This window comes from Micromys minutus (assembly GCF_963924665.1).
Source record: "Micromys minutus genome assembly, chromosome: 1".
Taxonomy (NCBI): domain Eukaryota; kingdom Metazoa; phylum Chordata; class Mammalia; order Rodentia; family Muridae; genus Micromys; species Micromys minutus.
In genome coordinates this window covers 63045383-63189561 of record NC_137969.1, presented here as the reverse complement: position 1 = coordinate 63189561, position 144179 = coordinate 63045383, and the positions used below count along the sequence as shown (strand labels likewise).

The 144179-nt window shown below is 47.6% G+C and overlaps 1 protein-coding gene across 1 annotated transcript; it reads left to right on the top strand.

The window, feature by feature from the left end:
* The first annotated feature begins 42241 nt into the window (after nucleotides 1–42241).
* ITPKB (inositol-trisphosphate 3-kinase B) lies at nucleotides 42242–133193 on the top strand. The gene is made up of 8 exons (XM_080926742.1): nucleotides 42242–42495; nucleotides 43813–45934; nucleotides 122991–123090; nucleotides 124150–124363; nucleotides 127821–128025; nucleotides 129970–130071; nucleotides 131198–131269; nucleotides 131606–133193. The coding sequence occupies exons 2-8, from the start codon at nucleotides 44012–44014 to the stop codon at nucleotides 131819–131821; spliced, it is 2832 nt and encodes a 943-aa protein (XP_080782868.1). The 5' UTR covers nucleotides 42242–42495; nucleotides 43813–44011; the 3' UTR covers nucleotides 131822–133193.
* The last annotated feature ends 10986 nt before the right edge of the window (nucleotides 133194–144179 follow it).

Here is a 144179-nt window from a genome sequence, read left to right as displayed (position 1 = left end):
CTTACAGGGGTGCCCAAGGTCACTGCTGTCCCCTGGTCAGCGTCCTTCTCTGAATATGGGACTCAGCCTGAGGGGTTATAAAGTAGATTGTTCTCCAATGACAGACGCTTCTCAGGTGGACAGTTAAAGCAGGAGGCGAATAATGGGATGAACTAGTCCAACTCTCTCTCTCTCTCTCTCTCTCTCTCTCTCTCTCTCTCTCTCTCTCTCTCTCTCTCTTTTCCTTTTGGGGAAATAAATGTCATACATAAAACAGAAGGAAGCAAGATTTTGCCATAAAACGTATTTTCTCAGCAAGCGCAGCAGCTGTTCTGTGGGGTGGGCCTAGGCTGCTGAGCTAGAGAGAAATGAGGTAGATAGAGCTGACAATGGGGATATTCCTTACTCCACTGTGACCCTACAAGGATGTCCTGGGGTGGGGCGTGGGTTCCTCAGATGGGGGGTAGTGAGCAGTAGAAGCTTCTCTCAGCGGGAAGTTCCACCTGGAAGGGACAGTACCCATCATGTGATCTTGGGACACGGGACAGCCAGTTACATTTAAGCAGGACTCTGGCCACCTGGGGGCAAGGGCAAAAGCTTGTCTTTGGATCTCTGAGAAGACTGCTGAGCTCTGTCTGCGGTCCCAGGAAGGAACTGAGTCTGGCCAACTTCAGCATCCGATGTTGCCCGCGGGTGTCTGACCCGGCTCCCAGACCCCATATCAGCTTGACCTTCTAGATGGAGTCAACCAATGTTGACCTGGATAAGACACTGAAAAGCTAGATGAGGTTAGACACAAAGAGTGGCCAGTGTAGTATCTGAAATGTGCTAGACATTTGGTAAACTGGAGTTCATTCATCAGCTCAGCCAAGAGTCACACCCTCCTCTTAGAGCATGCTCAGTATCTGTCTCCTCTTAGAGCATGCTCAGTATCTGTCTCCTCTTAGAGCATGCTCAGTATCTGTCTCCTCTTAGAGCAAGCTCTGTAGCTGTCTCCTGATTTGCTTTGTTAGTAGGATATTTCCCTTTAGTCAATGAATGTTTCAATACATCTTCTAAAACATGAACAGTTACCACAGAAACAAAGAAACCTCTGAAAACCACGAACTTTGTAGTTTACATGCTTGGTGAGATCCTGGCAAGCTACTGATTAGAGGCATACAGAGGTGTTTCTCCACCTCCTCATTCCCCAGACTCTAGATTGTGGGGTGGTGGGCTATGAAAAGTATCCTGGTTCCTGGTTGAGATGTTTGAAACCCCGGCGACCCTAAGAAACAATTAGTGTTTCCCTAAAACTCCCAGAAAGCCAGGCCCCTGTCACATAGCTACAGTTCCCCCCACCCACACAGCCCCCTGTAGAAACGTCTCCTCATTTGGGCTGGAGAGATGACTCAGCGGTTTAGAGCACTGTCTGCTTTCCAGAAGTCCTGAGTTCAACTCCCAGCAATCACATAGTGGCTTAGAGCCTTTCTACAAGAGACTGTCCCTTAGGGTCACCAGGGTTTCAAACCTCATCTCAACCAGGAACCAGAATACCTTTCACAGCCCACGTCCCCACACTAGATCTTGGCTCTTGTGTTGGGCCCTTCCTGGGAATTTAACCCCAGAGACACCATGGTGCCTATTGTGGCTTCAATCTTTGCAGGGACCATTGCTCAGTGAAAATTTCCTGAGGCCCCTTACTCAACATGTGTTAAGAATTTCAAGATGGGGGCTGAAGAGATAGCTCAGCATTAAGAGCTGTTTGTGCAAGAAGACGGAGTTGGGTTCCCAGCACCCAGCCACCTGTGACTCCAACTTTAACATTTGATGCCTGAGGGATCTTCTGAATCTCAGAAGGCACCTACATTTGTGTGTATGTATGTGTGTGTGTGTGTGTGTGTGTGTGTGTGTATAGATGCGTGCATATATATATGTAATTAAAAATGTATATATATACACGTATACATGTCCATGTGTGTATATATCTACATATATGGATATGAAGAGAGCAGAGCATTGAGAAGAAAATAGAATACTAACTTTAACTGCCATTGGACAACTACAGGATAGGTATTTATGAGACAAACGTTAAAAAAAAAAAGATTAACAATTTTTAGGAGTCAGCTCTCCTTTTTCATCATGAGGTCCCAGGGCTCTGACTCAGGTCATCAGGGTGATGACGTGGCACCTTTACCCAATGCGCTGTGCCACTGGCCCTACAACAGAAACTTTCATGCTTCTCAGGACTTCCTTCTTCTTCCAGACTCCCTCCCTCCCTCCTTCTTTTTTGTTGAGGGCAGGAAAACTCAATTTTGTAAGATTCGTGTCTCAGTTACTTTTCCCCTGCTGTAATAACCAAGGCAGCTTAGAGAAGAAATGGTGAACTGGGCACTTACACTTCCAGAGGGTTTTAGTCTGAGACCACTATGGTAGGGAGCCATTGCAGATATGAGAGTTCATATCCTGTCCCAAAAGCACGAGACAGAGAGAACTCACTGGGAATGGGGTAGACTTTTGAAATCCCAAAGCTTACTCCTGGTGACACTCCTCTTCCAACAAGGTCATACCTCCTAACTCTTCCCAAATGGTTCTGACCAGTTACCCCCAAGACATACTCTGAAAGCCATTCTGAGCCATGGCTGGTAGCCTTCAAGGAGGTTGTGGGACCAGCAGCCACTGGGCTTGACTTTGAGACTTCAATGTGCCTTAGAGCTGTCAGAGCTGCGTGGGTAGTCAGGCTGCAGGTGGACTTACTGAACCCTTGCTGTATACCTACTAAGTGTATGAAGTCCTTGGCCCTGAGAGCTGATGGCTTATAATGTGTATCACAAGCTCAATTTAAACAGAAGCCCTCAAACATGCTCTCAATTACACACTCAGTCAAGACTCCTCTGTGTGCTGTGGAAACTTCCCTGGGGAGGTGAGGAAAGGTGACTGGTCACCCCAGATAAGGTTCCAGTGACAGAACAAAGCATGATTTCACCAAACTCCAGCTTACTGGCTTTATGTTCAGAGCATGGGGAAGGGGTTAAGTAAAGGAGTGTTGCTGACTCAGTCACGTTACAAGAAAGTTCTACCCCGGAGTGGATGACTGCTTCCGCATTGCTGCAAAGATGGAGCGCCCCTCCCGCTCCCACCCACCCACTCTCAGTTAACCTTCCTCATTCGATATACTCTTGACTTCTGAGACCACGAGAGCATTTGGAGTTAGCAGAATCACTTGCATTTGGGAGGGAGGCATAGGGGGCATGGTTGAACCTAAGGTGAGGCTCTATCCACCCTCCTTGCTCCCTCCGTCTATGAGGGAATACCAACAGGTCTGGCCTGGTCTTGATGTCTCTGGCAAGTAGGCACAACTACCCTGATGAAGATGGCAGTAATGGCTGCTGTGCTCAGAGGGAGAACAGTAGTCTACAGCAGTGTGAGTTCACGTGTGTGTACAGGTACATGTCCACAAGTGTGCAGGGGTATGTGTGTATGTGTGTGTGTGTGTGTGTGTGTGTGTGTGTGTGTGAACGCGCGTGTGCTTATGGAAGTCTCGGGATAATTTTGGGTGTCGTTTCTCAGGCACTGTCCACTTTTAAAAAGCAAAACAAACACAGGTTTTCTCTGTGGCCCATAACTGGTCAAGCTGGCCTGATGGTGAACCCCAGGAATCTTCTCGTCTCTACCTCCCCAAAGTTGGGGTTGTAAACATGTGTCGTCACCTGTGGATCTGTAAAAACTGGGTTCTGAGAGTCTAACTTACATCCTTGCAAACACTTACTGAGATGTCTTCATGGCTCCCACGTTTCTTTTTTAAAATTTTGGTTTTTGTTTGTTTTAAGCTGTTACCTGGGTACGGAGAGACGGTAGGAGTTAGAAGTTCTGACCACTCGTGCAGAGGGCCAGAATTGAGTTCCCAGTACCACATGGAGTGGTTCACAGCTGCTCGTAACTCTGGCTTTAGGGAATCTGATGTGATCTTGTGGCTTTCACCAGTACCCACACATGTGCACATCCATAGACACAGACACAAAAGGTTTCAGTGTTGGGACCATGACAAACAGTGAGTGTGTGATGGCAGTCCTGAATCCAGAAGGCAACACCCAAAGGATAGCGGGGTGGGGGGTTGCTGAGGAAAAGGTGGGCCCCTGTCTAGCTTTAGCCAGTGCAGAGACAATGGGAGTGGCCTGAAGGTACCTCTTTTCCCACCCTGCAGACAGCAGCGTGTCCTCACTACCTGACCTATGGAGGGCTGGTTGGTCACATGACAAATATCAGCCTCTCCCTCTGGGATGAAGGACAAGAACTGCACATAGGGACCTCTGCGTAAAGGATTATTGCGAGGAAGAAGGGAAGGGCAGCGAGAGGGCAGAGGAGGGACTGAGGCGAGCCTTTGGCAGTAGTGGGAATTGAACCCAGGGCTCTGCAGCTGAGTCAACTGATACTTACACTTTCCGTTTCCCGGGAAAGGAAGGGTTTGCTTTCTTTTGCTCTTCCTGTAATAAAAAGTAGAGTAACCCATAGACACAGATTGTAGGGCAGGGCTGTGGCTTTGCTGAAGAAACACTCCACATGCTATGCCCAGGCCTGAAAGGGAAAGATGAAAAGAAAATGAAAGAGTCAAAAGGAAAAAGAGCTCTTTCTCCCTGTTCTCTTTCTGATTTTCCTTCCTTCCCTTCCCTCCCTCCTCTCTTCCTCACCCCACTCCCTCTCACCCCACTCCTGTGTACCTTCCCACTAGCTCTCATTTTTCTTTTGCACAATAGATTTCTGTCACAAACTGTCAAAGTCGAACAGCATATACTAAAGGGAGGAATTAGAACCAAATGTGATGGTGCACACTCAGTACTCAGTAGGCAGAGGCAGGGGGATTGCTGCAAGTTCCTGAACAACATAGCAAAGCTTCATCTCAAAAACTTTTTTTTTTTTTAGTTAAAAGTCAATGAATGATAAAGTATGTACTGTTATAGGAATCCTATGGGGGAGGGGACGAAATGAGTGGAGAACTTTAGGAAGAGGTAGGCACGAACGAGTCCTGACAGGAATCTAGACCACGTCTGGGCAGAGAACAGCAAGAATACAGCACAGACTCAGGGAATTGGGAAGTAGAAGCAGGTCATGCTTCAGGGAGCCCCGGCAGGGTCAGCCTTCTCAGACTAAATGACAGAGTTTAGGGGGCCAGTACGATGGCTCAGGACGCAAAGTTGATTGCCACCAAATCTGATGACCTGCGACCTGAGCTGAATCCCTGGAGCCCACATGATGGAAGACAAGAACAGCACCCCCCCCTGCCCCCAGTTTTCCTCTGACCTCCACACGTGTGCATGCATAGAAATAAGTAAATGTAATGGAAAAGTTTAGCGTGTATGCAGGCAGAACTGATCACAGAATTAAAAGGAGGATCTAGAAAGTAGTGAAATGCATGTCAGAAATGTTTAGGAGATGGCACTAATTTTTAAGTTAAAAAAATGGAGAAAAGGAACAAGAATAGGGCTTTTTTTGGTGGTTCACATTTTGGTCAAATTTGCACACAGCATTTTCTTTTTCTTTTCTTTTTTTCAGAGTCTCCTGTACTCCAGGCTAGCCCAAAGCCCATGATGTAGCAGAGGATGACCTTGAGTTTCTATCGTATCTTCATCCCGGAGTGTCAGGATCACAGACCAGTCAAGTGACCTCTCAACAGGTCATGGCCTCCACTGTCTCCTTGTTTGCTCTCCTTGTTTTAAAAGAAACAAAATGGGACCGATAACATGGAGTCACTTTAGTGGCCACTCTCTTTCCTCGGGACAAGAACCACCAGATTGTTTAAAGTTTACCCTTCATGTTAAATGTCACCCACCAGCCTGGGTACACAGAGACATTTCTTGGCTTTTTTATTTTCTTCATTCCTTTACTTTCCAGAGCTCAAACCCATAACCTCTCCTTCTCAGTCACTTTCTTCCCAGCCCTTTCCCTGGTCTCCCCACATCCACAACGCTTCGACCTTCCTCACCAAATTATTTCAGAGTAATCTTACCTTCCTCTCCTCCCCACCCTTTCCTCTCTTCCTTTTTTTTCACTCTCCAATTCTGAAATCCTTCACATTTTGGCATATTAAACCTTGCCCTTGTGATGACTGCTAGTTAGCTTTGTGATGCTGTAACAGAATACCTGAGATCCTCAAATTAAAAATTAGGAAGGGTTTTATGACGTCATAGTTTCAGCTCGTGGTCAGTCGGTCCTGTTGGTTTGGTGCCTGTGGAAGCCAACCTCGTGTGTGCTGGGGCACATGCAGAGGGAACCATTTATCTTCTAGTGGTCAGAAAGCCTCCTACCCCTAGGGTGTTAGTGATAGAAAGACCAACTTTTTATATTAAAAAGAATAGGGTAGGTTTTTTACAAATATACATTCATATCCAAAAAAGAACTGTCTAATGTTGGTGGGCAGTACCCTAATAACTCCACGGTGGGTTCTTTTCCCAGCAGTCCAGTTTCCTCCCACTGAATCCCACCTCTTAAGACTCTGCCACCTTCTGGCAGTACCATATGAAGATCTAGCCTTAACATGTGGGGGCCACCATGTGCCATGGTGGCTGCTCACCTTTTATTAGCTGGCTAGCCTCTATTTTAAGTGGCGAGTGTATGAAGGCTCTGCTTTATCAGACAATCCAAGAACTGTCCGAGAAGCAGAATCATATCTCTTCCTGTGTCTGTCATAACCGACAGTGCAGGGGTATACTTAAACAAGGCAATCAGTAACTGCTCAGCAAGGAAATAAAACCATTCTGAAGTATTTGTGTGTGTGTGTGTTTGTGTGTGTGTGTGAGTGTGTCTTCATGTTATGTGTGTATTGATGTGCATAAAGAGGCCAAACACTAGGTGTCTTCCTCAAAAGCAGAGTCTTTTGCCCAATCTAGAGTCCATTGATTTAGCTAGAGATGTCCAAACTCTACATGGGTTCCCCTGCCCAGCTTTTTATGTGGCAGCTGGGAACCCAGCCTCAGGACTTTGTGCTGGTGTGGCATATACTTTACTGACTGAGGCATCTCCCTGGCCACTGAGAGGTTTTCCTATGTCAAGGCTGATGACAGTCTCCTGCTTCTAGACACTCCAGGGAATTCTTAGCTTTGTGTATATAATCCTCAAAGCCTTTGCCAGTACAAGCCAAACCATACTTTAGTATAATCTGGTGGCTTTGCGATCTCATACACTTTACCCATTTCATAACTTTACTGTGAGAAAAGGAAGCTGGGGAGCTTGGTGCCAAAATGGAGATAAGAGTTCCCATGGAGATGAGAGTTCCCAGGCCCCTTTGACACATGTAGGTGTATAGAAATGACTGACAGAGAAGCAGTTTCTCTCTGTGTTTGTCCTTTCTGCTTCCTGGACTTCAAGCATGATGGCTGGAGCTTCGGCAGCTCTTCTGGGCCTTAGAAATGAAAAGCACAGAAGACAGTGTAACAAGATAGTCTTGTGGTTTCTGGCCCTGGGTGCTGCACCAGCCCTGAGCCGATCACTTCCAGATTTCCTATGTGGAGGAGGAAATGCACTTGCTGCTTGCTTTGGCTTCTGTTTCTCTGTGTTTCTCCATTACTTGCTGTTAGGCTTAATATAGCAAGCCTTTCTGAAGACCAGTTAAAAAATGGTGTTAATGAGCCAGGCATGGTGGAGCATGTCTTTAATCCAGCACAGGAGGCAGAGGCAAGCAGATCCTGGTCTACGGAGTAAGTTCCAGGACAGCCAGGGCCACACAGAGAAACCCTGCATCTTAGTTAAGGTTTAACTGCTGTAAACAGACACCATTGTATGAACAACTTTAATTAGGGCTGGCTTACAGGTTCAGAAGTCTAGTTCATTATCTTCCAGGTGGGAACATGGCAGAGTACACACACATACACAACACACACAGTCTTCTACTGATGAGAAAAGCTACTCGGGAGACACTAAATACAGTTGGTTTTTTTTTTTTTTTTTTTTTTTTGAGACAAAGTTTCGTGGTATAGCCCTGGCTGTCCTGGAACTTGTTTTGTAGACCAGGCTGGCCTCGAACTCACAGAGATCTGCCTGCCTCTATCTCTCTAGTGCTGAGATTAAAGGCGTGCACCACCATTTAAAACCTTTAAAAACAGGTTTTCAAGAATCTTCAAGAATCAACCATAACTCTTGTTGGTGTCACTCTGGAGACACATACTGACATGTCCAGGACTTTGGATGCTGTTGTGAGTAATGGGAGATCAGCGTCTTTTGTCAATGTTTGCCTGGTATTTTGAAGCCACTCCACAATGAAGGTGATTTTTATCAGATTTTAATTTTGGTGGTGGAGCCCAGGACTCCATGCATGCAGAGCACACAATCTGTCACCAGGCTCTTTAGGTAGGGCTATTTATTTATTTTGTGGTTTTGAGACAAAATCTCATTCTGTAGCTGGATTAGCCAGAACTCACTATGTAAACCAGGCAGGCCCGAACTTTTGACAAATCTTGCTCCTCCTAAATGCTGGGTTTTAAAAACTGTAAGACCCAAGCTGGGCAGGGATGGTTGGTGCAAGCCTTTGATCCCAGCACTCAGGAGGCAGAGGAAGGCGGGTCTCTGAGTTCAAGGCCAGCTTAGTCTACAATGGGAGTTCCAGGACTCCCAGGGCTATTTAGAGAAACTGTTTGGAGAAACAAAACAAATAAAAACATTTTTTTTTGAAAAGTGAGAGCCTATACTTGGCTTTGCGTATGTAATTCTGTCTGTCATCTGTCTGTCTATGAATCTATGAGCAGGGTTGTGAGAAACCACACAAGGATCCTGAGTTTGTAAGAAGTGCACTGGAGACTGACAGTGTTAGAATCAAGAAGTTTTGCTTAAAGTCTTATTAAATTGGGCATCAGCCTAGAGAGAAGATAAAAAAAAACCCAAACTGGTAATTTAGTGTAAAACTGTTATTGTTATATTTCTAATTGCGTTTCTCTGCCCCTAAATTCCTCATCTGCCGAGTTGTTCAGGGTGACACAGTCTTCCTGCTATTGTCCCCTCTCCAGATTCCCTAGGTTAGTGGTTCAAGATGTAAAACCTTATCTAATGTCTATCCTGGAGCCTAGACTACCTTCTTTCCTGATACTGAGCTCAGTCTCAAAATAGACTGATTGCCTGTGACTTCTCAGTCCTATGATGAATATGAAACCAGGTCCAGCTACTTCCTAGGAAAGACAGGGGCCTTGAACCTCCTGCTACTGTGACTCTCTGATGAGCCCTAAGTGCACCTCAGACTGAAAATGGACCATAATAATTTATGCATTACAGGGTCTAGCTCAAGAAAACCACAAACTGGCTCTGTAGCCAGGGATAACCCTAACTTTGTAATCCCCCTGTCTCTGCTTTCCAAATGCTGGGACTACCGATATGTACCACCATACTCAGTGTTATGTGGTGTTGGGACTCAAACCTAGGGATCCCTTAGTTCTAGAAAAGCAGTCTGCCAACTGAGCTATGATCCGGTCCCCTTTATGTAATCTTAAAGAAATGCCAGGTGAAGGTGGCTTGCTGGGGATGTGATACAGACACTGATGAGAAATAATATCTGCCCAGGGATTTGAGCAGCCATCAACCATCCTTTCCAGGACTCTGGTAAGCATGAGGAACATAAAAGGAGAGTGGCCCTGCTCTCTTGGGAGGCAGTGACCTCTCCTGGGACGCATGTAGCATTAAAGGCTGTCACAAAGCTGTATGGACAACGAGGGCAGGGTGGCTCGATGCCGCCTGAAGGAGGCGGAGGATCTTACTGAGGAGGACATCACCCAAGCTCCCGTGGGGTCCAGTCAGTGTCTCCCAGATGCTCTGCTACAGCTCTTTCCCATGTCCTCCCCACCAAGGACCTGATGGTTGACTCTTACTGAATCTCGGGCCACCTGCTGAGGACATTGTTTGCAATGACTTTTTCATGCATAGGTCACCGCAGTGAGGAGCAGACTCTTGCCTAAGGACAATAGTTGCTGTAGCCACCAATGGCCATGGCATCTTTTATTTTTATTTATTTATTTATTTTATTTTTTTAAAATTCACTTTACATCCTAATCGCTGTTTCTCCCCTCCTGGTCTCCCTCTCCCATAGCCCCTTCCCCAATCACCCCCTCTCCTCTAAGAGAGTAAAGAGGCAGCGTGGTTAGGACTAAAAACTCATTGTGGGGTTTGCTGGCAGCCATGCCTGAGGGTGTACTTGACACATATTGTTCAGCTGACTCCCTTTATCTAATTACATTTTATTCTGTGTGTGTGTGTCTGTGTGTGTGTGTGTGAGAGAGAGCGTGTGCTTGAGCACACATCCATGCAAACACCTTTATGCAGTGAGCCACCTTTTCCATCCCAACTCTATTTTAAAGAAAAAAAAATCGATGAAATTTCTATAACAAAAAATTAAATTAATCATTTTATTTCATTTTTGTGAAGTTGAGGACCAAACCCAGGGCCTTGCACATAGGCAAGCAAACCCTCCCCCTTGATCTACGTATGCAGCCCAAAGTGACTGCTTTGGAGTAAATGACTCAGTGTTTAGTAGTCCATGATGTTGTAAAATGGTTGGCTACACCTAATTCCTGAGCTTATCCACCACTGCACAGCAACACTCAGTCCTGTGTCTGCTGCCTCTGGCACTCACCCTGAGTTATACCTCTCTGGGTTCATCTACTCTAAATGTTTCACATAAATGGACTTAAACAAGATGTAGCCTTGTGTGCTTCTTTTATATGGCCTGCTTTCAGGACCATTTCATGCACGTGATGTCATATATCAGATCTTCCATTTTGAAGACTAACATATAGCCCACCATGCCCAGCACACTCCTGGGTGTGTCTGTGAGGATGTATCCATGACACTGGATCTACAGAGCTAATCAATGATCTCATCCACTGACCGATTCAGAATTCGAATAGACAAGTGGTAGGCGCTGCAACTATGGAAGGTAGGAGTGTGGGTCACGGGGTCTTTGAAGAATATTAACTTGCATGGCTCCGTCCTCTTTGTTCATCTTGAGGTGAGAAGCTCCAGTTTAGAATACTTGTCTACCGTAACGCTCTGTCTTACACAGGCCTAGGAATAATAGCTGCCCATAGACTGACTTCTAAAGTTCAGAGCCTGTGGTGGTTTGAATGAGAATAGAATCCATAGGTCTGTTCCCTAGTTAGTGAAACTTTTTGCAAAGAATTAAGAGGTGTGGCCTTGCTGAGAGAGGTGTGGCCTTGCTGGGGGAGGTGTGGCCTTGCTGAGAGAGGTGTGGCCTTGCTGGGAGAGGTGTGGCCTTGCTGGGGGAGGTGTGGCCTTGCTGGGAGAGGTGTGGCTTTGCTGGGGGAGGTGTGGCCTTGTTGGGAGAGGTGTGGCCTTGCTGGGGGAGGTGTGGCCTTGCTGAGAGAGGTGTGGCCTTGCTGGGGGAGGTGTGTCACTGGGAGTGGGCTTTGAGGTTTCAAAGACCTTTGTCAGCAGCCCCCAGGGCCTCGCCTCTCCTGCCTGTGGATCAGGATGTAAAGCTCTTGGCTTCTGCTCCAGTCCCATGCTTGTCTGTTTCCTGCCGTGGTGATCAGGACTGACACTGAAACTGTAAACAGGCCCCTAATTAAATGCTTTCTTTCATAAGAGCTCCTTTGGCTGTGGTGTCTCTTCCCAGCAATAGGACGGTAACTAAAACAGAGCCCAAATAAACCTTCCCTCTCTTTACATTGTTTTCTCCAGTATTTAAATGAGGACAAAGATGACTCATGTACCAAATATGTGTAATGCAGTTTGTTTTTCCAGCTAAGCCTGATGAGAGTTTGGGTGTAGCCCTATACTTTTAGTAAGATTTCTGTAAAGGAACTATGTAAAGATCTGGACATTTATCGATAGAGGCGGAGGTTCATCTGAACTTATACTATTAGGCTACACTAGAGAATAAATATATAAATGTTATAACTAGGAAAGGCTAGTTATAATTATACCCTACAGCGTCAGGCATAGGACTTAACCAAAAATAATCCCAGCACTTAGGAGGCAGGAAGATCACTCACAAGTTCAAGGTCAGCCTGGTCTACACAGTGAGTTTCTATTCCTTACTACTTCTACATAGTAAGGCCCTATTCTGAAAACAGAATGATGACCCTCTGCTTTTGCTTTCCAGCCTTATATATTAGACAGTCATCTGGGCTGTCGCATGTATCTTCCTTGCATGCATTATGTCCTAGGTCCAACCACAGGCAGGAAAAACAAACTATCTAGACAATAGGACAGGAGTCATACCCGTGTCTCAGAATTGTCCCGAATGGCAGTGGTAAGGAGTCACATATTCGGTGCAGGAGGGGGAAAAGAGTCTGAAAGTGCACTCCACACAAAATCTACACATCTAGCCCTGCCTCTTTTAGACACAGTCATTGACAAAAGACAGACTGAGGCAAACGGCTGCAAGTCTGTGACCACAGGAACAAGCCTGGTCTTCAGGGACCAGGATGCCTTCACTGTCAGTGCTCGGAATCCACTGCCTACTCTACAAAACATTTAACTAAGCCATTCACATTCTTCTCTGTGGATCCTGTAGCCTGAAAGGTGGCTACCGGGGCCATGGTGGCCATGGGGTAGGCAGGGACTATTTGATGGGGGAAGCAGGCAGCAAGGCCTTGTGCTGGGTGGAGAAGCTTTAGCAAAGAGAATGTAACAGGAATGCTGTTCTAATCACACCCAAATCCACAAAGGCTCCCTGCTGTGCAGTCTATTTATGATGAAAAGAGCAGCAAATTGTCCTCCAAACTGTAGCCACCAAGACCTGAGTGTCTCTGCTGTCCCTGCTTACTTCTCACTTTCTTCACGCCCAGAAATGACACAGCCACATCTCTCTGCCATGCCTATGGTTTCAGTGACTCTAGAGACAGCCCTAGATATCAGGGCCCCTTCACCACGTCCCTTCAAGTCCCACAAAGGCAGCTCCTGACTTCACCAGACAGAGAGGATTTTGACTGCATACCCAGTGGCTTCCTGCTCATCTCATCCATAAGAAGGTGGTGGCTTATCACAACAGCGTCAAGATGGGAAACACATTTTTATGCAAGCCGAGACCAAAGCACAGGAGCTGGAGTGGGGGCGGGGCTAAGGAGAGGAGGGGGAATGGGAAGTTCAAGGCTGACATACTGCAGGCCAGAGAAGCAGCCTTTGCTCTTTTCCGGCCCTAAGAATAAAAACTCCCTGATAGGGCTGCGTTCTTCTTCCCTATTATGGACATGTGGTTTGGACCCAGAGAACAATTGTTCCCTATAAACAGAGGTGGGCAGCCCTGCTTTCCCTTCCTTTTCCTTTGAGAGTCATACAGGCTGATGTGGCCCTAGACACCCTCCAACTACAGATTACACTTTGTTTGAATTAATAAAACCTTGTTGGGTTTATTGCTGGATTTAGGGCTCAGTCCCTTATTTGGCTTTGGAAAAGGACATGTCTCTGCTGATTCATAGCTGCCCTATTGTACTGGACACATGCAGGAGATAAGGACACCCCAGAGGCTGGGAACAGGGGACAAAAGAATCAGGACAAAGTGAAGTGGTGGAGGTCATTGACGCCACCCTGAGCCTGTCCCTGTGTGCCCAAGCACAGATGCTCACTAATGACACTTCTGTTGATAAGAAGGGGCTTCTGGGGACTGTGAGTTTATCCAGATGCATGTCATTAAGGTAGAGAGAGGCCCAGGGGTGATCTTTGTAGTCACATAAAGATGGACCAAACACCAGCTCTTTGTGTGCCCCAGGCACCACTGTCCCCTGGAACTCAGCTTCCTCACTTGCAAAGCCAAATGAAGAACACAGAGGAAGGGGGTGGCCAGTGGAACACAGCAGTGCAGAGAAGGGTTCTTTGGGGAGGAGGCTGGCTGGCTAGCCAGTGAGTGATCCCTCAGGGTCACCAGTAACCGGCAGAGTCACCCCAGGTTGGGTTCAGTCATACCGGCTTTGGAATCTGACTTAAGACTCTATCAGAGCACCCAGCTTTCAATAGGTCAATTACTGTTAGTCTGACTCATGGATGAGAGAGTACGCTGTCACTGACGAGACATTTCAGCCTCTGGAGAACCCCACGCTCCGGGTACTCTTAGTTGATGCGTGATCAGGGAGGAAACTTAGTTGAGAATCAGGGGGACTAGAATGTGTTTATTAAATGAGATGATCTATCAGCTGCTTACCCCAGCTTTCTTCCCCTACACCACATCCACACCAAACAGCTTCACTTTCCTCTTGCTTACATTTGTTGAGTGTCCATTCACCCTTCCCTCCTACGCATACTTCTTCCCTTACAATGCTCACATCTCTCTTCTAGAATCTTGGGCACACTCACTGACCCACCAGCATCTACCAGACCAGTGCCACTTGCAAGTTCTGTTCTACTCTAACTACAGTTTCTTTAAAAAGATAATTACCCCAAACCCAGACAAAGCACCAGTGAAGGCAGGTGTTCGACGTCATCTGACCCAGTTAGATTGGAGAATCTTGCTGGAAGTGCAGAGGAGGCACACTCACTTTTGGCTGGGTCTCTGTAGTTTGTAGATTTGAACCTGAAATATAGTTAGCAGCCAACTTGCCTCTCGGAGGATGTAGCTGAGGAAGGCAGGACCCAGAAAACCATGGGCAATAGGCCTGGAGTTCTAATAAAGCTGTCTACAAAGCCCATTTCTTCTAGACAAATGCTTTCCAAAGGGGAAGGAGAGAGAGAATCTGCCATTCACCTGTCTTTAAGCCTGTGGACTTAGACCAGGTGTAGACCTCATAACCTGAATTTTTAAAAATATTTATTTACTTTTCATATGAGTACATTGTAGCTGTCTTCAGACACACCGGAAGAGGGCATTGGATCCCATTAGAGATGGTTGTGAGCCATCATGTGGTTGCTGGGATTTGAACCCAGGACCTCTGGAAGAGCAGTCAGTGCTTTTAACCACTGAGCCATCTCTCCAGCCCCCATAACCTGCTTTTTCAACCTCATAGAACTTACTTCTCTGCTCTTCCAGGTCTTCAGCTACTTCACTTCAGGTTCTAGGGTTTCCTAGCCTTCATGGTTATGGGGACCAACTCCTGCTAATACATGTACTCTATTTCCCTGAAGATCTGCCTGCTTCTCTACAGAGCCTATATGTACAGCTACCCCCTGGAGACCTCTGACCCACCCAGGATGGGCCAGGCAAGGAGAAACTTGCTAGGTGCTGGTGGGGCTCTGTCTACTACAGATGGGAGAGACAGCTACATCCCTTCATAGCTCCTGTGGGCTGTGTATGTGTTGGTCAGTGAGCCCTATGGGCTTCCAGACTAGAAGTCAAGGACCAGTAACCAAGGTGTCTGGGCTGTGCTTAGGAAGACAGAGTGGAGTTGTGATCAGTTTTCAACAAGAGCTGGCCTCAGAGTCTGGTAGGCAGAAGACGATGACCTCAAGAATGTCCATGTCCTTATCACCAGAGCCTGGCTGTGTTTGTCACCTTCCAATTGCTGTGACAAAATACCTGAGGTCAATTTAGAGGAAGAAGGCTTTATTTAGGTTCATGGTTTCAAGGGTTTTAGTCTATTTTCTGGTCTCCCTTTATGCCTATGGGGAGGCAGAATATCACAGCAAAAGCCTGGGATTAAAGTGCCAAGTATTCTGTCTACCTCATGATAGCCAAAGAGAAAGAAGCAAAGAGTATCATTTATACTAAAAACACAATTTCAGCTTTAAAAAAAGAAAAACAATCCAAAAACAACAACGAAAACACCAGGTAACTAAGGACAACTGCCTTTGGCTACAGGGTTCAGCTACCTCAAGGGACATGCCCTGCAGTGCCTGACTTTTCACTGGGTTAAAATTTCCACTACTTCCCCAGAATGCCACAGGCTAAACACAAAGCCCTCAACAAGAGATCTTTGAAGAGACAGACAAAATCCAACTACAACATCAGGAAGGGCTTTGTAGTCGTGTGTTAGGGCTTGAGACGCACCAGATGGTCCCAGATTATTTACTTGGACCAGATACAGTCAAGGTCTTATAAAGGGACCAGATTCTGGGTCAGAGAAGAAGGTAAAGTAATACGGGGGAAAGGGAGGCAGCACCGTGCTCTGAAGCGAACTGAAAAGGCCACAGGTCAAGGGTCCCCTATGGCTCCTAGAAGGTGACTGGGGTCAGAAAGTGTGTCTCCTTCCAGCCCCTGTAAGGAAGCCTCAGTAAACTGCCACTAAGCACAGAAACAGACCTTTGAGGGATGCATTTGCCTTGTTTAAGCTGATCAGTGTGTGACATTTGTTTGGGGCCACAGGCGACTAACACGCAAAGGTATGTGTGAAGGAACAGAAGGCAGCCAAAACACACGCCTTTCATTAACTAAGGCTAGACCCTAACTTCATCACACATACACACCTACTGCACTTTCCCCCTAAAGAAGCCATAGTTTCCAGAGGAGACAGGCTTCTGCCGGAAGTCCTTCCACTTCAGAAAGTGGTCCAGACGATGTCAGCGCCCCCGTGATTCCGGAGCCACCACCAACATCTCTCTGTTAGATTGTGCCTTTTGCCGCCATATTTAAAGAAATTCTTATCTGGATATCACTGTCCCGCCCTCTAAGGTGTCTTCTGTGACATCTGTGTTCATGGGGTATCTAGTGTACCAGTCGGCTGTCACAAAAACACTTAAGGTAGAGAAGGTTCCTTATGGCTCCTGGTTTCAGAGATCGGAGTCCAGCGTCACTTGGCCCTTTCACATGGGGACACCTTGGCACGAGTTCATGTTGAGAAGCTAGACTGCTCACCTTATGACAGCCTGGAAGTGAAAGAAAGAGGAAGGCAGGTGTCCCATACACACCTGCAAGGGCACACCCCCTAACTGCCACTGGGTTTCACTACCTCCACAAACATACAAGCTGGCCACATGTGGGACATGGAAGATCCAGACCACAGCACATCAAGATACATTTTTTTCCATTTTACCATCTGACCTCTAATGACCTAATTAGCTCCCTGCCCCATTGCTTTTTTAGGGGGCAAAATCTGTATCCATGTGGGTTATATTATACTCTATGTTTTAGGAAACAATCTGTTAGACAAAGAAACCTTAGGTCCACAGCTCTTAACCATTGAGCAGCCTTCTGGGTATGTATTATCTCCCTATGGGGCTACATCTTCCCTGAAGATCACTCTCGCCTCTTGGGTAGGCGTAATGCTCAGGAGCAGCCTGTCCAACCAGACCCACATCCTGCCTGTAATGGATATTGTAACTTCTGTGTTGTGACTTAAGTCTAAAACACCCTCTGTAGAGGGCCTCCAACTTGACAACCTTGGACCAGAATCAGTGTGCCGAGCAGGAGGAGCAGATCTATGTGTAGTGGCCACATCCTCTCCAGACTGGGAGGGACTCCCTTAGATTTCTCGACATGCACAGCAAGGGTGGCAGTTCTCACACCCCCTCTTTCTGCAGCTGATGTCCCAGGCTCTCTCCAGGTTTATTTCTGTTTTGTTTGGAGACAGGGTCTCTCTGTGTAGTTCAGGCTATCCTGAAGCTCAGTTAGACCAGGTTGGCCTTGAACTCACAGAGATCTGCCTGCTTCTACCTCTTGAGTGCGGGGATTAAAGGCCCAGCAGCTGTTTAGTGTTTTAAATGTCAGAACCTTGAATGAAATTTAAATACATTGAAGGTCCAAACCAAAACACATCAAAATACATTTTTCCCATTTTTACTGTCTCCATCTGATCTCTAATGACCTAATTAGCACCCCCTCATCGCTTTTATAGGGGTTGAAATCTATATGCATGTGTACTAAGTACTAAGTTGTAGGAAACATAAACTATTTGTTATAGGGAAAAAAAGAAAACCTCAGAGCCACAGCTTCTCCACCTTTAGAGAGAGACAGCCTACAAAAATAAATAAAGAAAGCTGCTTTAATTAATTAATTAATTAAGAGTTGCATCGGCGTTCTTTCTCCTCAAATCTATGGAATTAACAAGTCCTGGGGCCATACAATAAGGACACATGCTCCACCATGTTCATAGTAGCCTTATTTATAGTAGCCAGAAGCTGGAAAGAACCCAGATGTCCTTCAGTAGATGAATGGATACAGAAATTGTGGTACATTTACACAACGGAGTACTACTCAGCTATCAGAAACAATGACTTTATGAAATTCCTAGGCAAATGGATGTATCTAGAGAATATCATCCTGAGTGAGGTAACCCAGTCACAAAAAAACAGACATAATATGCAGTCACTAATAATTGGATACTAGTCCCAGAAAGATCTGAATACCCATACCCAAGAAACAACTCACAGACCATATGAAGCTCAAAAAGAAAAAAAAAAAAAGAAAAAAAAAAAAGAAAGGCCAAAAAGTGGAAGTCTCAGCCCTTCTTAGAAAAACAAAACAAAACAAAACAAAAACAATAAGTGTGTAGCACCCTCTCAGAGTGTAGTACACCTAGACCTTAAATCATTAATAATTCAAGAGCTAAGAACATAGCCTTGTGGCAATTTTTGGTATTTAAAAATCATTATGTTTAATCTATACACACCAAGAAAACTTTGACTATTTCCATGTTATGTTTTGTTTTACATGTACTTTATGCTTATTGTAACTAGCAAGATTTTAATGCATACTATCAAACTTTTAAAAAAAGTCAAGTACTGACAAACATATATTCATATAGTTTTATGCCAAAATGCTTTTAAAAATCTGTACATGTATCTCTGTTTTTCTAAATAAAGTTGTAAGAAAAAAAAACAAGCCCTGGGGCGAAGCGGGCCTGGGCTACATCATCCTGCTTTACAAGAGTTTGGGGGAATTCGAACTCAGAGCCTCAGACTTTCGCAGCAAGCACGTTACCCACGGAGATCATTTTCTTTCTCTGTCATCTTTTCTTGGAAACAATAGACAAACTTCTCATAAAAAGAGAACCACAAGAAAAGTCTCCCACAAATGCAGAGCATTGGAAAAGAAAAGAACCCAGTGTCTGACTTTCCCACTGCGGTTTCTGAGGCGCTGGAGTCAGGTTACGATGTGAGTGGTGAGGACTATGCTAATTATTCTTTTCTGTTTCTATGGCAAAATACCGGGATCAAAAACAACCTAAAAAAAGAGAGAAAGTTTTGGAGAGCTGAAAGTCTGGAGGGTTAGAGTCCAAAATGGCAGAAATAGGAAGCTCAGAGCTCATATTTCAACTGGACAAAGGAAGCAGAGAGAACAAATAGAAAACGGGGTGACGCTATAAACCCTCAAAGGCACCCCAGATACGAACTTTCTCCAGCAAGGCTGTAAAAGGTTTCATAACTGCCTCCAAAGCGGAAGAGTGTTCAAATACATGAGCCTCCAGAGGACATTTCTCATTCAAACCACAGCAGGCCTGGATACTTCTAAATATCCAAGCCTATGGTGAGCTACAGGCTGCCATGAATGACGGCCCAAACACAGTTTCTGCTCCTTAGTATCTGAAGGGGGGTGACTTTAGAACTCCTCTCCTCAGCAGGTGCACCAGTATCCACTGGTGCTTAAGCTCTTATACATAATTGCATAATATTTACACACCACCTATACATCCTCCTGTAAGCACTGTGGAGGCAGAAGCAAGAGGATCTCTATGAGTTCAAGGACAGCCTAGCCTACATAGTGAGTTCAAGGCCATTCAGGGTGACATAGCAAGATTGTGCCCCAAATGCAACATAAAGCAAAGCAAACCCAGCACGTATAGGTTGTATCATGTTGAAAGCAGTTCAAACACATTCACTTCCTCACTTTTCATGAGTCAATGAGACGGCCCAGCAGGTTAAGGCACCAAGCTAATGACCTGAATTTAATTCCCAATATCCACGTGATGAGAAAAGAGACTGAACTGCCTTGTTCTCTATCCATCACTGGTAAATAAGAAAGTAGGTAAATAAGTAAGTAAGTAAGTAAGTAAATAAATAAATAAATAAATAAATAAATTATATTTGAAGTAAACATCTCTTCTACACACCTCTACTGTTGCTGACTTAGACATTCCTGTATATCAAAAGAAGACCAATTGTGCCCCTAAGAATAAAATTCACCATTTTGATAATTTGTTGACTCAAAATCGTATAAAAGCCACCGTCTTACGCAAACTGAAGTTTTTGTAATCACAGAGAGATTTCTCAAGACGAAGAATAAAACACATGCTATTTAACAATGGCTTGGCTGATTCCTTTGTTGAGGGGTGGTAGGGTTGAGACATCGTCTCAACATAGTTCCAGCTGGTCTCAAGCTTATGATCATCAGCCTCAGCCTCCCATGTGCAGGTATTTCCGATGTGACTCATTGAATTTGACACGCCTTGTCGCTGCTTAATGAGTAGTGCTTCATCCATGCCCACGGTAGAGGCTGTATACGTCACCACAGGCTACTGCAACAAGGACGGAAGACATGATGCTAAGAATATGTATGTATCTCAGCTAATCAGATATCCTGACAGTCTACCCATGTCTAGCCCCATCTCACAGAAAAACAGGTAACAGCATCTGGTCAGTTAGAAACATCCCAATAATGGGACTAACTGCTGACTCAGGGATAGTAGGCCAATAGTTAAGCAAGGTCACAAGGCTGATAATGTCAAGTCATTTGTTCCTGAGAAGACTCACCCTCAGCATGCTTTACTACCCACTCTGGGGGAAGTACAAGGAGCTTCTGTACGGGGGATCCGTCCAGATCCAGGCGTCAGACCTTACTTTGACAATTTTGAGCATTGGAATGTTCTGGAAAACAGAGCATGTGTCCATTTTGAAACTCTTTCCTCTGACTCACCCCAACCAAGGCTTCTAGTGAAGAAGCTAAAGACAAACCTTAAGGCTGACTTGCTGGAGTCAGCACTCCCACCTTTAGCAGCCAGAGCCAGAAGTTATCCTGATGTGAGCTGAGATCCAGGTCTGCATCAGCTGACCTTGCTCCGATTCTCGAACCTCTAAGGCCTCTGTTTCCTCATTCTGGAAACAAAAGCCATCTCAGGTGATTATTTCAGGTCCCTCTTGCTCTGCTGCTCTGTGAACAGCCAGAGGGATTCCTGTGTGTCTTGGAAGACATCCAATTCAAGATTACTTATTCTGAAAGGCAGCCGTTCCTTTGTTTGCTGGCCTTGGGGAACCCAGACATTTTATGATGTTATGAGAGGGGGTGGCAGGGAGTGCCTAGCAAGGGGTGTCTTCTGCCTCCGGCTGCATCATTGGCACAAATTCAGCCTCTTTGGTGAAGGTCATCCCACCCTTGTTATGTGGTCAGACCTGCCACCTCCAGGGAAGTACAAGCAAGACAATAGCTCCTTTTGACAGAGAAAAGGCCTTTCGGTTGTGGTAGGCAGTCCCCAAGCTCTATGATAGTGTTCTGCTAGTGACTGCTTTAAACTGCGGCTTATTTTCATCAACTCAGCGCATACAGGTTTAAATGGAAACTTGTGCTAGCTGTCTGTTACTGTAACGAATAGTTGAAGTCCTCAATTTATGGAGAAGGCTTTCTCTGTTTATAGTTTCAGAGATCCTGCACACCCATGCCTTCTAGACTTCGGGGGAAGAGTCAGATATGGATGGCAGAGGGGTGTAGTGAAGCAAGAATAAACACTTCATGGTCAGGGAGAGAAAGAGAAAAGGTTCCCACAGTCTCCTGGGGGCAGGCTCCCTAAGGCCTCCCAATAGCCCCATCTCTTCATAGGCTCAACCACTCCCAATTGCACCATGGCCTGGGACCAAGACTTGAGGACACAGGGCTTTGTGCGGCATTCCAGATCCAAACTGTAGCAAGGACACTACTGACCTCACTGTGTGCCTGAGAAGAAGAATCAACTAGTTTAGCTAGCCATGATGCTGTGTGCCTATAACCCTAGGACCAGGGAGGAGGTAAAAACAGGAAGATGAAGGGTTCAAGACCAGCCTAGGTTGCACTGTGAGTTTGAGGCTAGACTAAGCTACAGGAGACCCTACTTTAAAAAACAAAGAAGGAAATTAGTTCATATAGACCATTAAAAGGTATCTAACACAAAATAATTTCTGATAAATGCTGACTTTCAAGTACTATATTGGTTGGGGTTTTTTGTTATAATCTATCTATCTATCTATCTATCTATCTATCTATCTATCTATCTATCTATCTATCTATGGTAGAAGAACTGAAAGCACAATCTATTTTAGCTCACAGTTTGGGGGTACAGCTAATCATGGGGAATTCATGGTAGCAGGAGCTGCAGGTGGTTTGTTACATTGTATCCACAACCAGCAAGCTGAGAGATGAAGGCTGGCTCTCCGCTCACTTTTTCTTTTACACAGTCTTGGTCCCCAGGCAGTGAGGTAGTGTGGCCTATATCCAAGGTCCTTTTTTCCCCCTTCCTTTCTAAAAACACTCTCAAAGACACACCCAGTTTCCATGGTGATTCTACTCCCCCCCAAATCAAGTTGACAGAGTAACTATCGCAAGCATTTGAAGTGAACACCAGCTGTTCCTATCTACCTGACATCTCTTTCTCCCTTCTCCAGACAGGCCCCATCTTTCCCCATCTTAAGGGTCACAGCCTTGGGATGCATAGTCAGTTCCTGGAAAATGATTTGTAACCTATTTTATTCCTTTTGAAGGTGCATTTAGTTGTCCATTGCTCAGACTTGGGCTGATGTAAAATCCCACCACCTGGTTTTCACCAGACAACTAATGTTACATTGGAGCAAATTCATGCGGTATATGATGTGATGACAATTCTACTTTTCCCTTCTAAAATAACAGTTCTCTATAAACATCAATGTAAAATCCTCTGAAAATTTTGACAGTGTGTTGTCGCCATCTTTGATTACCCCTATTGCTCCCTTTGATTTACTTTCCTGTAAGTAAGATTTTTATAAGGGGCAGGATATTTATTGGTCTGTGTGTTGTCTGAGGACTCACGGGCCTTATGTTCATTGAGTAATTTCTAGTTATAGACTTGTGTTTCTGCTAACAGGAACTGTCACTCAGTGGCAGAGAGTTTTCATGAACAAGACTGTAGATGCCATTGAGAGGGGGGGTGGGGCTTGTGTGGTTATCATTTTCTTTTTCTCTCTTTCTTTCTTTCTTTTTTTTTTTTTTCCTTCTTCCAGACAAGTGTCACTGTGTAGCTCTGGCTGTCCTGGAACTCACTCTGTAGACCAGACTGGTCTCCAACTCAGAGATCCACTAACCTCTGCCTCCTGAGTGCTAGGATCAAAGATGTACTCCACCACCACCTGGCTTGTTTATCACTTATAAGGTCACGTTTGTCTTGATTACAGATTATGCTCTGTTGTCTGCTTAATTATTTCCTGAGTGATAAAAATATTTTTAGAAATGCTTAGAACATGCTTGTAACGCCAGCAGTCAGGAGTGAGAGATGGGAGGACCAGGAGTTCAAAGCCAGCCTGGGTTACAGGGACAAAACAAACAAAACAAATGCTAAATAGACTACCAGCCGCCTCCCTCTTGAGAACTAGCACTGGCTAGCTAGCCAGCCAGTCTGCCCCCAAAGAGCCATCCTAACTTCCTTACACAGATTCTGCATGCTCTTTCCCTCGAGCAATATATTTAGGTTTTAGGGAGTGGGACATGTTTGTTTAGTTTCTTTTTGTGAGACGGGGTCTCAGTGCATAGCCCAGACTGGTCCCAAACATGGGATGGGATCTTCTTGCTTCAACCCACCAGGTACTGAGACTACAGGGGTGCACCCCCATGCCTCAGTCATACTCAGTTTGGTTTGTTGATCTAACACAAGAAACACATAACCTCGGCTCTGATCACACCGAGGAGCTGAGTGCTCACGAGCAATGTGATCAAGGATTCCACTGGATGAATTTCAGGAGCCAGGCTTCTGTGTGTGTGTGTGTGTGTGTGTGTGTTGTGTATGCACACATGCCTATTACTCAGCATTTCAAGTGATTCCTTTTAAGCAGAAGTGACACTGTCAAGCACATTCTTGTGTCTCCTGGTTACGTTGCAAAAGTGGAATTGGTGGAGTTGTAGGGTGTGTGCACAATCAGCTTGACGAGCTGATGCCAAGTATTTTCCTTTTGTTTTGTTTGAGTGGGATTAGAGATGGCTGTAAGCCACCTGAAATGCATGTGGGAAACTGAACTCCAGTCCTCTTAACCACTGAGCTATCTCTCCAGACGAATCTTATCATGATCATGAGGAGGTCAGAGGACAACTTACAGGAGTCTGTTCTACCCATGGTGTGGCTCCTGAGGACCAAACTCACTTTGTCGGCTGAGACACCTCTGTGCCCCTGATTATACTTCCTAAGTGCATCTTTTATTCCTTGTGCTGGGCCTTCTTATTGCAGGGCCATTGTCATCCTCGTGTCAATCATCGTTCCCTCCCCTCCTTATTCGTGCCTTTGTCGTCTACAGTCACTGATTGTCACTGTTGGCTTTTCCCAAATGCCGTAGCTCAGATTTCAGTGGTATTGTTTCTTCTTACTTCTAATTTATATCTTAATTTTTAACTCTCTATATTTAACCTATATTAAGTTCTATAAAAGTTTTTTTTAAATATTTGTTTACTTTACATATATGAGTACACTGTCTCTGTCTTCAGACACACCAGAAGAGAGCATCAGATCTCATTACAGATGTTTGTGAGTCATCATGTGGTTGCTGGGAATTGAACTCAGGACCTCTGGAAGAGCAGTCAGTGCTTTTAACCTCTGAGCCATCTCTCCAGCCCCTCTATATAAGTTTCTTTAATCCTAAATCACTTTCCCTTTTTGTTTCTGTTGTTTTGCCACCAGTGTGAGTTACTTTTTAAAATGACTATCACAGAAGACCCAACAGAAGCAACTTCGGAGAGGAAGGGCTCATTTCAGTTCACGGTTCAGGGGAAACAATTTATGGCAGTCAGAGAACAACAGCATGGCAGCTGAAGCAACTGGGTCTATGGAAGATGTGTTGGGAAGATGTGTTGGGATGTGTTGTTATAGCTCTGTAGACTAGAAAACAGAGAGTTTAAGCAGGAAAGGATACCCACTACAACCCCAGAGCCCATCTCTTAGGAACTCAGTCCTCCAACTAGGTTCCATGGCCTCCCAAAACACCAGTGCCAGTTGAGCACCAAGTATCTAAACCCCTGAGCAGATGGGGGACATCTTGCTTTCAAATTGTAACACCATCGCTGGGTTTCTGTCTACTTGATGGGTCCATGTTCTCACTGAGCTGTATGCTGAGAAGGATGGGAGAGGTGGCCTTCTGCCTGAGTTCCAATTCTCTCACATGGGCGAGCTGCGTAGACACACACACACACACACACACACACACACACACACACACACAGAGGCACCCTTTCTCCTCACAATGGGGCTTCAGGTTTGCTAAGTTTAATCTTTTCACTTTGCTCATGTTTGGGCAACTTCACCCACTCAATACTCGTTCAAAACTCTCTTCCTCTTATTCTTGCCTTTGTCCCTGGGTTTTCCGAGAAGGTAAGACAGGGAAGGCTGAAGGGCTAAGCAACAGGGCTCTGCCTGCAGTGACTCTGGAGCTGTGTCAGGAGCCAGTCCTTCAGTTTGGATAGCACACACAGTCCCTGTAGGGAGACAGAACCTTCACATTGTTGACCAAATTTAGCTTGGGGCCCTGGAGCCTTACTTTGGCCAAAATCAGCCAAGTTATTCACTTCCCCCATTTTACCCTTTTCCTCCACAATGGTTATTTCTGATTTCTTTCTAGTCTCATCAAGAAATGCTAAAAAAAAAAAAATCCACAAACAAATAAAACAAAACCCCTGCATTAAAGTTTGGGGAGATCAGAGACAAAGAATCTGACTCTGTTAAACTCCAAGCTGCAGAAAATGCTTCTAGAAATAAGAAAGGCAATGCAGATATGTACCGTATCTGTCACCAGCTTGACTTCTTCCAAATCCTAGCCTCTCTTTTCTGTCACCAAGTGTCACACACTCGCCTTTTAGAATGCCATGGCAGCTGCCTTTAGCCACAGGAATGGTTTGCTTCATTCCGTATCCACTCAAGTGTACACTATGAGTCATGTGAGGTTCAAAAACCCAGCAGGACCAAGGTACGTTCATGCCCAAACTAGTGGGGCAAAGTGGGGTAGGGCGTAGACACACTCCAGTGTGAGTGTCAGACAGGTCTGGGGGAAGCCTAGGAAGTTCTACCTTGGTTAATGACTCAGAGCCTCAGAGCCTGGAAACAATGACTTCAGCACAGACTGTGACCTGGAAATCAATCTGGTCAGTTGTCTGGGTTGGAAGAGAGATCCCAAGGGGGGGGGGGAGCTCCCATCCCACCCCTCCTCCAACACTCTTGGGTTGTTTGAGGGCTGGGGTGGTGACTTCATTCTGAACCGAGTTCAGTCTCAGGGACTGCTGTGGTGGCCACAATCTCTGGGTTGAATAATGGGGAAATCAAGCTGATGTGGTAGACTTGGGCCTCAAGGACTTTAGTGACTAAATTGACATGCTGGCCAACTCATTTAATTAGCAGAGATTTCAAAGTAAGGCCCATTTCCAATTGTCACAAACATACAGTTATAATCATCATTGGCACGAAGGACCGCCTATTGCTAAACACTGATTCACTTTAGCTAATCATCTTTTTAAATTATTTGCTTACAATGTGCCCAAGGCACAATCTCACTCACTGTCCCTGTCTCTTCCTAATGATCCCTGAGGTACGTATTATTGTTTTCATTTTATCACTGAGTAAATATGTATGTCCGCGGTGGCACATGTCACGTGAATTTGTGTAGTCTCCTTATGTCCTCTTCCCTCAGATCCCTTTGTATGATTGGTAACCTCATTTCCCAGTGGCTATGCGGTTGCTAATGCTTTATACCCACTCCTCTTCAGAAAAGTGCTCGACTCTGGAGGTAATTCTCTCTCTCCTCCCTGCAACCCGGAGCCTAGGGTTATTAACACTCAGAGAGTCCGTGAGGCTGAGTGGTTAGCAGGTTAAGTGCTTGCTGCACGAAAGCGTGGAGCTGTGTTGGAGTCCACATAGCCCAGGAGAAGTTGGGTGTGGCAGCGCACAGGTCTGTAATCCCAGAGTTTCCTCTGCAGAGTGAGAGGCGGAGACAGGGGAATCCCTGGAAGCTCATTGGCTAGCCAGCTTGGCATCTGCAACAAGAGATTCAAGCAAGAATCTGGCTCCTCCCCGCCTCCAGGTCGGACAGGTAGTGGAATTCGCTGACCACAAAGACAGACCTGGTTTCTGACTTGTCTCCGACTAAGACTCGTCTTCACGCCCTTCTGTTGTTTTGTCTGCTCCTTCTATCTTTGTTTCTCAGAAGTCCTTGTTTTTAAAGTGATGTGCTCGGGTTCTACTTCCTGTGAAGTCTACCCACAACAGCTGAGGAGTCAACACCGGCTTTTAATTCCAGGCCGACTGAGTTCAAACAGGTCTCCACAGCTGTGAGTCAGTTCATCTGACTGTTCTCATCAGTTTTAAAACAACGGAATAACACCACCCAATAATTTTCATCCCTTCTTCTCAATAAACCTGAGTACTCACCTCTGTTAGCACTTGAGACTACAAGTGTCTGTTTCCGGTACATGGCGTTTCTCAGACTGAGGCTAGAAGGTGGTAAGATCAACTTTAGACCAGTGGTTTTCAGCTTTCCTAATGCTGCGACCCTTTAATACCGTTCCTCATGCGGTGGTTACCCCCCCCCCCAATAAGATTCATTTTGTTGCTACTTCATAACTGTAATTTTGCTACCGATATGAATCGTAATGTAAATGTCCATGTAGTGGAGCAACCTTTGGGAAAGAGATGATTTAGAATGGAAGAGAAAGCAAGGCATTGTTGGAGTGCATCACACTTAATACTTGTGCTGCTGTGACGACATCTGGCAGAAACAACTCAAAAGAGGAAAGGCTTGTTTTGGCTCCTGGTTTCAGTTGCAGTAGAGAACCTATTCATATCAAGGCAAACCGGGATCAGAAATCGAGAGGAATCCGGACCAAGTATAACCTTCCGTGACCTACTTCCACCAATGAGACCCTAACCTCAAAAGCTTCCAAAACCTCCCTGAATAGTACCAACAGCAATCATTTCAGACTTCTCTACTCCCTGTCTCCCTCCTTCCCTTCCTATAGTACTATAGATGGAGCTCACACATGCTAGATTGGAGCTCTACCACTGAGCTACACCTCAGCCCCAAACTTCTATTTCTGTACAGTGAACTTGCTTCATGTCTGTCTCCACAGAGGCTTGATAGAAGAGCCACGGATATGCTGAGTAATGGCATAAAAAATGTCTCTTTGACTACCTGCCAATAAAAGGAGTGTAAAGGCTATTCGTCTGCGGGAATGAGAAGCAGCCAGGGGTCTTATTTTATCATTTATTTTGTTTCTTTTCTTGCAGAAGACTTCATTCTCATAATGCAGTTTATTTACAATTCTGTTTGTATTCATTTAAGTAACCTTATGTTAAAAATGAGTTTGCTAGCACTAGGGTGCCCTTGAGAATACTTTTCCTTTAAAGGTGGGATAAGGAGTTGGCGAACCTTGTGTTCTAGTTATGAAACCACTCAGAGATTCAAAATTAAATCTCAGAGAAGTTAAAAGGGCTTTGCTACTTTTTTTTTTTAATACAAATTATACAGAAGTTGCATCAGAGCTGACAGGATTTGGAACCTGGGATACCCAACTCCTAAGGCCAAGATCAAGGACATTGGTCTCTTGTAATGTCTTAACTTACCTTGAGAGTAATTCAACCACAATAGGAACTTAATTCCTTGTATGAATAAACAGATAAAAGGTGGGTGTTGGGTAGGTGAACAGATGGGGGGGTAGATGGGTGGGTGTTGGGTAGGTGAACAGATGGGGGTAGATAGGTGGGTGGGTGTTGGGTAGGTGCACAGATAGAGGGATGGTGTATAGATAGGTGGGTGTTGGGTAGGTGACAGATGGGGGGATAGATGGGTGGGTGTTGGGTAGGTGAACAGATGGGAGGTAGATAGATGGGTGTTGGGTAGGTGAACAGATGGGGGGGTAGATGGGTGGGTGTTGGGTAGGTGAACAGAAGGGGGCATAGATGGATGGGTGTTGGGTAGGTGAACAGATGGGGGGTAGATGGGTGGGTGTTGGGTAGGTGAACAGATGGGAGGTAGATAGATGGGTGTTGGGTAGGTGAACAGATGGGGGAGTAGATGGGTGGGTATTGGGTAGGTGAACAGAAGGGGGCATAGATGGATGGGTGTTGGGTAGGTAAACAGATGGGGGGGTAGATGGGTGGGTGTTGGGTAGGTGAACAGAAGGGGGCATAGATGGATGGGTGTTGGGTAGGTGAACAGATGGGGGTAGATGGGTGGGTGTTGGGTAGGTGACAAATGGGGGGTGGATAGATGGGTGGGTGTTGGGTAGGTGACAGATGGGGGTTGGATGGATGGGTGGGTGTTGGGTAGGTGACAGATGGGGGTTGGCTAGATGGGTGGGTGTTGGGTAGGTGACAGATGGGGGAGGTAGATGGGTGGGTGTTGGGTAGGTGACAGATGGTGGGATAGATGAGTGGGTGTTGGGTAGGTGACAGATGGGGGGATAGAAGGGTGGGTGTTGGGTAGGTGAACAGATGGGGAGGTAGATGGGTGGGTATTGGGTAGGTGATAGATGGGGGAGGTAGATGGGTGGGTGTTGGGTAGGTGACAGATGGGGGTGGATAGATGGGTGGGTGTTGGGTAGGTGAATAAATGGGTGGTAGATGGGTGGGTGTTGGGTAGGTGACAGATGGGGGGATAGATGGGTGGGTGTTGGGTAGGTGAACAGTTTGAAGGCTCTGTAGATGGGTAGGTGTTGGGTAGGTAGACAGATAGAAGGGTGGGTAGGTGAATGAGTAGGTGGTGGGCTCATTTAGGTATTACTAGCATCTGTTCATTGACTTACAGCATTCTGCTGACATTTTTATCCCTGTTAAAGGAATTTGGCTCTGTAAAGATGAAAGAGGGCACTTCATTTTTTTATAATTGTATATTCTCTGTATTTACATTTCAAATGTTATCCACTTTTCCCCACACTCCCATTCCCCCCTCCCCCTCCCCTTGAGGGCACTCCTTTTTTAAACAAAAGAATCAAACTTTTGCTAGCAGTAAAGGATCCACAGCTCATAGACATCTATGGCTAACGGCTCTGGCAACCATCTTTTTCTAATGCCCTTTTATGGGGAGTGTTCAGATGATTATTTAATGATTATTCCATTTTTAAAAATTGGCTGGACTTCATTTCACTTCTTACCTATTAATTTATTTATATGCATGTGTTTTGATGTGCTGAGGATGGAGCCCACACCCTTGGACACTCTAGGCAAGCTCTTTGTTTGCCACTGGCTTGCACCCTGGGGCCTGCAAATCACTGTAGTCTAGTTTATTCAACCTTTTCGTCCTTCAGTCTCATGGCCTATGAAATGGAGATGAAAATATTGTCTTGGATTAGTGTTATAATTAAATGCTTAATGACATAAAGTGTTGAGAATAGCATCTGGCACTTTATAGGCATTTAAGTAACTGTCAATGTGATTATTACTACTTAATGGCAAAGACTTGGAATTAATAATTGAGTTGCAAATCAATTCCTTAACAATGGACTTTTTTTTAATTTATTTTTTTCTTATATTACCTTTACTATGGAATGCTAGTTTAAATGGCACTCTGCTTGGAACTAGTTCTCTTTTTCTTCCTCCCTTACCTCTTTCCTTCTTTCTGAGGCCAGGTCTTTTGTAGCTTAGGTTGTCCTTGAGTTTGCAATGCAGACAGGCTTGATCTTTATTTTCCTGTCTCTATTCCCCAAATGAGAACTGCAGCTTACTGATTTTGCCTAAACAAGGGCTCTACTCTGGGCTCCTCTGTATCATTCACAGGATGGGGCCATGCAGTGGGGTCCCTGGAGAAATGACGTCCCAGCCTTCCTCCCCTCTTACCTTCTGTCATGCCTTACATGGTCCATTCATGGTCTTCTGCTTATTGGTCTGCTTCCTTTGGAAGAGATGTTTATTCTGACATCAGCATATGGGCATCCAGGCATCCTTTGGATGGGTTTCCATTCTCCACTTGCTGTGGGCTGGTTGTCACGTCACCCTGAGATGAGAGGATTTGGATGGGATGCTTCAAGCAGAGCCTCTGGCCCCAGGGTTCCTGGAGGGAATTCTGTTCTGAAGTTGAATATTCAGGATGCTTCCCCAGGCTCCTGAAATAGCTAATGAGGCTGGGCTCTGAACCAGGTGAGGGAGAACACCAGCATCAGGCTTCATCTTCTGAGTTCTTCCTTAACAGGAGCACAAGGCCTTTCAGCAGGGTGAAGACCATTCTGGGAGAAGCTTCTCCTTCCTCTCTTCCCTTCTCATACATATTTTAGCTTAGCACATCCTACTACACAAAACGGACCTAGTTAAGCTTCATTTACTTTGCTTTTTTTCCCCTTTGAGACAGCTCTGATATTATAAACTAGTCACCACTCACAGGCCTACCTCCTCCTCCCAAGTTCCAGGGGTCTAGACCTGTACCAGGCACAAAATAGATACCTTTAATAACAAGCCAAGATCTCCTCTGCTGGGAGGACTGGAGATCATAATAAAGGGACATTTGCATAGGTAATAAGAAGTAAAGCAATTAATCTCAGCACTAGAAAGGCAAAGGCAGATGGATTTCTGTTTTCTGGGCCAGCCAGGGGTACAAAGTGAGTGAGACTCTGTAGAAGGAGGAGAGAAAAGGAGAAAGAGGAGGATGAAGAGGGGGAAGAGGAAGAAGATGAGAAAGGAAGAGGAGGGAGAGAAAGGTGAGGAGGAGGGAGAAGAAGAAGATGAGAGGAGGGAGAAGAGGAGGAGGAGGGAAAAGAGAAGAAAGAGGAGGAGAAAGAAGAGAAGGAGGAGAAAACCAGTATAGAAGTCAGAACCAGTTGGCTTTGGTTGTGGTATTTACCATAGCAACAAAAGCAACCTAGAACACATAGCTATCAATAAACTTCCCAACATACTAAAAAAATGTCATTCTATGCTTTCTTCCCACATTCTGAACCCCTTTCATCCTCACCAAGTCCCTGCCTGTCTATGTAAATAAATGCCCTTGCACACAATGTGTTGTGTTCTTTCTATTGGACTTCTTCTGTTGCCTACCAAATGCCTATTCATCCTTTAAGGCCCAGGAGAACCCTGGCCTGATGTCTTTTCATTCCTTTGCTTAGCCAAAGGTCTGCTTACACTGGTGATTCCCTGGTACTTAGACAGCTATGAGATCACACACCAGGCTAAATGGCAATCCTTTTAAAGCTCAGCTCCCTTCTCAGTGTGTGAGTTCTCTGAAGATGAATACCACCCTTCTCCATTGCCTTCTCTCTTTTTTTTTCCTGCCTGGAAAACTCGGAATGGTTTGATGGATAAGTGATCATCGGTACTAATAATGCCCAGAGCCGAAACACAAGATGCTCATAAATTGGGCATAGGCTGTGTTGGTGGAAGCAGTGTGAGGACCTGAAGCATTGCCTGAGGACAGTTTGCAAGCCACAAAGATATAATCTCTGCCCTCGCCTCACTCACTGTGAAGGGAAGGAGAAATGGAGGCAGGAGGAACTTCCTCTTCCTGCCAGAGATAGCTTCTGTATTGTGTTAGAATGTTGCAAGGTGACACACTTCAAACCTCTGTCCTTAAAGACTCAGGATGGAAACAACCTTCCTCTCCCATTCTAAAAACCTTAAAGGACCTGAACATGCAGCACCCACTTCTACCTCCAACACTTGGGAGGTAGAAGCAGGAGAATGGGGAGTTGAGGATTTGCGTCCACTCTGGACCACATGAAAGCCCCGCCTCCAGAAACAACGACAACAAAAAACAGATAAGATAGATCCTGCTTTCTTTTCCTCTTCTTGGACTTCCAATTGAAGCCTCTTCAAAAATCAGGCCTGCTATGTCAAAACCCTGAGGGAAATGCTCCACAGAAACATCATGAAAATCACACATTTAATTTTGTCCTCCAAGGTTGCCAGATGTCACACAAGTACAGCTCTACAGAGAAGGGTGCTAAGGATGTGTCTCATACCACCATCATTTAAAATTTCTGTCAGTGACAGGGTGTCCTAGTCAGGGTTTATTGGGATTCTATAAGCTTCACCCCTCAGTTACCTGGCAACAGCCAGGTATGCTCCGCCCCAGCGACCTGACACTATAAAAGGGGCTGCTTGCCCCCTCCTCTCTCTCTTGTTCTCTTGCTCCCCCCCTTACCCATCCTCTTCCCTTTCCTTTCCCCCTCTCCCTCCACGTGCTCATGGCCAGCCTCTACTCCTCCATTCCTCTATTCCCCTCTTCTCTCTCTCTTTCTCTCTCTCTCTCTCTCTCTCTCTCTCTCTCTCTGCCTCTACTACCCTTTTAATGCTCCCATGACTGAATAAACTCTAGTCCATACTACACCATTGTGTGGCTGGTCCCTCAGGGGTAAGAGATTTCCAACATGGACCTCCCAGAGGCATCTCCCTTGCCTCCAGGCCTTGCCGCACCTCCATGGGCCATGGGCCATACTCCCCCCCCCACACACACACTCTCTTCATCCTTTTCCTAATGTTGGTGCCGAAACCCGGGATGTCATCTTTTAATAACATTGGTGCTCCGTAACTTTTAACAACAGGGTTTCTATTGCTGTGATGAAACACCATGACCAAAAGCAAGCTGGGGTGGAAAGGCTTTATTTTGTTTACACTTTCCACAGCACTGTTCATCACTGATGGAAGTCAGGACAGGAACCCCGACAGAGCAGGAACCTGGAGGCAGGAGCTGATGCAGAGGCCATGGAGGAGTGCTGCTTACTAGCTTGTTCCTGTTGCCCTGGCTGGCCAACAAGCCCCAGAGACCCACCTGTTGTGTCTTCCCACTGCTGGGATTTCTGTGTGTTTGTGTGTGTGTTTTACCGTGAGTTCTGGGGATCAAACTCACCCCTCCCCATACCTGTGAAGTGAACATTTAATGGATTGAGCTATCTTCCTAGGTCTAAAGTGTTGTGTGTATTTTTTGTTATCCCGATTTAAGCTCCAGGCGGACCTCACTACCAGTCCCACCCAGGTTTCCTCGAATCTGTGGAACACACACACACACACACACACACACACACACACACACACTTAATTTTCAACCTGCCTTATGGTTCAATTGCTAGGTGCTTCTAATCTCCACGGCTAGTGTGCCCTTCCCAATACTCTTAGTTCAGCACCCTAAATCTGCCCTCAGCTTTAGTTGCTCAATTACCTTCTCCTTGTTCAGTAACCCAAAACTGCCCTCTGCTAAGCTTTAGTTTCTAACTTCCCACCTATGGCTGCTCCACAGACAATCTCACATGGCCAAATCCTTTCCTCTCCCCTGTGTCTGCTAGCTTGCCTATGGGGAATTGGAAGTCAGGCCTATTCTGCCCAGCTCATTAGCATCTACATTGAAGGATCAAGAGCCAATTGTGGAACAGGACCTTAGCATCAGAACCACCCCCTAAAGTATAGCCCTGATAGGATCTTTTAGCAGGGGTATTTAAATGTGTAAGTTCACACTGAGATTTACAAAGTGGGACCTCAGTTGTTTCAAGCCATCTCTTCTAGTCCGGCTGTTTCTAGACAGTGAAGAGGTGATACATTTATTATCCCTTCATCAAAGATTAGTTGTCCCCAGGTTTTGGATCTCTGTGCTTCACTTGCAATAATCAACCTACCTATGTAATCTGTTGCTCAGATGTTTGAGAAAGTCAGTTGGAAATGAGGCAACTGTATCAATATCCACATAGAAATGGAGCATTCCTATAATTACCCTGGGTTTTGCTGCACAAATATTTCCAATAGCTTGAGTTTCCCTCTCTGGTACCATAGATTCCCCTTGGGGGTCTGTGATGCTTTGTAAGTGCTTGGCCCAGGATGTGACACTATTAGAAGGTATGGCCTTGTTGGAATAGGCGTGTCACTGTGGGGGTGGGCTTTAAGACCCTCATCCTAGCTGCCTGGAAGCCAGTATTCTGCTAGCAGCCTTCAGAAAATGTAGAACTCTCAACTCCTGCACTATGTCTGCTTGTATGCTGCCATATTCTTGCCTTGATAATAATGGACTGATCCTCTGAACCTGAAAGCCAGCCCCATTTAAATTAAATGAGAGTTTAATTTATAAGATCCTTATAAGAGTTGCCTTGGTCGTGGTGTCTGTTCACAGCAATAAAACCGAAAGACAGGGTCTCTTCCCAGGAGTTTATACCTGGTGTCAAGACTACAGTCAAAGTAACCATCATATTTGGTTGCTAGCTGGCTGTTACTGGGATACAGTGGAACCTTTAGGAGGAGGGGCCTAGTCTGAAGAAGATAGGACCCTACTCTCTTATTCCTTTTCCCCCTGGGTACCCTGGATGAACAGCCTCTCTCACATCCATGTTAAATGTCACAATGAATTGAACTATATCAGACTCAGAGCCACAGGGCCAAGAGACCATGGATAGAAACTCTGAACCATAACAAACCATTGTTTTCATAAGTTGACTAATTTAGGTATTTAGTTACAAGGAAGGAAAGCTGACTAATACAACCATAATATACCCACTGGAAGAGGAGCTCATAGAAAACCCATTAGTAGGCAGGGCAGACACTGGCCCTTCAGTAAGTACTTAAGTACTTTCACTACCCTAGGTATCAAAACAGAGAAGACATAGAGTTGCAGAATGCCAGGGGATGCGTTTAGTAAATATTGAGTACATGGATGAATAAAGAATGAGCTATTATGTGTAGAGTGTGCTCAGAAAGGCATATCCCCAGGAATGGGGGCAGGGCAGGGGAATCAGATGCTCTCTTCCTCATAGCAACCTGGAAGCATAACGTTTGCTGTTTTCCCATTCTCTCGAAATCTGTCACCTGTCACAGCGGCAAAGGGCAGCATGCCTGTGTGTTCATAAGCATGTGTTTAAATAAATATTTTTCTGTTAGTGCACGTGTGTGTGTGTGTGTGCGCGCGTGCGTGCACGCATGCTCTGAGAACAGAGCTGTTCTCAGCCAGCAGCCAAGGATAGACACAGGACTATGTGAGGTCTCCCGGGTCCAGGATCTGGGATCCTACCAGTTCATGGGAGTGACTTTTGTCTTTCTATCTCCATGGTTTGATCCAGGCAGTTTCTTTCCACTCAGCACATCGGTTTCAGCTGTATTCTCTGTGTGGGCCTGACACACAGTTCACACTCAACAGTGGGTCAACCAAATGAATGCTTTCTTGCAGTCCCCAGATCAAGGGGCAAAGTGAGCCAAATAAGGATCCTGGGGACAGGACTGAGAGGAAGGACAAAGCAAAGCCACTCTGCTGCTTCTGGCCCAGGCCTGGGAGTTCACAGGGTGACCTCCCTTAGGGACAAAGCTTGGCCTCAGTCATGGCTTGGGCCCATGAGGTTTTGGAAAGCAAGGGTTGTGGAATGAGGGAAAGGCAGATGAGACCTTTGCCCTGGCCATGTGGCACTGTAGAACATTCTTCCTGCTCTCTGCAGCTGGTGAGCCCGCTCCTTCCCTGGTATGCTGGTTCTTTGGTTCTGTATATCCATGACGGCCTGATTAGGTTTTGTTTTTCAGTTTAACAAGCACGTATAGAGCTATTCGGTGTGGAGCTATAAGTCTAAGGGTGGAGGGGTAATTAAACTAGGGTCTCAGCTTTGAAAAGCCCCGGTAGATAGGGACATGAACTGTTATATAAAGTGTCACAAATCACAGACTTACATATGAAGTGACATACCAGCAGGGTATTAGTCCACGAAACATAGTGAAAATACCAATAAATGACTCAACATTCATAATGGCTAATCTTGGTTGCCAACTTGGCACACTGCAAAGAAAAAAAAACTTTCCTTTATCAGATTGGCCTGTGGGCATGCATGTGAGGTATTTTCTTGATTGCTAAGCCCACTAAGGGCGGTACCATCCCTAGACAGGTGGGTGTAAAAAATAATAATTCTGTTTTCCCTTCCTAGCCCAAGCTTCTGGAATGATGACTCTGAGACTAATTATAAATAAATGCTGAGGCTATAAGCTTTGGCTCCTTTCCCAACCAGCTCACAACTTATTTAACCCATTCAAACTGTTCTGTCTTCGTTACCTCTCCTCAGCTTCCTCTTTATACTGAGTTTAGCTACTTGCATGGCTTGTCTGTGTCCTCATTGTTCCGGGTGAATCACCTCTATTCTAACCTGAGTTTATTGATTTGCTGGTTAGTTACCTCTCCTTCTGTCCTGGCTTCTTCTGCCTCAGCATTCTCCTCAGCATCTGATTTCTTTCAGTCAGCTTAGATATTTAAGCTTTCCGCACGCTGTGATGGTCAAGAGTCCTCTCTTCTCCCCTATGGGTAGTGTTCCCATGCCCAATCAGCATCACCCAGCACATAACCACTCACTGCTGTATAGATAGTCAATGTTTTCTCAATTCAAATAAAGCTGCTAGGCATGTTTTGCATATGTGTTTGTTTGTTTGTTTATTTATTACCAGTCCTGGAGAGTGAGCCCAGAACCTTTCACTTAGTAAGCAAGCACTCCAGCACTGAGTTATGTTCCCTGGACATTTTCCTTGTTTTCAGGAACACTTAAAAGTCATTGTTCTTTTATGTGTGTGTTCTTTCTTTTGTTTATGACAGTTTATGACTCACTATGTAGCCCGGGCTGGCCTTGAACTTGAGATGCTTCAGCCTCTCTGCCTTCTGCTGGCTGAAATTCTAACTATGCACCACGCACCCACTTCTGTGTGTTTTCAGTGGCAAAGTGCTTGCCGCACAAGCACACAGCCTGAGTTCACACCCAAAGTCAGGAGTGCTGGCTTGAACCTTTGATTCTAGTACTGGAGGCAAGGGATATGGAAGGAGGTGGAGCCGTGAAATTCACTGATCAACTAGTCTAGACATACCAGGGTCCTGAGAGACCTTGACTGAAAACAGTAAGAAAGGAAGAAAGATCTAAATTAACCCTTGACCTCCAAATGCACATATGTAGATCTATCCATCCATAGGACATCTACATACCACACACACACTCATACAGAGAGAGACAGAAAGAGAGACAGACACACACACACACACACACAGAAAGAGAGAGAGAGAGAGAGAGAGACAGAGAGAGAGAGAGAGACAGAGAGATTTGTTTACCCAAAGTCTAAGAGCTTTTTCTGCTTTTCTTTTTAAGACAAGGTCTCATGTGTAAGAGGCTGGCCTTGAACTTGCTATGTAATAGTGTGATATGAATCTCTGATTCTGCTACCTCCACCTCCAGTGCAGCGCATCACAGTAGCACACCACTACACCTAGTGAGTGCACTGGTAATGCAGCCACAAGCCACCACACCTAGTTTGTGTGACTCTGGGACTTAAACCCAGCTTGTGCACTTTACTAGCTGGGTCGGCCTCCTATGTGTTCTCATGGGAGTTTCGTGTGTTTACATTTTAAGATCTTTTTCCCCCTCATTTTATTATATGTATATGGGTGTTTTGCCTGAATGTATGTGTGTTCACACATATGCACCGTGCCTGTGGAGGCCGGGGAGGGGGGTTTGGATTCTGTGAGACTGGAGGACTGGAGTTAAAGATGGTTGTGAGTCACCAGGTGGGTGCTGGTAGTTGAACCCTTGTCCTTTGGAAGAGCAGCCATTGCTCTTAACCACTGAGCTATCGCCCCAGCCCTGAGTTTTACAGTGACTCTTGATGGCAAGTGATGTTAGTTTTTCTCTTTCTCAAAGTTGTCTTCTCTTCTAAATTCTTGTTTCCCTATGCTTATAAAATTAAAAACAAAACCAAAAAACTACTGGGATACTGTGTTTACATTGCATCTGTTAGTAAATTTGAGAAGAACTGGCATCAAGAACATTGGATGGAGCTTGAGAGATAGCTCAGCTAACTTCTGACTGAGCACCGACTGCTCTTCCAGAGGTCATGGGTTCAATTCCCAGCAACCACATGGTGGCTCACAACCATCTGTAATGGGTTCTGATGCTCTCTTCTGGTGTGTCTGATACAGATGTAGTGTAATCTTTTAAAAAATAGAGAGTATTGAGTGTTCTAATATATAAACATGGTCTATCTCTCCATTTTTTTTCAGGTCTTATTTTTTTTCTCAGCACTGTTCTGTGTTTTTTTCCCCCTTCAGGTTGTATGCATGTTTCTTCATGTTTATCCCTAAGTATTTGACCATCTTCATTATTGCAAAGGTACCATTATTTTACACAATTTTAAATGTCTGAGAGGCGTATGCAGCGTTTATTGTTCTTACTTCTCTCAGCCTTGCTTCTGTGGCTTAACTACATGGCCAAGTCCTAACTGCAGTACCTCAGAACGAGATTACAACAGAAGGTGAATCTCTTACAGGGGAGTTAAGGTTAAAGTAGGTGTGGTGGTTTGAATACGAGTGGCCCAGGTGGTGGCACTATTAGGTGTGGCCTCGTTGGAGTAGATGTATCACTGTAGGGGTGGGCTTTAAGACCCCCCTCCTAGCCACCTGGAAGACAGTCTTCTCCTAGTGACCTATCGATCAAGCTGTAGAACTCTCAGCTCCTCCTGTGACGTGCCTGTCTGGGCACTGCCATGCTCCTGCCTTGATGATAATGGACTGAACCTATGAACCTATAAGCCAGCTTCAATGAAATGTTGTCTTTAAAAGAGTTGCCTTGGTCATGGTGTCTGTTCACAGCAGTAAAATCTTAAGACACTAGGTATGGTGTGTTCTAATCAGATAGGATGAAGGTCCTTAGAAGAGGAGGAAATCACAGCATCTGCATACACAGGATGATCAGGTGAAGATCCAGGAAAGTGAAAGTCATCTGTAAGCCAGGGAGAGAGGCTGCAGAAGAAACTAACCCTTAACTTCATGCTTCCACTCTCAAGAGCGATGGGAAAATAAATCTCTGTTGTTTCAACTAACCAAGCTGTGGCTCTTTCCTAGTAACAGAAGAAATAGAGCACATTTTCCAAGTTTACCTATATCTCTGGTAGCTTTTTATAAATCCCACTAGATTTTTTTTCTCTGCTGACATGCATATTGTATTTTAAAAGTAACCGGTGTATGACGTAGTAACAAGCACAGAGCCTGTGAGGGGTCCACACTGACACTGACCAAGCCGCAGCAGTTGTGGTACCAGGGTACATGTGTTGCTCCAATGCCTTGCCTCGTTGGATTTTAATTTCTCTGGTAAATGCAGCCTGGAACAATGCCTACTGTCAGTGATGTTCTAAGGTTGACAGGATGCAAATTGTGTTTTGTTTGCCTTTGTGTGAGTGTTAGAGGTAGGGAGGGAGAGGTTGCTGAGACAGGATCCCAGGTAGCCCAAGATGGTTTCAAACTCTCTATGTAGCTAATGGTGTCTTTGAACTTCTTATCCTCCTGCCTCCACCTCTACAGTGCTGGGATTACATGTTATTAGGCCAACAAGCCTGGTTTATGTGGTACCGAGGATCAGTCGCAGGGCACGATGCATTCTGGGAAGGCATTCTATCACCCATACTATGTCTTCAATCCTGTATAAATATCGAAAATGTGCCTAAACCAGTGTCTGGAAATAGCAAACACTACATTGAAATGCTACGTTTGCTTTACACTGTGGGAGTGAGCTAGATTCTGTGCTAGGATAAGAAGGCTGCCTTGCTGACTTCCAATTTGGGGACTTTGATTTGGCCAGACCCTCTCAGTGTCATGGTTAGGACTACCATCTAGTCTTCCTTGATGCAAGCCAGAAGCCCCATCTACATGTCTTATCTGACAGCAGCTGGTTGGCCAAGAATTACTCAGAGGCTAAGGACACATTCCTGAAGCCTTCATTTCTCAGCTAGGGAAGGTTGACTGAATCACCTATGAGAGATGGCAGCAACCGGGAACAGCTTCTCAAGGGTCGGCAAGGCAGAGAGCTCTGTGTTTTGTGTGCTTCGATGTGCTCTCCGGTTGCTTCTACTGAAGCATTTGTCACAAGGTCCTTGGCATCTCCTAGGGCAGACTAGACTTCAGAGCTTGAGTCTTCTGGGTTGGATAACTCCTCTTCTTGCCACTAGGGACCAAAGTCTAGATAGAGGTGGCTTCTTTGTCTCAGCCTAACACTAGAACAAACGCTGGGCATCTTCAGGCCCATCAAGAGTGAGAGGGAAATCAGGTTCAAGCCTTTCAGGGCATGTTTCAAAACAAAACAAAACAAAACAAAACAAAACCAGAAAGGACTTGTCTGACTCTAGGAATTCTTGGCTGGAAGAGCTCCTGGTTTCGAATTTGCTTTTTCTGACCAAGAAGCAGGTTGCTTTGCTCACTTCAACGGTATTGTTACATAAACAAGTGAGCCGTTTGCCTGCTACACACAGTCAGGTTTTCCATCTGAATTTTGGCTAATCAGGATATATGGGCGGATTCAAGCTTTGGATTCTTAAATCTCCTAAGCCTCACAGCTGTGTTTCCCTGTTTCCACTAAGCGGCTCGGCTCGAGTATACGTTTTAGGGAATTATGCAAAATACACTTGCAGTGCTGGATGGGGCTTAGGCGTATGCATGTATGGAAGCAGGGAGTGTCCCCCACCCTCTAGTGTTGGCCTCCCCACCCCCATTTATTTGAGGGTGGAGTAGAACACTTGAAAATTCAGGAGAGTAAATTCACAGGAGACTGAGCAAGTGGTTTAAGACATTGATCAGGCCTCAGCCCCAGGACTACGCTTTTTCTTAAAATAACTTAGAGAATTGAGTGCAAAAATATTTGAACGGCATAGTCTCTGTGTGCATTTATAAATAAATGCTTAACGCAAAGCTAGTTCAAACATCTAACAGTCAATCTACAAACCCCTCGGCAGCTCACAGCCCAACCAGTCTTCCAAAGTCCTACCCTGATGCGTTAAAAATCTGTAACTGTGCAAGCAAATGCCCTGCAGTAAATGCAATATACCTGGTAAAAGTTGCCTATTGTGGTGTGCAAGTACACACGCTGTTTATGCAGAATCTTATCCTTCTTTCAAAGCTAAAAATTCCCCCACTAGCAGCTTTGTTTAGCACAAATACTCAAAACTCAATTAAAAACAGTTTTCAAAAGTAGCTTCATAAAACTAGACACCAGCAAACCCTGGTCGAGGGGTGGAAAAGAAATCGTATATCTTTAACCCGCAGAAGTTAAAGCCTCTTTTTTTTTTTTTTTTTTTTGTTAGCTAACAATGGAAACTTTTTTTTTTTAAAAGTGTTTCCCTCCCTCGGTTTGCCAAGCAATAGAAAAAAAAAAAAGAAGAAAAGAAAAACTTGTTCCGCTGAGTTCAACCCCAGACAGGCTCACAACTTCCTTCCTGCTTTCCTCCCCCAAGCCCCCGCCTTCTGCCTCCTCCCTCAACCCCCAACTTTTTTTTTTTTTTTTTTTTTTTTTTAAATCTTACATTGAACAAACACTGAAGTAGCCGGGAGCAGACGCTGACAGCGGTAGTGTCTCCAACCAAGCACGGAGCAGCGCAGGGTCGGCCTGGCGGTGTCCCCTACGGGATCGCCTAGTCCCTGCGCCGGTACACTCAGCCTCGTTGCACCCCACTATTTTCGTCTTCCATAAGTTGTTGCGGAAACCCTTTGGGAGTTTTTAATGGGTTTTGTTTTTTGAACTTTAAGCCACCTGGTCTGTACGAGCCCGGAGTCCCCGGGGCATGTCGCCTGCACAGGACCTGGGAGTCTGAGCGACTGCAGGTAAGCGTGGCGGCTCCTTCCTGGCCCTTGTTTCTGAACCCTCTTTCCGCTCCATCTGTGCTGGGGTCTCTCTGGGTGTTCCGGAGTCCGAGCAGAGGACAGAGGGGAGGGCTAGAACGACGGAGAAGGGAGGCTGGTTTGGGACGGTAGCGTGGCGTGGCCTTAGGGGCAGAGGAGGCGATTCGACTTTCCCACCGCCTTCCGGGCCGCTGCGCCGCGCCACCTCCCCGGCGCGCTGCGGGCGTCTGGGGCTCGGCTTGCGGGGCGGCTCCGCTGGCGCCAGGCGAAGCTGCTGGGAATGCTCGAGGCCCTGCCCTCGGCCGGCAGCGCAGCTCCGGGGCTTAGCATGCCTGACTAGGGAGTGCTGCAGATTCTCAGGCCTGCACAATTAGGAGGCCTCCGGGCTGCAGCGGTGCAAGCAAGCCCAGAGTTCCCCCGAGGAGTGTGGGTCCCGGAGGCTACAGAGGCAGCGGGGTCCTTGTTAACAGGATGCGCGCAGGACTGAGTAGCTGCGAGCGTGCACTCCCTTTACACACACACACACACACACACACATACACACACACACACGGAGTCGCTGCAGGGTGTGAGGGGACAGTAGGGGAGCCTCCAGGATTGATTCCGGTTCTGCATACAGCAGAGTCTGGCGCGCACGCGTGTCCACATTCACAAAACACACTTGTTTGGAGACAGACAGACATCAAGGTTAGAGCTGAAAAGTGCCTGGGCTGTCCCCACCCCCCCACTCCGCGCGCTCTCCCAGGCCTTTCATAGGCCGAGAGACCGAGCCCTGAGTTCAGGATCAGAAAGAAAACGGCGGGCACACAAGCTCCCTTCCAGGTCTCGGCATCAGCAGCGGTTTAGGGAAGGCAGGTCCGGGTCAGGTTCCCTGTGACTTGGTCTCTGATGTCCTGAGAGGGTGGAGCAGGGCTGCCTGTCATCCTCGACAGCCGGTGTTTGCTCTGGCCAAGGGAACCTGGCCAGCCTCGCGGAGGGAACCAGCGAGTTGCACCTCCTCCCTCGGCCATCCGCGTGGCTACCGAGACTAATTTCAGAATTTGGGATCCTAAATGTTCTTGGAGCGTATCACAAGCTGGGAGAGGTGGACCACGGCCGAAAATTACGAGCAGAGGCCATCGAGGCGGCCCAGCATGTCTCCTCACTGAACATCACAGCCCCTGTAGGCTAGACATCCAGGGGCACCCGGTCCCCAGCAGATTGGGGTCCCGGGGCTTTCTCTGCTCTCTGCGGGTGGACTCTCGCCAGCTTCCCTTGATGCCTTAGGGAATTCAGACTTTTCTCCTTGTGTCTCCACAGCCGCGAAATCGTTTATGGAGCTTGGGGCGGGGGCCGAGCCCGCGATCTTGCCCCGTGCCCGCAGCCTCGGCCATGCTGCTCCATCGGCGCGCGGAGCTGCGGCCGCCGGGCCTCCGGGACTAAACCCGGAGCCGCGGGAGGAGGAGGCGCCGGCGGTGGAGCGGGACGAAGAGCCGCGGCGGCGGGCGGACCCAGTACTATGGCTGTGTACTGCTATGCCCTCAATAGCCTGGTGATCATGAACAGCACTAACGAGCTGAAGAGTGGCGGCCCCCGGCCCAGCGGCAGCGAGACGCCTCAGCCCTCCGGGAGGGCCGCGCTGAGCCCCGGCAGCGTCTTCAGCCCTGCGAGAGGCGCCTCCTTTCTCTTCCCCCCAGCAGAGTCGCTGTCTCAGGAGGAGCCCGGGAGTCCTGGGGGTTGGCGAGGCGGCCGGCGCAGGCTGAATAGTAGCAGCGGCAGCGGAGGTGGCAGCAGCAGCAGCAACAGCAGCAGCAGCAGCAGTGGCGTTGGCAGTCCTAGTTGGGCTGGCCGCCTGCGAGGGGACGCGCAGCAGGTGGTGGCGGCCCGCGTCCTCTCCCCACCTGGGCCAGAGGAGGCCCAGAGGAAGCTGCGGATTCTGCAGCGCGAATTGCAAAATGTGCAGGTGAACCAGAAAGTGGGCATGTTCGAGGCGCAAATCCAGGCACAGAACTCTGCTATTCAAGCGCCCCGAAGCCCGCGTTTGGGTAGGGCTCGTTCGCCCTCCCCGTGCCCCTTCCGAAGCAGCAGCCAGCCCCCCGGAAGGGTCTTGGCTCCGTGCTCCCCAAGTGAGGAACGGAGAACAAAGTCCTGGGGAGAACAATGTACCGAGACCCCAGATGCCAACTCCGGGAGGAGAAGCAGACTCAGCACACACACCCCGAAGGACAAGGAGGGAGTGGCCTTTCTTTTAGGCCCAGCCAGCCCGACCAGGTTAGGGACTCAGAGTCCATCTACTTCAGTGAAAATGGAAAGAGGTACCCCGGCCAGTCCCCGCCGTGGCTCACCCACACCCATGGATATTGACCAGAGGGTTGCTCCCTCACTGGAGCGCTTTGGAATTAGCTTAACGTTGGCCGCTGAAGTGGCAGCTTCAGCCGCATCCGCTGGACCACACCCTGGACATGATTCTGCCCGCATGGAGGCAGCCTGTGAGCTAGGGGCCATGCGCCCCTGGGAGGCCCAGATGGAGAGACGGGGACAGTTTCTAGGCAGGGAGACCGACTCAGCCCCAGAGTCTATCCAGACCCACATTAGAGAACCCTCTGGAAGGGTGGGAAGAGGAATTCATTCTGTTGGTGGTCAGGGTTCCTGGACACCTGAAGTCATCAAGAGACCAGAAGAGAGGACTGTGAATGCCCAAAGCCCAGAGCCCTCCGAGGACCCGAGATGGTCTAGACTGCCTGAAGACCTGGGTTCCGTAGGGCCTGAGAAGGAAGAAAGTAGGATCCCAGGGATCCGAGGACCCCAGCAGACCTTGGACTGTGTGAGAGAAGGTTCTCCAGCCCTGGGCTTGCTTGGGGGCAGCCAGGCAGCACAGCTAGAGAGCAGGGATGTAGAGGCAGGAATTCCTTGTGGCAGAATGCTGGAACCTTTACCACCTGGGGAAGTAACAACAAATTTGAAAGAACCCCAGAGCCTCCCCGGGGACAGGATGGGGATGCAACCTGAGAGTTCCACAGTTTGGCCCAGTGCCATGGAGGAAGCTCCCCTGATCTGGACGTGTAACACAGGGGTACAGTTGCAGGGGATTTGGGAAAGACAACTGCGAGAAGGGGATGCTCATCCTAGCTGCCAAGAGATGCTCCCAGACCCGAAGGACAAGTCCTCCTTAAAAGAGGCCTGCAGCCCCAGCAACATCCCATCCATCCCTGCAGTCATCATTACAGATATGGGTGCTCAAGAGGATGGAGGGTTAGAGGAGATCCAAGAAAGCCCTCGGGGTCCCCTGCCTCTGAGGAAGCTGTCGTCCTCTTCAGCCTCCTCCACTGGCTTCTCCTCTTCCTATGAGGACTCGGAGGAGGACATCTCCAGTGACCCTGAGCGCACTCTGGACCCCAACTCAGCCTTTTTGCATACGCTGGATCAGCAGAAGCCCAGAGTGGTGAGTGTTGCGGAGCGGCTTTTAGAATTCGCGCTTGCAGCTGACCTCGGGTTCTCTGTGTATTCTCCTGGGTTTTTTACTTCTTGCTGAGTGGTGAAGACCCTGAGCAGGGCTCTGGTAAACTCACAACTAATACTTCTCTACAAGCAGGTTTGTTGTGGGCACAGTCTACCAAGCACTCTGTAGGCTTGGCAGTGAGTTTGAATCGGTCTTACTATAAGTGTCTTTAAAAAACAGGCTTAAAGGAACGTAAGGTTCGTGTATGTCAACCATAATAAACCTTCCTAATTTGCAAAGATGGTGACCAGAGATGCTTCATGTGGCTTTTATTTGACGGAGTGAAACGTTTAATTCCATAGTTTATTCAGGCTGACAAGGATATCTATTGGCTTAACTCAGCCTCTGCGCGCAGGCAGAATTGTGAGCGGATACTGTGACAGGCCCCTGACCTCTGAAGATGTGGTTGTGTGATTGATCCATGGTTTGGGCAACTATTGGGTTTCACACGTAAGCTAGGCAGAGTTGGCAGCGACAGTATCAGTCAAAGTAACTAATATGCAGTGTGACGTGTGAGATAAACGGAAAAGTATCTTTTGAGCCAAGTGGATACTTTGCTTTGTAGAAAATTGCTTCATTTGAGTTGAGTTGTCTGAGTTAGGCACATGGTATCTCAATGGGAGTAAAGTTGGGACAGGTCCATTTCTGGTACATTTTTACAAGTGTGCTTGAGTTCATTACACTGACTCTTGGTCTGTCTGTGGCAGTGACAGATGTTCATTCCTACTATGTGGTTAATCTCATATTTTTGGGCCGAGATCAGTCTCTTTTAGAAAGTAATAAAACGGGATAATTTTCTTCTTGTCTCTCCATGTCGGATGGTGAATTTCCTTACCTGGCATGCAAAAGGTTGTAGGGCTTCCTTGTGGGGAAAGCCGCGTGGTATTTTAGTGGGTAGCCTTTTGGTTTCATCTTGAATGTGAGATTCTACCCATTTGTACCCCAATAACTTTCTCCATCCTAACCTGGTGCATTATAGTTCCACTCAAAACATTTTTACTAAGAAATATTGGACTCCAAAGCACAATCCTCTCCAGCTTCCTCTTTGGAAATCACAGTCTAGTTTAGAAGATCAGCAACTTCTTTCTCCAAAACTCTGTTTTCTGCTGGTTATCTAAAAAGACAAATGCATTTGCAAATAGAAGTCCTAATCAACTTGTCATTTGGGGCCAGGACAGGGCTCTGGGTACCTTCTGCCAGGCACCAGCGTATCATCTTTAGAGAAAGGGCAGGCAGGCAGTTTGCCTGCAGGGGAAGGTGGTCACAGGGCACACAGGAAATGTATCTCTTTGAAGGTGAGGCTCAATTTCTCTCTGCCCTCAGCTCAGCAGTTACTATTGTAGGTAAGAGAAGGTCTTCTCTCCATTGTTTTGAAACACTGGCCGGCACACCCAAATAGTTCTCAGTTGTTATATAGTTTCCACTTTGCCCCTTCTGTGCTGGCTGAGCAGCTCTTGCCCACTACATGCCAAAACAGTCCATGCATGCATGTTTGAAAACAAAGTCTTGTTTTGTTTGTGGGGGGGAGATAAATAGTAACAGGTAACAGGTAAACTTCCCCCCCTTCATTTGTCAGATTAAAGCCAGATAAGTCTCCTGGGAGGAACTGGTAAGAGAGGCCCAGAGGTGAGCCTCTGTTCCACTCTACCTGCTGCCTTTGAACAGGTTCTTTTAGAAAACCCACAAGGTGGAGTTACGGAGAAAGACATCACCCGCCTGCTTTGCTTTCTGAAGCATGGAGAGAGGGGGGGGAAGAGGGGGGGAAAGGGGGGAGACTGTGTGTGTGCTCATGCGCATTGGGGGATAAGTATGGGTAATCAACTGGAAATTATGGAATCCTAGGGACTTTTGTGCTTTGGTTGAGAGATTGCGCTATGAGCAGAGGTCTCTTCTTAGGCCACTTGTGACTGTGGACTTATCTGGAACGACAAACCATCTACTCATTGAATCAAAAATCACTCACTCGCCCCCCCCACCTCCAGACTGCTATTTCGACTGAAGAATGCCAGACATCTTGATGGACCTGGAAGGCCTGTGGGCTGTCCTTTTGACGTCTGGTAGATGATGTCTAAAGTGCTTGTACTTCCTCTAAACCCTTCTAAGTTCTCCTTGGACTTGTCTGTGTGTAAGACACTACTGCAGGACATCTGGACACGTTCACATTTGCCCTCTTTCCCTCACACACTCATTTGTGCTTGCCTTCACCTTTGCGTTGGGAGTGCGTGCTCGCGCGCGCGCGCGCACACACACACACACACACACACACACACACTAACAGGAGCTTGCACGTGCTCACACCCCACCCCCATTCACTCAAACAAGTAGGTTGGAAATGGCATGTTCACACAACCAACCCCGGCCCTCTGAGCCAAACTAGACCCGAAGGACTTTTTACCACTGGCCTGCCTTCCCACGTGCCCTCTGCTGTACAATGCCTCAGGCGTGACTGAGTATACAGGCAGGGTGTGACAGCATATCTCCGTCTTAAGGATCAGACACTTGGGATTCGCCTAGAAGAGACAGTCATGCATCTGTCAGCAGCAGCCTAAATCCTGGTTTGTTCACACTTCCTGTTCCCTGGGCTCTGAATGGAACCAAATGGCGCTGAGCAAGTATGATGCTCCCTTTCTTCTTGTCCACAGCAGAAAGCATTTATTTCCTCTGAGATCATTTTATTCAAGAGCCTGGAACAGTGAGGTTCCAGGCAGAGAGTATGACATTACAATGCAGAAACCTTTGACCTTATATATAGATTGGCTTGACACGTTCCAACATTCACTAGCAATAATGTATATGTGCAAAACTGAAACAAGGGGCCAGCAAGATGGCTCAGCAGGTAAAGGTGCTTACTACCAGGCTGACGACCCACGTTTGATAACCGGAACCTACATGGTAGAAGGAGAGACTTGGTTCCAGCAAGTCATCTAAGGCAGGCACACCTACCTACCCTCCCCCATGCACACACACACACACACACACACACATATGTGTGTGTGTGTGTGTGTATATATATATATGCAAAGATACATGTACGCATAAAAATTCATAAATTAAAATGTAAAAAAAGTATTAAAAAACCCAGAACAGTAGTGTAGTATTATATTATTATTTTATATTATATTATATTAGCAGACTATGTAAGGAAATAGACTCTGCCTCCTGATGTTTACTACTTTTAAGGACCACTGGGATTTTGTTTCTTTGGTCTTTATTGGGGGTGGTGGTGGTTGTTGATCAGTTTTGCTTCTTTTTCGTGAAAAATGAATTTTTAAACATAGCAAAATTTAACCCGTTTCAGATGGCTGTGTGTGGGGGGATTTTATGTTTGATTATTTAGTAGTGAGAACTTTTAAGTGGGAACTTGAAAAGAAGGCTTATTTTTATTTTTTAATATGTGTACGTGTGTGTAAACACTAGTGTGTAGAAGTGCCTCCGGAGAGCAGGGCATGTGTGGGATGCCTGGAACTTCTGGGAGTTGCCTGATTTGGGTATTGAGAAAGCAGCTGCAGGTCTTCGGAACACCCAGTGCTCCGAGCTGCTCAGGCATCTCTTCAGCCTCTGGAAACTTTAGATGAGGATATTGAACACCCAGCTTCTGGGGTTCAGATGGGAGGTCCAGCTGTCTCTTTCTTGGACACAGGGGATTCTCAATCTAGGGGCCCTGGAGTCACTTATCTGACATTCTGGGGATTAATCTGACAAAAACAAAACAAAACAAAACAAACCCAAACCCAAACCCAAGATTCAAAAGCAGCAGGACCTGGGCACACACAGAAGGGCCCTGGCTCTCGGGCACCATTTTCTCTTTCTCCATTGTGCATATTGGAGGGTGACTGGGGGGGCTCCATCTCACCCCAGTTTTCTGCAAATACCTAATTCTGGACGCTCACAGCTCCATACTTGGTGGGTGTGAAGCATGAGTCAGCTTGTTTGGAGGTGTGACAAGGACCCTTTGGCATGGCCCTTGACATTAAGGTCCAAACCAAACACCTTTAAACGTGTGTTTTTAATGAAGCCAGTTGACTGATGGCCCTGTCTCTCTTCCTTTACCAGAAGATCAGCTCCTTGTAACTTCACATTGAAAAGAAACAAAACAAAACAAGCAAATAGACACCAACCAATCAATGAACCAAACAACCCAAAGCATCAGCACCATAACTGAGGTTTTCATGCTCATCTCTCAGCTCTTAGGGACTACACTGATGGGATGCCAGAACTTTAACCCCAAAGGATGAGTTCCGGCAACAAATGAAAAAGAACCTAACACACACACACACACACACACACACACACACACACCGCCTCCACCCAGATGTGTAAGTTTGGAAACAGGCATTGTGACACAGAGCCAAAATGTCCCTTCAAAAAGTTGCCTTATTGGAGATGAGAGTTTTCTTTCATTAAATGGATAAGAAGGAAGAAGGCTGGACCCTCAACATCACTGTTGGTGAGAATGTTTACACTCTGCAAAGATACATTTCTGAGACACACCTTGCCTTTTAATAGGAAAATAGAAAGCCTTTTGAATGCAGGGAAATGGATTTCAAGTTTGACATAACTCATCCTCAGAGCTCTGTCTGCAAGAGCTGAATTGCTACCAAGTCACCTCTCTGACTTTGTTGGTACATGCTTGCTGAATGTAGTTATAGATTAGATTCTTTTTATATGGTTTATTTAAATTCCTAGGGGTATTGATAACATTGTTTAGGCTTGTTTTATTTTGCTTGGTATCAACTTAGTCACCTAAAGGTAGATTTAAAAAAAAATAATTCAATGGAAAGAATTTTATCTGGTGGAAAAACCTCTGTAGATTTTAGATAATCAACAGGTGATTCAAAATTAATCAGGTATTCTTTTAAATGACTTTGGAAGCCAGGCATGATGGTGTGTGCCTGTAATGTCAGCACACCCCACCCAGGCTGACCCTAAAGGATTTCCAGTGTGAAGCCAGCCTGGACAGTGTAGCTAGCTCCTATCTCAAAAATAAGCAAATAGATAAATTGCACTGTGGTCACGTTATCAGTGTAGAGAAGCCTATGGGTTTGGTTATAGGAGCCAGCAGCTTGGCACTGAAGGTACATTGTGCTCTAGACTCAGGACAAACATGGTTGTTGTGATTTTGTGTGTGTGTGTGTGTGTGTGGTGTGACCCCTTTATTTTCTTATGAATCAGAGGAAGGCATTGCTTCCTACCAACTGTAAACTCTTTGGTTTTACGAAAAGTTTGCTAGTGTGTCACCTTCCCCTTTAGGATTTTACAGGACCCTGAGAGTTTTGTATAGCCATATACTCTCAAGTCCCTGACCCAACTAATGATGGGTCTTCAGGTGGTTTCAAGAGCACAAGCAGAACATTCAGTTTTTCCTTAAGAGCCGTAGGGGATGTCCATATGACTGTGGGCAGCCATCTTGGAAGTCTGGAAGAATCAGCTGAGATCCTCCTATTTACCTTGTCATCTTTTCACCGAGCCTTCCCTCTCCATCCGTCTTCCCGGTGGGCACAGTAGCTCTAACTCCTTCTTCAGGTGAGCGATTGGTATAAGGACAGCTTAAGTTTCCTTTGCTGGAAGACAGGGCACATAAGCATATGTGCTCTCGTTTTACATTTTTATATTAAAAATAGCAATTTTTCTCCTGGTTATATAATGAACATCGTGTACATATCCTGAAGATTGTACTGTCAGGGAAGCTATAGCGTTCTTTTTCTTTGTGGTCACAGAAGAATCATGGCCTGGTACATATTCAACGTTGTGATAGGACCCAGGTTCACATCCATAAATGAGCTTCTCTTTAAAATTCTTTTTAAATTAAATTCTATTTCTTTTTACTCATTCACTCCACATCCCATTCACTGCCCCTTCCCTGTCACCCGCTCCCACAATCCTCTCCCCCTCCGCCCTTTCCTTCTCTGAGCGATGGGGCCTCCCCCAGGTATCCCCCTACACTTCAAGTGAGGCTAACTAGGCACTTCCTCTCCTACTGAGGCCAGACAAGGCAGCCAGCTAGAAGAACATGTCCCACACACGGACAACAGCTTTTGGGACAGCCCCCCTTCCAGATGTTTGGGACCCACATAAAGACCAGGACACACATCTGCTACGTATGTGCAGAGAGGCTGATCCAGTCCGTATATTCTTTGGGCTGGTAGTTCAGACTCTGAGAGTCCCAAAGTTCCAAGTTAGTTGATTCTGTTGGTTTTCTTGTGGAGTTCCTATCACCTTCAGGGACCCATAATCCTTTCTCCTATTCTTCCATAAGTGTCCCCAAGCTCCATCCACTGTTTGGCTGTGGGCTTCTGTGTCTGTCTGAGTAAGTTGCTGAATAGAGCCTCTCAGAGGACGACATGCTTCTGTCTGCAAGTATACTTAATAGTGTCAGGGGATTGGTACTTGCTCGTGGAATGGGTCTCAAGTTGGGCCGGTTTCACATAGCATCTTAAGTGGGTAGGTTCCTTCCCTACTTTTAAAGATCCAACTGTGCGTCCGAAAGCTGGCTTAGTGGGTAAGGCACTCAGTGTGCAAACCTGGTGACCTGAGTTCAATCCCTGGAACTTTCATAAAGGCAGAAGGAGAGAACAACCATACACAGCTGTCATCTGGCTTCCACATAATGTTGTGTCACGCATGCGCATCCATACACATTATGCATGCACATACAACAACAATAATAAAATAATAGAAAAATAAACTATTTGTTAAGTGAAGGAGGGAAGAAGAGGGTATCTAATATCTATCCATAGGAGAAGGGTTGACCTGTGTTGCAATATCCTTTTCAACCCAATCGCCAATTTGTTGCATTTTCCTCTTCAACCCAAATAAACCCATTCAATGAAAACATGACTCAGCAATTAGGAAAACAAACTGCGGTCTATTTTGGGCAGATTTACCACTACACTCTCTATTCCCCTCCTAAGAAAGCCCTTTCACTTGCCATGAACAGTCAGACCTCTTGCTCCTGTTCTGTCCTCTCCCTATTTCGCCCCTGACTCCTCCTCTTCCGCTTTCTTTTCTGACTCCTCCCCTTTCATTTCCTCTCCTTTGACCCACCTCCTCTCCTTGTCTAATCATGTATTGCCTTAACATAGGTCTACAGACCTGTCTTGAAAATGCATGAAGAGAAAAATCTCGCAATGAAGGCAAGTTCATTGCTGATCTCCCGAACCCAGATGCTTCATGGACGAGCAAGCTAGACTTGAGTTTGGGATGCCTGGGCTACACATGGTCTGTAAGCCACTAGAAAACTAATGAGAGTCAAGGTGGCATTATGGGGTGGTGAAAGTTCCATTCTACAATGGTAAAGTGTCACAGAGTAGTGGCTCAGTAAAAAAGAGACAGCATTGTTAGAAGACCATGAGTGCTGTGGGTGCAGGGGAAACTGGGTTCTGTGGAACAAGGTCTCCTCAGCATCTCCAAGACCTCGCCGTCCACTTTCAGCCTGACACAGATCTACAGAATGATTTGCCTCCAGCTGAAAGGCTAGAACCAAATGTTTTCCAAACACCGAGATTCCCCAGTGGCTGCACACTCGGTGCCCCTCGGTGTGGTTTCGATGGCTACTTAGAATAAGGCTGGCCTTAGCTTCCACCTCCGTCCTAATATTCACATGCAGGGTTGAGAATTTCTTTGAGCGTTTGGGCTCAAAAGAGAAGGAGCTTGGTCTACAGAAGAGCCTGCTCCACATGGTTGTCAGGAACAAAGTCAGCGCAACACAGTTGTGTAGTGAATGGTTCAGGGGAGACTCCTGAACGTCTCTACTTAAAGGCAGGAATGTCCAGGGTTTGTATGGCAAGATCTGGTTAAGGATATTTATTTCCGGGCTGGAGAGATGGCTTAGTGGTTAAGAGCACTAATTACACTTCTAGGGGTCCTGAGTTCAAATCCCAGCGACCACATGGTGGCTCACAACCATCCATAATGGGATCTGATGCCCTCTTCTGGTGTGTCTGAAGACAGCTACAGTGTAGTTAATATATAATAAATAAATAAATCTTTAAAAAAAAAAAGGATATTTATTTCCTTAGTCAGCAACCCTTGGACATGTTTCTCAATAATTCTAAGAATTCATGGCTAGAAATTATAGTTTTTCCCCTTACTGATATTTTTGGACTGTATATTAATTTAATATCATGTGACAGAAGACCGTCACTCAAAAAAAGGTCTGTCTCTTCAAGACACCAGCTAGCACAACTTAATTTTAATTTTCTTGAAATTTTAATTTCTCTCATTTTTAGACCAGCTGTCAAGTTTTGTTCAACTTGCTAAGAGTCCTGGGTTCCATTCCCAGCACTAGAGAGAGAGAAAGAGAAAGAGAGAAAGATACAGAGAAACACACAGAGAGAGACAGAGAGACGGGGGGGGGGGAGAATGCTCAGAAGATGCTTGCACTTAATCCCTGGGATCCATGGAGAAGTATAAGAGAGAACAAATTTCACAAAGCTTTCCTGACCCCCACATGTGTGCCAGGACACATGTGGATAAGTAACATGAAAATAAGAAAAGGGAGTTTTGAAATAACTAAAACCTTGGAGCTATGCAGGAGTCACAGCAGAATCAACCGCTTTGGTGCTGGGATGGGAATTTAGGACTGCAGGACACTGCAGGGCTGGGTCTGCAGACCTTTTTTTTTTTTTTTTTTTTTTTTTTTTTTTTTTTTAATTTTGAAGCAAAGTCTCACCAAGTTGCCTGGGTTGGCTATGGATTCATCTTATAGCCCAGGCAAGCCTTGAAATTGAGATCCTCTCATTTCAGTCTTTTCTGGTTGCTGTGATTACAGGCCTGAACTATAAGATATTATGTATGGCCAGCGCTTGTGAGCCTGATTACTATTCATTCTTGATGAGTTCCTCCAGGGTGGGAGGAGGGTATGTTTTTATTTCCCCATCTCTGAAAGAGCAGGAACCGGTTCAGGCAGGCTGGGGGTGGGGGGTAGAGGTCAAGTGCCATCACCCTCCCGGACGCCTGTGAGGCTTGTCTTCTCCTGTTTACCTTTCTGTGCACTCGTGTGGTAAGATTTGGGTGGAAAGGGAAAATGAAATGGTGCACACTGACAGGCAAAGACGTGGAGATTGTTTCCGCTGACCTCTGACCAAGATTAGGGTTGGCCTAACCCAGAGATGATACGCGCTGATGTAATGTCAGGGGTTGGTCCTCCTCCCTCTTCCTTACTTTATAGTGTTGGTCCTAAGGCCCTGTGAGAAGGCATGCATAAGGTGCTTTTGCCCTTGGCTTTGGGCTTGGTGTGCAGTTTTCTCTCATTAACTACCTTAAAGGGGTCTCCGCATCCAGCCTTCTCTTCCTCCAGCCCATTTAATCAGAACAAATAAATGATTATACTGCTTCCCAAGACACCGCACCGCATTGTATATGGCCAGTGTTTAACAGTTTTTGTACCCCAACGTGGAATGCTCAGCCTGCTTCCGTGGTGGTCGGGGGGGGGGGGGGGGAGATGTGTAGGTGTGGGTCTAGATGGGGTGCGAGTTGATCGCCTGGTGCCTGGCCATCTACCCCACTGGATCTGCAGTTTCTCTTTGCTATGCCATGAGCTGGTTAGTAGGACCTGGGCAATCACAAGGGAGGTCACTGTACCCCCAGAGCAGCTCCCAGCAAGTGTTTTTCCAATTTCTGCTCACATTCTTTCCAGACTCAGTGCAATGTGTTTTCCTGCTTGCTCTGGCGATGGGTGACGGCTTGTGAAATGTATAATTGGGCAGCCTCTCCTCTGAGCGTTTCTTCCCCAGTTCTGTGGGAGCCTGTGTTTGTCTAATCCCCTGCTGATGCTCACGTGGATTCTCACTTCTCCTGAGCTAGCCATCTAAGCGGCAGATTTAGTAACCTAGGCCTCCCCAACTGTGGGGACAGGGTGCTGGCCCTGGGGGCCAGGAACATGGGAGTATTACTTCTGTAACCCTTATCTTACCTGAATCTGGTAGCAGGAAGCTGGAGAGAGGCCTGTGGGCTACAGCGACTTTACAGTTTAATCTCCCAACAATGCCAAATGGAAAATCCATCTGCGTGCCAGTAGCTTAGGAAATGGCCAGGAGATTTTGTCAGGGTCAGATAATCCGAAGACACAGATTGCCCAGCTGAGGGTAGGGAAAACACACTGGTGGTGGGTGGTGTGTTAAAGCTGCAAGGACCAGGAGGGCACTATTAGGGTTGAGAAACTGTTACAAAGGGCTGTAAGGTAGTCCACTCCTATGAGAGCTGGGTCTGTAGAAGGTGGCTGAACCATTCTTCCCTTCTTGTTTCCCTTTGCTTGCCTATCTGTTTGTGAGATTGTGTTTTGTAGCCCAGGCTAGTCCTTTTTCCTCCACCTCCTAAATGCTGGGATTACAGGTATGAACCACGGCATCCTGGCTTCTTTTCTTTCTCCTCTTCCTCCTCTCCCTCTTCCTTCTCTTTCTCCAATTCTTCCTCCTCTTCCTCTACCTCCTTCTTCTCTTCCTCCTCTTCCTCCTCTTTCTTCTCTCCTTCCTCTCCCTCCTCCTTCTTTTTCTCCTCTTCCCCTTTCTCTTTTCACTTCATCTTTCTTCTTCTCTTTCTCCTCTTCCTCCTTCTCCTCCTCTTCTTCCTCTTCTTTCTCCTCTTTTTCCCCTCTCTCTCCTCCTCCTCATTTTTCATCTCAGTCACCACAGCAAGAACCACTTCCTAGTGCTGTCTTGCTAATTCCAAGCAATTTGGAAGCCCCTTGTCAGTGGTCCTCAGAGAGCTGAGTAAGCCCTAGGACTGGTTTGGTAAACTGGAAACACTAGTGCTTCCTGGCCTCAGAGAAAGTATATATTCTCTTCTTCCTAAATGAGGTTTACCTTTGATCACTATGACGCTACTTGTATAGCTGTCTCAAAAGAGGGATGGACCAGGGCAAGCACTGAACCAGTGTGAGCATTCTTACTGGGTGTTGCTTGATGAGAACTTTCAAGGCTGTGCCAGAGACATTTATTCTGTCCACAGCAGGGCTGGTTCTGTCATGAACATAGTAAGAAGCAGGAAATATGGAATGAATTGACACCCTATTTCCTCTTCAGCTAACTATCGTTTCCTTCTGCCTGAGCACCCATCCTGGCCAGAATCCCCAGGTACACTGCCACCTCAGGCTAGGATTTGCTCATCGGTGGAACATGACCATAAGGCACACAGCAGAAGGCTGTAGGAAGTGAGACATCACAAAGCAGGGTTCTGCCATTCCCAGGACAGGGCTCAATGGATGAGGTGGGACTGAGTCTCCTTTAGGGTCTGAGATGCCTAATGGCCACACCCACATTTCAGTCTTGTCCTGGTTGGCTTTGCTATGGTCTGAAAACTGAGTGACGTTCAGGCTTGAGTTTTCTTTTTGCTTTTTGAGGCAGAGTTTCTCTTTGTAGTCCTGGCTGTTCTGGAACTTGCTCTGTAGACCAGGCTGGCCTCGGACTCAGAGGTCTACCTGCCTCTGCCTCCTGAGTGTTGTGATTGAATGGTGGCTTGAATGTTCAGGTGCTGTGCTGGGTACCTCTTCTGTATGGTTGTTTTGGGTTGTGTCTGGCAATTTCTGCATCTTCTCTCATGGATCTGGGTTTTCTTCCCAGTGGCTGCCCAAATAATTGGCATTTACATGCATTTCTGCCAGCTGTTACCTATCTTGAAGAGACTGGTTTGACTGTTCCTGCTCTGTCCTTGAGGATCGGATCTCTGATATACAGTGATGCCAACAGACATGCTTGTGACGTGCAGAACTCAAGAACAATTTGTATTGCCATTGGCTAAGCTCATTCATTAAGTATGAGTTAATGAATAATGAATCAGTGTGGGCGTGTGAAACTCAGAAAGTTTGGTTGGCTTTAGACGGGCACCATTGGGTACAGAGCAGGGGGTAAAGGGTTGATGAAATTGTTGTCTCTGTTGAAAGTCTCAAACAGAGACTGTCCAGGATTGAAAGGTTCTGTGAGGCCTTCTTCATTCGGGTCACCTTCCCTAGGACTAGCTGGTTGTGTGTAGCTCCACACAAAATGGCAGCTGATAGAAGATATAGAGTTTGGGTTTTTCTCTTATATCTAGGAGGCTAAAGTGGAGTATCAGGGCTCTCCATGTTATATGTCATTTGATCAGAGAGACACAACCTGGAAGGAAAAAAGGGACTTCTGCTCAACAAATATCACAAAGCCTTAATCTATGAAGAAACCCGAAGGAGATAGTTGGGGCTTACCAGGTAGAAAGTAGCAGGCCATTCTCTGGGTTGAGGCTAAACTCTCTCACTTATCATGTGATCTCGGAGAAGCATCTTAACCGTTCAGTACCTCAGTCCCATCATCCATAAAATGGAACGGACAGTTCCCGAGTAAGGTTCTTGAGTCTTATGTGAGGGTATGTTTAAAGTGCCTAGCAGACCACCTGGACACAACATGCTCAGTACATGGTGACCTCAGCAGCAGCAACGTCACCAGCCCTCAGCCTCATACTGGGCTTGCAACCGCCACCATCCGATTCCCTTTGAAAGTGAAGCAGGATGCCCAGGGATTATTTTTGATTTGGGTAGGTCTCCCCTCTAAGAAATAAAGGGGTTCAGAAGCCCTAATGCAGTTGTTCATGGAAGGCCCATGCTGGAGCGGGCAGGCTCTGTGGCACAGAGCACAGTGGTCTCTCAGAGAACCCAGAGCTTAAGCCAGACAGACCCAAATGCACACTCTTGCTCTGTCTTGCTTTGCTGAGACTTTGAGGGTCTGGTTCTGTTTCCACACCTCTACCAGGAGGGTAATGGCCTTCTCATGGGATGTGAAGAGAGAAGATAGGACTCAGGATAGAGGGGTCCCTTCTGTCACTCCAACACTGAACCGTGCTTCAGAGGGGTCCCAACTCACTATCGCCAAGTGTGTCCTGCGTCACAGCCCCATCCCCTCAGGTGCAGGATGAGGTGGACATTAGACTTTACATTGTCAAGGAGGTTCCTGGTGTGTAGCGGAGGCCTCATTTTGTTACTGGGACTCAGACGTTTCACAAACAATCCTCTGTATCCAGCTGCTCACACAGGGTATCTGGTTACTGGCCCTGGGAACTAACCTATTTATTCTGTCTTAGAGGCAGAAAGTGGCTGATGTTGCACGGACACAAAAAGCCCAGAGTTTGGGAATGTGGGAGGCCCACCCCTTACTTCCTCTCTCCTCAATCTTCTGTGTTCTTCATGTCTTTCAGAGTCTCTGTAGTTTGTGAGCACAAAAGACAGGTATAGATGTGCTGTAGTGTATGGTGTGTGTGTGTGTGTGTGCGTGTGTGTGTATGTATGCATGTGTGCATTTATCTGTGTATGCTATGTGCAGATCAACTGGCATGTGTGCATATGTGCATGTATCTGTGTATGCTGTGTGCAGATTAACTGGTGTGTGTGTATATGTATGCAGATTAATTGGTGTGTGTGCACATGTGTGCATGTGTGTATATGTGCATGCATCTGTGTATGTCATGTGCAGATTAACTGGCTTTGTCACGTGTTTGTTAAAATAGGCCCTTCTGAGTTTCAGGTGCTTTCTTTAACTAAAGACCGGCTGATGCTTGACACATACATTTCGCTAGGACTTGGGACCAGGAAGCTGTGGTCTGTGTAGCCCACTTTGCACTACTCTGCTCTGCTTCTTTTAGGACTCCCTAAGTTTCAGGGCTGTTTTTTGCCATAAGCCACAGTTTGGGATGCTGGAGATGTGAGACAAGCAGCTGTGATGCTAACCCTTAGGGGGCCAAGAGAACCCTGTAAAGGTCTACAAGGCCCCCATCTGTTTAGGTGGCACGGAGTTCATCGCTTGGGCGCCGTGCGCCTCTCAGCACTCTCCAGGCTCTTTCTGTCATGGACAGGATGGAGAGGCCTGAGGTCCTAGAGGAAGGAGAACATAAAAGAGCTTGTTAGCATTACAGGAAGTTGATTAGTTTTAATTTCAAGTGAAAGCCTTCTGGAGCAGCATCTGGGATACTGTTTACCTTGTGGTATTGCACACTTCATTAACAGTCAGATCGCTCCAGAAAGTCATCTCCTGCCTCCCACAGTTTGCTGGTTTTAGTGACACCATCTCCCATAAGTCTGGGGCTGGAGTGCGGCTCAATAGCAACGTGCATACCCAGCATGTTGGAAGCCCTGGGTCATCTACAGCCTCGAGGGAAAAACATTCTTGCTGATGTTCAAGCCTGATCTACATCTCCTGGTCTGTGATGGTTGACCTCAAATACCAAGGTGCTTTGGGATGACAGGAGGGACTTTTGGAAGTTTAAATGGTGATGGTGAACCCTAAGGACTCACGGGTTAACTTGAGGGGGCAGTTCCTGGAGTGGTCCACATGGTGGATTGCTGGAATCCACTCTTTTGACTGTAATTTGGGAACATGTGACACCGACTTTGGAAATATTTCAGGAATGTTAGAAAATAGTTCATTGTGACTTTGGAATGTATGCCCCAATATAAAGTTAAAAAGTGATGTTGGACTAGGAAATGACTTGGGTGCTGTGTTTACCTTATGAACATAGGTATGGGAGTTTGATCCCCAGTGATCATTCGGGAAGCCAGGCAAGATGATGCATGCTGGGAATCCCAGTGCCCAGGAAGGTAAACTCCCAGGGTAGATTGCTGGGGATTGTTGGCCGGTCAGTTTAGCACATTGGTGGATACCAAGCCAAGAGACAGTCCCTGTCTCAAAAAACAAGGTGTATGGCACCTGGGAACAGTACCCAAGGTTGTCCTCTGACCTGCACATGCATATGTGATTGTGCATATGTGCAAATACATGCACACACCACTGACACATAAAGATGAGGTGAAGGCAACTTGGACTTATATTTCTAATGGAACTCACTCGGAGTCATAATTTCCCTACAAGGTTACTGTGAAATAACCATTTCATGAGCACTAACAGTGCAGAACAGCCTTAGTATGTTCACTGACAGTAAATACTGATGGTAGCAACTGTGGTTTGAGAGTAGTTTTGGATGTTAGCACGTTGTATAACTTACTTTGCTTGAGTTTTGCAAGACAGGTCATACCTTCCTCCTTTTAGGCAAGGGGAATCAGACAGATGCAACTGTGGAGTCTAAGCTCACAGCTAGGGTTTGAACACACTTGCTGTGTCTTCTCTTTCATCTGAAGGCAGTTGCCTGGAAATCAGAGGAAGACAGCATGGCTTTGTGCAAGAGAGGCCCGATTACCCAGGGAGGTGGCAGTGGGTTGCTTTGGGAAGACCTAGTGTTAAGTGTGTTGGATACAGGGAGAGATGGTTGGAGTGCAGGGAGATGGTTCAGAGATCCAAGCTGATTGTTGCTTAGGTAAAACTATATCTAAGGGAAGAACGTGTGTTCATGGCTGCTCCCAGCAGCATTTGAGTCTGACTCAGGATCAGCTTTCTATTCCTGGAGGTGGAACTCACAGAGGACTTTCCCTTCCAAATGAATGTGTCTTTGTTTAATAATATGGACTCAGTGCATGCAAGTGTAGCAAAGGTGACCTAGGGAATCTGCCCTGCACCCCCTAGGTGATGGGAAGGGAAAGGTGACAGGAACAGGTCATAGCTCCTGGATGTTCAGACAGAGCCAGGCCCTGACTGGATGACGGTAGTGTCCCCAGGGGCGCATTCTGTAGCTTCATCCCTAGGGACTCTGCCTGCTGCAAAAAGAAAAGACAGAGGATGGAAGATCTGTCCTCAAGAAGTACTCTGTGTATGTATGTGTTAAATGCACTGCTAATTGCAGCATTCAGGCATCTGGAGCAAGGGGATCCTTGCAATGCCACTGACTTTATTTTTAAGACTTGCTTAGCATAGGATCCCATTACAGATGACTGTGAGCCACCATGTGGTTGCTGGGAATTGAACCCAGGACCCCTGGAAGAGCAGTCAGGGCTCTTAGCCACTGAGCCCTTTGTGTGAGTTTCCTGAACACTGATGGGGACTGGTAACACATTGGCAATTCAATTGGAATCAAAGGCAGTCATGTTAGGTTACTTGCCTAGAATCTTACCTAAATAAGGATAGTATTCTCACTTTGGTGGGGGCGTAGGTAGAGGCCTTAGGGCTTCTTACTAGCAAGAGGAGATGTCAGGACTGAGCTGTGAACTCCAGGGACTGAGTCTTCTTAAAGACAAAGGGGCATAGCAGTTGCCCATGTGAGCATTAGAAAGGCCATTTGGGACTGTGGGTACAGCCTGGGTGGGGTGGTGGCAACCTCTCAAAGATTCCTGAGTATGAAGTTACTCAAGCTCTACCTTTATTCTCCTGAGGTTTTAGGAGGGGGACACCTGGGTGTGGCCTAGGGTCGGGCTATTTCAAACAAAGCTGCTGTGCTTTTATGTAAGCAGGAACTCATTTCTCCACAGTAACAACCCTGAAGTGCAGTGGCTGGACTCTGTGCATGGGAGATGTGTATTTACTTAGGTTTGGTTTCTTTTAAAAATATATTTCTTTCTTTCTTTCTTCCTTCCTTCCTTCCTTCCTTCCTTCCTTCCTTCCCTTCTTCTTCTTCTTCTTCCTCTTCTTCTTCTTCTTCTTCTTCTTCTTCTTCTTCTTCTTCTTCTTCTTCTTCTTCTTCTTCTTCTTCCTCCTCCTCCTCCTCCTCCTCCTCCTCCTCCTCCTCCTCCTCCTCCTTCTTCTTTCTCCTCCTCCTTCTTCTTCTTCCTCCTCCTCATCTTCTTCTTCTTCTTCCTCCTCCTCATCTTCTTCTTCTTCTTCCTCCTCCTCATCTTCTTCCTCTTTCTCCTCCTCCTCCTCCTTTTTTGTCTTACACATTTAATTATAAGAAACTGCCAAACTGCCTTCCTGAGTGGCCATCTCATTCTACACTCTTTCAACAAAAGGAGTGCCAGTGTGTCTCAACATCATCACCAGCACTGGGCAATGCTACGCTTTTAAATTTTAGCCACTCACACAATCAGACATAAAGGCCACCCTTCCATTTGTAAATATTTATTTATTTAGGGATGTTGGGGGTTGAAGTTAGGACCCTGCATGCCAGGCAGGTGCTCTGCCACTGAGCTACCCAGTTATATTCTCACTGCATCCTTCTATTAAGTGATCTGGCTTTTAAAAATAAAAATGCCGGATGAGGAGTTTAGCACAGCGGTATAGTGCTTGACAGGTATGTGTAGAGACCTTGGGCTTCATCTTTCACACTGAGCAGGGGGTCGGGTGGGGCGGAGTGCATGGAAGGGCTGTGGAAACAGCAGTGCAACCGGCCAGAGGCTTGGAGCTCTGCCTCACAGGGGAGTAGGTGAGGGTGCCTTTCTGCTCTCACACCATCTATTCCAAAATAAAGCGCTGCTGGTTGGTAGGCACCCTTGGTGGCTGTCCAGTCCAGGAATCCACCCTGTCCCACCCTGTCTCCACAGGACCCTCCCAGGCTGACTCAGGTGCTGTATTTAAGGAAAGTTGTCTGGGGACTCTTGGGCTTGAAAATAAAAAACAAACAAAGAAGCAGATGTCGAATTGTCTCCTTACTGACGCCATTGTCTTGGGCTCCTTCTGGGTCTCTCTTGGAAAAACAAAGCATCCCCTGTCCCCCCCAAAAGAAACAGCAAAGAAGAGACACAGGATCCAGAGCAGAATCCCTGTGTGTGTGTGTGTGTGTGTGTGTGTGTGTGTGTGTGTGTGTGTTCCGTATGTCGTGTAAGTGGCCCCTTCTTTTCTACAGCCATTTTCCTTCTTGACAGGGTGAGTTCCTTCAAGGCTCAAGAGCCTCTCTGGGTGAAGCCCATTTCTGCCAATAGGTTCTTTCTTTGGGTCTCTACAACCTAGGCCAGCCCTTTGGATTCCGTTTTGTGATTTTTATTACATGAAAGACTCTTGAAAGTCTTCTTCTTTTTCGTTTTAATAATATAAAAACTCGCAGCTGCGAACCCAGCCCAGACACCAGCCGAGAAGCTTGGCTGCATCAGGAAGCAGAAGAGAGGCACATGTGTGTGCTTAATATGTTTTCCTTCGTCTGTCTGGCTCGTGGTGTGGTGGGGCTTGGTGTATGTGAAAGCAAGCAAGCACCTCAGCTCAGATTCTGATGAGTCCGAAGAAATGAAAAGCTGTGTTGTCCATTCCTTGGTATAGGATTTGAAAAATCACCTTTGGTAAACTTGCGTTAAGTGGTCACAAAGAAAGGATTGTTTTCTATGTGGGCTTGAAGGGGTTCTGGGCAATGAGCAGTGGGCTCTCCTAAGTGTCCTCGAAGCTTCAGCAGGAGGAAGCCTCCTGAAGACAGTAGTCTACTGACCATCCATGCTGTCCCAAAGGCCCGCAAAGGCCTCAGCTCCTTTCGGTGGTCAAGGTGGTCAAAGTTGTGTGTGTGTGTGGGGGCAAGCCCAAATGTGTAATTGAGACAAAAGATAGTTGTTTTTCTGTTTTTTTAAAGTATTTTTTTCTGGTTTGATACATTTGGAGAAACTGGAGTTGGTTTGAAGTTGCCTAACTGATTTTTTTTAACTAACAAAAAAAATCTCTTGCTTTATTTGGATTCAAATTAAAATTCTATGCTTGTGCTGAGTTTTAGCCCTAAGACCTCAGTTGCTTATCAGCAAAAACCCTGGCTCAAATCCCTTCTTCTACATGGCCTTGTTATGTGCACTGAGCTTGAATCCTTCTAGATGGGTGAGTGTGTTTATCTTTTGCTCTCCCCGGGGATCCCTGTGTGTGCCAGACCAGCACTCTACCAACCGAGCCGTACAGAGCCCTTTCTTCTTCTGGGTTTTAAAACTGTTCTGACTTAGGGTTTGAGTGTTCTTCACAGAACTAAAGTAAGGAATGAACCCAAAGTGGCAGAGATTATGCACCCCCCCTCCCTCTCTCCTGACAGAGTTTTATCTACTTGTCATAGTGAGCTAGCTTTCAGACGGTGGTAAAGGAGATGAGCTAACACTTGAACTACACAAGAACAGACTTAATGCATACTGGTGGTTGGGGACAGTCACACAGGAATGTCCATATCAGGGGCAGAGGGCACACTACAGTACTTGATACCTATTATGCACCTATCACATGGTGGGTGGTGCATGAGAAGTTAAAGTGGCATTCTTAAAATTGCAGTAACACAAGGGTCAGGAGGTCAGATCTCAGTCTCGCTCTAGAACTGAGTTTCTCAACTTTGGTGCTGTTGGCATTTTGGAACCATTAATTTACTGCTGCTGCTGCTGCTGCTGTTGTTGTAGACACTGTAGGATATTCAGGAGCACTCTTGATGAAGAACAGTTTGTCAGCCAAAAAGTTCTTGGTGTTTGGGTCACGTGACACTCCCCTGTCACTCTAGCAACCCAGGAGGCTGAAGCCAGGGGACTGCTTGAGCCCATGAGCAGCATGGGTGACACAGTGAGACCTTGTCTTTACGACAACGGGCTCAGACGCTTCCAGGCGTCTCTGCAGAGACTGCTCACATCCACATGGCCGAACAAGTCTCATGTCGTCACTAAACTGAGGAGCGAGGGCGTAGGGTCCTACTGTGTGCCCAGAAGAACTAGAAATATTTGAGAGTAAAATGCACGTCTAGAACTTTGGAGGTGTTTGTTTGTGTAAACACAGCCTACGGATGGTAGGTTATTTGACAAGGTACGTTCAGGACATTAGTACTGAACTGAGTACCAGGATACATCCTTCAATTAGTCACATGGTAGGCAGAGCAGCCAGAAAGCCTGAGGCCGAAATCCTGGGAGTGACGTCCCCCTTAACCTTAAAGTATAGCTTACTGTGCTACGCAGGCCACGGCAGTTACTGAGGTGGGTCTGGAAAACTCAGACACACACCCTCTCTCCTTGCTAGGAGCTCCTTCAGGCCACAGCTCAGCCCAAGCCCTGGGGTGAGGAGACAGGAAGCTGGCTGTCTTGGATCTAAAATGGGATGGGACCGGAAACCTATGCCCAGGGCGAAGTCCTTGTCACTCCTGACAGAGGGGCATGGAGGTCTCAGCATGCCAGATAAAAATAGCAGTGGATTGCCACTTCCCTCCCCCTAAAGCATGTTCTCCAAACCTGATTCCACTGTGTTTCTGAACCATGTAGTGAACATTAAGGGTGGGGTAGAGTGGCTCTGGCGCCCACTAACCAGACAAAAGCAATCCGGTCTGGAGATGGGGGCAGGGACAAGACAGAGGTCCGAGTGCCTCCAAAGCACTAGCTGGGTCCAGGGCCTGCTCAGCTCTGGGTCTTATCCAAGCCTCTATATGCATGAGCAGTTGATTGTGTGTTTGTGTGCACACATACAGTTTATAAACATATGCTGCACATATATGTACATATGTATCTATATGTATACATGCGTTGTGTATGTATGGATAGATGTGTGCATATGTTTGCATATATGTATGTCTATATATGTATAGTATGTGTCATTTGTATGTGTCTATGTGGAAGACATACATGCATGTTCATGTATACATGGATATGTATATATGGTATGTATTTCATATGTGTGTTATAGATAACATTTTCTTTGGGTGTGGCGTGATGGAACAGTGACCCCACAGAATGCTGTGGTGAACCTGCAGAGTGCTTGATCTGTGTGACCTGTGGCCATGGCAGTGACAGAATGGTTGATGATGGTGATGGTGGCGGTGGTGAGGGGGTGGGATGATGGGGATGATGATGGTGGTGGTGGCGATGGGGCTGTTAACCCTCACTGGTAAAGGTAGGGGAGGGAGAGTCCCCAGTCTCATGGAGGATTTTAACGCTCACATCACACTGACACACACTGCTCCGGAGGTGCTAGAGCGTATATAAGGGGTGTGAAGCTAACTGAAGACTCGAGACTCCAGGAATGAAGGACTAGTGAAGTTGTCATCTGCCTGTGTTGAAATGAGACTTCGCAGTCACCCGTGCCCCTGCAAGTTAGCCTGAGAAACCCATCGCTTCACCAGAAGCTTGGAACTTTCGTCCCAGAAAAAAGTCACATGGGGGCATCCTAGTCATTCCCAGGCTGACAAGAGCCTGCGCCGAGTCCAGAGCATCCCAGGGGGGCTTGAGTGAGGCACAATCTGAGGAGTGTGGGACCAGGCCAAGCACAGCTCACCTCCAAGGGGATGCTCCCTGCCCCATGACAGGTGTATACATTGTACAGGCAGCTCAGCGGACAGTGTTTGCAAACGCCTGGACTCCAAAGATTTGAGCATAGGAAGCCTGGCAAGAAGACATGTACGGCTTGGGTTTTCTTTGCCTTTTTCAGTTGCCTGCCTTGTGGGAGTGGCTGCCAAAAATCTGCTTCCCCTACGCTCTGCTTCGGAATCGGATTGCTCATGGCTAGAAAGGCAAGAGAGCAGAAGGCTGCGGGCCTGGGTGGGTCCTGGAAGCCCTGAAAAGGCTGGAGGCTTCTGTGGGCTAGGGCAGCAGGCTTAGAGAAAGCTGTCTTCTGAGAGAGCCCTATTGTGAGGGGAAGGAGCTGGTTAAGCCTGCTGTTACCCATGCCCTGAGGTTTCCGGAAGACACAGGTGCTATGTATAAAACCACACGGTTACCTCTCTCTGCCTTGAGAAGTTTCCATTTCCACCCTCTGGCCTGCTGCACAGAGCTGAGGAGACTTCCTGAGGCTCCCCTGAGCTTGGGGGCCAGACCAGGGATGCATTCTGTGGAAAGAAAAGCCTACCCCCCCCAGGAGAAAAGCCTCCCCCCAGGAGGAGACCCCTGAGGAGCAGGCTGGAGAAGAGGGAGAACATGGTGTGTGTGTGTGTGTGTGTGTGTGTGTGTGTGTGTGCACTCGAGTGTGTGCAAGAAAATTATACCTCCCTCCTGCCAGGTCAGACACAGACAGCTCTTGGGTGGAGCAGTGGACCTCTGAGTAGGGCGTGGCCAGCACTCCCAAGGAATTCTGCCCAGCCTTTTGCATCTCTGTGACAAAATGATGGGAGGGCCTGGTGGGTAGGTTAATAGCTAAGCTTCCTTTACCTGAAGTTTCCTTGGGGGGTTTTGCCAAACGGAGCATGGCTGACATTTTGGGTAGGATAGGTCTCATTGTGTAGTCATCTAATCCATTTGCCCCCAACACACACACACAGACACAGACACATACTCACACACACACACACACACACACACACACACATTCACACACATACACTCACACACACATTCACACACATACACTCACATACACATTCACACACATACAAACACACAGACACATACTCACACACACACACATTTACACACATACACTCACACACACATTCACACACACACAAACACACACACACCCCAGCACTAGGGCGGGTAGTCTATCTAATTAACACCCACTGCTAGGACAGAGGGGGAGTGGAAGGCCCCAGGGAAGGAAACTGGCCGAGGGCAGACAATAAAATATCTTGAACACATTCACAGGGTGCTGGCCTCATGTTCTCAAGTGATAAAACTGTTCTTTAATCCTCAGTGAATTGGAGAATCCTCGTGTTTATTTCATTTTTCCCCCTGTTCTTTCCTCATCTCACTCAGCATTCTTCCCTCTGACATGGCCTTCCTGGGCTGTGTGAGGATGAGGCTATCCAGGCCCAGGGCTTTTGGGAGCCTCCCTCGCCTCAGCCTGGGTGCTCTGTAGCTGTTCTGAGGGCCTTCTCAGTTTTCCGGCTAAGTCTGAGCCTCATCAATGAAGCATGAGCCCCCTTGGCTGAGAAACCTGTCGCCCCTCTTGCTTCCTCTAGTAAGTGCTGGCACCCTGAACTCAGAAAAGGGCCTGACATGGGGTCATCGAGGGACATGGCCTCCAACTCGGTCCAGATCCAGATACCAAGCATATCTGGGTGTGAAGGTACAAAGGCTTTGGGAACCATCTACCTGCTGGTCCCTGGCTGGTACCTGGTGGGGAAGGAACTTTATGGAGACCTTAGTCACGGGGCTTTCTGGACTTAGGGTCCAGTGAAGATCTGCGTGGTGGGAGAGCATCCAAGGACTATGGCAAATAGCAAATAAGAAACTATACATTAACCACAGAGAAAGGCTGTGAGGGAAAGGAGACATGTGGCATTTTAGACTCCCTCTTAGCACTTTCTCTCGACTCTTATGAGGTGCTTTCTCTGTGCACTGGGCCCTGAAAATGATAGTCATCCCTTCTGGCTAGCAACTTCTGTCTGCTCTCCCTCTTTGAGAAAAAAAAATGAAGATATAGCTGAGTTCGGGGGCAAATCATTTCTTCTCTCTTTTCTGTCCTTCTGAAGGACGCTGTGATCAGTTCCACCCCAAACCTTAGAAGTTACCCAGTCTGAGGAGAGGAGACAGATTCATCTGTCACTGACTTGGGAGCCAATTCTGTGGCTTGTCAGCCATGAATCTTCCTGCCAGCAAGCTATTTCTTTGCAGACACTTACTATGTCCCCAGTGCTGGGTTGCTGTTGGCTCTGGGCAGGACCAATTAGAGATGCGGGACAGGAACCATAAAGCAAGTTCCAGGAAATGAGGCTCCGAGTTCACAGTCAGCTTTATTTAAGGGCTTGTTTGCAAGCACAGGCACAGGGCTGCACCAAGAAAGCCAAACATTGTCCCTGGCCCTAAGGGGATCATGATGAGTGCAGACATGGTGTGGTGCAGAGAGAGTGAGAAGACAGCCTGACCACAGATAAGGGACACCTATAGACAGTTGTCACAAGCAGGACACTCTGTTTGCTGTTGCTTTCAAATCTTGGTCCAGAATCATGGGCGTTTCATACTGGGCAACTGGGCTATGGGGTTTACATTGCGTCTGGTTCATTGCCAGCTGTCATGGCAGGGGGATGGGATGTATGTCAGGAGCCACTGTGCCTTCCCCTGCCCCACTCTCAGGTCTTGCCCAGAGCCTGCTTCATAGTTTCCAAACCTCTCTCAAGATTGCGGTAATGCCCTCTCTGCCCGTACATTTTAAGCCCTGCCACTTTGTGTTACTATAAAAGTTGCATCAGACATTCCCAGACCCCAAGAGGCCAGACAAACGCTGACTGTCCTCCTATGGTCTGCCTAGACACACCTTAGAGCAACCCCGGCAATCAATGGACAGGAGAAGCAGGTAGAGGAAATATCCTGTGTGGGACAATCCAGAAAGGGCAAAGCTGCCGGTTTAGCAGCTTCTGAAGTTCCCCGGGGAAAAGGTCAGATGTGAGGACCCTATTACTGTGGCTGCTAACAGCCTACTGTAATATCTGTCGGTGTACCCAGGCCTAGGCATAGTTCCTGTGTGCACTGAGATGGGTATACCCAGGGCCTCTCCTCTCCTCCACTAAGCTCTCCCCAAGGATGAGACACAGTGAGGGTCCTGTCACAACTTTGGCCCCAGGCTATCAGAAGGCTGTTACTGTTTTCCGATTGGCTCGTAGCAAATTGCAACTCTCTTGGCTCAAACAACATAGAGAAAGTCTCCTCTGTCTTAATTAGTCCTAGCACGAGCAGCTCTGGTGTGTTGGCTAACTCATTGGCAAAGACTATTACTCAGACCTGTGTCCTTTGCAACTTTCTTGTACCCAGGATGTGCTGCCTTATGTCCTTCAAGTGGTCTTGAATGGCTGCTGCACATCTTAATGTCTGATTGGGGACATGGTAATGACCCATCAAGGAAGAAGAGAGGAGGGTGGCTCACCCTGATGTTTAAGTCCAGGATGTCATTCGCAGGGACTCCCAGCAGGTAGCTCCTGTGTGTGTCTTTGAAATGAATTTGTCACATGTTTGTGACAGCACTGGCCTCTGACTGTCACTGTTTATTGCTGGAGTGGTTCCTGGGTGCTGAGTGGGAGGGGACACACACACACACACACACACACACACATGTGAACCACACCAGGTTTCCCTACCCCTCCCTACTTCATCCTATAAAGACTTGGAGGTTGTTGTTTTTAACCTGTCTTCTCATTAAAAACTCAAGCCTTACAGAGAACCATGACTTAAAAAATATTCAATAATTTAACTCATTCTAACTGTACTTGGGTTGGTGGTAAATTATCTAATTTTGTTTCATACAAATGTAATCTGATTTTAGGTTTTTATTGTTATTTTTTAATTTTATTCTCTTTTCCTCTTTTGAGATGAGGGTCTTAAGATGTATCCCTGTCTATCCTGGAATTCACTACATAGCCTAGGCTGGACTTAAGCCTGTGGCCACCATCTGAGTATTGGGATTACAGGCCTGCATCACTATAGGCAGCTAATCTCCTACTCCATCGTCTCAACACCATTTCACACACCTCCTTTGGCCATTTTGGTTGAATATGTACTAGCAATCATGTGTGGCTTTGGTTGGGGTCTTAGGTGACAGTTGCTGCTCTAAATATCTCCCATGGGATGGCCTCACTGAACCTCATGGTGACCCATTTCACAGGAGGGACTTCGAATTCCTCATGTTTAACAATATCCAGTGAGCATCTGCTGGTGGACCACAAACTGGTGTGTGTCGTGCATATGCGTGCGTGTAAGTAGGCATGCCATGCCTTGGTGTGCATGTGGAGGTCGGAGGGCAACCTTGGGGAGCCAGTTCTCAGCTTCTACCTTATTTGGCATGGGGTCTTTGGCCACTTCTGTTGCTAAGCTTCATACTCCATGCTGGCTGCCCCATGAGCTTCTGGGTGATTTTTCTTGTCCAGGACTCCCATCGTGCTGTACAAGTGCTGGGATTACAGATTGCAGTCAGGCTTTTCTGTGAGTTCTGGGGAATCTCAGGTTGTCATGCTTATGCATACAACGCTTTACCTGCTGAGCTGTCTCCCTGCTTCCCGTCTCAGCTCGGACCACCGACATCATCCCTGAAGATAATACGCTGTGTTAATTACTGTTTCTATTGCTTCAACGAAACACCATGACCAAAAAGCAAGTTGGGGAGGAAAGAGTTTTTATTTGGCTTATACTTCCATATCACTGTTCATCACCAAAAGATATCAGGACAGGAACTCAAGAAAAACAGGAACCTGGAAGCAGGAGCTGATGCAGAGGCCATAGAGGGGTGCTGCTTACTGACTTGCTCCTCCCAAACCCCCACCCTGGCTTGCTCAGCCTGCTTTATAGAACCCAAGGCCACCAGCCAGTCCAGGGATGGCACCACCTGCAGGGGGCTGTGCCCTCTCCCCTTGATTACTAATTGAGAAAACGCTTTACAGCTGGATCTCATAGGGGCACTTCCACTGCTGAGGCTCGTTCCTCTCTGATGATGTAACTTGTGTCAGGTTGACAAAAAAGCAGCCAGCATCTTGGGGTCAAAGGTCAAGGGAAAGTAGAGTTTTTCCCACGATACTCTGGAAAAGCTGAAAATGAACCAACTGTAGCATTACCTGCAAGGTCTAAATACGGCATTTTCCCAGTCACAACCTGTTGTTGCTGTTTTCATGTCTGCTTATGCAGCCAAGCTGGCCTTGACCTCTGGATCTGAAGTCCTAGCCACCAAGTTTTACTTGTAGTAAAACTTTACTTGACTTACCTACTTGTCTCATATTTTTAATTCAAAACTCTTTCCGTTTTCAAGAGGAGCTCTGCGCTCCCCCGTCCAGACACTGTGCACGTTGTCTGAGGCTGTGCAGCAACCACCGACCGCACGTTCATGGGATGTTTATGTCCTGCGCTTACGGCTGTGTTGTTTACAAATGTTTTCTGCCCCATGACTCGGGAAATTATTCTTCATTAGCCTGGAAATGGAGACCATCTGGGCAATGTTTTTTACCGGTTCTTCTTTTCATACATAATCAGCTTTTGTGATGGCTCTGTGGAGCTTGGAAATGTACCTTACTCAGTGCTAGTTTAGCTGAGGGCTGGTGCCTAAGTGTGCTAGCTGGCTGCCAGTGGCCATAGCCAGCCGTCCTTTCCCCTGGCCATCTGTCCACCTCTGCAACTTAGCGGCAACTGACACACCCAGGCCCAGAGAGCCAGACAGAGTGGCGGCTGAAGACGTCACAGAACCCTTGTAATTTGAAATGGAAAAGGTCTGTTGGCTTGTGTGGCATCTTCCTCCCACGGGGCACCAACCAGCTTTAGAAGGTGACATATGATTTACCTTGTTACCCAGAGCACTCGATTGGCTTTGGAGGCCTTATCTGAGAATTCAAGTGCTGGACCCAATTGGAGATTTACACGTGGATCTAGTACCTTTAGGGGACGTCACTGAATGCTGGACACCCCTGGGGAAAGACACTCTCCATAGGCTGTTCTATATTCCAGGGCATCTAAACGAAAGACTGCATCTATTCTAGTCTGTGGGTTTGGAAACCAAAGACTTCTTGGTCTGCAACAACCCTCCAAACTTTCTAGAAGGCTTTGTGTCGAAGAACCCAAGGACAGAGGTGGTAAAGAGGGCATCTCCTGTGCTGTCCAGAGCCTTTCACTGCGTTTTTATCTATTGTTTCTTGTTTATCACGTGTATTGAGTTCGATTTTGTGACAGTATGCTCTTTTGCTTCAAGTCAATCTTTTTAAAACTTTGTCCTGCTGTTTTGACCAAATTTGTTAAAATCTGCTGGTGTTGTGGTGAGCTTACCGACCTCCACTGCACAGAAGGGGAAACCATCTCTTGTGTGCTTCTGGCAAGGCCAGACACAAGCTCTGCTGAATGAGTCTTAGCCTCCTCCTCAGATTCCCCGTAGCAGCTTGGAACCTAGGGGGACTGTCTGGTTGGGTTGATGTCTATGTGAGCATACGAGGGCTTGGGAGTTGGAGGGCAGGAGAAAAACATCCCTCCCCAATGCTTCATTGTTCCCAGAACCCTGGGCTAGTCCCTCAGGCATGATTCCAATGACAGAAATCTGGTCTCAGAGATGGGGAGGAAACCCCACTCCTACCTTCTAACTCTGGAGGGCGAGTCAGCCTCTTGGAACAGGAAAGCAGCAACCACAAACAGGAATTTCCTCATGGGAGCTTGAGGGGATGTGTGCCTGGAAGTGCACATCGGCGTCTTGCATATTTGGGGCTGACCCAGGAAGTTGGTAGGGCACGGGGCAGAGGGAATCCGAACCTTAGACTCTCTTCCCTCCTTCTGGCCACTATAAAGGCTTCTGGAAAATGTGAGCTTTGTGATAAGGGAATTAGCTCCTAAATGTTTACAAAATTCTAGGATGTGTTGGCTACATGAGAGGTGGCCTCAGTCCGAAGCCTTTCAGTTACTAACCTTGAACTTTTCTTAGAATCTCTGGTTGAACATGGTTACCAAACGTTGACCGTATTTGCTACCCGTTTGGAAATTTATCTTCAAACATTTAAGACCTTGTCCAAGGGAGAGCAACTGTGTGATTGTTCTTTTTTTTTTTTTTTTTTTTTTTATTACTAAAGTACTTGTGTGGTAAATCCCTGAGTCTGGGAAGGACTTTGTCCCATGTGGAAAGGTCATTCAAGTTTAAGATTTTAAATGGATCCGAGGTATGATGATGCTTACAGACTTTCTCTTATAAAAGACTCTCACTACACTGGGTCCAGCAGTGCGCAGTGCCCATCACTTACTGTGTAAGTAGTTGGTGATTTCAGAAACAGGCCTGGCTGTCAGCTGACCACATGATGTCTGCTCATCCTCAAGCACATACACCTCAGTCCCTGTGGTCCTTATTGCCAGAGTTTTTGTCACAACAGTATGCTATTCCCCTAGTAAGAAACCATGACACACTCCAGAAGGGCGATTTTTATTGTTGTCTGCTCAGTTTTCCATAGTGAGCCAGGAAAAGGTGACGGACACATAGTCCCTCTCCTGTCTCATTCACCATCACCGGTGTCACACACGCAGTTAATACAGGAAGTTTGCATTGCAGCATCTACAAGAAACTGTCAGCGACCAGTGGTATTGGTGGGTGGCTAGCCTAGATTATGTAACGTTTTAAAAGATAAGTCAAGTTAGTGCTTTCGTGGTCATGTATAATTGCATCGGAGGGCTAATTTATTAAGTTAATAATTTGTAATAGGATTTTATGGCATACTAACCATTCTGAAGTACTTGTACTGTTGACGTTTATTACTCATTATTAGAGTAGCCTCATTTTCATTACTGAGAAGGTACACTAATTTCAGTTTAAGACTGAGTTATTAAAATCTCAAGATACAAGCAAACAATACTTAGAAATCTGAGGAAGTAGAAGTTTCAGGACTAAGGCATTGAACGCAGAAACTATGTCTTTTGTAAGCTGTCAATGGACATTGTAGCATCCTGAAAAATAAAGATTAAAAAAAAGAAGTCCAGGTCCCCAAAGTTGTTGAATGTGAGCATTTAAAAAGCAAAAAAAAAAAAAAAAAGATGCAATGCAAGTCTTTGAGAGTTAAGGGCTTACATTGTCCCTTGTAATTGTCCCAAAGGCCATTATGGTGAAACACATCTATAATCCAGCCCTTGGGTAAGGCAGGAGGATCACCAGTTTGAGACTAGCCTGGGCTATACAGTAAGACCCTGGTGTCTCAGAGGAAGGAGGAGGAAGAGGAAGAACAAAAGAAGAAGAGGAGAAGAAGAATGGGTGTGGCTCAGTGATAGAGCTCTTCCTAATATGCACAAGTCCCCTTCAATGCCCAGCCCCTCAAAAAAATACGGAAGTACTGTACCTATTCTATAAATAGGGTCATTCAAACACAAGCACGTCCATTCTCCCTACACCAGCGGAAGTAGCAGAGATGGGACAGTTGTTTCCCACAACATGGTGCAAGGGCTGTGTTCTGTTCCTCCCACTTAGGCACCCAGAGTGCCTCAGAGTGGGTCAGGCCCCCTGTTGCCTAGGTAACGGGCCGCCTCCACTTCACGTGACCGCTCCCAACTGCTGCGCATGCGCAAGCGGGGCGGCGGCATCCCTCCCCTGCCCGGCTGCTGGCTTGCAGACCCGGCTTCGCTGCAAGCAAATGCTCTCTGCAGCGCCCGCCCTGGACTAGCATATCTGGGTCTTGACTCCTTTGGTCTCCGAGCTCCGCAACTCAAACCGGCTTGGGCTGGGGTATAAGGACCTTAGATATATCGGTTAATTTACCTATGACTCTAAATATGAAGAGAGAAATGTAGGCTGGTTTCAAGGGCCCCTACTCTGAACGCCTTGTTTTTGCAAAGCTCAGCACTTCACCCCAGGATGCTGGCACTCCGCCCCTTCTCGTGCGTGGGCGCCTGGACTATGCGTGCAGTCAGATTTTCTAGCAATATCTCAACTGTTTTGCTTTTTTCGTTCACCCACTCAGACATTCCCCGTTTTTCTTCGTAATCACTTTCTCTCACTTAAACATACACACTTAGGTTTTGGCAAACAAAGTGGAATCTCCAGGCCCGTTAGACCTCAGTGTTTAAGCTACTGAAACACAGGGCACATTTGGTTTAGATATTTTACTGTTACAAAAATAAATCACCATCTGCAGGTTACACTAGCTCAGAGAGAGATTCCTTCCATAGGGTCAGTATAGATCATCTATTGCAGGGGAAAGATGTATAATTAGAAAGGGATAAAAGTCGAATTTCTATTTTCATAAGGTTGGGGGCAAGACCAGAAATGGGGCTCTAGAATGACAACGTGGAAAAGGCACATGTGAATTGGTCCTTGTTCCCGCCTGCCGGGTGTATTCAGTGGTTCTTGGAGCTAAATCATTGAATCATGAGATTAAGTGGTTGAATTAAGTCTAGGCTTTTACTATGCCAGTTCGGTCAACCCAGTCCTCTCTGAAGGTATAATGCCAGCGCTTTGTGACAGCCGTGATGAGGTCTCACAAGGAGTATGGACAGTGTAGCAGAAAGGAAGTTTTTGTACCTCGCTCACAGCCCTGCAGCAGGAGCAGTCATAGCTGATCTTTCTCTTGACAGAGCAGTAACCCTGCTCAACATGGAGCAAATGTTACCTTCCTGTCTCTGTACTCTTTCAGCCAGACATTTCCTACTTTTGCTGACATCCTCTCTCTGTGTGCATGGGGCTTGGAAGGAGAAGGGAGGACGGGTCCTTCTGATCGGGGAACCATTGGCGAGCAGGAACTGGCTGATGCTTCTGACTTTGGCAGAATTAGGACACCATGGTGTGGTGAGGAGCCAGGAGGTTTCACTTGCTCTGTTTACAATCAGGTGGGTGGGTGAGTGTCTCTGAAATGTGCTTTCTTTCTTTTTTTTTTCTTTTTTTTTTTTTCCACTCTCCCTGTGGGTACACAGCCCAGCTGGGTTTTTTGTTTGTTTGTTTGTTTTGTTTTGTTTTTTATCATAGCACTGAAAGTGTTTTAGGTTCTTGGGCATGGAATAATGTAGCAGTAGCATCCTGAGACAGCTGGGACAAAAAAAAAAGTTTTGTCTGAGCTTAGATTCACCGAACTGTTTTGGACTGCCTGCTGGATGGTTTCTCCATACAAGGGGTGTTGCCCTAAGTTGGAGTCTGAAGGTAAAGCGTGAGTGCTGGAAGCCCGTAAAAGACCTTGTGGCTGTGTGTCGTTTGCATTAACCACCTCTCTCATTTCTCTTCTGGGCTACTGCTCCATCTTGCAGGAGCCCAAGCTGCTATTCCTCGGGCAGCTGAGCATTGATGGGAAGAAGTCATCCAAGGTCACAGGCCAAGTTTCCAGACCAACGTGGACAATTAGTGATAGCATGTTAGGCAAGAGATTGATCTTCCGTGAATGCTCCTCCTGCGGGGACTGGGTGCTTCGTGTGGCCAGCATATGTGATACGAGTCTCTGGAGACTTCCCCAGTAAGGCCTATAAGAAAAGGCTGCCGGGAAAGATAATGGAGACCAACAAATGTGGTGGTGGTCTGAATGTTGTGGATCTTTTAACTTATTTGGATCTCAAAATGAAGCCATGAAGTAAATGCTTAGTAACATATCTCTCTTGCTGTAGACAAGGAAACTGAGACACAGGCCAAATAACTAAAATGTGGGAGACAACTCTGGTTTGAACGCAGGCCGTCTGGAGGCAAGCCAGTCTCTTAGCTATTCCCTACTCCTTTGGTATATGCCATGGGGTGAGGATGTCAGTGTTCTCAGAAGTCTGGGGTTGAGAGGGGTTGCTGCAAACACCCCTAGAGATGATTCTCTGAGCTGCAGCCTGAGCACCCGCCGCCCAAAACGGCAACCTTCCTTGTCCTTGTCACAGTGCTGTGGCAGGGGGCTCCTGCTCCCACCGACCTGCCAACTAAGCAAACGGCCACTGAGTATTTTCCTCTTGGCTGACACTGTGTCCTCCTCCTTGGCCTAACAGGCCCTTATTATCAGCATGTTAAAAAGCCAGGGTTGTTTCCTTATGGGAGGTGGTGGGGGTAGGAGGAGGCCAGAGGGCCACGGAGAGTTCAAGGCACCCGGAGAAAAACTTATAGCATTGTGTGTCCTTGGCAGCTCTTTCTTGGGCCTTCCCAGCAGCCCTCAGTGTCCAAGGAGACTCATTTGATTCTCTGTCCTAAGATGCCGAGCTCAGCTTTCTTCGTTTTCGGAGTATAGAAACAGTGGGTTGGAGAGGGTCCAGCCTGCGAGATGAACAGAGTGACAACAGTGGCTCTGCCTAGGGCCCTTCCTGGAGCTTCAGCACACCTGTGAGTATGCCAGGTGGGAACAGGCCAGGTGGGAACAGGCCAGGTGGGATGAGCAGCCACTGGGAGGCGGGGAGCTCTATAGGGTCATCTTGGTTGCCAGGTCCCTCACAGATCAAGCCTGTCTTCTTCCTACTTAACTTCAGGCAGCAGCCCTTTCTTTGCATCTCCATGCACTCCCTAAAAGCATCTTCTTCTCTCCTCCTGGCACTTAGTAAGGACCCAGTCATGAGGGAGAATCCTGTCACCCTGGCTTTCCCCGAGAAGGTTTAATGGGATCGGAGATACGAGATGAGATTAAATGAAGTGAAACCTGGAGTTGTGCTTCCTAGACTTAGGGGTCCATCTTCTCCTCTGACTGACATGGCACCGTCCACTAAGATGTCTCTCACCTCAGCATTCCCAACCCTGCTCCCTGACTCCCGAGGTCAGACCTGATTCATCTGGGGACAAGCTGCGGTTTGGGGAATCATAAGGCATCTGTGAACATTCTCATCTTTCACATCAACAGAAATTTCCTGAACAGCTGATCTGCCAGGCACCATGCTGAGCTCTATAGAAGCACAGATTAAACCAGGCAGATCTTTTACCCCTAAGGAGCCATCTAGATTGGGTGATTCCACTTGGCCTCTTGACAGTTAAACCCATGACTTTTAGGGAGCAGACAAGATTGAACCGGTTGGGGAGATTCAGGCAGAGCTGGGGCAGTGTCTGGACAACACAGTTGAGAGACCTTGCCTCTGTCACAGCTCTGGGCCTGGGGGCAACCAGTGTGGCTGTGACCAAGGCTATACCAGGAGGGCTTGGCTTCTCTTGGGGCTCTTGTGAAGTCAGAGGACTGTGGTGTTAGGGGGCTATTCTTACAAGCACCCTCTTGAGTTCTGTGCCCAAAATACCGGAGGCTCTATTGCTGTGTAGCAAAGGTGGTGCCTGGACTTCAATCACTTCCCTTCTCTGGCTCTTACAGTTCAGGTATGGGAAAGTGACTTTAAAGTCCATCTTTGGAGAGGCCTCAGACTCTGTTGGCTCCCAGGTGGAAGTAGCCAGTCATGAGTGGCAGAGTTAGAAAGTCTGGACCAAGGAGACTCTTCTCCTGGCCTTTTGGGTGCTGATGCAGAGCTCTACCTACTTCAGAGTGCCCTTTCCACCAGAAGGGGAGTTTTACATCAGAACCCCTATGGTTGCTCAGCTCCAAATGCTAGGACTAGCTGGACATGGGGGTACACACCCTTAATCCTAGCACTTGGAAGGCAAAGGCAGACAGATCTCTGTCAGTTCAAGGCCAGTCTGGTTTACAGAGCAAGTTCCAGGACAGCCAGTAGAGAGATCCTGTGTGGGGGGTGTTGGGGGGAGATGGGGGTGGGTGGATGGGACTTGGAGGGGTGTGAAATTGGTCAGGCAACTGGAAAGTATTCAGAACAGTAACTGGATAAAATAGTGGTGTGCTATGTGAGGTGTGAGTTCTTGGTTTGGAGGAATGTCAGACATCCTTTGTGACCAGCCACTTTGTCCCTAAATGGACACTGGGAAATAAAACTCGCTGATGTTAGTGATGCTCCAGTCAGAAAACTCTGAGAGACTGGCATCCTTGGACCGTTGCTTCCTCTCTGAACCTTGGCCATACATAAAGTAGATGCCTGTATTCTATGTAATAAGTTATGGTTACTGTCTTACCTGCCAGTGTTGTATGTTATAACCAATACCAGATACCAGTGAGTACTTTCTGTGTGCCAAGACTTGTGGGTTTTTTTTTAAATGTATATGTAACAGCCTAATAATTATGTGTGTACTTATAGTTTAACTTTCATTTAATCCCAGACCCAAAACACAAGGTTGGCATCAGTATTACAGATGTGGAAACAAAGGCCTAGAAAGATTTAAAAATTGACCCATATTCTCACCGCTGGGAATTTAACCCAGGGTATTGAATTCCCTAGGCTGACTGATAGGGGCGTTGGCGAATTAGAAGGACGAGATGGAAAATGAAAAAGAAAAATGAGGAAGAATTCTGGGAGGCTGACTGTGATTAGCCCCCCTCCTGCCTGTCCCCTTCCTCCTCCACAGCCCTATCTCTGTTTTCCTCTTCTGTCCCTAGGTCCCTACCACCTCCTTTGCCCTCTTCCCAACCTCCACCTCCTACCATTCGGAGGAGGGGCTCTCAGGGGTAAGTGAGCCCTGCTGTGGCCCTCAAGCTCTCTACATCAGCCTTCTCTTCTCTCTTTGTGCTACTTGTGACTGCTGTTGCTGCTCCTCCTGTCACCACGCCCTCTCCACTGCCCCTACCACAGCCCCAAGAAGGGCCAGAGTTCACGTGAGGAAGGTGAAACGGGTCAGCCTCAGGGGCAAGATGCCTGAATGCTTCCTCCATCAGGAGAAGCTTAGGGTCTCATGGCCATCTTGACCTTGAATAAACCAGATCAGAGGCTTGATTAACACTCAGTGGCCTAGTGGTTTTCAACATGCTCATGCACTCATGAGTGTGTGTCTGTGCATTATCTGTGTGTGAATGTGTATATGTTTTGTGCATGTATATGTGTGTATGTATGTGTGTGTGCACGTGTGTATATTATGTGTGCATGTTTGTGTGCATGTACATGTGTGTGCATGTGTATGTTATGTGTGAGTGTGTGTATGTTTGTATGCATGTACATGTGTGTATTATGTGTGTTCATATGTGTGTATATTATGTGTATATGTATGCTTATGTGCATGTACATGTGTGTGTGTGTGTGTGTGTGTGAATGATGTTTTTGTTATCACTTGCTGTTGAAATGGTACTTCTGGCTTTTAGTAAGTAAAAGCCAGAAGGAACACTGTTGTCCAGTACACAGGACAGCAGAGATAACTGGTTCCTAAGTGTAAAGATTGCTTACACATATATGCCGGTGGCAGAGCCCAGATGTCCTTGCTTGTGCCATAAGGATAGTGACAGCTGTCTTCTTGACCGTGGAGGCGTGAACGAGTGAGGATGGGGAAGGCTGTGGAGTGCTCCTGTGATCTCCTGGAGCTCTGTGCTGCACTTTGCTGCTCCTCACAGACTTGAGGTAAAGTCCTTACAGAGGTGGACCAGAATTGGACTTTGAAGGTCCCAGTGAGGCCCCAAGAAGAGCATCCTTAAGGCTCTGGGGATCAGCAGCTTCCCTTATGTAACTGCTCCATCTCAGAATTATCCAGCCCTGCTCCAGGGCAGGATTATTGTCCTCACTTTCTGCGTCACTTTCTGTATCTGAACACCTCTCCCACGCTGTCCTTGCTTTGGTGGATGCGTTGGAAGAGGAATGCTTTTAGTCCACCAGACTTTATCTTAGTGAGACTATGTCTGCTTTCCCCTGCAAATGTCACAAATCACTTGTGCAGTCTTGCCCTTAGTTTGACAAAACATAAGGCAAATGTTTTCCAACCTATATCTATGGTATCTAAAGTTAATGATTATTAGTAACGATTCTGAGAGCACACAATGGGTTCTTCAGGGCTCTCCTTGATGGGCCCCACTGTGGCTCGGGCCATTGGATAATTTAAATTTTCCTGCGAACACTGGCAAGGCACATTTTGGATATGCTCAAGTTGTCCAGGCCAAGAGAAAATGGAAACCTGTGTTCTGTGTGGACTTTAACTCAGAAAGGCCACCTTAGTCCATTTCTGTTGCTGTAACAAGATACCTGAGGCTGGGAACTAAGGAAGAAGAGTATGTTAATGCCTCATGCTTCCAGAGGGCAGGGAACTCTGGAACATTCTGTTGAGGACTTCTGGCCTCCTCTGACAGTGGGCTCCATAGAGCCAAGCAGAAAGTGATGCTGAACTCTACAGAGCATCACCTGACAAGAAAATGCAGTAACCATGGTATCCTCTGCCATCGCAGGGACCCTTCCTTCATTGCTCATACAATCCTAACTCATTCCCAATGGACTCACCTTCGAAGATGTGAGCACGTAAATTTGGAGACTCTGTTTCCAACTCATTAACTTCTGAGGGACACATTCAAACCACAGCACAACTGACATGTTTTCATGAGATAAAACAGACCAGGAGAGGACAGAGAACAGCAGAATCCTTTGCACAAAGCAGTGGCGAGTGCTGTTTTCGAAGTCTGTATTCAGTTGGAACACAGGAAGTAAGGAATATGTTGGATTTGTTGTGATTAGACTGTTTTCAATGAATCACAATTTAAAACTGTCAGAGGGTGGTTTCCATAGGACCCATATAGGAACTGGTTCTAAAGTGTAGAGGTTAGGTTCTAGAACATCACTATATTCTCTAATATCAGTGTAGAAAGGGAGGTCCTCATATGGCTTAACAGTAGGCCTGACAAGGGAGGGCACAGTGACAGAGGGTCTGACTACTTCTAGAAGGCGGAAGTACTCTTGGACCAGGGTCTCCTGTGTTCTGCTGCAGACTCCCAGCCTTTTCTTTGTCCACAGGAGCCACAGCTCTGATTTTGAGAAAACAGCACTCTGTACTCTTCACAGGAGGTGACCAGAAGTGGCTCTTGTGTTGGCTGGTTTATGTCAACTTGACACAGGCTAGAGTCATCTGAGAGGAGGGAACCCAACTGAGAAAAATTCCTCCATAAGACCCAGCTGTAGGCAAGTCTATAGATTATTTTCTTAGTGATTGATGGGGGAAGGCACAGGCTACTGTGGGCTGGTGGTCCTGAGTTCTATAAGAAAGCAGTCTGAGCTGGTCAGTACTGGCTCACACCTTTAATCCCAGCACTTGAGAGGCAGAGGCAGGTGGATCTCTGTGAGTTCAAGGCCAGGCTGGTCTACACAGTTCCAGGACAGCCAGGGCTGTTACACATTGAAACCTGTCTTGAAAAGCAACAGCAATAAAAACAAAGAAAAGAAAAAGAAAGCAGGCTGAGCAAACCAGTCAACAGAACCTCTATGTCCTGTGCATTAGCTCCTGCCTCCAGGTTCCGGCCCCGTTTGAGCTCTAGCCCCTGGCCTCCTTCAGTGTTAGACTATGATATGGAACCATATACCAAGTAAACCCTTTCCTCCCCAGCTTGCTTTTGGTCATGGGGATTCATCACAGCACTAGTAGCCGTGACCCGGACAATGTTATCTGCAGAGCCTCTGGGTCCTTGGAAGAAAGCAGTGCCCAAGCCAGGGCTCACGTGTCTGCTAATTCCTTAGTCAACACAACCATCAGTATGAGGCTTAGTGTACTGCATCTGGGATTTCAGCTGAAGCCAGAGCCCCAGGAGGGCTCTTAAGACTTGTTAGGCATATTTGAAAGGATGCATGCACAAAGCAGTGCTGTAGTATGAGAGATCGATGTCTTCCCTTCTTCTTCTCTGGCAATCTTGAATATATTCTGGGCATTAAGGAGTCTGTGTTTGAACATCAAATCCTTTGACATGATACACCCCCCCAAGCACTCACTCTTGGTAGTAGGCAGGTGGGGGTGGCTTGGTGTGACTCTTGCAGAAGTGACCAGCACACTTATTACCTACACCATAACGTTTTTTTGGGGATTAGGACATGGCTACTGGGGCCCAAGCTCAGCCTCTCCCAATGACAGTGCATAGTGGAGAGAGATCATGGCTTATGGGAAGGAACCCAGGGCCACAGCTTGAGAGGGTTTTATTTAGAAGCCCCTCCATTACAGATGGCGTCCACCTTCCTACTATTTAAGGACCTTGTATTCATGGATCATCTCCTGCCACTCTGTGTGACTTGGTCACAGCGTCTGGGGTGGAACTCTTTTTCACTCAAATGGAAAATTGGGCTGAGCTGGGGCCTGTGGAAAACTCGGGGAAGTCAAGAAACCAGGCAAACAGGATTGGAAAAAAAAAAGATTCTAGTGTAATGGAAAGAGTGTAAACTTTGAATCTTAGCCCTGTTCCTTGAGCCTGGTGCCCGGTTCTTCCATTTCCTCATTTGAAATGCCATCTAACATTGCCAAGTTTTGAAGGCCCATTGCAAAGTAGAGACATGACATTTACATAGTAGTCCCCCACTAAATACTGATATTTTTGAAAACCCGATTTCTTTATTTTTTAAAATTTTCTGTGCATTGTTGTTTAGTCTGCATGTATGTCTCTGTGTGTCAGATCCCTGGAACAGATGCCTGTGAGCTGCCAGGTGGTTGCTGGGAATTGAACCCGGGTCCTCTGGAAGAGCAGCCAATGCTTTTAACCACTGAGCCATCTCCAGCCCCCCTGATTTCTTGTTGTTGTTGTTATACTTGTTTCTCCAGAACTGTTAGTTTCCATTACTAGTCCTGTAGGTTCACCAACTAAGTTTCAACATGTATCTGGAAGCCCAAAACCAGCGCTTTGTAGGCTGCAGGGGATTGATTGTCTGGTAGAGGTGGCTGGGGACACCTGAAACTTGTCTGCTTCCTGCGCTCCTACTGCTTTGAGGCCCTTTAAAACCCAATGCACTGGGCTGGTGAGACAGTGGGGAAAGGCACGTGGTGCCAAGCCTGACAACTTGAGTTCAATTCCAGGCCCCTACCTTATAGAAGGGGAGGCCTGACTCCTGTAAATTGTGACCTCCATACCCATACTGTGACACATATATGCACACATATAAATAGACAGATATTAAAAATAGACCAATCATCAAGTACATATAGATGGGACACGTACGGTGGACCCCATTTCCAACACATCTGCAGGCAGACTACAGTCACTGAGGTGGCATCAACCAGTTCTGTGGCACCGTGGCATTACTTTTTATTTGGAAAAGTTGAAAATTGTCAGAAAATAAAGTTTTCCTGAGGACGTTAGCTTTAGAACGCACAGTCCTTCAGTGTTCCTCTATAAAAGGCCTCTCCCCCCCAACCCCCTGCTATATTGAGCCAATTGAACTAGCCAAAGTGATATTTTGCAAATTTCAGGGTGTGGGGTGGGGCGGGGGCTGCTAATTCTAGATCCTCTCCTTCCTGCTTCTGATTCAGACTCAGGCTAAGAGTTCATGGGCAGTGGAGGGACCTTCTGAGGCCAACTGTAGGAAAGGTGCTTGCCTGCTGTGCTTGCTGAGCCTGCCATGGCCCACCTCCACCCAGCCTGGCTCTGACCTTTCTCAGCTGAAGCTCCTGACCCGACGCTGTGGCGAGAAGAGAAGAAAATGACCATACCAGAGCTCCTTTGAGGAAGCTACTTTGTGTCTTTACCTCCAAAGGGAAGAAACTCAAGAGCTTTAACTGTAAAACAATATACATAAGGAAGATGCTACCATTTTCAGCTATATAGTCCAGTAGCATTAAATATACTCACACCGGGCAGCCATTACCACCATTTATGGTGGACCTCAGTGGCAAGAGAGCTTGTCTAGCACATATAAGGCCCCAGGTTCCACCTTAGCAAGACATCAAACCAAATAGCAAAATCGTAGCCTTACATAATAACTCCCCATTCCTTTGCCTCAGCTCCAGCCAGTTACATTCTACTTTCCCTCTGTAAATTTGACAGCTCCAGCAGCAGTGGGATGCCACAGTATTCTGCTTTGCTTCCATCTTTTCTCACTTAGTGTTATATCCTCTAGGTTCATCCATGGTCTAGTGTGTGTCACAATTAATCCCTTCCTTTATTTCCAGTCCTAGAACACTGAACCTAGACCTTTGTGGATGCTAAGGAAGCCCTCTACCCCTGACCTTTTACTTACTGTTTGACACAGAGTTGTGATCATTTTCCCAGGCTAGCCTTGAACTCTCCTCCGTAACCTCGACTGTATAATCTTTCTTTCTAAACCTCTGAAGTAGTTAGGATTACAGGCTTGAGCCACCAGGTCTTGCTCCAAATCCTTCCTTTTTAGGAGGGCTGGGTCAGATTTCCTTGTATGTATATGCTGCATTTCAGTGACCCAGTCATCTGCCATCAGACTCTTGGTCTTCTTCATATTTGAACAAGTTGTCAGAGCAAGTCTGGATGTGCTTGAAATGGAGACCCACTCTTCCCTGCCTCCCATGAGGTGGCCAAGCAGAACAGACAGATGGTCCTCTGTTTGAGTGAGCACGGGTGTGCGAACATGCCCGAGCATCCGTCTTTCTCAGTTGACGTAAATAGTCAGAGTGTGAAAGCCCTGTTTTATCTCTGAAGAAGTGCTCCTTACCCATTGTGCTGCCAGAGACGTGATATAAAGGTAAACAGGAGGCGCGTGCTTGACGTAGGACAGGGACGTGGCCAGCTCTGGGTCAGGTTTCCCACTGGGGCCTCCTCTGAGTCAGTCCCCTTCCTGGATCATCAGCTTGCTTCAGGATGCTGCTGCCCTGGAGTGCTGAGCACCAGCATGAGCATTTCCTATCCCAGCCCAGCAGTATCACCAGCATCTCCTGCTCGTGTGATTTTAGCCAAGTCATTTTAACTTCCTTCCTCCAGTCCTGGGCATTTGCATTTTAAGAAGGTTTGAGGGGTGTATAATAAATTTAAATACCAAAATGTATTGCCTAATACCTGGCTTATGGCTTGTGTTCTCTTCCTTCCTTGCCAGGAAAGACTTTGTTCAGTTACTACGGGGGCTCTCCACCCAGCCTACCACGGTACCTGGCACACAGAGGTAGCTGCCAGCCGAATACTTATTAACTTTATCCTGCACGGCACTAAGCGAGGCAAAGACTGCTTGATGGAAGCTCCTTCCAAAGAGGTTTTAAGCAAACACAACACCCCTGGAATATGTGCAGAGCTCTGGGTGGGAGGTACTTTGAAGAGAGGCTTGTTTGGATGGGTAAATGCTGGCTTTTTTTTGAAAAACAAAACCCTAGCATTGGCCTCATCGCTTTTTAGTCGTTCACTGCCTCTTTGTGCATAGAGTGCTCTTAAGAGATTCCTAGCTAGACCTTTAAAAATAGGCCAGTTGTCAGATGTCTTGGCAAGAGAGCTTATTCCCGATGGCGTTAGGATTTTTCCTGAAGTTAAACATCTCTCCTTGGAGAGGGTTGTTTTTTATCATCAGCTGCTAACAATTCTGAGGAGGTCACAGAACAATCTCAGTTCTAAGGGAAGATGGAATCTACTAGATTAAGTCAAGGATCAGTGAGGACCGGGGTTTGTGTTTTGTTGGAGGGCAGCTGAATGGCTGTGGAGGGGAGTAGAAGTGTTGGAGCCATTCTTGTGAGGCCATACCATCATAGAGAGTCCCGTCCTCCTTCCTGTATTTGGGTTGAGCAAGGAAAGTCATTCTGGCCTCTGTAGGTAGCTTGTGGCTCTGTCAGAAAGGCGGACAGGGATTGTGGATGAGGGCCAAAGGTCATGTAGATTGATCATGAAGATCATTCTAGCTGCATCAGAGACCTACCTCAGATTAGCAAGCAGCTGTAGTACATCTGAGGGTCTCAGCAGCCCTGTGGCCATGGCTGCCCCCAGAGCAGTCTGCTCTTGGGATAAACACCATTAGCATCAAGTAGGACCGGTCAGTTCATGCATGGTTGCCATAATGAGGAAGAGCTTCCTATTTCTCCACCTGGCCTACATTACCTGCTAATGCCAAGTGCAGAAGCATACAGGGTGAAGCTTCTAAACAAGAGGACAGAGCCAGGGGTCCAAACTGGGCCTCGGAGTCACTCTGGAGAGCAGTTCCCGGAGCTAGCTTGGCAATGGACACATGTAGGGACTTGTGCTGACTTCCTAGAACTCTCAAGGGCTGTAGGGATCTTGTCACAGGCATGTCACTGGCCAGGTTTGTCACTTTGTAGGGACTTAACTTCAGAAGTGTAACCCATCAGGAACCTTGAGCCCTTTCTTTTCACCTTTATTTGAACTTGTGCCCTAGACTAGTTATTGGCTTCCACTATTTGTGTGAAAACAGAACAGAAAGAAAGAAAGAAAGAAAGAAAGAAAGAAAAGAAAGGAAAAGAAAAGAAAAGAAAGGAAAAGAAAAGAAAAGAAACGCCAGGGTCTTTGGGGCTTTCTTGGGTTAGTCCATTTGTTTTGTTAAAAACAAGGATCACAGGCTGGGAGATGGCTCAGTTGGTAAGAGTGTTGGCCACAAAAGCATGAGGATCTGGATTTGGATCCTCAGCACCCACATAAAAAAAAGCCATGTGTGGCTCCTGCTCCTGCTCACTAACCAGCCTCACTGAACCACCACGCTGCAAGGTCAGTGAGAGACTTTGGCTCAAGGAGACTTGGGCTGGGAGATGGCTCAGAGGTTAAGAGCACAGGACCCAGGTTCAGTTCCCAGCATTCACAACCTGTGACTTACAGCTGACTGTAGCTCCAACTCCAGGAGGATCCTCTGGCCTCCATGGGAACATCTACACACACACACACACACACACACACACACACAATTTAAAAACAATCAGAATAAATCTTAAGGAAAGTAACAAGGTGGAAAGTGATTGGGGAAGAGACCTGACACTGACCTATGACCTCCATGGGTTCTGACCTCTGACCTTCATGAGTACTGACCTCTGACCTCCATGGGTACTGACCTTTCACCTCCAAGAGTACCTGCACACGTGCATCTCACCCACTTACACATGGGCACATGCATAAAACCACACAGTCTCCAGTTGCAGCAGATTTAATGTGGCAGCTTAAAAATAAATATGGACGGTAGCTTCGGAGGTCCGTCGGTGAAGGCGATGCCACTCAGCCTGACAGCCTGAGATTGATCCCCTGCATCACAGTTGGGAACCTATTCTCTGTGGATGCCCCTCATATGTTATATATGCCTCATAAAATGTGAATGACTAATACATTTTAAAAATGAGTTTGGGGAGAAGGCTGTTGAAAAGCTTTCTTGTTGATTGGGTCAAGATTGGGTTTGTCGTGTTGTTCTTCAGGTGTCTGTGGAGGTCATGATCACCCCAGAAGAGTTCAAAAGCAATTTAAAAAAATCCATTTCCCCCCTTGGCTTGAGCAGCAGGCCACACAGAAGTGGGTTCTTGCAGATGAGGAACAGTCATAGTGTGGTGGCTCAGGCAAGGAAGCTTGCCTGTGTTTGGCATCTGTGTTGCCTTCTCTTCTGGAACAGAGATTATTTGAGCCAAAGTGTTGGTGACACTATAAGAAAGCTTCCATTTTTAGCTATTCCTTTTTGCTCACTGTCTACAAATACACTAGAAACCCAGGAAAACAAAAGACTGGCCTCCTCTTTGAGTCAGGGAGCTGGTCCACGGTGTCTTCTCTGCCCGGATTTTTCAGGCAGTGGTTTCCCTACTCCAGTTTCGGTTGCTGAGTTTTCCAGGATTGCCACCCACCACCCAGCATGTACATTGTCCTTCCCCTGTCTCTGCCTAAGCCAGCGGTGCGGAGTCCTCGGGCCAGTGTGACACGTGCATATTAGCACCTATGTCTGTTGCTGTAAAATTTAAATATGGCTCTGTTCTGTTGCTATTGTCCCCCGAGGTTTTACTCCGTGGGAGCTGCTCCAGGGTGTCGTTTGCCCTCATTTTCCCTTGGCATGTTGTGCCAAACCTTGCACATACACATACCAATTCTGTGGTGGGTTTTGTGCGTTCCGCCACTACACCCTTTGGACTCAATTAAGTCATCACATCAAGGAACACACCAAATACTCTGATCTAATTGGTATGATATAATTTGCCTACCTAGATAAGTCAAATAATCTTGTACAATTCCATTCCTTATAAAATATTCATAACAACGGTACCCATATAGAGATGCGCCAAGAGAAACATCCACATCCGCTTCTATGTTGCCTCCCCTTGAATCTCCCTCTTCCTTTTCCTCTTCTGATTTCCCAAATTTCTTCCTGCCCACTCTCTACTGTCCAATCATGTATCACCTTGACATCAGCCTAATATGTCTATTACTTCTCCTCAGTGAAATGATTAAATAAATATACAAAGGGAACAATTTGAGGGAGGAAGGATTTACCTTGCTCAGGATTGGAAAGGGTACAGACCGTCATGGCGGGGAAGGCATAGAGGGGTTCACAGTATTAGGTCTATGTGACTGGGACTCCTTCCATCTCAGTAGACATGAAAGCAGCGAGGGACTCAGTTAGGATCCAGACCAAGCTATGCAACCATAATCCCATACCTACAGCCTTCCAGCCCTAAGTCTGCCAATTGGAATGTGAGTCCAAATGGTTCTAAAACCTACCAAAAATGGCACCACCAACTAAGGACTTTATATTCAAATATACAAGTCTGTGGGGGCTATCTTAGGTCTAACACTGACACAAAATGACTCTTTGGAGCAACAGACACATACTGAGGCTGTGGACTCTCTGTGTCTGATGTCATGCATAGCTACCCATTTAACAGAAGATTCCTAGTTGGGTAGGAGGCTTGTGGGTAGGTACATTTTGGATAATGAATAGTGTGGGGCCTACAGCCTGGTTGTCTGCACAGGGGCTTGGGTTGTACTCTGTTACTTGTGGTTGGAGGACAGATAGGCCCCAGAGGATGTAAGGAACAATGTAAGACCTTTAAGGTTTTTCCACTGAGCTTAAAAGCACTCAAGTGGTCCAGTCCTACTGAATTTCCCTTCTCTCCTAGAGTGTCAAGGTGGAACCTAGGCTCTGAATTTTTACCACTATAGAACTTTCAAGAGATAGTGTCTTGGTAGACTGTATGACTTTCCCTATTTTTCATACTTAGAGACCCCTTTTCTAATTAATACCAGGCATGTCTAGAAATGGCATCGGGTCTGAAAAGTAGTTGAGGTGCTGGACCATTCTCTGGCCCTCCAGATTCAAGTGTCAGTACCTTGTGACCTGCCTCCTGTCTGCCCACCTCTAGGACTTAATCATGGGACATGAAATGGGTTTTAAAGCATGCTGGCTCACATGGCTTTCCCTGGGGCTGTTTTCCAGTGCCCTGGTAAGTCCTGCGTGTACCAGGTGGGGCCTTCAAGCTTGTCTGCTGTGCTGAGTGGGCTGTATCTTTCTTGCAGGAGCCTGCCTTGACAATCTGGGGTTGGTTTCAGAGTGCCTCCTGTTGGCTTCTCCATCCTCTGCTGCCCTTCCCCAGTTCCCTTCCTTCCCACAGCTCCCTGTGCTGCCTCACTACCAAGCCCAGCTCCTCAGCCAGCCATTTTTCACACCTAGCCCTGGAGCTGCGTGATCAAAAAGGGTAGAAATCTGCCTCTTGAATAGGTCCAGGGTCCCAGCTCTCCAAACATCCAATATCGAAAAACTGGGCATGACAGTACTGATACCACAAGAGGAAAATTCCACTCCTGACCTCATGGGATGAATGGTAGTTCAAACACAGTCTCACTGAAGAAACGTCACATAAAATTACCTTCAGAGTGTGTGCATGAGGCATATGTGAAGCAAAAATTAATTTTGTGGCAAGACATGAGTTCTATTTCTAAGATATATCATCATGAATATGCAAATATTCAAAAGTCAGAAAACAACAACAACAAAAAATCCAACGTATGTCTGGGCCCAACCATTTTACGTAAGGGACACTCAATCTTGTGTAGCGTCTTCAGGCTTTTAACCAGTTAGCCCGTGTGTTCATTTTATAAACATTGAGCTAAACACCTGTTACATGCTAAACATTCCTGCTAGGCGAGATTTATGTCTGGTGGAGGTGGAGGTGTCGTTGGTCAGATCTCAGAGCAGAGGCTGCAGGGAGGCCCTGGAGGGCTGGGCCATAGTGTCGTGGGCAGACAGGGAGGGGTATACCTGCCCCAGGACTTGCTGGGAGGATTCCTTGTCAAAGCTTATCTGTGAAGGCTCTGTGGGAGAGGGAAACTTTGGGGCTAGATTTTCATTGTTGAGTTGGACTTCAGTAGTTGCTTGCTTGAAGAACAAGAAGTCACAGTTGAAATCTGTACTATCAATGGCCAGAAGACCAGAGCGGACTGGGCAGGACTGGGAAATGGTGAGTGGATATTTGCTGCCAGCACCTGGGGCAGGGGTGGGGCTGGCAGTGTGCTACAGAGCAGGTCTTGAACATTTAGGCCAGCACAGGCCAAATTTTGTGGTGAGGTATTCTAAGGCTGTCAAAATGGCCCTTGGATGAGGAGAGAGGAGTGTCAGATTTTGAAGAGGTCGTTAACCGATGTAGGCATAAAGACAATGACAAGGACCCATTGTTTGTCTCCTGATGAAGGGCTGTCTCCCTCCGGGTACTTGGTCTCTTTCTGTGTGTCCTTTTGCCTTCAGCATCTACACAGGCATTTGTTTGTTTGTTTGTGACTGTGCTCTCACTATGTAGCTTTGGTCAGCCTGGAACTCTTGGAGAGCCACCTGTCTCTCCCTCCTGAGTGCTGAGCTTAAAGGTGTTCCACCAAGCTCGGGTCAGCACAGGCTTTAAAAGGGAAAAGAAGCTTCCCGTAGAGGTGCCAGTGTGGTCCTAGTAATTCAGACAGCTGCTGTGAGAGATTAACTTGAGGCCAGAAGTTCTACACCATAGCAAGATCTGGTCTCTTAAAAAAACAAAAACAAGAAAAAACCCAAAAAACCAAACAAACAAAAAAAACTTTTTTAAAGAAAAAAAAACATGAGGAGAAAGAAGACCCGTGAGCAGTTTACCTTCCCCACAGAGGGCTGGAAAACGAGAGGTGAGTCTAGAATTCTGCACCCGAGGGGATGAACAGTGGAGGTTAGGGGTAGGGTATACCAGGATCAGTGCGGCCCTGGCAGATCTAGACTTGGTTTCTACCTGCGGGCCCTCCAGAAGTCTTAGGCTGTCAGTGCTCTGTAAGGTTTGTCACTATGACAGACTACATGTCACAATTGAGAACAGTGTTTCATTTTCAAGACCCTTCCTGTGATGTAGCTGGCTTTCCCAAGGACTTTTTCTCATGCCCTCTACTGAGGAAGAGAACATACATACATACATACATACATACATACATACATACATACATACATTCATACATACATACATACATACATACATTCATTCATACATACATTCATTCATACATACATACATACATTTTGAAAGGTGCAGTTTCTGATCCCCTCCCACACCGAGAGAAGCATGCTCTTTGAACAGGAATGTGGGCAAGTCAGGAGAGCCTGATTGTCTACTGCTGCTTATAGACTAGTACTTCCCTTCTGGAAGCCTCATGCCAGGCAAGCTGGCTGGTAAGGTTTTGGCAAAAGATGAGTCACAGCGGTTAAGAACATTTGCTTCTTTTGCAGAGGACCCACGTTCAATTCCCAGCACCTACATGGCAACTCACAACCATTTATAACTCTCGTCCCCAGGGGCTTGGATGCCTTCTTCTGACATCCTTTAGAAACAAAGGTGCTTGGGGAGATGAAGGCTAGGCTGTGGACATACATGTTATACAGGTGCTTGGCGGTTGACTTTTGTGACTTTGGGTCCCCCATCACACTGTCCTTGGGCAGCTGGCTTTGCCATTCTCTCAGATGAAGAAAAGAATGAGGGTGTGATGTGTCACCCAACTCTTTTAGAATCAGGACTTTAACCAGAGTGGCTCTGCTGGTGCTTGGATTTTTTCTGTATTCACAAACCTTCCAAGTGCCCCAGTCACAGAGGACCTGCTATACAGCTGTCAGAAGGCCTTTGAATTGGTTACAGGCAAGGCCCATGGCATGGTGGAGCCAGTGGGTTCTTGTTATACAGACATGGGTCCAAGTCTTGGTCCCCTTTGATGAGTTGTGCCTTCCTTGAGCCTCTGTTTCCTCATTTGCGAATTGGACTGGTCTAAATCCTGTGCCATTATTGCTTTTAAAGGGCCGTTCTGAGCATAGTGGGGGTGTAATAAAAAAACGGAAAAATGCTTTCTCGGCCATACAGACTTTAAAGGGGACGGAGAGACTAGCAAGGGGAATAATGCTGTTACTCGATGGTTGTTTTATTCCGGGCTGCGCAGGAACCAATGATGCTGGTTTGGTATTCCTTCCCCCTCCTCTCTGCCTCACGTTCCTGTCTGAGTCCCAGTATCTGTCTCTTCCACCCCAGCTTCTCACAGTCTGTAAAGAACAGGTGGAAAGTTGCCTGGCTAGCCACTCCTCTGGGGCCTGGCTTCCCTCAGTCTCACAGTAGGGTGTGGGAAGGAGGTAGGCTTGAGGGCGGGGGCAGACAGACCTGTCTTCTGCGGGACTCTTTTCGATAGCATAATGTGTCAGCCGCCTACTGTGGGAGGTAGAAGTGAGGCCAGGTATAGCCAAGCTTTCCTTACAAACACACCCTCTCCTGAGGCGGAATTTACAAGTGACCTCGGGTGGGGAAGAAAAGTGAAGCATCCAGGGTGCTTGGGCGGTGCCTGCCTGCTACCACACCACTCTTAGTTTCTTATGCTTTTCACAGTTGCTTCTAAGGAAATAGGGATCTCTAAAGAGGTCTCTCTGAAGTGCATCTTCTCTTCACTAAACACATCGAATCCTGTGGTCAATGTATTTGTTAACAGTCACAGGCAAGGCTTGAGGATCTTGAATGGCTCAGCTAATGACTGGTATAGCTAATTCTCCCACCCTGTGAAGAAAGTATTACTAATTACCGCCACGCCCATTGTACACGTGACAAAACCAAAGGCCCACAGTAGTTAAGAGGCTTGGCCCAAGTCACAAGGAAGGCAGGAGGTGTGGGGGCTTAGATGCAAATTTTTTGCCTGCAGGGCTCCCACCCCTCCCCCGTCTTGCTGTCATTTCTTTCACTGTGAAAACACACAAGTGTCTGAGTTACCCTGTTTCCAAGAACCCGACCTGCTTGCCGACTGACACTCACGAATTCTTAGCCCTCTTGGGCCATTTTGATTAAACCCTAGCCAGGTGGATCTGGCCTGAGCTGAATTTTGGAAAAACTTTGGAAGCTTTAATGAGACTCGGTGTCAGATTGCATTCTAAGCTGCTTAGGTCAGAAACTCTAAGAGAGGTCGATAAGTCCCAAGTGATGTTGAGGCGGCTTTCAGCCCATCATCTCCAGCTGTCTGCTAACTTCATCCAATCTGCAGCACAGAGCCCTAACGTGAATGTCTCTTCTCAAATACTGCCAGGAACAGGTTCTGCTGTGTCCAAAGGGCTTCAAGGCAATGGGGCAGCCTGGCCTCAAATTTGTGATGTAGCTGAAGATAACCCCGAGCTACAACCATACTGCTTCTGTCTCCTGGATGCTAAGAGTATGGGTGTGTACGGCCATAGTCTGCTAGCAGGTACTTAATTAGGGGAGGGGAGAGAGGACAACTTCCCAAGATTTGTGAATTATGTTCTTCAGGATGCTAAGATGAGCAGCAATGAACCTGTATTGCTTACTTTCTCTGTGTTCAGTCACATATGTGATACAGATGAAAAAGGAGAAAGCCCATCTGCCCAGCTTCCAAATCTGTACCATACAAAGATATGTGAACTTATTTTTTGCTTTGATTTTTATTTTTCTGAATGAGGTATCTTGGCTGTCCTGGAATTCACTTTGTAGACCAGGCTGGCCTTGAATTTAGAGATTCACCTGCCTCTTCCTTCCCAACACTGGGATTAAAGGCATGTGCCAACACTACCCAGCTGTTAAATTGATTTTTTAAAAGCTTATATTTAATATTGGAATCCAATATTCTACATCAACGAAGGTGCTCTTCTATGCGCTGTAGGCAGCTGCAGGAAGCCGCCTAGTATCTGGCTAGCCTGAGCTAGATTTGGGCTATGGTTATATCCGTTTGGTGGGCACTCTCTTGAGTGATGACAGGAATGGAATATATACCCAAAGTGCATTATTAATTCCTTTCCTTCCCTTTCTTTGAGCCCTTGGAAGGACGGCAGCTTCTATAAAGTCCCATCCCTTAGGGCAGAGGGCTGAGCAGTCTGGGACTATGTTTCCCAGGCTAAACAGGGAACAGGAACAGAGGGGTTCTTTCCTGGGCCCTGCAGCAGTGTGTGGGGGCTGTGTGCCCCCAAGTACTGTTTTTCAATAAATCACTGGATTTGACACTGAGAGGAAGCATGCTGAGCAAGGTGCTCCGATGAATGTCTGCACAGGTCGACACCTCCCTACCTCACCCCCACCCCCTAGCAGAGGCTCTAGCTGTTCTCAAGGGCCTGGCAAGCAGGGGGACTTGGCCTCAAAGGCTGACAACTTGGTTACATGGAGGACCAAAGAAGAACACAGCTGCACCCACTACTCAAAAAGGCCCGAGTGTCCTGAGCAGGGTGGAGTTGTCTTGCGTTCACACTGAACTTTCTCCCTTGCCTGATCCCAGGGACAGGTTCTGCTGTGTCCAGAGGCTTTAAGGCAAATGGACAGTGTAGGTCCTCCCAGTGAACAACAAACTCGCTTTGAACTGTGTCAGGGACAACAGAAACTCTGTTCAGTTCCTCTCTCTGACTTTGCTTTTGCTTCAACTAAAGTGAGTCGTGACTCAAACAAATTCCTGTCCCAGACATCTGCCTTTGTGTACCTGCTGGGAAGCATGCGTACTCTAGTCACTCACACACACACACACACACACACACACACACACACACACACACACACCCCGGTACTGTGGAGCTTTCCTTTTCCTTCTAGATCCCAGATGGTTTAGCATTAAATCTTCTGGTCATAAAAAGGGACAAATTTCGGTCCCTTCTACTCGTAGGACATTCCCTACGTCCGACCTCTCCCCTCCAAACTAAGTTACAGAGTTGCTGCTGCCTTTCAAGACAAATTGGTTTCAGGAAGGAAGCCTAGTGCTTTTTCAGGGTCTTAGGAACTTAGGCTTCCCCTAACTGTGCTCCGCCCCTCCCTCCTCTGCGATGCCCTCCCTCCTTCCTACTTAACTAGCGCTGTGCCCCGCCCTCTGCCCCACCTCTCACGCACTTGGCCCTTCCCCGGGAGCCTGGCGTCATGGAAAGGCGGGGTGGAGTCACGTCCTGGATACCCTATGCTTGCAGGCCCCACCCTCGGTCAGGATGGGATGTACCTCCCTAGCAGCCTAAGGGCTCTGTTGACTGGGCCGATGGCCTCAGAGAACAACAGGTCCTAGGCTAAGACGTTAGAAAGAGCCATTTCCGTCTTCTCCCCTGCGTGGCGTTCTCTGGATCCCTCTCAGATTTTCTCTGCGAATTGAGGCCTTTTACACTGGTGAAAAGGGCTTCAAAAGTCAGATGCTTTTTTTGACTCTTGCCTGTGAAATGAGATTTAAAACAGTAACATTTAACTTCTTCTAAGTCTTCTTTTTTGAAACGTTCACATCTGTTGTGGGTTAATTCGGAAAACGAAATAAAAATCCTTGCCGTTTTCCTTGGTAGGATTTTTTTCTCACGCACTGCCTTGCTTTTATTACCATTCCTTAGTAGTTGTGAGTATATCTTTGAATTACCCAGATAAGGAAAAAAAGTCCATCTCTTCTCTCCCCCCTCCCCCAAACACCAGTTAAAGGGGGAAGTAGAACGTTAAAGATATTCCTCAGGAAGCATTCCGTCCACAGCATCTCAAAGACCCCTAATGTCTGCCTTTATGTGGTTAATCCGTGCTTTTTCTGCATGGAGGCGGAGAACAGACATATTGGGGTTGTCAGATTCAGGACATTGTAAGACCACTCTGAATTCCAGGAGAGAATTTTAAAGCACCAGAGATCAAAGGCACCGAAGGGATGGGGTGGGGTTGGGGACACTGGAGAAGGCTGGCACATTAGGAAAGAGATAGTCTTCTTTAGAATCTGGGTGTGTTTTAATTTTCACAAATGGCAAGATTGCCATCAAAGTGAACAACAGGAAGATGTTGAGAGGCAGTAAGTGCTGTTTTGGAAAGGGACCAAAGCACTAATCCCTAGAGAAAGTGACTAGGGACTCCCACAAACAGTCTTTCCCGTGCAGGTTTACCCTCCGAGTAATGCTTGCCTAGGACTTGGCCCTGGGGATGCCCCTCTTCCTGCATCCTGGCTGCCAGCCCCTTTTCTCTAGAGTTGTTGATTGACACCTGTGAGCCCTTCTGGGGAGGCCTCACTACACCCAGGAAACCACCTTTCTGGTAACCAAGTGGCTTACAATGAGTCTCCTGTGAACAAACCCCACCAAAGCCTTAGTTTAGCTCTGTTTTGTTTTTGTTTTTGGATTTTTTTGGGGGGGGGGTTGGTTTTGTTTTGTTGAATTGGGGTGGGTTTTTTTAATTGTTGTTGTTTTGGGTTTGTTTGTTGTTTCACAAATAGGCAAATGGGGGCCAGATTAGTGACTCATGCTTCTAAACTTAACACTTGGAAGGTTGAAGCAGGAGGATCTCTAACAGGCTGTGCTACCTAGTACCTTTTGGATGAGCCTGGGCTACAGAGTAAAACAGTTTCAAAAGTATAATACCAAATAAAAACAAAGGAGTTGAAACTGGGCGGTGTAGCTCAGTGGTGAGTGTTTGCCCAGCATGCATCTGTTCCTAGGTTGGATTTCCCCATCACCCACCACCACCTACCACCTCACACCCCAACCCCTGCCTGCCAAGTATTGAATTCACCCTTTCTTACCCAGGCCAAGATTGGTTATGATAATAACGATGACCATTTTGGTATCATTTACTGCTAGACACGTTTCCTGTTTATTGTTAGTGTCCGAAGCTCATGTTACAGATATAGAAATCCCCGAGGACATACACAGATCAGTTTGAAATCACATGGGACTAAGAGAGGGGTGGTCAGAATGAATGCTAAGCTGTGGTCTGGAGACCAGTTTCCAACCTCTCTCCCACTTTAGACCACTCAGCTTCCTGCTAGGGCTCAGTTGCCCCAGGCTGGCAGCACCCTTCCAGAGGCCTACAGCTCTCGTCGAGAGTCTGAGGCTGGTGTCTCCAAGCACTTAGAATAGTATCCTTGACTCTGCCTCAGAGGTGCCTGCTAGCTCACCTCTGTGGAATGTTATTTGACTTTCCCTAGGCCACTCTGCCCTGGCTAGTAAATAAATATCATTTACTTGTTGGTTCTTTTGCAAAGCCCCTCTGTCTGAATGCTTTTCATACTGTCGTTGGCATTTAGACTAGCTTGACCAGCAGGCATGTTCTGGAGTTCAACACTTAAATCTAAATCTAGACTCTACTATTAATCAGAAATCTGCCTTTTTAAAAGACTCTCCCCCCTCCCCTTTTAATACAAGATGTTATATAAAAAACAGAGATATTGCATAGGTCTCTCATAGGTTGTACAGGTGTTATAGCAAGTGATATGTGTGTGTATACATGCATACATATATATATACATACACCTATGTACACACGCACACACATACACACGCACACACATATATGGAGGTGACAGTCCTCTGCCTCTCATCCCAATGGACTGAGACAGCATACACCATGCTTTTCCCATGGACAAGTTACTTAGGCTCTCCAAGATTGCTTCTCATCTGTAACACAAAGATGTTCCCCTACTTTTACAGGACTAAAAGTGACACATGGACCGGGACTATGTTAATGGTCGTCATCCTTTGGAGGGAAGATAAATATAAGTGTACAGCAGCATTAGCGCCACAGCATAAGGCTACAGTAAATTGCATCTTTGTCACAGAAGGAGGGAGGGAGGAAGGGAGGGAGAACTTCTCCAGTTTTCTACTCCTTCTGTTTCTCTGAGCCTCTCCAGTTTTACTGTGGCAGCTCCACACCCAGAGACCTCAGGTGACTGAGCTGAGCCTAGCAGCACAGGGGCACACCTCGAGCCACATTCAGGGGTGAACTTTGAAGTTTAGGTGTGTCTGAGGTTAGCAAGCTAAGGGGACAGGCTGTTGGAAACCTCACCCTGCTCTCTCTGCCCTGTGGAGGAAACCTCAGGAAGTTCCACCTGCTTCTTCTCCTGCGAGTGCACCTCCTCCTGCTCCTTCCCCTTCACACAAAGGGGTGTCCCCAGCCCAGTGGCATCTTGCCTGGGTTGCTAATAGTAGAGACGGGTACATCTGCCAGGAGGTGCAGCAGAAGCTGTCCCTCCCTGTTCTGCTCTTTCACGCCAATCCTGGCACAGTCTAGTAGGCTGGGTTGGTAAATACCCTTGTGAGCAGAATAAGTCTTTGTGTGTCCTGGAAACTCTTTCTGTCCCCTTCCTGGGGGGTCAGAGCATCAGAGAGGAGGTTGATGGAGATGTCGCCTTTGTCCTTCAGATCTTGGCCAAACAGCATTTCACATAGTTCTAGGCTTTCAACCCAGCACCAAGCTGGAGCGGGTGTCGCTACACAGGTCAGAGCCAGCTGCCGGAGTGGGGAGAGGGTTCTAGGAAATGACCTTAACGCTCATCTAAAAGGCAATGTGGTAAGGTTGTCTATGTTCTTTTCACGGCTCAAAACCCAAAGAAGTGAAAGGGGAAAATGGAAAATGTTCCATCTTCCCTGTTGTGCTTACCACTGTCTGAATCAACAGGCTATTTGTGTAAGTTGCTCGGAGAAGCCGATTTAGAAGTCAAGGCCACTTCTGGGCAGCTACCCTGGACTCTCCATCCACCCCACCCCCTTTGGCTTTTCTGAGACGTAGTCTCACTGTAGACCATGCCAGCCTCCATTCAGTATCTTCCTGGATCAGCCTTCTGAATGCTAAAGTTACAGATGTGTGCCACTTTGCCCAGCACCCCAGATTCCTTTTAAGTCAAGGTCTGATATAAATTCCTTAACAAATCAGAATAAAATACTCCCAGGTTTCTTCTCAAGGCAACGTCCTCAAGCTCAGGAACTAGAAGTTGGAGTGTATTTTGTGGTGTGTAAGGAACCTTCACCTCTCTTTTTCTCACTCGGTTACCATAGTAACCTGGGATGGGGCAGGGCTTGTCTTGTTATCCTTATTTTGCAGATGAGGAAAGTCAGGGTTGTTGAGGTCAGGAAGTTGAGCTGCTTTTCAAGGTCACCATGGGATCCAGAGTAGCAGGTGGAAAGGGCAATAGAATCCCACCTACAACTGGAGCAGCAGGTTGGTGCCCCAGACCCGAGATACCTTTCAACCATTGTACCAGGGCTTAGAAGACCCTTCTGAGTGTCAGGACCTGTGAGTAGTGGTGTATTGAGAATTCTTGGATTCGGGTTTCTTTAAAAGCACAGAAATACGATAACATGTTGTCATTTTAATCCAAGGTATGTGTCATGGGGCTGGTTCAGAATGTTCACAGCTGATTATGATTTGCCTCATGCTCTAGAAGGGGTGTGATTTTGCCAGCTCAGAGAGTTTCTACAGTTGTGTCGCCTTCAGGATTCTGTGGACTTTTCAGAGGGTATATAAATGCTAGGGCTCCAAGGGGCGGGGTGGGTTGGTAGTGGTGGGTTGTTGGTCATTGTTGGCCACGGTTTGTTAAGTAGTCATGTGCAAAAGAATAAACAATAACATAAAAAAGGTTAGGTATTCTGATGGCAAATATCAAACTTTTGGACCTGGATGCCCCCTTTCCAACCATGACCTTATTCAGGGAGCCCTTTCTTTCCCCTCTGTCTGTTTTACTCTCCTATCTACTGTTAGGGGCGTTAAAAGGTGGAAGAAAAGGAATAGAGAAGGGCAGAAGAAAGAACCCACAAAGTAGCAAGCATAGTGCTTCATACAAACTGCTACTCTGTGTCCTTTGACCTTACCTGTAAATATTGAGACCAAGATGGCTAACTCACTGTGCCAGACCCAGCCTGTACAGTGAAATGAGATAAGGTGGGGTATCTGTGATTGCATTTTTCTCTGGAAGGCTCTGGACATCAGAACCTCCCTGCAGGCAGTTCTGAGTTAGAAGGCTCTGCATATGGCAACACACTGCAGCCAGATGTTCATTTTACTACATGGAAAACTGGGGCCACCCTGACCCTCTGAGCAGGCAAATCAGTCATTGGGGACAGAAACTGCCTCTGGATTGCAGAGAATATGGGTGTGGAGGGTTGAGGCTCTGAAGTTTAGTTAGGCTCCCCCTAACTAACCTCTGTTACTTGGACTTGTTATTCTTGACACCTTAGGATACTCCAGCGAAACTGCAGATGTGTAGGCGAAAGTGCAGATGGGGTGTAGAGGGTGCCCGAGACTGGAATGGAGAGGAGCTGAGGGGGAAGAGCTAGGGAGCCAAGGCAGGACTCTGAAACGCTCTGAACAGATTTTAATGTGTGAGAGTTGACACCCAGTAGGTACAGGCCCCGAGAGCTACGCCTGTTTGCCACCACCCTATATGATTCTCACAGCAAGAAGGAAGGGTGTGTAGGCCCAACAGTGATGATTCCTGCTGGTGCAAAGGAAGCAAGTGGGAACCAAGATGTTTTCTCAGGCCCCACAGTTGAGGATGGCACTGGAGCTCCAGCTGGTCAGCTGACCTACCTCCAGGGCACCGCCCAGCTTCCTTCCTTCCTCCTCCCCACAGCTCCCAGAGGCTCCTGGCCATTCCTTGCCAATGGTAAGGGGAGTCACAATGACAGCTCTTCCAGGGCTGAAGTGTTTCTGAAGACTTGTATGTAGTAGGTATCCACTGGTTTTGGGGTGACTGTGGCCAGGGGAGCTCTGTGCAAGTCTTTCCAGGTGTGGCTTCTGTTGTCAGGCTGCTGATGGAAAGTAGTAAGTGTTCCAATTTCCTGTGTCAAGCAAGTATTTCCCCTTGGGGTTACAGCAGTCACCTTCCTCCTCAGCACCCAGGGGGCGGGAGAGCAAGAGCTGCTAGAGCGAGCGAGCTCCTCAGCTGCTGCAGAGAGCACCCTGGGTGCTGGTTTCCTTTTTTTTTTTTTTTTTTTTCTTTTTTTTTAAGGGGCATAGAGTTTTGACAGTTTCCAGCAGTGACCTTGGAAACAGCAAACCCAAAATGCAGTTCTCCTGAGCCTCCTTGCCCTCTACTTTGTAGAAACAGAATAAGCCAGAGTCACCATAGCGGTGACGCAGAGTGTTCTTAGTTATTGGGGGACACTGCAGCCAAGTGCATGTGGGTAAATAGGAAGGTCACGGACTTGGAGCACCATCAAGAATGAACCGGAATAGACACTACAATAGTTGTTCTGAATGTGGGACGGGAGCAGAGCAGCACTCGGTGGGCAGGTACCGAGCAAAGGAAGCACGAAGGACGGGAAGTGGGTGGGAGAAACAAGCATAGGGCAGCCGAGACATCGAAAGAGTCACGTTATGGATATTTGAAAAACACATTCCTTCTTTAAACGTCACTTGCTGGCCTTTAATGATGAGAGGTGATGAGAGCTTCTTTGAAACCTACCCAGATCTTTAGAAATGTCAAACATGGGGACTTCTGTTATCTGAAAACTGTGGGGGTGAAGCTAGCCACCCCTGGACAACCATATGATGTGTTTATGAAAAGATAAATAGAGTGGAGAGTGAGGATATGTTCTGTGGAGGTGAGGTGTGTGTGGGGGGGGGGGGAAGGAGTGCCTCTGGCAAGCTCATGTTGAGGCATCCCTTCCCCCTGAGGGACCAGCCATATGATGGTATAGTATAGAATGGAGTTTATTTGGGACATGGGGAGGGGAGTTCAGAGGGTAGTAGAGGCAGTGAGGGAGGGAGGGAGAAAGAGAGAGAGAGAGAGAGAGAGAGAGAGAAAGAGAGAGAGAGAAAGAAAGAAAGAAAGGACTAGGGAAAGAAGGGACAAAGGGGAAAGAGGGCAATAGAGAGCGAGGAGGGGGCAAGCAACCCCTTTTTATAGTGCCAGGTTTGCTTGGCTGTTGCCAGGTAATGGTGGGGTGGAGCTTAGACAGAATGCTAACACCCTGTCCCCTACATGTGCTGTCACTGAGTCAAGAAGGAGGAAACAGCACAACAGCCTTTGCGTTTTGCCTAACCCTTACTCAGTAGAACATGAGCACAAGGGCCAAGGAGCCTCGGTGGCCGAGATCTCTCAGAGGAATAAGTGGGAGTTTCCTAATGCTCTCTGACAGATTTGCAAGACATTCAGATATAGACATCCATGTCCGTCAGGCTTCCGGGTGGTTCCACAGTAAAGCAGAAAGGCCAGGAAATGTAAATAGCACATGTCATGCGTGCATGCATAGGTATGTGCATGGGTGCATGTGTGTGTGTGGGTGGGGGGTGCTTATTTGTGCATGTGTGTTGATGTATATTGGTACTATATTGTATGTGCCTCTACTATAGATATAAATATACACCACTACAATATCTTTATTCCTACAGCACAAATCTCTATATGATGCCAGGAGTATATTAGCTACCTTCTCACTGCTGTGATAAAACACCTAACTAAAGCAGCTTACAGAAGAGAAGGTTTGATTTTGGATCACAGTTCAAGGGTGGGGAGGTCATGGTGGCAGGGCAGGGAGATAGTTGGTCACAGTTGGGGCACAGAGATGGATATTAGTGCCCATATCTCTTTCTATTCAGTGGGGAACCCCAGCCGATGAGATGGCATACTGCCTCACCTTTGGGGTGGGTGAACCCATTGAGGAGCTTCCTCGTAGGCAGTCCCACAGCTTTGTCTCTGAGGTTGATAAGGTGGCAATAAATACCCACTGTCGCAAAAAAAGATGCTGAGTCTAGCCCTATATCATTCTTATTACGTAAGTCTGTATTTTATGTCAACTCTGCTCTGACTTCAGAATCTATTGATACTGTGTCTGCGTCATGTACTCCAGCTATGCTGTATCTGGAGGTTTCCATACATCCTGAGATTTTCCAAGTATACTTTTTCCTCAGCAGCACCTCAATCTTGCATAATTTCTCATTATTACTGTGATACCACAGGTTGGTACTTGGCTAGGTTTTCGTGCCACCACCTATCTATTGTGATTGTGTTTAGCTCAAGTCCCTTATGTTAGCTTTTCTTAAACTGTCTCCACTCCTAGGCAGGAAGGAACCTTTGACCCATGGTCTGGCCCATCTGTTTTAAAGGGGACACTGTAGAATAGAATTCTTGTGTGCTTGGTATAACATAAAACATGCTCACTAACAGGATAATGGCATTGAAGGGCCACAATTTTGGGTATGGTAAGAGTTGTGTTTTTAATGACTATAATTGGGGTACAGGAGTCAAGTGCAGGGTCTCTCCATTCTGTTCCTCCAGATCTGCCCACATTCACAGCTGTCCTGAGAGCTGCTGTGGGCCAACAATCAGGGGGTCATGCCAGCCAAGTGAAACAAGACCACTGTATCCTAAGACAAGATCCAGATTCTCCCTGTATCTCTGGCATGCTGTTCCCACTCTTGCCAGTGAGCGGACTGGCACAAAGAGCTATGTCCCTTTCTCTGTTAATGGCAGGAACCTTGTTTCAATAGGGACCATACCTTCTGGTTGGAGTGGGACTTCAAAGGAGCTGTGGAGTCCCCCCACACACACTAAAAGACCATCTCGGCTTAAAGTGCAAAGATGGGGGGTTCTCAAATGTACAGTTTCTCTCAGACAGTTACAACGCCCTCAAACCCAATCTTTGCTGTCTTCACCCTTCCTCATTGGCTTTTCCCAGGTCCGTTTTTTATAAAACCAGCGTAACTTAGAATATCGCTTGCTTAAAATTTACTGAGGCTTCCTACCCTGTATGTAGGCCCCAAACCTAAGGAGAGCCTGAAAACCTCTGTAGGCACTGGCCTAGCTTTATCCCAGTCTCTGCCTGTGTGCACACCTATGGCCTTTACATGTAGTGTCTTACCTTGTACCCATGCATGGCCCAGCCCATAGTCCCTGCAGAAAAGATGTTGTGAAGGCCACACCCCTCTTCCCTACCCTTGGCCATCTCCTGTGTCCCCACACCTGCCTTTAGCAACCTCCAGAATGCATGCCACCACCCATGCCACATCTGTCTGTATAGTCTTCTTCCACCTAGAATGGAAGCTATGTCTAGGTTCTGTCTTTGTCCCCCACACCCCCAGAACAGCAGCACACTGAAGTACTTATTCACCAATAAATGAACTTGTTAGAAATGACATTTAATTGGTGCTTTTATAAGGCATCATGTTTTAGCCTGTTTGAGATCATGACCCTGGTGGATTAATATATTCGTGAAGGTTTTCTTCAATACATATAATTTCTACTTCTGTTCTTGCTGACATTTTTAAAGATTTTTTTTTTAATGCTTCTGAGAGTTCTGCCTACATGTAGCTCTGTGTACCACATGTGTGCCTTGTACCCTCAGAGGTTGAAAAAAGACATCAGAGGCCCTGGGACTTGAGTTACGGATGATGTGAGCCTCCATGTGGGTGCTGGGAACTGAACTCAAGTCTTCTGAAGAGCAGGCAGTGCTCTTAACTGCCCAGCCATTTCTCCAGCTTCCTGGCTTGGTTTTGATACTAGGAAGGCCCCCACCAAACTATTGTAGCTATCTTCATCAAATTGGCCCCTCATCTATATTCCTAGGCTTCTGTGGTTCCCTAGAGTTTTCACAGAGCAGGCATCCTATGCAGAGAACAGAGGGAAAGGAAGTCCAGTGTCTCTCCCAGAGGAAGGGCCCTGTGAGGGGGAGTGTGTTTTTAGACCAGACACAGGAAGAGGCACAATAGAACTGGGTAAGATAGTACTGCAGCTTACCCACGTAATCAATCAACCTCTCTCTCTCTCTCTCTCTCTCTCTCTCTCTGTGTGTGTGTGTGTGTGTGTGTGTGTTTGTGTGTATACATACATATATATTTAACTGTAATAAAAGTTAGCTATCCACTTAGTATAATACAGTAACTTACTTAGTATAGAAACTCAGTAAACAACAAGAAAGTAGTAGCAGAGAGATGGCTTAGTGGTTAAGAGCACTTGCTGTTTATGCTGAGGACCCAGGTTCAATTCTCAGTAACAACAAGACAGCTTATAACCATATGTAACTCCAGTTCCAAGGAACCTTGTGCTGCCTTCTGGATTCCAAGGGCACCAGGCATGTATACAGTGTACATACATACATACATACATACATACATACATACATACATACAGGAAAACTCCATACATGCAAATTAAAACTAAAATGTATCACTGTAATGCTGCCATCACAAATAGAACACATACTCTGTTGATCATGATGGCCATTAGTATGATTTGAGGCATGGTCTCACTGTGACACCCTGGTTGGCCTGCAACTCACTGTCTAGACCAGGCTGGCCTCAGACACAGAGCTCTACCTGCTTAAAGGCGTTCGCACCACATCTGGCTTCTGTTGCCTATTAATCCAACATATTCAGAAAGAAAACCTGGCAGCTTGTTTGCATGCAGTAGGATAGAAAATAAGTAGAAATGAGAGCAACGGGCCAGAGAGTTCACTGAGGTCAGTGTAAAATCACAGTGCAGAAGTGTGTACTTAGTGTGAATGGCTGTATTTCTTTGCAGTCATCTAACGTCCAACCATTTGGGGACAGTGCATGTAGAGCACTCTAACATAGGTAAGACCCTAAACATGAACGGCAGTACTGCAGAAAGAAACAAAGTATTCACATTTCATGACTTAGCCTCTTCCCCATCCCCACCAGCTTAATGTTATAGTAACAACTTTCATGTAACTTTTTAGTCTCCATAGTTGAGGATCAAATAATCAATTAGGTCAGTGATCAACTAAATCCTGTGCGGATGTACTCCCAGAGTTATTTAATCATTTCTCCATTGTTGGACTCTGGGTTATTTTCAATGCTATTGTTACTAGAAACAATGGCTTCATTAATGTTTTTGTGTTTGTAACTTTTTCCATATTTTAGAGTGCTTCCTTAAGTAGATTTCCAGGGGTAAAAAAAAAAAAAAAAAAGTAAATGAAAGGTTGAGACATTTTTAGAGCCCTAGAAACATATTTCTGAGCTGTTTTCCCAGAAGATCATGTGCCTTTTGGGAGCAGGTCTCAATACTGTGTCGGCCTATGTCCCACTGTAGAGCTTGTCTTGATTACTATTTTTTTTACTTTTGATAGTTTGATAGACAAGTGATATATTGTTTTCACTATATACATATATGTATATATGTTGGATTACAGATGTGTTGCTAGGTTGTCTGTTGGCATCTTGTTTGAGTCCCTTACATACAAAACTTGTTAAATTTTTAACTATGATGTGTTTTATAAAAGTTTTTCTCCAACTTACTTGACTCTTGCTTTTGACACTTGAGCAGTTTTACATTGTGGATAGTAAAGTTCCAGCCATTTTCTGTGTCATTTACTTAAAGACAGTAGTCCAAGTTGCATGGTGCGGTGGCCCAGCCTTAGGTGATTTGAGCTTAGCTGTTTCCGAAAACACCCTCTTTTCCTAACTTGCTTTCCTCAGAAGCTACCAGTATCGTTTCTAGCCTAACTTGCTCCAGACATATATTTTAAAAAACTAAAACCAAAGCCAGTAACTCATTATTTCTGTAGTGACAAAAATTATCTTCAGCAATTAATGAATCAATAAATTATAATAGAAAAGAAATGTAGAGAGTAAAGCTTGTGCTAATAAATTTTGTATATATGATTATACATATTTTAAAAATTCTGAGCTATTAATGGATTAAACACTTGTTAATTACATGATCCTTATTATGGAAACTGGGAAATATGTATTGGTTTGTAGCAGACACGAAAGGAACGTTATAGTTTCTGGTTTTGAGGTTTCTGCAAACTTATCGGATTTTACATATACGGTTCTTTGGGTATTGTTGATCCTGCTTCTCTCTGAGTCAGTCAACAGTACTTTCTATTCACATTCATTTCAAAAAGGGTTGGTTTTTTTCTTCACTCAAAGCAACAGACAACTGACTAGACAAGAAAAAATGTAACATAAAGTCACAAAAATTCTCATTACAGTTGAATTCTAAAAGTCCCAGTACCTTCCTTGTCTTTAGATCGTTGGGATTACTTATCAAACGTCTCTGTTACAGACATGTTTTTGTTTGTGGTGTGTGTGTGTGTGGCTGTGGGGTGTGTGTGAACCACATAGGTGTGGAAGCAAGAAGTTGAAGTTGGGATGTCTTCCCCAGTTGCCCTTCCACCTTAGTGAAGAGACAGAATCTCAGTGAATCTAGGGCATGCTGTCTGGGCTGGACTAACTGACCACTGAGCTCTGGGCATTCACCCCCATTCCTCAGCCTGCGCTCTGCCCTTGGCTTTCACAAGGGGCCTAGCAATCCAAACTCAGATTCTCATACATGCATTGCAAACACGTTAGCTTTATCATGTTTTATACACATGTTGAAACCCTAAGTGGTTCATCTCAAACAGTAAAATGGGGGCAGTGGGGCTCTATCTCCATGCCTTTACAATTATGCTTGCAGAGCCAACTTCTAGACTGGGCAGGAAGCTCAGGAACACAAGGGGACAAGACAGCCTGCAGTAAGCTCTGCTGAAAAGTCGCCCATGAAACGTGGGTCAGCTCCTTCTGTGTGTCTAGGGCTTGCTTTATAACCAGAGTTCTCTGAACGAGCATCTGTATAAACTGTGATGCGCGTGTGGGACAAACGGCATCTGTGTATTCAACACTTGTGTGCACTATTAAAAGACTAGGGCTGGAGGTGCATAGCTCCATTGTAGAGCGTAAGCCACACAGCATTAGGTTGGGTCCCCAAAGGTTATGTGAATCATCTGCATTTTACAGTCCTTAAAGCTTAACTGTCTCTGTCCCTTGTTCTCTCTGTTGTGTGTCCTTCTGTTTTATTTGCCTTTGCTCATGTTTTCTCCAAGCCCGAAGCGTCCCTCTACCTTCCCTCTGACCCTCGGGCTGCTTTCCTTTCATGGCTCTTAAAGATGCAGAAACTCCATCTTTCCCCTGAAACTTCATTTTCCCCCTCCCAAAGTGATGCCCCCTTATTGGTAATCCGGTGACTGCCTTCTTCTTTATAAAGCTGCTTGGCATTCTTGGCATCTTCCATTGTCAGCTCTGTGCTCATCTACTTTGGGCTTCAGACTCCCCAGGCTTAAACCTGCAGCCAGAACACAGTGGGACGCCATAGTGGATATATATATTGATTGTGCCAGGTAAAGCAGAGCAAAGGAAGGGGCAATAACAATCCAGAGCCCCTGGTCCCAGGGCAGAAGGGAGGTAGCAAGGAGGTCACCACCAGAAAGGGGCTAGCTGAACAAGGGGAGAGCCCGGCAGGACCGGCTTGTTCTCACTCAGCCTGGATCTTTCTAAAACCTCATAAAGGAAGCTTGTGCAGGCGGAGAGTAGCCAGCATGGCCGGTGAGTGTCTACCTGGGTCTTGATGTGGAGCTGTGTCTCTAGAAGTAAGCTTCTTTCCAGCCTGGGATGCCTTTCTGTCTAGTTCTTTCTGCCCCAAATGTCCATCTTACATCCAGCAGAGCCTTGTGGATCTGCCTTTCTCATTTTCCTGGCCCTGGCTACCCCTGGCCTAGTCTATGGGAAAAGTAGCCCCAACCTTGATGTCTGCAGCCAGGAACAGCATTGAGGTCTATCTGAACATATGCAGATACTTTGATGGGGCAAGGGACTTCCAGATTAACCATAGGGTAGCCAGCTTGGCTTTTGTCAACCACTGTCCCTAGGGGCTAGGCTAGTGTCTTATTAATCTCTGTTTCCATGTGACCAGCTCATGCCAGGGCTTAGAGGCGCCTCCTCCGGTTTTTGGTTCTCAGGAATGCGAGAGACATCATTCTGATCTGGAAATCTTAGTTAGCATCCTTCAGAACTTGTTATAGATTCTGAGCAAGATTCCCCTTTTAGCCTCCTCAGCCAGGAGCGAGGTCTTGGGAGGCTCATGGCTACTTAACTCTGCTTGCATCGTTAGCTCTCAACTCTGGGAAGGAAGAGTGTTACCAGGCCCTAGGGTCCTGCCCTTAGGAATCGTTGCTGTAGGAAATGATGCTCATAGTAAAACCAGACCTTCTGAATGAGCTCTAAGCAGGTGACAAAGGGATTGTGGAGTGTGAGTGGTATGTAAATCCTTTAAGGAGAAACCATTTGGGGGGGGGTGGGGAGGCTCAGTGGGAAATGGACAAACCTGGGAAGGTAAGAGTGAAGGGGTTGAGAAGAACCACTTAATAAATCAGAGATGGCTCAGTTGTTAAGAGCACTGACTGCTCTTCCAAAGGTCCTGAGTTCAATTCCCAGCAACCACATGGTGGCTCACAACCATTGGTAATGGGATCTGATGCTCTCTTCTGGTGTGTCTGAAGACAGCCACAGTGTACTCATATACATTAAATGAATAAATACATCTTTTAAAAAACAATAAATAATTGTCCTCCAGGTGAGACAGGCCACCAGACAGGCTCCCTCAGAACCAGCAGTGTGATACAGCTAGGCAAACACAAATAGACCAGTTTTGCAGAGAAAGAGAGACGACGTGGAGGGTAGAAATCCAAGAGCGTCCCCAGACAGAGCTTGGTCTCGGTCTTCGAGGGTTTGGCAGAGCTGAGCTTTGTGTAAGAGAGAGGAGCGTATGGAATGGATGGGATCCGGTGTCCTTGGCCCCGAGCCTAGGAAAGCAGTGGGACTGGGTACCCAGTCCAGGCACCAGGTGTACTTGGCAAGTTCCACTTTCTACCCTCCTAGGTGACCTCTGAGGCTTCTGGTGTCTCTGTGCCCATGTGGCCACATGTCGTCCGGCTCGTGGAGTGGTGCTCAGTTCCCCAAACCCTTCTCTTGCTTTCCTTCCTCATCCCCCCATAGAATAAGAGCCATAGGTGCCAATCATTTTCGTCTCTTTACAGACAGAGAGCCCACGCCGTGTTTGAGGTCTGCGTCTTTCAGCTTTCTTTGGAACATTCATGGTTGGTCGCCTGTTAATGTAGATGCTGTCAGGGGCCAAGCTGGTGATGATAGGTTAAAAATAGACCCCCATCCCAAGCTGCCACTATTGCATCTCAGGCTGCCAGGACTACAGACTCAGCGTGTCAAAGAGGCATTGGACTTTCGTGTGAAGTCTCACTTATAATTTTTGCCAACTAACTTAGAAAAAAAGGGGGAGTGGGTTGGGACGATAGCTGAACCACGTTAAGTCTGACGGCTACTGGTGGGGAAGCTCTGTCCCACATGAGCTGGTCACTGGTCACTAACGGGATCTCCTCCTGGATCTTTGAGGAAGCATCAGGGAGAGTGGCTCTGTCTGACCTTTGCATTAGGGAAAAGGAAAGAGCTAAGCTTGGGGAAAGGGAAGCGGAAGCAGCTTGTGGGTGCTCCGTGCATCCAGCTCAGCCACCCCGTTCCCAGAGCACATACTTTCCACTTTCCTCTTTGCTCATCCTGAATTCTGGAATCTTCTGGTAGTTAGTTTACCCACTTGCTTCCTTTTCCGAAGATTGAAATGACTACTGCATGAAACTATTTTTCTCTGGTTGGGTTTGTCCTCGGTGACCTCACTCAGAGACAGATGTGCCTAATAATATCAAAAGCTAAAGGGAATAAATCAACCAGCTGGTCTGTTCCCGAGAAGAGATGCTACAGTTCCTAAATATGGGCTGTCCACAGAGACCTCAAGGGGGCCCAGCTTACCAGACGAGGCTCTGGTCACTGGGAGAGGATGGAGGTCCTGGGATACATTGCTCACCCTCTGCCATTCTCAGACTCCAGCCAGACTCAAGGGTTCATAAGATGCTCTACCCCCGCTCTGGGACAAGCACCCTGTCCAGATAGACAGCAGGCAGGCATCAGCAAGGGCATCCCTCTCTGTAGATCCTCAAAGGCAGTGTGCGTTTCCCCCTGCCTCGGGGAGCTGGGCCTACACCCAGTCTGCAAAGAAGGTCTTTGGTTTGAGATCCTTAGCTAGGAGGATCCTCAGCCCCAGTATCCTTGGCCTCTGCCATTCCAGATGTTTCCAGATGACTCACTCACACCCCTCAGAGTTTCATTCCCCTACCCAGTGAGAAAGATCTGCAATGGTCGTCTCCCTCTGGGTAGTGATACATGAGTGTTGCTGCCATGTTTATTGCTTTTGTTCTCTGGTGGTCTTGAGATGCTTGCTGGTGTCTCAACAAACAAATGTTAAAGTCCCTGTAACCAAAAGCAAAATGTGAAGGAAACACTGAATGCCCCTGCTCTACTGAGTGGAAGACCCCATTCCCCACTTTAGTGGGCATACAGGTTTCCAGGGTGATGGGCTGAGTGTAATCCTCAGTTCTGTCCCCTTGGGGACACTAGAAGAGGTGGAATATGTTCCTGCTTGCTCCTCTGAAAGAGAGGCAAGATGGCCCTGTGAGATCTTCACACCGCAGGGGAGAACGGGCTTAGTAAGCACCCACTGCCATCCCACTGCCATGAGCAGGGCCCCACGTTGACAGATACAGAAGGACCAGTGATGAGTCAGACTGTTTATGAAAGTCACACATCCTCATAGACGTCAGGATGACCCGGGGCCTCATGTTCTGAGGGTGACGAATCTTGCTCGTACTTGGGGGTTCACTGATGTGCCTTTTTGGCAACCCGTTTCCTGTGTCTCACCCCCAGCGGTTTGCACGTGAACAGGAGCATGGTAGCTGAACTAAGACCAGGAACAGCCTGTCAGAAGAGGGAAACTGGGTGACTCAGTCCAGTCGGGAGGTGCAAATCAGCTTCTGCCTGGACGGGGCTGCAGAAGTGTCTTCAGAAGGCGGAAGGCAGACGGCTGGGGGTTTCTGGTGCTCAGCAGGTCTGCACTGTGTCCCAGAGAGTGCCCTTAGCCACGGGCAACTCAGAGCTACCTCTCAGAAAGATGAATTGCTCCAGTGTGCCTTGCTTGGAAATAATTTTCTAAATATAGCTGTGTGATCCGCCTGCAAGTCCTTCCTCAAAAGTTTCCTTGTTAGAAATTCCTTAGGTGGGAGTCCCCCCGCACTCAGCCTTGTCCCTTCTGTGTGTTCACCTGTGTCCTTGGGCTTTTGCACTTGTAACCTGGAAGCTTCTCCATCTCAGTGGCTCTGAGCTCTAGTGCTACAGAGGCATGTTTCAGAAACAGCTTTCCTTCTGCAAGCCTCTTGTGAAAGGGGGGCAAAGGTGACCTTTGAGCTCCTTCTGCTTTCTGGGGCGAACTTCCTTTCAGATGCCTGGCTTTCTAAAATGTCATCTTCCAGACAGGAGCAAGTCTGTGTGTGTACACGCATGCTCATGTGGCCACCCAAAGAGCCTGTGGCCTTCTGCCTCAGGAACAATGGAGCAGCGATGCTCACAGCAGCCCCCTTTTGGGTGGGTGGGGCTGGCTTGGGATGGGACTAGAGGGCTTCCGGAGGCCTCTCTGCCAGACTCCCGGATCTGAATGGCTGTGAATACTCAGATGCTCAGAAGTGGCTCAGGTGTTTGGAGCCACTGGCAGGGAGTCTGACTAGCGTTCCCCCCCCCTTCCCGAAAGGTGGGATTCAGGCTGAGGACAAGGGTTGGGGGAGGAGGGTGTCAGGTCCTCTTGCTAACACCTGCCAAGCCAGCTGACAGCTGCCTTTCCTGAAGGCTTGTGCAGTTCGGGGGCTGAGAGAGCAGACAGAACTTTAAAAAGGGTGAGTGTTTCTGACTGTAGCAGGCCCCCAGCACAAGCAAAGTTCAATTTAACTTTGAGAACAACCTGTTGTCAGCTGGTGGTGTTGGCCAAGTTAGCTGGAGATGGAGAAAAATGAAGCCCAGAGGTTTGGTAACCTGCCCAGGACCTTCAGGAAGGACTAACAGAATCTGAGCCCAAGTTCATCTGGCTATAAAGTCACATGTTACAAATGACAAAGGAGATAGCCTAGCTGAGCAATGCAGACCTGGGACTCAACAGACCTGCCACTTACCATCTCTAGCACCTCAGACAAATTGTTTAATCTCTGTATGCCTCAGTAGTCACATCTGTAAAATGGGATCATGAGAGCACCTCCATGACAAGTTAGCATACATCTACTGTACATATCAGATGCTCAGCACTGCATCTGCCTATCAAAAGTCCTTAGCACACAAACTGGCTATCACTGTTTCCATGTGCTTTGGCTCTGCCTTACTCGGCAGTCCCTCGGGCAGAGGAGGAGGAGATGAGCACTCTGGCCCCTAATTCTGTAAAGTTCTCCTTAGGAGGTATGTGAGGAGTGCCTCCATCACCCATCTTGTCTGAGAGATCAACCCTAAGACTGAGTGCTAGGCTGATTGCTGCCCAACGAGGGCCTTAAGTAAATTTCCACCCTCCAGTATCTCAGCCTTGTTTTTATGCCTTTACCAAAGTAAAAATAAAATCTCTGGGGAGACAGGGAGGGAGGGGGTCTGGGGACGGTTGTGGGACAGCCACAGTGCCTGGCTCCCTTTCCCAAACAAAGCTAAATGTCCTCTGTCCTCTGCCTTTTTCCATGAGGAAGTGTCCAGGAGAGGACCGAGCCCCCCCCCCCCGCCCCCACCCTGGCTCTTCCTGGTGGCCACTCCCAGTTTCCGACTATTGTTACTTCCCTCTTGGCCTTTTGAGTTGGAGGGAGGCTGAGGCGGGCCAGCTCCTGGTGCAGGCACAGACTCTGCCTGGCCCGGCATTTCCCCGTGTGCCGCTTCCTCCTCCTCCTCTTCACTGCCACCATTTTCAGTTCTGGAAGAAGGAGCGAAGAAGCCAAGCACTGACCTTCACATCAGAGACGATTGCTGAGCTGCCTGGCAGGGAGACCCAGGAACATGAAGGACACCTCAGTTCTTGGGCAACAACAACAAAGACTTGTTTTGGGGGGATTTCAGGTCCCTCTGGCAGCAGCTCTGGAAAGTCAGGTGGAGGGGAGAAGAATTACCTGAAGCAAGGTCTCTTACGGGAGATTTTCTTCACTGCCCTCCCTAGCGTCCTGGCTGTCAGTGAAGACATCCCAAAGTCCCAGAGCAAGAGGGAAAGAGAAGAAAAGAGCTCAAACCCCCGACCTTTCCAGTCACAAGTGTTTTGGATAAGGGCCATACACCTTGGAGATGGACAGGTTGGAGATAGGAAGATGGCGTGCCCTGCAGGGTCTCAGGCACACAAGAGAGTGGACATGTGAAGGGAGTTTGGGGGAGTACCCAGAGTGGCCCCAAGACTATGCTGGACCCTCTTTTTCTGTAGGTGATTAGAAAGCCATGGTGGCACTCCTTGGTGACAGGCTTGCTTTTCCCCAGAGTTCTGGATGATAAGAAAGGAGGAAGACAGGCTGGCGGAGCAGCCTGGGCAACACTCTCGATACTGCCTTTGGTGTAGAAACTGATCCTCCTTGTCAGAAAAAGGCAGCTAAGCAGGAGCGGGCCTCTGGGGAGCTACACAGGAAGGCTTCCTGTCTGCCCCAGAATGTGCTGCTTAGGGGTGCAGTTGAGAAGCATGCCTTCCATGCCTGAGCAGTCAAGGGTTGATGCCGATGGAGACCAGCCATCCCTGTTCTCCTGTCCCAGGCCCACTACCGATTCTGAAGGAGATACAAAATGAGCATCTCTCACCAAAAATGGTCCACATTCTGAAATGCTCTGAACACTGACCTGGGTGCCGCACAGGGGAAACTGTACGCCTAAGTTCTCCTGGCAGGTCACAAAGAGTTAAAATGCCAGGCGCACTAAAAATGCTGTGTAAGATCACCCTTGGGCTATGTGGATGACATGTGTATCGAAACAAAAGGAGTTTCGAGTGTAGACTTGGGTCCCATCTTAAAAAGATACAACATGGGGAGTGGGCACATACTCTAAGACCTGGAAAAAGTAGGAAGCATTCTGGTCTCAGATATTTCACATAAGGCGTGCTCAACCTTCCTGGGCTCACCTGTGCCTCGGCTTTCATAATTCCCACTCTGTGAGAAGGCAGTCTGTAGGACAGAACAGTTCTTTAAACAACGGCTTCAGGCTGCCCCCTCGTGGGCACAATGCAAGGGCTGTGGAGCAGGCAAGGCAAAACAAAAGAACCTTTGCTTGGTTTGAAAGTCTAAACCCACCACAGCTCCCAGGGACTAAAACGCCAACCAATGAGTTGGCATGGAGAGACCTATGGCCCCAGGTGCGTATGCAGCAGAGGATAGCATTCTTTGGCATCAATGGGAGGAGAGGCCTTTGGTCCAGTGAAGGCTCATTTTTCCAGTGTAGGGGAATGCTAAGGCACTGAGGTGGGAGAGGGTGGTTGGGAGAAGGAGCCACCTTCATGGATGCAATGGGAGGGGGAGGGGGAATGAGATTGGGGAAAAGGGGATAACACCTGAAATGTAAATACAGAGAATATCCAATAAAATATAAGAATAAAAACCTAAATCAGTTAAAAAAAAAAAAAGTCTTGCTTCTTAAAGAGAGAGGTGGTCAGTCTCAAGTACAGCCTATTATTTATTTTAGGTGTAACTACCTGCCTTACCCATGGTAGGACTTCCTTTCTCGAGCATTCTGTCCTCTTGGAGCATGGCTCACTGACCTTTGTGGCAGGCACTGTTTCTAAGCAGGCTCCAGGAAGGGGCATCGAGTGCCCTACCTGCCTGGGCCTGCCCCACACCGCCCTCCTGGAGCCTCTGCCAAAAGAGCACAATGAACAAAGTTGGCCATGAGGCCTGGGAGAAGCACCAGGCTTTTCCCCAGAGAGGGCAGGCACCAATCACTAGGGAAACCCTAGCTGCTTTTGCAGAAAGGCCAAAAGAAAGAGAAGCCGAGAAGAAGGCATTTTCCCCAAACATGGAGAATGCAATGACTTTGTCCAACTTTTGCAGCAGCAGAATAGAAGGTCTAACAGAGAGTGAGCCCTTTCCTGTCTACTTTTTCGTCAAATGTGCCTTCCCCAAGTGTGTGTCAGCCAGGACCTTCTGGGAAAAGCCTGGGACCAAGGGGAAGAGGCAGGGGAGGGGGCGGGGGGGCAGGTCTCTTCAGGCCCTCCCCATCTGAAAGGTCAGTCTTGTAACAAAGTGACAGAGTGCTCGCTGTCTATGTGAGGCTGTTTTAATAGCTAGCGGAGAGACGAGGCATCCTGTTGGCTGAAACAAAATCTTCAGAATTAAAGGGCAGAGAGCAGGGAGCAACACGAATGCCTCTGAGCAAAATGGAAATGAGTGTGTCAGCGTCGTGAGGCTTCCACTGATGTCATGGCCCCATACCTAACAACAGCACAGACACGGAACACCCGATTTCCCCGCGCGGGCACGAGGATCCTCAGGCGGGCACAGTCCAGAATTGGTCAGACAGGATTTTAGGAGCGTCAAGGTACAGTGATGTTTTAGTGGATCAGAAGAGAGGGTTTTTTTTTTTCCCTTAAAAATTATCTAAAAATAAAAGTGGAGTTATCAAGTTATTGAAACAGAACGGCTGGAAGGAAAGTCGTGTACTGGAAGATTGGGTCAGGCAGGAAGGGACTTTTCCAGAGTCTATTCTGCTTATGGTGTTCATTTTGTTGACCCACAAAATATGCCCCCACCTACTCACCAGGTGATGTCAGCCATTTGGAAATCCACTTGCATAAAGTGTTTGGACCAATGGTTCTCAACTGGCGGGTCTCAGCCGCTTTTTGAGGGGAGGTTTAGTGACCCTTTTACGGGGGTCACCTAAGACCATCTTGCATACCAGAGAAAATTTACATTATAATTCATAACAGCAAAGTTACAGTTCTGAAGTAGCAACAAAAAATAGTTTTACGGTTGGGGGTCACCACAGCGTGAGGAGCTATAGGAAAAGGTCACATCAGGAAGGTTGAAAACCACTGGTCTAGACAGAGGCAGATGGAGACACTGGACTCCTGAGGCTCTGACTATGTGGTCAGGACTTAGCACTGTAGCCCTGGGGGGTGGTGCTTCATAAATAACCAATCACACACTGGCTCACCTCCAGGCCACCCCACTTGCCCTCTGCCCCTTTGGAAATGCCTGGTGGATTATTGCCAGCACTCTGTGTCTTGAAGGGGAAAAAAAACATATCAAACAAACAAAAGGATCCAGAAGTCAAGACAAAGTGAATATTTACGGCTGGCCTGAACTTGGCCATGTGCGGAGCAGAGCTTGTGAACGGTGTCACCGAGGACTCCACAGGGCCACAGGGGACCCAGTTACAATACCCAGGTCGAGGGTGGTGGGACCTGGAAGAGCAGAGGCTCCTTCTCACCCCAAAGCTTAGTGGCTGTAGACAGAGGCCAGCCCTATAGGATCTAGGCAGGGTTGAGACATCCAACCACGGGAGACAGCATGTCCCTTCAGTTGGGGTGGCGAGTCCCGAACCTGACAGAGGATCAATCAATCAAGCAGGTGCTGGAAGGAGGGCAGGCAGGCCGTCGAGGATCCACCAGGGACTGCAGTGGTTTTCTGCAGGAGATCTGCTTTCCAGCAACAACCTGGGCATGGTTGTGTCAACCCTGAGGCCAGAGGCTCTTGACAGCCCTGGTGAGCCTAGTAGCAGAGCCCATACCTGCCTGGCTTTGGAAAGGTCACACTTGACCACCCTCCACACCTGGCATTCCCACCACATTTGAAACAAGCAGTCCTTCATTTTCATTTTGTGCCAGGCCATTGCTGATAGCTACTGCACTTTGAAAGGAGTGGGGAAGAGGCCCCACATCCCCACACCCTGCCTCCTTTTACCCCTGATCCTCTTCTGACCGCTTTTCGAAAGACATGGACCTTTCTGGGGCTAGTATCCGTTTATCAGTGATTGCATACCATGTGTGTTCTTTTGTGACTGGGTTACCTCACTCAGGATGATAGTTTCTAATTCCATCCATTTGCCTACGAATTTCATGAAGTCATTGTTTCTAATAGCCGAGTAGTACTCCATTGTGTAAATGTACCACACTTTCTGTATCCATTCATCTGTTGAAGGACATCTGGGTTCTTTCCAGCTTCTGGCTATTATAAATAAGGCTGCTATAAACATGGTAGAGCATGTGTCCTTGTTATATGTTGGAGCATCGTTGGGTTATATGCCTAGGAGTAGAATAGCTGGGTTGTCAGGTAGTACTATGTCTAATTTTCTGAGGAACCGCCAAACTGATTTCCAGAGTGGTTGTACCAGCTTACATTTCCACCAACAATGGAAGAGTGTTCCTTTTTCTCCACATCCTCGCCAGCATCTGCTGTCACCTGAGTTTTTGATCTTAGCCATTCTAACTGGTGTGAGGTAGAATCTCAGGATTTTGGGGGTTTTGTTGTTTTGTTTTGTTTTTTGTTTTTGTTTTTGTTTTCATTTCCCTGATGACTAGGGATGTTGAGAATTCTTTGTTTAGCTCTGTACCCCACCTTTTAATAGGATTATTAGATTCTCTGGAGTCTAGTTTCCTGAGTTCTTTGTATACATTGGATACTAGCCCTCTGTCAGATGGTAAAGATCCTTTGCAAATCTGTTGGTTGCCATTTTGTCCCTTTGACAGTGTTCTTAGCCTTACAGAAGCTTTGCAATTTCGTGAGGTCCCATTTGTCGGTTCTTGATCTTAGAGCACAAGCCACTGGTGTTCTGTTCAGGAAAATTTTCCCCTGTGCCTATGTGTTCTAAGCGTTTCCCCCACTTTCTCTTCTAATAGTTTCAGTGTACCTGGTTTTATGTGGAGATCTTTGATCCACTTGGACTTGAGCTTTGTACAAGGTTTGCATTCTTCTGCAAGCTGACTGCCCTGAACTCCAAGCTGCCCCCTCTCCTGCTAGCAGATCAGGATGGAGGGAAACTGCTCTGCTGGTAGCACTTGCTGTCTGTCTATGTCTGTGTCTCTGTCCCTGCCTCTCTGTGCCCCTCCTCTTCCAGACACCTCAGGTGTGAAGACGGTTGGTGTGGGGAGCCTTCTGTGTTATTTTGTTATTTGTCTTGTTTTCCCTCTTCCCACCTCAAGTCCCTCTCTACCTTCTCTGGCTATTTTAGGGGATTTAAGTCAGGTGCGATCTGTGAGGCTGCCCCAGGTTGCTTCAGTAGCTTCAGTAAATTTCAAATCTCGGTGACTTTCAACAGCTCTCATGCATCCTGGGGTTTTAAAAACCACATTCCCCATCCTGGCTGTTCTCTGATCCTTTCGATCCAGATTTAACCAGTCAGGAGGACCCTCCCATTCCTTGCACCACCCCGAAGTCTGGCGGAGTGAGAAATGATCTTACCTATGCATGGATGCAGAGCAAGGCTCGGCCAAGGCTGGTTTGATTAAGGATGACAATCCAGGGATTGGTTCAGCTGTCACTTAAGGAATCGCCTAGACGCTTCATGCCTGTGACTTGTCAGTTGGCTTAAGCACCTGCCTTGAAGTTAGAGTGGAAGTCCTGGTCCCCAGCAGTCCCTGCATCCTCCCCGTTTCTGGTGGACACACCAGCTTCATTAGTGGTTCTCTCCTTACTGTCCACAGGGAGCTTCCATGTACACCACACACACACACACACACACACACACACGTCCCTCCAGAGCCCACAAGCATGTACTCGCTCTGATTCTACCCAGCAGAGTGTAAACTTTTCGTACCCTGGTGACCCTGCTGGAAGGGTACCAGCCCCAGAACAGGGCATCACCAAGGTTTGGTGGCAACTAGAGGTGTGTTTCAATGGCTCTGGGCTCCCCTGCAAAGGGAGTAGCTGGAATGCCCCTCCTGACCCAGAGCCCTGGCTGCCCAGGGAGATGTCTCCTTTGTGTCTGTCTCCTGTTCCCAATGCTAGCTGTCAAATCCTAGACAGGAACAGCCATGGAAGGGGCTGTCACTATGGACAGGCACAGAAGTTAGATTGCAGGTTCTCAGTGTGACCTAATTCTTACCAGCAGGGGAGAGAATGAACTAGAAAAACAGTTCTCAGCCCTTTCTAACACCCACACCCTCTAATACAGCCCCTTGTGTTGTGGTGACACCTAACCATAAAATTATTTTTGTTGCTACCTCCTACCTGTGATTTTGCTACTGTTACAAATCATAAGTAAATATCTGTGTTTTCTAGTCCTCTTGGGAAATGCCTGTGAGGGGGTTGTTTGACCCCAAAGGAGTCTGTCTCCTCTCGCCCTGTCATCTCTCTCTACTTCAACAAGCAAGAAGTGTGCAGGCCTATGTAGCTTCCTCCCTTGCCCAGCCCCAGCCACAGAGAAAGCCTTTTCTGATGCTGCCTAACATTGCTGTTGCTTAAAAAACAAGGGAAACCCTGTGTCCATAGCCAGCAGTGGGACCCTTGCTTACTAGGTGCTTCCTAATGGAGGCTGTGTGGGAAAGGCAAGGCTAATGGATGTGGAAAGACTCTGGAACTTGGGGCTCACTTTCTGCTCATGCCTACTTCCCATTCATGGTCACTTCCTGTACACATTTGCCTCTGTGCCAGCCAGCTGCCTCTAGTGTCAGATTCATCATTTCCAGAGTCCGTCCTCAGCTGCCCCTTCTGCGCAGCCTCCAGACCCTTTTTCCCCCTAGAAGATGATTTTGATTGTGTGTGTGTTTTAGGGGTTTCTCACTATATCATCTGGGCTAGACTCAAACTTTTGACCTTACGTGAGCCTCCTGAATAAATGGGAGTAAAGGTGTGTGCCACCCACCTGGTATTCAGCAGCCACAGGTGTGTGTTCCCCCACCTGGTTCAGCAGTCACAGGTGTGTACCACCCCATCTGGTACTCAGCAGTCACAGGTGTGTGTTCCCCCACCTGGTTCAGCAGTCACAGGTGTGTACCACCCCATCTGGTACTCAGCAGTCACAGGTGTGTGCCCTTCTCCACCTGGTACTCAGCAGTCATCTGTGCTTCTTTATTAATGCTCATTTACCATAACATCTACAAATAGAATGTGCGGTGACGCCTTGCTGCTGGGTACCAGTGACCCCTCTAGTCTGAGATCACTTGCTTTGGTACAAAAAAAGGTCATTTTCTGGAGTCCTAGTATCTATGAGTCTCAAGAACCTGATGAACCAACTGTCTGCCCCTTGATAGGCAGATAAAGAATTCAAGGTTCTGGGAGGGTATGTGAAAAGAAGCAATATGGGTTTAATTGTTTCCTGACAGAAAGGGTATGGGTTAAGGAGCCCCGGATTGGGAGCCTCCTTCACCTACCTCTGAGCAGTCCCTAAGAAATCTCCTGAGCTCCTTGTTCAACCTGTTTATAAACTGTGGCAAAGCTATCTATGACTGTGCCTGCTACATAGCCTACGAGGTGCTTGGAGCCCACCTACGGGCCCCTGGACTGTGTGTGTGACTCCTTGGTGCAGTAGCTGCAGGCACTGAGTCAGCTTGTTTGAACTGGTTTATGTCGGTCACTCAGAGCGCTCTGTTTGCTGCTTTCTAGAGCAAGTCATGGAGGAAGATAAAGAACATGGTGCAGTGGTCCCCCTTTGTCATGTCCTTCAAGAAGAAGTATCCCTGGATCCAGCTGGCGGGACATGCAGGTAGTAGACTCTGTTCTCCTAGAGAGATGCCAGGTGAATGGGGGTAGATGCTCCAGGAGAGGGCAGCCCTAGAACGGACCCTGCCAGAAAGTGTGATCCTTACACGCACGGCCTTGTAAGTAAGTGCCTGTGAGCAGCTAGTCATCCCAAAGTTCTTGACATACTGTCCCCAAGAACACACCCACCCCTCCTTCTCTCCATCTCTGTTTCCCAACCTTCTAGTCTCACTCAACAGAACTCTTAGATCATTTCTTTATACCTTGTTTGCCCTTTCTAATCCCAGACAAAAGAGACTAAACTAAATCCCTTCAGTTTGCAGCCACTGTGGATGCTGCCGCCGCGGCCACCGCCCTGTACTAGGGCAATGACATGAGTGAAGGTGGAGTCTCTACCAGGAAGGAAATTTAACTGGAGGGAGATGCGACCAAGTCACCCAATAGCCACCAAAGTGCTGGCAGAGTCAGCTAGCCCCCATATGAAGCATTTTACTATGCACTGTCCTCTGGGGACACCTCCATAGCCACCTGGGACTTGGCTCTTATGACTTCACTGACCTGCAAGTTCTTTCTGGGGTGACACAGACATAGACCAAGACATAGATGAACACCCTCCATTAATATTCCCTGGTGGAATGGCTCTGAAGGAACACTGCCTAGACGACCTGTGCACTGAGCTTTTTCTCCTAGGACTCAGGGACACCGGCTTTGTTAAGAAGTAGGGTTGAGAGGTGGGCGCTGGGTGCTTGTTGTTATACTGAGGAGTGGGCAGAACACAGCCCTCTTGATGATTTCAGGGGTGAGGAGCTTTGAGTCAGAAGAGACAGAGAGCAGTCAGTGAATGGGTGACCAGGACTTGGAAACTCCAGGGGCTTGTCCCCAAATGGCCACACCTTCGTCCCTCAGCTTAACCATCACTGTAGCATCTCTTGTCTGGGGTGGGAGTTGGGAGGAGAAAGCAGTGTCTGATGCAGCTTCTGGGGGGCTGTTACAAGGAGGAGGGGGTCCCAGATATTCCTGGCTTCCACTGAAGCTAGAGGTCCTTCTCCTACTTACTCTGCAGGAAGCTTCAAGGCAGCTGCAAATGGCCGCATCCTTAAGAAGCACTGTGAGTCTGAGCAGCGCTGCCTGGACCGGTTAATGGCGGATGTGCTGAGACCCTTCGTGCCAGCCTACCATGGGGATGTGGTGAAGGATGGGGAACGCTACAACCAGATGGACGACCTGCTGGCTGACTTTGATTCACCCTGTGTGATGGACTGCAAAATGGGTATCAGGTGAGCCAGGCTTCCTGTAGGTATCCCACGCCCCATCCTGCAGACATACATGCAGTCAAAACACCAGTGCACATAAAATAGAAATAAATAAGTTGTTTTTTAAAAAAAGAAGAAGAAGAAGAAGACACCTCATGGCCTCAGCTTCTCTGATTGGGCAGGCTGGGTGGTCACGCAGCCCCAGGTCTCCACCTGCCAGTGTTTGGATGACAAGAACATACCACCATGTTTTCCTTTAATGTGGTCCTTGTGTTCCTGTGCCAAACACTTTACCAACTGAGCTATCGCCCCTGTCCTCCCTGTGTAGTGTTTTTATATGAAGATGCTGAGAAGGAGAACGGGAGAGCTCTGTGTGTTTGGATTACACCAGTCACAATTTCCTTCTTCCCTTCTCATTCCTCCTAGGAGTTCTGTCTTCAAATCAGCCCCTGGCGGCTGGCCAAGACCGGTCCCCTTGCCTTTGTCCCAAGGGTAGGAATGGATGGGGTTATGGAGAAATAGAGGCCCTGCTATTGGCTCATCCCCATCACAACCACCTCCTCCAAGTTCCAACGTCCCAGTGTCTTGGCTCCCAGTGAGCTGCAGTGGGTGAAGGGAGAAGGCAGAATGTCTCTTTAACTACCACACAGCCTTGGATCTCCGGCTATCTTATTTTTGTCTCTAAAAAATTCTTTCCACAATGCACTAGAATATACCCACTTAAGCAGAGGCCCCACCCTTCTTTCCATCATAGGAAAACTGGGACTCGGTCTGCCTGCAGGAGAAGGAATTAGGCACAGGCATAGTCCCATTAGTCATTCTTGTAGGTGACCAGACAAGTGCAACTACACAAAGTCAGCACTGAGGTGCCTCCTGCCCTGTGTGGCTGTGTGCTCCCTGGGAAGCTGCAGGGGCAGGGTAACCATTCCCTCAGGTTTCCCTTCTCTTCTAGCTCAACAGCTTTTCTCTCTGTACCTCAGAGCTCTTCTACCCCAAAGGACTTGGATAACCCCATCATGTGTGGAGTTGGAGAAGAGGTGTTCTCCCCTAAGTAGCACTTACCCCAGCTCTTACTTCCCCACTCTCAGTCCCTAAAGGGACTCTTGAACCCTGAGCACTATACTAGGTGCTTCAGCCATATTTTCCCAAAGCCAGCCACACTGCGAGGGTAGCCATTTGAGCTACCATTTGAGCAGGAGTCTCCAGGGACACCTTCCCAGGTAGCAACATAGTACAATGTGCCCAGGCCTATGGACTGCACACCAGGACCTCAGCCATGGTCTGCCCTCCATGGAGATGCCTAGCGATCTATTCTCCATAGGGATCCATTTTCCATAGTGCTCCCTGGAGTCCTCTTTGGGCCATAACTTGTGGCTTTCTCCCAAACACAATAGCACAGAAACATAGCCTTTTGTGCCTGCACTAAGATAAGCAGTTCATGGCTGTCCCTAGAGCATGACCCGTCCTTGCTGTGGAAAGAGAACGGGACACAAGTCCTTGTCAAATACCAAGTCTCAGGGCATGTGGCAGAGGCTTACACAAATGATGAGAAGGCCCATCAGCAGAGCCAGCCTTAGCCATGGCATGTATGGGTGCTGAGGGAAATCATGGAGACCTGCAGACGTCTTAAATCAAGGTGTTTCTAGGACCTGGAACCTGCTTCCAGGTGAGTAGCGCTCACACTTCACCCTGGAGCTTATAACTTCTCATTCACTGTGGGTGATTCTTTTGTCATCCTGACCTAAAGCTGGTTTCTAGCCCCTGGACCAAGGAGAAACTGCTCTGGCCCTGACCGTTGGTCTCCCATGGACTCATACCTCCCTTTCTTTATCTGGTGTCAGCCTCTTTGGGAGTCCAGCCATAGAAGCAGTTCTCAGCTACCCTAGGTTAATTCTCTGTGCTCCAGAAGTTGATAAGCAGGTCTCCCTGTCCCGTAAGGAGAGCTCGGTCTTCCCTCTGCAGTGACAGGTTCTGATGGTTCCTCTAATAGACCTGTTACCTGGCTGGTATCCATTGAGGACATCTCTTCCAAGCCCCGTTCTGTGCCTGAGGAACAAGCGACTCTGCCTAGCTGGAGCTGTGAGGATCCCTTTTGAAGGAAGGTCCATGTGAGCAGGGCTGTGACATTTGGTGTCTGCTTCCTGTTTAAGAAGCCACTGAGAACTCTTTGTAGAAGTCAGCCACTGCCTGCTTTTGCAGGCTTGTTTTGCACCTTCATGAGTGTTAGGCAGGAATTCCTCCCTCATAGTACACAGGTCCACTGATAACTTGGTATCCACATGCACGGCGGTGTGCTGTGTGCATGAGTGTGCATGGAATGTGTATGCATGCAACCAGAAGCCTTACAGCCTTCCTAAACAACCAAGGCACATTTATACTCCCGGATGCCAGGCAACTGGGAGCTTCCTTTCCGTGTAAGACCAATGGGTGCAGGTTTCTGAAATCTTCTCCTTTGTAAGCTGTGGATTTGTGTTTGGTCTGTTCTGAGACCCAGACTGGCAGTCTGGGGAAGATGTGGAGAGATGTACAGGGACAGTGTCTTGCGGGGGTGAGGGGAGAAGAGTGGACAGGAGAGAAGGAAGGGCGCCTCTGAGGGCAGCTCTAGCCCACGCAGGTCACAGGGGGCCCACTTCCCCATCCTGCAGCGAACTGCTGACTGATGCCTCACGAGGGCCCTGGCCAGCATGCATTTGGGTGAAAAGGCTGTAGCAGGGGAGAAAGGCTGGGGTGAGTCATGTTGCCAATTGGAGGTGGTAGTGGGAGTTTGTGGGAGTAGTGCTAGGACTAGAATTGGTCCCCAGGGTTCTGGGCCAGTGACTCCACGCCCAGCTGTTCTGAGCCTGACTGTCTCTGCCTGTCAGTCCTAGGGGCTTAGTGCCCTCACGAGGTCAGCCTTCAGGGGAGGCGGTGGAGCATGTTTAAGTCTTTCTGGGATCAGAGGCTCGGTGACCTGGTATGGAGACAGATAGGCCTGCCAGTCTTATCTTTGAAACACATCTGAGCCCCTGAACAGACCTGTCCAGCATAGGTTTTCACAGAACCACTTTATTCTGCCCTTGGTGCTTCCAGGAACCTTTCGGCAAAAGCCAGAGATGCAGCCCGGCCCCACACTGCATGAGAGCAGGGAGGCAGACTGGAAGTCTGCCAGGGGCACAATGGAGTTCCAAGGGGGAGCCTCGCCCTCTGTCTCTCTTCCACAAACTGACCACTGTCCCGCCATCTTTCTTCTCTTGCTGACCCTAGAAAAGCTTCCTTGCGGGCAGTTCTGAGCTTTATCTGGCTTTCATAGTCATCCATCTAAAGGTGCTCTGGGCCCAGATAGTGTATGGCTTTCCCAATGAATTAACCTCACCTTGGATGTTGCTGTATTGACCATTGTGCTGGGACAAGACAGGGCCAGCTCAGGTCCTTCATCCATCAGATGTGACTCCAAGGAGTTGTGGCCCAGCCCCAGGACTCATGTCCTTCACCTTCCATGCAGGACATACCTGGAGGAAGAACTCACCAAGGCCCGGAAGAAGCCTAGCTTGCGGAAGGACATGTACCAGAAGATGGTTGAGGTGGACCCCGAGGCTCCCACTGAAGAGGAGAAAGCCCAGCGAGCGGTGACCAAGCCACGTTACATGCAGTGGCGGGAAACCATCAGTTCCACAGCTACCCTAGGCTTCAGGATTGAGGGCATCAAGGTGAGACTTGTAAGGTGTGGCCTGAGGCTGCTGAGGCCTCGTGGTTCTCAGTAATGAAGGCCTTGGGATACTGGAGTCTAGAAGCCTCGCCTGTACAGGCCTAAGTATTTCCTCAGGGTGTTGGCCCCGTCTGCAGCCTGAGATACAGGTGGGATGGCTATGGAAGGCCATGGGCCTGGGGTGGCTTATTTGTCCTGTACAGAGGCCCCAGATAGGAGTCAGCTGACATACCTGCTGCAGGGAAAAGGTCGATTCGCTGCTAGTGAGGTGCTGGTAAGGGGAAGCGTGTAGCTACCCCAGAATCACCTTGAAACCTCATCCTTCATCTTTTCCTCTTGGATACTCTGAGAAGAACCTCAGAAGACTGTTCTTGTCCCTATGTTCCCATCCAGGTCCCTGTAGTAGATTTGCCAGGAGCAGGGAAAGGGGATTCAGGCTCCTCACTGTCTCTGGTGGCCATTCCTTCAGGGAAGGTGGCAGTCCCCTCAGGGGCCCTGTTTCCTCCTTTCTCTTGGCCTGCTTGGCCTCCTCTCCAGCACGGAGTTGGATTTGGGTAGCTGAATAAGGGGAGGCTTCTGTAGTCATCTCTCACTGGCTTTTAGAGCCGGGGACTGAGAAAGCCATTTGTCCCCCCTTGTCTCCTGAAATCAGCCTTCCCTCTTGGCAATATTCAGCTCTCAGACCAGATGCGAATTATATGCGTACAGCCTCTCCATCCGTTGTCTGTCTGCCTCTCACCCGGGCACAACATGCTCTGGTCTGCACCATACAGCCAACAGCATCCACTGTCCTAGAGAGGCTGACCGGACACGCCATCAGCTGCCCTTCGTTGCCTCGGCTAACGGAAAGGCCCTATGCAAAAGGCTCCCCTGAGATGCCATACCTTCAGACCCAGATGCCTGCAGGCTTTTCTGCTGGCAGCCTTCCTGAAGTTACAGCTGTCACCTGTCTCCAAGTGGAGGTGGATTGCTACAAGTGTTAGGGTTCGTGCTGGACCCACACTCTCTCTCTCTTGCTTTGCCTCAAAAGAACAGAGCTCTGTCTGTTTGCCTAGGCCAGCCTGAACAGAGGGAACACTGGGCTCAGAGCATGAGGTGGTGGTTTGTGGAACAGAAATACAGTGATGCGGGCTTAAACCTTGGCTTTGGGGAAATCATCATATCAGACCCCTGAGCTGCAGTGCATTATAAGACCCAGACCAAATGGGAATGTTCACCAATAGGAACATGTGTACACATACACACAGATGTATACACGCATGTACACACTCACATACACCATACATACACTCATACCACCACATATACTACATGTGCCACACATACATACACACACACCACATACACACATATACCACACACCCACACTCACACCACACACATACACCATACACACACACACTTATTTTTTGTCTTTTCCCTTCAAGGAGACCCTTTACAGCTTCTGTTCACCATATCATAAAAATTACCAGCATTGTTGCTCTTGTGCTTTGGGCCACTAGTAAATGATCGTCACTTGACCACAAGCCTATGACAGGGTGACTGTTAGCCTGATTATCCAGATGGCTGCTACCACATTAATGGGACACACTGTGAGTCACGGGTCCAAGGGCAAAGTTTCTGAACAGGAAATGAAACTGTCCATTCCTCTGGGCCCTTGCTGCCCTTACTTAGAACAAGGTGCTTCCCTATGGTTGTCCTGGATACACCAGCAAGACTTTCTAAAGTGGTGTGTGGCCAGGCATCTGGTGCCACTGTGTACAGTGCTAGCCTGGGGTCTGGGACAGGCTCTCCTGGGCTAGGTGACAATCACTTGGTTGCACCTGGCTTGCTTTATCATCCCTGGGCACCTGACCACCTCCACAAAGCAGCAAGTGGGTCATAATCATAAGCAGTCTGTCCCATGGGCCCTCTGCTGACTCCCTGTGGACGACTCCCTCCTCAGAAGGAAGATGGCTCTGTGAACCGTGACTTCAAGAAGACCAAAACACGGGAGCAGGTCACTGAAGCCTTCAGAGAATTCACTAAAGGAAACAAGAACATCCTGGTGAGTCAAGGTTTGGGATCAGGGGACTACCCTTCTATGGCCTAGCTAAGGTCAGGCAGGAGTACTTCTGAAACCCTAGCCCCATACTTCTGTAAGAAGGTGATGTGGCTGTCTCCAGAGAAGCTTGGGGACACTGACTCATTCTTCTCAGCCTCTCTGCCCCAGCACACTGCCCTTCAATATCGGGGAACAAGGATGGCGGGAATTCTTTAAGCACCTGCTGCTGGCCAGGTGTTGTACTGAGTTTTCACCACAACCCCTCAGAAGCCCTCTAGTGAGGACAAGCAAGCCGACATCCCGCCTCCACTTGAAAGATCAGAGACATGAGAGATCAAGGATGCATAGGCAGGAAAAGGCTAAGCTAGGATTTACATTTAAGTTGGCCTGACCCAGGTTCCTGCCCTTCCTGATGCCTCCAGACCTATTAGGCTGGAATGCACACAGTAGGTCTGCAGCGCCAGTCCTCTGGTTCCAGGGCATCTGTCCGGATCATTTCAGATCCTCTGAGTCATGACACTGACTGCATCTCCAGCTGTTGCTAGGGGCTCCAGGACTATGCTGATTTGCCCTGCCTGGCTGTGTCTCTGCTACTCAAATAGTCAATGACGGACCCTGTGTGACATGAGCTTCCCTGTGACACTGTCGTCCTAAGTTATGGGATTCACAGAGCTGGCCCTTGGGGATGATCAGGTGTCCCACTGCTAGATGCTGTGGTGTCCACGGGAGGATCTGTGAGGCTCTGTGTGGGGGGGGGGGGTGGGAACGACTTTTGTAGAGATACTGTGGCTTTCCCCCTACCCTGTCTTTAGTCAGGGGCACAGCACTCTATGGTCAGGTAGTTACCGTGGCAACCAGTCCCAGGGTCTGCCTCTGCTGGCTGGCATGCTGGCACAGGCCAGCACTAGGGGAGGATGAGGAGCCACATAGTCTTCTGAGAAAGGTGCAGCTGAGCTCAGCTGGATTAGGTGAAGAGCAATTGGTACATGGTCGCTGCTAGTTGTAACTCCGTGATTCTAATGACCTAAGTAGATCTGACGCCCCGCCCAGCCCCACCCACCCCGCCCCGCCCCGCCCCTCTCCTCCACACGCACAGCGTGTGAAACTCTGACCATCTCTGCCTTTTCAGATCGCCTACCGGGACCGGCTGAAGGCCATTCGAGAAACCCTGGAAGTCTCCCCCTTCTTCAAGTGCCACGAGGTAGGGTACTAAGTCTTCAGCCCTACACACGGACACACACTGCCTGCTTGATTGACACCCCTCCCCATCACCCCTAGTTCCAATAGGAAGTGAAACTGCTGATCTGAGCTTCCCTCAGGATCATTACAGCCTCAAGCCTTCTTTACCCTCCTAAATATCTGGGCACCTCAGTCATGCCTGTGCCTAGCCCTGCCGCCCTCCGGACCCTACTGTTTCTCCAGGCTCTGCTCCCCTCCCTAGTGGCCCTATCAGGTCTAGCCCCGCCCCCAACCCTGCCCCCACCCTGTCCTGGCTCTGTTCCCTGCTGCCCTCTCTCACAACCCTGCTTCCTTCCAGGTCATTGGCAGCTCGCTCCTCTTCATCCATGACAAGAAGGAGCAAGCCAAGGTGTGGATGATTGACTTTGGGAAAACCACACCCCTTCCGGAAGGCCAGACCCTACAACACGACGTCCCCTGGCAGGAGGGGAACCGGGAGGATGGCTACCTCTCAGGGCTGAACAACCTCATCGACATCCTGACAGAAATGTCCCAAGGCAGCCCACTCACCTGAGGCCACCGCCACCTCGCATAGTCATGCCACCTTGCCTGCCACCTCTGCCTGTCGCATCTCTCCTCCCCTAATTCTTCATTCCTGTCTGAGTGCCTACCTAGAACAGAGCCTCCCATCTGCACTACAGGACATTTTGGAGAAGAAAAGAGAATTTTTTTTCCCTAGGTTTTTACCCCCGCCCCCTTCCTACACAGGGTCCTGGAGGTGGTGTTTCTAATTCTCTATAAGTAGAACTACCTTCTCGAAGAGAATTACACAAAGCTAGGCCCCACATCCTGTTACACTTAGAGCTGGCGCGGATCTAGAAGGCTGTGGGATCCCTGGATTGAGTCTCCTTCTGGGAGACACTCACAGGCCCCTTCCCTTGGGGGGAAAGTTCTGGCCCAGACTGGCTACCAGTGGGGGCCTTGCTGCCCCCTGGTGGCTGGTGCCATCTCTAAACAATTTCTGGGGGATCCGCAGCTCCCAGGGACACTGTGTGGCTTCTGTAGAGACACTGAATCAGGGCTCTACTTTGCTGTTGTTTAAACCCATGGGAACCGGGCCAGCCTAGAAAGAGTTTATAGAAAGCATTTCCAGTGTTTGTAAAGCACTTCACCCTTCCATCTGGAAGCGCTGCCCATGGATTCAGAGGGGACATTCTGCAAAGCTGAGCTTCAGGGGATGATGTCACCCCCTCCAGCTTGTGCTTACTGCCCTTGATCTGCTTGCTATGGAAAGTTCTAGAGCTGGGTACAATACTCAAGGCTTGCCCCAAACTCCAGGGATCTGCAGCAGCTCTGAGAGCCGGCCACGCCCAGGAGAGCAGACAACTCACTGGGCCTTAGGGAAGCAGGATTCTGGCTTTCTGGAATGATTTCTAAGTTTCCCTTGCAATCATTCACTCTCCCGGCTTGAAAGACTTAGACCGGTGTTTCTCCATGTAATTCGGTAGTTGCCAGGATTCAGAGGGGTGCCCAGGGCTGGAGTCCTGACCTTCTGGAAGGGCTATGGGGAGGTCATTGCTAATCACCACTTCAGCTGGGAAGCAAGTGGCCTCTCTGATTGAAGAGTTCACAAAGCATATATCTTTTAAAAGAGGAAACTCCTAGCTCCATTGCCGTTTGGCTATCCTGTGCTCCTCTGGGCCTGTCACCTCCCCCTTTACTGAGAGACTCTGGATCAGATGTACAGAGGTTTCTATGGGTACCACACCAGCAGGCACTGATTATGGACCAAGGGAAATAGGGTAGACTAATGTGTACACACCTAGTGACATAGCTTTGGGAAGGGGTGGCCGTCTTGGCCGCCTACTCCAGCTCCCTGGGGTTTCTAGAACTGTTGGCCCATGTGGTTCATGTGTTTCCCCTTCATGCTGGGTGGGTGAGTGACAGTTGGTGGGGGTGGGAGGTGGGACCCACGAGGATGCATAAATACAGATTTTTTTAAAAGGAACTCACTTAAACTTTCTGGCTCCCATTCAGATGGGTGGTGAGCTCCTGTGTGGGCTGACTTACTAAATAAAGGTCACGCCCCCCTCCTCCGTCCCCCATCATTGAGCCCAGGCCTTGTGACAGCACATGATTGGGAAGACAGGCAGCCTGGCATGGAGAGGGCAGTAGCACTCAGGCAGCCATCTCTGAGGCTCTCCAGCTGTAGTTGAGGCTTGAGGTGACCTCATGGTCTGTACATCAGCCATTTTCAGGGAAGAGGCATCATTCATTCCAAGTTTCTATGGCTATGATCTGGCCAAAAGTTCCCTCCTGTTATCTCAGAGAAATCTTTGCTAAAGCAAACCATGCTGGGAACAAGAATGCTAGGAACCGGTTTAATGTGTGTGAGAAGAACAGACCTTGCAGAGCCCTTTAGGAAGGTGCCACCTGTCACAATAATGTGCTAAGATACTGTGTGGGGGCCGGTTAGCAAGAGCCTCAGGACAGTGCTAGACAGTGCTTTGTGCTGGGTGTGTCATGGGTGGGAAAGTGGTGTGGAGAGGCATCGTTCTAGGGCTGTTCTGTTGCCAAGGGGCTTGTATTTATCATGTTAGTACCCACTCTTTATTTCCAAAACAATTCTTACTTCCATCCTGCCAGAGGCCCCTCCTTCCTGCCCTATCAGGATGGACAGATCTCAGATGGGATTCCCAGAACCTCCGGCAGTTCGATAAACCGAGTTCTGGGAGTCCTGCTGGGGACTCCCAAGGTGCTGGGACATGGGACAGGCTGCATGTACCTGTGTGTAGGGTCCATGGGGCCCTCCTGCTCTTGGGCCACCAGATTTCTTGGTGGTCAGCGCTGCTTTGTACACGCTGAAGTTTGCTTTCACCTGCTTTCCCCAGACTAGACGTTAGTGCCCTTTAAGAAGTGTTTAAGTTATATTTATTTTGTTTTTGTTTTAATTGCACAAAACACTAAGATAAAAGGCTGGGCTGTTCTTCCTAAGCTCCTGCCTGCCTGCTGGGGCCTTTCCTTTGTGACTGGAGGAGCCCTGAACAGTTATGGCCTCAAGACAGATGCTGTTCACCTTTGGCTGGCTGTATTTAGCTTCGAGTTCGCCCGTATTCTGACAACCCTGTGTGTATAGGCCCCACCTCTTGATCCAGGGTGCTCGCCCATCAGTGCCTTTTTGGGAGGAGAGGATCCTCCCTGCACCCTGACAGGCTCTCCTCCTCCTCTGAACTCCTCTCCCCTCGGGACTGTTACATCCCCTGCCCTTTGCCCCCTCAGTCAACTGTAGATGCTATCTCCCTTCCCAATAAAAGCTTTGGAGACCATTACTAGCTTGTTGTGATCCTTCTGCATACCCTGCCCCCACCCTCCAACTGCCACAGAAGAGCCATGATGACATTCTAGTCTGCAAACAATGTGAGCCATTCTTCATAAGGAGTCTATTCTACATACTCTGCTATACCTTTAAACAGCGGCTCAAGGATGTCACCCAGTGACAAAGTTCCCCTGCCCATGGTGACCTCCGTGCTGTGTGCATTCAATCACCCGCAGCCTTTCTCACCTGTAATAACAAGACTTTATCGTCTCCATCAATCAGATTGGGAAACTGAGGCTTAGAAAGCCAAACTTGGCCTGGGTATCATAAAAATATTTGGAGCCAGACCCTGTCTCCTTTACTGGAGGAGAAGCGGGGGCAGAGCGCTGGGCTCTAGACCCAGGAATGGCTCAGTTGAAAGCCTTCACTGTGTTTCAGGTAAACCCTTAAGAGCGAAGCCTGGTGTCATAACAAGAGCCATGACCCTTCACAGCTTCTCTTCGATTCTGCCATAAGCTACAGCCACCAAAGGACACTGGTGTCTACATTTTAGAACACTGTCCAGCTCAGACCCCTGAAGAGTGATTTTAGCCACTGTTGTATGGGAAGCTGTAGACTGTTCCGAGCAAAGGCTAAACCAAGCCCCTGGGAGAAGCCTGCAAATGATCTGCTAGTATGTTAAGTCAGCGTCCTCTTAGCTGGTCTCAGGTGACCTGTGGTCATGGCTCTGGAGAGGGAGATGATCCCTAAAGAACCTTCAATAACAGCTTACATTGACAGAGTGACTCTGAACCTGTCCACATGCTGTCTAGAGCTATCTGACCAGACCACATCCCTGTTCTCAGACATGACATTTCTCCTTGTCACATGGGCCCAAGTACCTTGTCTTCCATTTGTCCTTCAGGCTGATACCCACAGGAGACCATGGTCACCCCATCATGGAGCCCTCATCCCCTTCGCTTGTGGTTTTCTTTCTAGCAGACCTGGGAGCAATTGGAGATGTGGGTGGCCCGTTGCCTGTTGCATCTCAAGACCGTTTTTGGCACTGGGCTCACAAGAAACTGGTCCTGCTGGCATATGGGGCAGCAATTCTGACCAACTTCATTTCATGGGATGCCTTCAGGGAATGGATACTCTTCCTCCATGAGGAAACACCTCAGGGAGGCAGGGCAGGAATCTGTACCCAGTTCAATTGTGCAGCATCAACCCCTGGAGAGGAGTCTCTGCAATGGCCAAGCCATGTCTGACAGCCTAGACTGTGCCTACTTAGCCACCCATTCCAGGAGGTGAGGAAGGAAGGCGGTTATCACCACCAGTCATTAAATCCCGGGGAGCAGCTCGATCCATGGCCACACCTCCAGCTAGTCTTTGTCCCCAACCCCCACCCCTGCCACTGGCAGAGAATTAGGGTGTTGGGACTGCCATCTTTGTGTCTGGAGGGAGAAACAGTGAAGCGAAGGCACTTCAAATGCAACACTGGACATAACCTGGAGAGTTCTCTGTGGTTCGAGTGACAAGAAGGAGCCAGGGTCACTCTGAATCAGTGATTATACAGGAGAGGCCTGGTGACTGGGGCACATTTCAATGTCTGCCAGCTTCATTATCCCACTACGTGCCCTCCAGGTCTGCACAGGTTCCTTGGTTGCCATGTCTTCACTGATGCATGAGTGGGGGCTCAGCTTAACAGTGAGTCTTAAAAATGGCTGACTGCAGAAACTCCTAATAATCGAGAGGGAGTTCTGAACATCGTCTGAGGTAGAGTACTCACGCACAGTAATGTTGTAGACATATGGGGAACAAGGGGTACCTGCTCCCCTAAGTCCCAACGTGGTATCCAAGACTACCTCAGAGGCTCCTGCCTGTACCAACACTTCTGAATCCTGCACGGGAATATCTCTCTCCATCTTTCCCCATACTGTATATAACTGACTCTCTACAGCTTCTCTGCCCTCACTCCTACCTTCAGCTACGTAGTCGCCAGAGCAAGCATCCTCTTAGAAATTAGACCGTATTAATAAAGTTTTATTGGAAACACTTTGTCACTACTTTATGTAGTATCGAAGGCCTCTTTTGCCCCATGAACCACAGATGTGACAAGTAAACCACCATCTCCTATACAAGCTCCAGAGATAAAATGTTTATCATTCAGCCCCTCACAGGGAAAAATTTAAAAAAGGCTGCCAAATCCTGCTCACAAGTAGCAGTGAGCAATGGTTTTGAGTTGCTAAGTGTCAGGTGATTGAAGATAAAGTAGTTTAATACTCATAAAAACTCCACGGTATAAACCTTGTCATCCCTGTGTTCTCTGTGAGAGAGCTGGGCAACACAGACCCTGGATTTGGACCAAACTTGAGACCTGCCTCCCCAGGCAGTTCAAGGAGCGGGTTCTGGTGCCTGGCTGTGCCACAGATTCCTAGGACAGCCCATGAATGCTGGTGCCCAGGGTAAGTAGGGACAGAGCTATCAAAGCCCAGTCAGGGTCCCTGGTAGTCCCTGTTCTCCTGAAGGCCTGGAAATGGGTCTGGAGACCCAGGACTGCCGGAGTGAGGGGCTGTTTGTTCTAGGCTTGGGATGCCCCTCCAGGCGGCTGACTGTTAGCATCATTAACACCCAGTCCCCTTCCTCAGCAGACTGAGGGTTCAGAACCAAGTCTGTTTGCCAGTCACAGCCTGGATCACACGCCCTTCCGCAGAAATGCAGAAAACACATCCAGTTCCCGAGAATGCCAAGAACCAGCCTGGCGTGTCATTTTTTTTTTTTTCAATTTCATTTTCACTGTGACAGCTGTGGCCCAGCTCCTGGCATTTAGCACACTGCGCACAGGCCCATGATGACACATTCAACAGAGAAGTGGGACTGGGAAGCAGACAGAGCATGGGAACCAGGCATTTCCACACCTCACAGAAGATGGGGGAAGGTCAAAGGCGGCTTTTATAAAACCAGGAAACACCTTAAGTGAAGCCACAACCCATAATAGAGCCCAATAAAAATTCACAAAGACAATTCCACCAGGCGTTGGAAATGGAGCTGGAGACCCAGGACTGCCGGAGTGGGGGGCTGTTTGTTCTAGGCTTGGGATGCCCCCCAGGCGGCTGACTGTTAGCATCATTAACACCCAGTCCCCTTCCTCAGCAGACTGAGGGTTCAGAACCAAGTCTGTTTGCCAGTCACAGCCTGGATCACACGCCCTTCCGCAGAAATGCAGAAAACACATCCAGTTCCCGAGAACTGCACACATGGTCCCGGGGGACTGAGGCTACGATGCACAGTTAGCGGTCACAGGCTTCAGACCACAAAGGTAGACGTTTGCAACCGGTGTCATTCTCTGACCGTCTTTCCTCCCTGTGCTTTCCAAACTTGTGAATGATCGAAGTGGGACTAAAAGTGGGGGGCAGGGGAGAGCGTCCTACGTGACTGCTGTGGTTTTCGGTGCAGTAGCACATCTTTTAAAAATAGCTTCTGCACATTACGGACAAACAGGGTTCATGACAGCTTTTTTTGACAGCAACAGCCCCGCTCTATTTCAATGAGAAGGGGAAATGCCCAATTTTAGTCGTGCTTTCTGAGAACACATGCTGGAGTGATGTCAAGACAGCCTGGAAACAGTGAGACTCCATTAGGGAGTCTGCCCCCTTGTGGACATCAGGGTGCATTGCAAGACGGCCCTAGGTCAGAGAATGCATTTAATTTACAAATGATATCTTATTTAATATTTATATAATAAATAGATAAATAGATCTTTTTAAAAAAAAGGTGAGTGTGAATTATCCAGAGGGCCGTAGGGTGGAGGGAGCAGACACACAGCCACAGAGAAAGAACATTGTATGTGGAGTAGCTCCAAGCAGAGGATCCATGTGCAGCTCACAATGTGTACAATGTGGTCCCAGCCAGATCTCAGGCCTGGGCAAGACATAATAGAAGCGAATGGGGCAGGTGAAGTTTCTCCCAATGACAAACAGGTGTCCCAGGAGGCTCCTCGGACACTCCTCCATGGAGGAAATAATGCTAAATCAGTAGAGAGGTCAAGGCTGTAAGCTAGCGGGAAATTAAGGAGGCAGTGTGGCTGCGGTGGCCACGTTGCAGAATGCCTCTGGGGCCACAGAGTGCAGAGACCCAAGCTGGCCAGGTCAGCTGCACCCTCCCGTGGAGCCAGAGAGCCACCCTTCCCTGAAGCTCTTCCAGGTGCTCTCTTCCTGCCCACCTCCCTTCGGGTTCAAATAAAATTCTTGGAGCCTCTACTCCTGCAGGCTTGCGGCTAAATGGCTAATTGCACGGCTAAATAGCCAACACTTCAAAGAGGTATCGAGCCAAGGAAAACAAATGTGGCTTCTACATTAGGTGGGAAGGATTCTTTGTGTGGAAGATTTTTCATTTTAGGGGGAAAGTGGGAGGGACGGTATACAGGTGTGTCCCATGTCACTCAGCAGTCAGGCATTTTTTAATTCCAGTTACCTGCCTCAGGGATGCAGCTGGCAGGAGAGAAAGAAACATCTTTCCGAAGTCAGGGCTATTTCAGTGGCTAGTGTGTGACGGAGACAACACCCATCTCTGTAAAGCAACGCGCATTGCAGCCCCGATGTCGGAGAACACAGTGGGAATGGACACCAGGTGGACACCCAAGGCCCAGCGCTGCCCTCTCTAGTCTTTCCTAAGGGCTCAAGGCAGAGGCTTAGACGACTGTTCCCTCAGGTTCCAGTTCTTAAGCCCTGGAGTCAGGGACTGTGCCTGAGGTACCCCACCAGAACTGTGAACATGCACTATGCTGGTTTGAACACATCAGTAACAAACTCAGAATCACCAATAATGTACCAGTGTCACATTATGGCAAAGAAATTAAAAGCACTTTCCCTTGGAGTGTTTTACCCAGGGGTAAGCCTCACATCTGAATCCTTCTCTTCTTCCTGTGTTGGCCATCATTTCCTGGCTGATGTATGAGACTGATCCGTCCCTCCCTGAATGCTGTCTTAGGAATCTGTCCCTGTATGCGTATCCGTGCCTGTGTGATCCTAAAAATGTGTGTTTCCTCTGTGTTTACTGAACAGCACAGAAAGCATCATGTGGGAAGATGACAGACACTTCAAAGAAATTATAAAATATCTTTAACAGAGTTGTCCAAGAGATGAAATTATACTGATCCCAACTGACCCAGTTGACCCAGAAAACAGTATTTGTATGCTGCGTTTACCATTTGTGGCAGATGTCTGCTTTGTAAAGTTACTTCTAACTGATTTCCTGTTTTCAGCACTTATTGCTGTACCATAAGTAAACATCTTCATTACTCTGGGACAGGGGCATGGAAGAGTACAGTAACCTTAGATCACAGCCGAGCATAAACTTTGTAAACACTGGCTACATGGGAAATCCGAGGCAATAAGGTTGGTTGGTACATAGCTCTCTTAAAGGCAGGTTAAAGAAAGGCACAGTGGGAGAACAGTCTTTCAATCTTAAGTGACCGCAGGTTATAGTTAATTTTATCTGTGAGGTCCAGCAGAAGCTCCCGTCTCTTAGAATATAAGAGATATTGTCGTAGTATTGTATCGCCATCATGGATAACGGGGTTGATGACACACAAACAGGGTGGCTCCTCACAGGCCATCAGGATAATAGAAATGACAGTGTGTGTGAGTGTGAGTGTGTGTGTGTGAGTGTGTGTGTGAGTGAGTGTGTGTGTGTATGTGTGTGAGTGTGCGAGTGTGTGTGAATGTGTGTGAGTGTGTGTGAGTGTGAGTGAGTGTGTGAGTGTGTGAGTGTGTGTGTGTGAGTGTGTGTGTGTGTGGCATACTTGAATGTTTCCTCCATTGATCATGTGCTGAAAGGGGGATCTCTGGTCTGTGTGGTTCTACCAGAGGGCAGTGGATGGATCCTTTAAGAGCTGTGATCTAGGGTAAGGAAGTCAGTTCACTAGGGGTTATGATTCTGAGGGTATACTGGGATCTGCCCCTTATTCTACCTTCCTCTCTTTGACTCCTGCCATGAGGTGGACAGCTCCTTCTGCCATACACTCCCACCATGACTGTTGCCTCACTACAGACCCAAGATCAATGTGTCTAACTGACCATGGACTGAAACATTTGGAACAATGAGCCTAAATAAACCTTTCTTCATTGTAACTTGATTGATCTCAGCTATTTGTTACAGTATCATACATCATCTGTGTCATGCACATTGTAGCAGTTCATACATTATAACCCTTGTTCTCAAGTAAAAAGAGAAAGAGAAGACATTGAGCCAAAGGAGTCTTCCAGGAGAGGGCACTGAGTTAGGTGTATGCACACATGATCACAGGCACACACACAGGAGGGAGAAAGGAGTGAAGGAGAGAATGAAGAAAGAAGGAAGAAGCAATGGAGAAAAGGTAGAAATAATAAAAAAGAGAAAGGAAGAGAGTGAGGGAAGGAGGGAGGGAGAAAGGGAGAGGGGAAAAGGGAGAGAGGGAAAGAGGAGCCCTCTACTGGTACAGCTAGCACTGGCCTCAGCCGGAAGAATGGAGCATCCTCCCTGGGCCTCTTCTTTCTGCCCTGTTTTGCATGTTGGTATCTTGCTTCAAGAAAATTAGGAAATACTTAGGCACAAGTAGCTTTAGGCTTACAAGCTACAGCCTAAGGACAAAGGCTGGAAACTTGCCCAGGCTGGGAGACTGACTCAGGGAAGCCCCTAGGCTATCCAGGCTCATGCAGAGTGTGTGTGTGTGGAGGAGGGTTGCATGCTAGTGGCCTAGCTAGGGCTGCAGACCGACTCTTGCTCAGATAGGCAGCTTCTAGGATTGACAGCCATCCCAGCATCACATGGGTGAGAGTAAAGCAGGAGTTTGCCCCTGACAAAGCAAGTCCCACTTGTGTCACACTGGGGAATGTGACTCCCCCTGAATGCCAGCAGTGAGGAGGGTCTATGCAACAATCAGCAGGTGCAGGATGGGGTGCACTGTGGTGTTGGAGAAGACATGTGTATCTGCCTCTGCTCTTCCCAAGGACCTAGGGTATGTGCCCAGCTTCCAAGAAGCCAACAGCAGAGATGGCTCCTCTGTCACCTGGCTCCCAGACTCCCCTGCTAGCCTGGAGCTCTCTCAGTGGGTTGGAGGGGGGTGCATTGTGCTCAGATTCAATGGCCATCATTCAAAGAAGCTCACAGTATCCAAATCCCTGGCAGAAACACAGCCTAAAACTAATATTTGTGTCCCTAGGCTTAACCCAGAGGTATCCCATACCCAGCTGAGCTTCACCGACACTGGGTATGGTGGTTTAAATATGCTTGACCCATGGGAAGTGGTACTGTTAGGAGATGTGGCCTTGTTGAAAGAAGTGTGCCACTGTGGGAGTGGGCTTTGAGGTCTCATATACATGCCTAAGTCTGGCCAGAGTCAGTCTTCTGGATGCACTCAGATCAAGATGTAGAACTCTCAGCTCCTCCAGCACCATGCTTCCTGAACTGATGATAATGGACTGAACCTCTGAAACATCTTGAGTTAGGGCCTAGAGTTCAAATCACCATCAGCACCAATATATTCCATATTCCCCTAGGATGACCCATTAAGCCTCACTTAAAGCATTCCATTGCCTTCCAAATCCAAAGTCCCAAAATCCACATTCCTCCAAACAAAAACATGGTGAGGCCTATCACATCAATTCCCCATTCCTGGTACCAATTTCTGTCTTAGTTGGGTAGGGTTTCCATTGCTGAGAAGAGACACCATGACCAAGACATCTCTTATAAGGGACAACATCTAATTGGGACTGGCTTACAGGGTCAGAGCTTCAGTCTATTATCATCATGGGAAGAAGCATGGCAGCATTCAGGCAGGCATGGTGCTGGAAGAGCTGAGGGTCCTACATCTTGGTCTGACAGAAGACTGACTCTGGCCAGACTTGAGCATATATATGAGACCTCAAAGCCCACCCCCATAGTGACACACTTCCTCCAACAAGGCTACACCTCTTAACCATACTACTCTCTACGGGCTAAGCATATTTAAACCACCACACTGGGGAAGAGTGAATTCCCCTGGACCCAGGGTTGTCCACTGGCCCATGAAAGTGCTCCCCATCCAAGTAACCTGTCTTTCTTTGGGACATTCTCCTTCTACTATACTGATAGTCACGTGACTATCTCTGTCTTTTTATGGTTTGTGCCACAACACTAGTTGGCTCCAGCTGCCATACAAAGAATTATAAACCGTTGGCTCAAGCAACAGAAAGCTCACAAAGCCAGAGGCTGAAGTCCAAGATTAAGGTCCCCTCTTGTGACTTCCCTTCTTCCCATGTCCCCTCATGATCTTCCCTTTGCATGAGTCTGTGTCCTGTTCGCCTCCTCCTCTTCCTCTTCTAATGATTTGTTCTTACTTTATGTGCATAGGTGTTTTGCCTATACAGATGTATGCGTGAGGATGTTTAATCCCCTGGAGCTTCAGACAGTTGCCATATGGGTGCTGGGAATTCAACCCAGGCCCTCTGAGGGAGCAGTCAGTGCTCATAACCACTAGTACCATTTTGGAAGGACACTAATTATCATAGAATGAAACGATTGTAACAACCGCATTACCTTATCCCGAGGCTTTCCATCTAAATAGCATGTGTTTTATAAGATTGTGTGTACCTCTATTCAGAATCATAATGTCCTCCGATGGATTATTGTTTTGTTCAAAGTCTATTTTGTCAACATTTAGAACACTTTTGTGCATTCTCCCGTGTTCATCTGTAATGTATTTGTTTCCCTTCGTCCGCAAATTTGTTCAGTTCCCCAGGTCTCCGTGCATCAGCCAAAGAAGATGTTGGCTGGGCTGTAGACTACACACTCCGCCGTCCCTGCCGAGTCTCAGAAGATTCCCTCATGATGGCTCTGACTGCTCATACCCAGATGCTCATTTATGGAACATCTATCTCACACACATTTCCTTCGCCAGCCAGTCCAACCGACAAGAGAGGAAATGGGTTCCCCACTGTGCACCGTCCTGGTGTTTCGTTCAGAGTACACATCCTCGGTTACAGGGGACACAGTGAGCAGAGAAAACTCTGGCTCAGTCCCCAAGGAAAGGGGAAGGTGGCCTTCCAAATGGAAAGACAAGCAGCAGGTGAGGCTGTAGGGAGAGAGAGATAAAAGCGTTTGGAGCAGCTGGAGATCTGTCTGAGTACAGAAATGGAAGACTCGGGAAGTCAAGAAGCCACCAGAAAGGTCACATGGATGTTTATTAAACAGAAAAGACGAGAGAGAAGAAGAAAAGATTGCAAAAACCATATTTCCAAGGATTAAAAAAAAAACACAAATTGGAATGCCAAAGAAAGGTCATGCTTTGCTGTCTTTATAACGGGGGCACGTGTGTATGCACACATGCACATGGAGATATGTACACGGCTTTGTCATGGGTGGTGTTCTGCACCACATGTACAGCAGCATTGCTGGAAGAAAGAACTTCAAAGCTGGCAGAAGGCTGGAGAAGCAGGAGTCCTGCCCTGCTCCTGAAGGGTCCTGTGGACCCTGTGGGGCCCTGTGGACCCTGTGGGGCCCTGTGGACCCTGAGCCAAGGCTGGGGGCTCAAGCCTGAGGACACTGGGAAAGGTAAGCAAAAGTCAAACCTGGGCCCCATGCTTTATTTTTAGCCAGGAAAGTCTCGAATCTTCCTTGG

Bases quoted from the DNA above. Each gene is read 5' to 3' on its own strand.
- ITPKB (XM_080926742.1), top strand. From the start codon at position 44,012: ATGGCTGTGTACTGCTATGCCCTCAATAGCCTGGTGATCATGAACAGC. The intron at 123,091-124,149 runs GTAGTAGACTCT...CTTACTCTGCAG, and splicing joins CCAGCTGGCGGGACATGCAG to GAAGCTTCAAGGCAGCTGCA. The intron at 124,364-127,820 runs GTGAGCCAGGCT...CCTTCCATGCAG, and splicing joins GACTGCAAAATGGGTATCAG to GACATACCTGGAGGAAGAAC.